Source organism: Caretta caretta, chromosome 4, assembly GCF_965140235.1.
Source record: "Caretta caretta isolate rCarCar2 chromosome 4, rCarCar1.hap1, whole genome shotgun sequence".
Taxonomy (NCBI): domain Eukaryota; kingdom Metazoa; phylum Chordata; order Testudines; family Cheloniidae; genus Caretta; species Caretta caretta.
In genome coordinates this window covers 37747036-37865071 of record NC_134209.1, presented here as the reverse complement: position 1 = coordinate 37865071, position 118036 = coordinate 37747036, and the positions used below count along the sequence as shown (strand labels likewise).

The 118036-nt window shown below is 41.8% G+C and overlaps 3 protein-coding genes across 4 annotated transcripts; 1 reads left to right on the top strand and 2 right to left on the bottom strand.

The window, feature by feature from the left end:
* Positions 1–4837: 4837 nt before the first annotated feature.
* MTTP (microsomal triglyceride transfer protein) lies at positions 4838–50688 on the bottom strand. 2 transcript variants are annotated; one of them, XM_048846614.2, is made up of 18 exons: positions 50207–50688; positions 36739–36926; positions 35478–35621; positions 32700–32807; positions 31651–31767; positions 29965–30104; positions 28368–28518; positions 24552–24709; positions 23660–23828; positions 22179–22286; positions 20803–21015; positions 19424–19635; positions 18208–18305; positions 17987–18108; positions 17262–17489; positions 9649–9773; positions 7565–7735; positions 4838–6513 (listed from the first exon to the last, which is right to left on the bottom strand). In XM_048846614.2, the coding sequence occupies exons 2-18, from the start codon at positions 36739–36741 to the stop codon at positions 6345–6347; spliced, it is 2436 nt and encodes an 811-aa protein (XP_048702571.1). In that variant the 5' UTR covers positions 36742–36926; positions 50207–50688; the 3' UTR covers positions 4838–6344. The 2 variants fall into 2 exon arrangements, with proteins under 2 accessions (XP_048702571.1, XP_048702570.1); XM_048846613.2 differs by lacking the exon at positions 50207–50688 and adding an exon at positions 42841–43007.
* Positions 50689–50753: 65 nt separating this feature from the next.
* TRMT10A (tRNA methyltransferase 10A) lies at positions 50754–65533 on the top strand. The gene is made up of 8 exons (XM_048846622.2): positions 50754–50904; positions 52417–52698; positions 53787–53949; positions 56272–56343; positions 56837–56911; positions 58597–58746; positions 59850–59955; positions 63824–65533. The coding sequence occupies exons 2-8, from the start codon at positions 52499–52501 to the stop codon at positions 63991–63993; spliced, it is 936 nt and encodes a 311-aa protein (XP_048702579.1). The 5' UTR covers positions 50754–50904; positions 52417–52498; the 3' UTR covers positions 63994–65533.
* Positions 65534–69303: 3770 nt separating this feature from the next.
* Positions 69304–88617, bottom strand: C4H4orf17 (chromosome 4 C4orf17 homolog). The gene is made up of 8 exons (XM_048846621.2): positions 88033–88617; positions 77776–77988; positions 77602–77669; positions 76281–76448; positions 74580–74661; positions 72067–72238; positions 70786–70829; positions 69304–69593 (listed from the first exon to the last, which is right to left on the bottom strand). The coding sequence occupies exons 1-8, from the start codon at positions 88184–88186 to the stop codon at positions 69400–69402; spliced, it is 1095 nt and encodes a 364-aa protein (XP_048702578.1). The 5' UTR covers positions 88187–88617; the 3' UTR covers positions 69304–69399.
* Between the last annotated feature and the right edge of the window lie 29419 nt (positions 88618–118036).

The window sequence follows — 118036 nt, the reverse complement described above, 5'->3', positions numbered from 1 at the left end:
TTTGTTTTATGTGTATATTTGTGATGTGACATACACCAAAAAGTAGAAGATCACCTGAGTTTTTTAAGCTGTTCACATGGCCTTTAAAATGTTCATTTCATGCAATGTAGAGTTTCCCTCTAGAGAAACTGTGACTGCCAAACTAATTGGGTTTTTTTTTGTATTCCACCATGTGTACATGAAGGTACTATCAGGCCTGGGGTGAAAAGCCTTTATCAAGGTGTTTGTTTTTATATGAGAAATAGCTTTTAAAAATAGACTCGAATTTTAAGGAGATGGTTTAAAAAAAATCTATTTAATCATGGCTTGTTGTTTTTTTTCCTGACTAGCTGTGTTTATAGTGGTCTCTTTTGTGGACTTTCCTTAATAGGAATTGATACTTCATGCTCACCATTCTGCGTAGAGGAAATAATGTATTATTAACTTCCACATTTTGTCATTTGGAAAAATGATTTGTAACGATTTCAAAGGCTTAATAAAAATAAACACTTTAAAAAATCATCTTCTAGCCCCAAATTATTTGATAAGTGTAGAAAATGTTTGCTTTGATCGTAACTAAGTATGTTTTTATTTCAAATGCGGGCTTAGGCAGTGTATTATGTTCACCTTATTTTTAGAAGATTGTCAGTTTTGTTGTTTCTGTAACTATGGAGTCAGTGTAAGTAAGCCATTACCTTCTATTGCCCAGCTGTTGGGCTAAAACCCTTTAGGAATTCCCATTATGTCCAGCTGTTAGGGTAAAATATCTTCAGAAACAAGTGCACTAGAATGATACCATGTAGTATCCATTAGGACATTTATCACTTTTGGAGTAACTCTGGCCTCAGAGGCTTTCTTTTGCTGACAGCTCCATTTGATTTAATTTCAAGGGACACTCTCCAAGTTGTTGAAGTCTAAAACTTGACCTAGTGAGACAGTTGTTCCATCTGAAAGGACTTATTTTTAATAATGCAGCTGCATAGATTTTCTCAGTCTATGCTCGTGCAAGATGAGTAATTTTTTTTAAAAAGCCCAATCATATGAGTGTCTTCGGGGGACTGACTTACTCGCAGTAAACAAACTTGTGCATGTTCTTATGAAGGGTAGAAAAACTTAGCATTATTGTAGTTGGGGGTGCCTTGCTCTCCAGCTGTGTGGAAATAGTGAGGTGATCCTGTACAATCGTAAAACATTTTATAATAGTGTTACTTTTTTTTTTTTAAAGGACATGTGGTATGCTACATTTCCATACAAAGGGCCCAATCCTACAAGCATGTGCCCCAACTCTGGGCATGGGAAAAGTTCGTAACAGTTGTATATTTGAGAGGGAGGCTGGTCACGTAGTTTAGGCATTGGTCTGGGACACCCGCCACAGACATCCTGTATGGCCTGGAGCACTTAAGGCTCCGAGGCTGGATTGAGAAGCCAGCGGTGCTCTAAGTGGGTGGTGGTGTCTGCCTGTGCTGATCACAGTGTGTGTGTGTGTGTGAATACATAGCACAACAGCACTCTGATCTCATATTTGATCTGTAGGTGCTGCAATACACAAATAATAGAGAGACAAGGTGGGTGAGGTAATAGCTTTTATTGAACTAACTTCCGTTGGTGAGAGACAAGTTTTCGAGCTTACACAGAGCTCTTCTTCAGGTCTGGGACCACCATGGCTACAACACTGCATATAATAATAAATAACAATAATAAGACATTGAAATAAAAAAAAACATTCTCTAAAAACAATTAAGATTGCTAATACAGCTGTGTAGTTACTTGACACATCATTTACAAAATCTAAGCACTTAAAACCAGGGAAATGAGTAGATAAGCACAACCTAAAACTTACACTGTCCATGTAATAAATGCATTATTCTTATAAAAGAAAAGCTTTTCTCATCACAACACAAAAGCCTTAACTCTGCCCCCTGGATTATTGGGATTTTAATATATTATTTTAATCTTGATATTGGTATCTAAATATTTTCTTTATGGAATACTGTAAATTATGGAACTTTATCAGTTAAGACATTTTTCAGTTGACAGGACAATTTCTTTGCAATTAACATTTATAATAATTGTTTCTTGAGAAATGCTGAAGAGATGATTTAATAGGAAAAATGTATAATAATAATAATGTTAGTGATTTATGGGATGTGTCCTGTGTGGATTTGCATTTGAGGCTGCTTAAGCTGTATCGTTAATGTGTATATGTATTATTAATTTATTTGCATTTAGTTGCTTGGGTTTTATAAATGACTTGATAGGTAACTTTGTCTAATCATTTAGCAACCTAAACAAGTCATTATGCTGAAATTTTGTGTTTGGGAATTTACTGGGGTTTTTTAATATCTCGGGTTTTTGTGTTTTTTTGTTTCTTGGGTTTTTTTGGTAGGACATAAAGACCCAGTGTAGTAAATTTTGAATAAATGGGATGGATGATTCTCAAGATAACTAAGTTCAAGGAGTGAGCAACACTGGCCACAATAATATTAGCTCTTGCAGAGCCCTGTCTCATTCAGTCACACCTGCCAGGATGCTGTTTCACTGGGTAGCTAAATTAGCCATGCATACACAGCACAGCCAAACTATGTTCTGATTCCTGGTTAAAAGTGCTAAAAATTATAACAACTTAAGTGTCAGACCTACCTCATGTGGTGCTGCCACGAATGCCCAATACACTAGGTCCTCAACCTTTTCCATACTGAGACTCCCTTTGGACATTCCAAAACTTCATGAGGTCCTCCTCTGATCTACCTGGGATCCTCCTCCCTCTTAGCAATATGGGAAGGGCAGGAAGGGTTGTGATACCCAGACTGAGAACGCCTGTACTAGGTCGTAGTCACGGGTGTCCTTTTAAGGGAGGGACAAGGGACATTTCCATCTCAACTTTGAGCTTGGGGAGAAAATGACACTATACTACTTACAACCAATTTTCAGCCCTAGTTGGAGGGGAGAGCAGGTGGAAGAGGAGGGAGTAGTCAGAGACTGTAGCTTAGTGCAGCTCAGAACTTTCACTGCACCTTACCAGCTGATCAGCTGGGTAAAGAGGCAGCTACAGCCTCTTGCCCTCAGGGGTCGTTCTGTCCCTGTTGGTTCTGGAGAAGACACTGAGTCTTAGCAGCAGCTCTTCCTCTGTGAAGGAGGTTCAGGTCTGATAGGGGAATTGGAACTGTAGCAGGTGGGCACTGGACTGTACACAGTATTGTGTGTGGGGGGGAATCTTGTGGAGTCACAATATTCATAATTAATACCTAGCTCTTTTATAGCTGGGGGTGTTTGGGGGCAGGGATATATTCTCTAGGGGATGTTTGGGAGGGGAGTTGGGGAAAGGACATAGCTTCAAAGGATGTTTTGAGTTGGGGGACCAAGACTTGAGGGGAGCCCTTGGGGAGGGGACTTGTGGGGAGACACAACCCCAGTGGCGGTCTTAAAAAAAAGACCCAGGCTTAAAGGGGTACCTTGTGGGAGGGGAGCTGTGGGTGGGAAGCCTCAGAAGAGATACTGGAGGCAGAAGAGCTGGGAGGAGGGCACAAACTCAGAGAGAGCCTTGAGAAGGGAAGCTGAGCTGGGAGACAGCTTGGGGGAGTCTTGGGTATGTGGGGAGCAGCAGGTTTGGGAGTGGGGGTTTGGTGGGAGAGAGAAGGAATATTTGGGGAGAAGGAGGTGTTCAGAGCCTTATTGGTAGGGAGCTGCAGGAAAGAAAGAGGGAATGTGTATGACTGGGAGACTCTGAGGAGTCTCACAGTATAGCTAGGATCTGTCTCCCCCACAGCTTTGCTGGCAAAATTACTCTACTGGCCACGTAGTGCATTTTCATCTCTGGATTGCTAACCACTTTACAAAGGTGAGTACATCTTAATATCCCAATTACACAATTGGTTGAAGCAATTTGTATAAGGTTGTGGTTTTCAACCTGAGGGTCCACAAACTATGTCTAAGATTTCCAAAGGGGTCCACACCTATATTTGAAAATTCGTAGGGGTCCGCAAATGAAAAAGGTTGGAAACCACTGGTATAAAAGGTATTGTGATCTAGTGGATTAGGGATGGGCTACCACTCCAGAGATAAGATCTCTGTTTCCAGCACTGCCACAAACTTACAGTGTAAAATAGTTTGACAAAATTTCTTTAAACTTTCCAGACTCCATCTTCTTGACCTTCAGAGTAACCATGCCAATTTTCAGACCAAACCAATTTTCCAAGCCAAAGATGTAATGGAATTAAAACAGGGCTATATAATGGAAGCTGGTCACAACCCTTATTATGAATACCTGTGGGTTGTGTTTGGGGATATTTTTCCCTAATTTGACTTTACTTTCAACTTTTAAAAAATTATCATCGGATATTCAGTATGTAGCACAGAAATGTGATTTGCATCTGTTCAAATTGAATTCAGCTCCAGTCAAGTTCCAGTTGACATTAGCATACTGGGAAAAGAACAGTCATACCAATTGTAATTGATTTGGCTAGTATCTTTCAAGATTTCTGGTGCTGGTGTTGAAGATTGTTCCCATTCACAAACTAACTTATCTTTCTGTTTGAATCCTGAATGAAGTGATATATCTGTGTTTCCAGTGTGACATTATCGCTATAATAACTGTGACATCACAATGCAAGCCTTATAATGTCTTTGCCGGTAAGGAATGAAGACAGGCTTTCAGCATTCTGCATCGCTGGAGAAGTATGTTTCCCCACCCTCAGAATAGGCTGACAATCTACAAGGCTTGCCAGGAGCAGGAAAGGGCCTGCAGTACTGCATGCAGCAGCAGAAGCAGAAGGAACTCAAGAGGTGAGTGTCCCCCAATTACCACCCCTTAGAGAATAAAACTACCCAAAACACAAAAATAACAAACCAAAACCAAGAGTGAAAGAAGGATTTTTGTTTATTTTATTTTGCCCCATTTTATTTTTAGGCTCTGGCAAAAAATGTGCTTTTGCATCAACGGTGTATTTGGGAAATACAGTAATCAACCCATAAGTTCCTGTTTATAATTCTAAAACAAACAGATTAGCTGTTTGCGTTGAACAGACTGGCAGTTTTATATCAGGATAAGGATTTTGGGGTTGGGGGTGTGGGTATGTGAGACAATCCAAAAGCTTTTTCTGCCAGATTTCATTTTCTGAAATGCAACTTATCCAAGGTTATTTGAGCCCAGCACTTACACTAGACACCCTGTCGCATGGAATTACAAATAATGTGGATCACTTGAGGGATCGAAAGAATGGGAAAGTAATATGTTCTGTGATGGGAGATATTTGTTTGTTTATTACATTGTAATAACTGCAAAATGATTAATAAATACAGGGTTTTTTCCAGCCAAGGTTGGTCCTGATCCTGTAAAACCGTTACTCACACAAATGATCCTTACTGTCCTGAGTAGTACTATTGATTTCAATAGAACTACTTGTGTGAATAATGATAACTTAGGCTCCTCTTTTAGTCTAAATAAGTAATCTCCCATAGAGGAGAATACTAGAATTTTCTGTGTCCTTACAGGGCCTGCTAGATGGTGCATTCACAACTCATTTTCAAGTCTTTAAAACTAATCATATTTCACACTGTTGCTACAGTGAGTGCTCATCTCTAGAAATGTGCGTGCTTTGATGCCCCATAGTTACATGAAGTTTCAGAGTGAGCTCTTCAAACATGATCAGCATTGGCTTAACTTTGCTTCCATTGAAGTCAAGAGGCATTTTCAATTTATGTCAGTGAGAGAAGAGTTAGGCAAATGCGGAGCACTCTTGAAAATTTCATCTTAAATTTTTAATCAAACATGTCTAACCATAGCACTCTATAAAAAAAGACAGATAATACTTATGAGACTAAGGCTCTAAAAAAGTTGTAAAAATACACCCTGCTTTTGATTAAACAGACAGACAGCCGTAAGCGACCAAGAATTAATGGTCCTTCTTAGAATGCTGCTGCTGTGTATTTAAATGAGAACTGGTTAGTTTTTTAACAAATGGCTGCCTCTAAATGTATTTATAAATAATCATTCTTTCTACAGCATAATTGTTCTTACTGAAAATCAGAAGCATGGGCTTCTGTATTCCCACTTTGAGAAAAATATGAATGTCTTTCTGCTATTGAAAAAAAAAATTACAGATCATACCTCCTGAGGGGGAGTGAATGGGTTGCCTCCAAATTGTTTTTTGTTTTTTTCTTAGCTTTTTACAAAAGTCTTAAATATACGTAAATATGTAAACACTCTGCACATAATAAGAGTTTGATCCTGGGCCTGTTGGAATTCAGTGACAAACTTCCCATTGATTTCAACAGTGCAGGATCGGGGCTGAGCTAGTACAGTACATGGACGCCTAAGTCACTCAGGGGGCCATGGATTCAGTAAAATGAAAGAAGAGGTGCCCATTTCAAAACCAGCTGTCAGAGGAGTCCGACTGAGTGCTGAAAACCTTTCTGCACATGTTGGAGTTCTCTTGATGGAGAGGGTATTCAGAACCTGCCAGCAGTCTGACTTTTCCTTTCCGAGAGGTGTACCGTTTGCCAGATGGCAGGCTTTCGTATTTAGTCACATATTGCCTGCAAAGACACAACATTGTTATCTAGTATAGCAAAACTGATATAAAATCTGCACCCATACGTGTGAATCTAGGTAGGGGCATACCACATCCATGCCTGATTGATTGGTTTCAAGGGGATTAGTGGTTTGTATATATAATCAGCATACATATCTAATACCGTATTTTCAGAGAGATGGGATTCCTGGGAGAGCTTTAGGAAATTCCCATCTATTGGGCCAATCACTGTACACGTTGTCCTTTGGCCAAGAAGCACTGAATGGAAGCCTTTCTCACAGGGACAGAGAATGCCGTCACAGACCATTCTCAATTTTTAGCAGATCTGTAGCAATTCTTAGCGGACCAAGACCAAAAAGCAAACCTAGGCCTCTTACATGGGAATGCAGTGCTACACTTGCCCATTGGAAAACATCTTTTACTTTATTGTATAGTTATTTTAAATTTCAAGGTGGAAAACTGACCGCAGTCAAAAAATATTTCCAAACATATTGAAGTACTGTATCTATTACAGAGCATGATAATTGAGCTGAGCACTAAATATTCTGGCTAATTTCACAAGCATCAGGAAGCAGTAAGTCATAAAGGCAACCTTGCAGGCTCAAGTCTAAGCACTGCACCGTCACTGGCCTAATGAACAGAGGATAGACATTGTTGGTCGTGCTTCTTTGTTTGACTCTCAGGTTTTTTCACCATCTATAATGATGACATGTTAGGGTAATTTAGTGGGTTATTTCACTTGGTTTTTACTTCTAAAAGCTGGGTGGAAAATCTAACAAAAATGAGAAATCAAAGCAAGTGCAGTGGTGGTTGTCAAAGTCCCTACTAAACATTTATCCATATTTCTGGCATGTTGTACATCAGAGATGAATGGCATTAGCAGAGACATTTGTGTGTGAGAGTGATCTTGCACTGCACTTGCTTGTACTACGCTTAAATCTAGTCTCTGTTTTTAATCCCTCATGTTTGTGAACATAGAACACATGGAGGGGAAAAAAGTTTTGGAGTCCCCAAATGGTTAATTGGAAATCTCAGATAGTGTTTTTATTTCTTACCTGAATGGAGATTCAATATTGTCCATCTGCATGCAAACTAAAAATGGATATTCTGAAAACTGCACTGTGGAGATGAAGTTTAGTGTTGCCTCTGTTTCAAAACTGGTTTCCATACCAGCCTTCACAAAGAAGGAATCAACAACGATGTTACCAGCTACCACCAGGGCTCCCCTAGTAAATTCAGATATTAGAATTTATTATTAACAGGGCTCAGAAACAAACAGGAGGTTAAACTGAAAACAGTTCTAACACTTGAACAGTATAATACTGACTATTCTCTTAGAGTTTGTTCTTATGTAAGTGTAGCTAGAGAATTTCAGTTGACACCATTGTCATGGGGATTGTGCACGTATGCATGCACACACCCACGCAGAGAGGTGAAAACAGCCATTAATGTTGGGTGAATTATACGCTCTTTGGAACATGCATTCTTTATGACTGGCGCTTGCTGCAAAAGCATGGTGTGTAGGCTGTTGTGATGTCCAGGGTTGATTCCTCAAAGGGCCTCCTTTAGTTATCTACCTGAGGAAAAGAGAGATGTAAAATACTACCCTGTTGATTTGGTAGTATTTTATACTCACTTTGTTCTGGTGCAAATGACCACACCAGGTGTCTCTGGCAAATCAGACCCAAAGTCTTTGCTCACTGGCATTTTTGACAAAGCTGTCCAGGGCTTTAAGAACTTACAAAACATCACTGTCGGGGAGTAAAACTCAGATCTGGTGGAAATGGGACCAGGGGAGATGCACCCACTTACACTAGGAAGTCTCTGTTTCAGGGTTATCTTTGAGAGCGCTGACATCTATTTTGTCATTGCTTTATTGGTCTCCAGTCAAAAACCATACTATACGGATGGATAAGCTTCGCTCACTATCTAGGAGAGGGATCCTTGCCATTCAAAGCTGGTAAAATCAGTAAGGTGGGCCTAAATCTATTATTGACAGTCATTATTAATTTCATTAATGTAAAACACACTACCCGAAAGCAAGTTGTGCTTAGATCTTGTTCAGTAAATCATAAGTTAACATTAACAACCTTGCCCATTTTCACTCTTCTCTCAAACACCACCCCTTTTGGGCTTCATCATGCTTTTCTCGCACATCCAAAATGCCCATGGACGTCAACACAACATGAGGGTGCTCAGCATCCTACAGGAAATCTCGGCACCTTGCATGGGCAGACACCTTTTCTACCCCCTTTGGAGACCAGCATCTCATAATTCCAGTTTCCATTCAGAGGGCTAAAGATGTAATTCTTCCAAGAGAGGCCACATTCTTACTTCTGGTCAAGATTGAGTGAGTCACTTCTGCAGTACTGCTTCAAGCTACAGATCCAGTAATATCAAATCCACCTTCAAGTTCTAAAGAGGCAGCGTAATCTATCAGGTCAGACATGAGTTTGGAAGCAAGGAACTCCTGCATTTTAATCCTTATTCTGACACTGATTTGCTGTATATTGGGTAAATTACTTGATCTCTTTGCCTCTTTCCTTCACTTTAAAGTGATGGTAATTATTTCACAGGTGAGGATTAACTAATTAATTAGGGAGGTAACATTTTCAAAAGTAATTGAGGCACCTATGGGCCTAACTCCCACTGACTTTCAATGAGGCTTAAGTACCTGTCATTTTTGAAAATGGGACGTAGGTTCCTAAATCATGTAGGCGCTTTGGAAAAATTTACCCAGTGTATTTATAGCTCTTTGAAGACCTGGGGTCAAGTTCAGTTCTCAGATCCACTGATACAGTCTCACGGAAACTGGTGGAGCTGTCTCAGTCTAAAAGAGGGCAGAATGTAGCCTTTGAAGCAATAACGTTCATTCAGATTTTCTAGACTAGGTTAAAGGTGATTTGTTTTTGTATCTTTTCTTTCACTGGCATTTTCAAACAGACAACATACTTATTGCCACATTATTTTCCCCCTGAAATGCGAATCTAATTTTAAAAGGCGTTTAATATAACTGTCCCTTAATTTTAAAGAAAATGCAAGGTTGCTTCTGTTTTGAAAGCCTCAAAATAGACCAGCTCATTTTACACTTTTCGTATTTCAGAGTATAAGGTTACAGCGTGCACTTTAAGTATCTCACCGGTTCTTAACACTGGTTTTGGATTCTCTGTACCAAAGACTGAACTCCATTCCACCTGAAATGTCAATGGCCAGACCACCCTGGAACTCTGCACTGGCCTTCAGCCCAGACTGTAACTGAATGACCTGAAAGCATAAAAAAGCAGAGATCACACTCCATTTTGCTAAATGCAGATCAAAACGGTGTTCATTTTCTTTTTTCTTTGAGGACTGTTCAAGTGGGGAGGAAGCACATGGAGCTCCCCTCTATCCTCTTCCATCCTTGTGGATGGGGATGGACAGAACTTCACTGCAGAGCATATCCTCTGTTCTTGCCCAGCACCTTTATGAAAAGGAGATAAGACTGGGACCCCAAGTGGGTCCTTCCTCCCACTCCACCCACGATACAGCATTACTGGTCAGGTGCAGAACAGGGAGCATCCCGCCCCCTTCTTGCAAAGTGTGACAGAGCTACCATACAGGCCTGCACTTCCCAGGAAAACCACAGAGGAATTCATCCGATGAAGTGAGCTGTAGCTCACAAAAGCTCATGCTCAAATAAATTGGTTAGTCTCTAAGGTGCCACAAGTCCTCCTTTTCTTCTTACTCTTAGTTTGTCTTGGATGAGCCTGCCAGTTGGGAGCACCCAGTGCAGAATCTTGCCCCATAATGGCAATAAAATACCCACTGATGCCCAGCAGGACCATCGAGAATGATACAGAACTATAGTGGAGGGATTTGATCTGAAGAATCAGGCGGCTACCACAAATACAAATCAAAATGCCTTTGATATTTTGCTGTCAATGCACTTTTTGCCAGCATTGGGCATACTTATGGCTGCTTGAAACCTTTACAGCTGGACTGGAAATGCATTGCCTGGAGTCAGTTTCGGAAGTGATAATCGCTCAGCCTCACAGAAGCTTGTTACGTTTGAATTTTGAGAGTCAGCCAAGTTTTTAAAGTTCACACCACTGGGTAATCTGATTTGCCTTATATAACTGCCCCACTCACCTGACAACTAGACAGTCTAATTCATTTTTTTAAAAGTACATTTTAGTTTGAAAAAGCGTGATTTAGGCCATAACACCCCCCACTTCCACCCCCAACTTTGCAGTGTCAGTGGCTGGCACTAATCAGTAAATCAAACTTATTGCTGAGGTCCATGGAACACCATCGTGGAGAGAGAGGTACAGCTTAGTGTACTGAGCACAGACCAGGGAGACAGGAACCCCCACGTCTAATTCTGGCTCTGACACTAACTCCCTCTATGGCCTTGGTCAAGTCCCTTAGGGCCTGATCCTGAGCCCACCGAAGTCAATAAAAAGACTCTAATTGACTTCAGTGGGCTTTGGATAAGGTTTTTAATCTCTCTCTTCTCAGTTCACCTTCTGTACAGTTAAGATGCAGATTAGAGCTGTGCAGAGGATAATTACATTTCATGAAGGATTTTTAAATTTGGCTTCATTTTGAATTGGAATGAAACAAAACTTTCAAAATTCTCCAATAAGGTAAATTTGGGCAATCAAAATGTTTTGTTTTGTTTTATACTTTGTTAAAAAAAAACATTAAAATATTTCACAAAAAAAACAACCCCAAAAGGTTTATTCTGAAAAATGTCAAAATGGGACATTTTGATATTGTCAAATATTTTTGTTTTCACCAAAACAAAATGTGGGTGAAATCAACAGGGATTTTGCAAAGCATTCTGATTTTGAGGGACCTGCATTTTCCAGCAAAAAATGGTTTTGTTGGTCTTCCGAGCTCTAAAAATGATGAGTTTCTACCTGATGTAGAATTAGTGAATTAAAGCAGCACTCTGAGCCTCACTTGGGAGAAGATAGTGATTGCCCAGTACATTTTTAATTTTTAAAAATGGCCCCCGGAGCACCTCTCTCCGGCTATTGATGTCTGACAGGCAGCCTAGGCCTCCCTTGTGGCAGCAGCAGGCGGCAGCCAGGCGTCTGAGGGTACGTCTGCACTGCAATAACTCACCTGTGGCTGGCCCACATCAGCTGGCTCGGGCTGTGGAGTTATAAAATTGCAGCCCAAATGCCTACACTGCAATTTTATAGCCCCACAGCCCAAGCCCCATGAGCTGTAATCAGCTAACACGGGCTAACCGCGGGTGTTTTATTGCAGTGTAGACATACTCAGAAGCCACTGGGTTGGGTATAAAGACCGTAGCCTCCTCCATTCCTTCTGGGGCTTGAAGAAGCAGGATCAAGCTACACCCTCCTCCAAAAACACCAGCACTAATGGTGGGGGCAGGAGCCTATGTTCTCTTTGCATCTGAAGGAAATAGCAGGTGTGGGGCATGGGCAGATGGGCACTCTGCCTGGAGGAACAGTCACAGGAGAAATGAGAATGGGAGCAGCCCCTTTCAATACAATGGGAGCTGGCTTCCCATTCCCCTCCATTCAGGCAGAGGGCCTGTCTCCCCTCACCGTTGAGGGAAGAGGGGCCTGTGGCTGGCCAGCCCATCTTTCACCCCTGTTGTCCTAGTGAGATGAATTCCCTCACACTGAGCAGGGCTAGTGGTGTGTGTGTGAGCGGCTGGCCAGTGGAGGATGTACACACAAGCTGGTGTCTATTCTTAGTGAAATCTGCTGCTCTCTTTCTCTGTTTCCCCTGTGCCCAGGGCTCTTTGGGATGGGGATACTTGTCCTCCCCCATCCCCACCGGGGTCCCTCCCTCTGCCAGTATCTCTGCTCCTATATTGTTCCCTGTATTACTGCAGCATGCAGGAGTGTTTGATGCTTCTACCCCCCTTGCATTCCTAGGCTGGACAAAGGGATCTCTCTATGTCCTTCCCTTGCTAGCTGCTCAGCAGCCCTGCTGTCTCCTGCAGAACAAGCTTGTAGGTTCCCTCCCCAACTCAATCAGCAGGGGCTGGTGCTTAAAGAGGTTGATTGGGGGGAGGGTCTTAAAACCTTCCCCTCACAGTGTATGGAGCCTGGAGAAATGTGGTGACTGTATCTGGTTACTTCACCTTTTAAGGTCTGAATCATTCTGTGGAGCAGAGTTCAATCGGCTTGTCACTTGGCAGTCAGTTGCAACTGGAGTGGACTGGAGATTTAACCTAAGAATGCAGTGGGCTTGGATGTAGCTTATAAACAAGGATGCCCCTCACTAGCCTGATCACATGTTGTTGTCCTGTTTTCTTGTTATCTAGTTAAAGTCATTGTGTGAAATCCTGGCTCCCCTGAAACGAAAGGGAATTTTGCCATTGATTTTAATGGTCCCAGATTTCACCCATGGTAGCTAATTAAAAATGCCTGGCTTATTTGGATCTGGAGACATTCCATGCCTCTCTTTTAAAAATTAGAACCAGACTGGACTATAACTGAATGTATGTGAGGGTGTAATAGCATGCATTCTGAAAGTCATTTGTGCACAAACAGGGCAGCAGATTTTTTGAGATGCATGTCAAATTGCACTTAAGTATTTGAATGAGGAATCAATTTGCAAAGGCTGAATTATTAAATTTAACAGTTACTGTGGATGTGATTATTTAGGACGTCAGAGGCTGCAATAGTTAAGTTAAATTTGCCATTAAAACTCAAAGAATATATCATGAACACCCGTGTCTCTTTGTTTAATGTTTTTATGAGACTTGAAGACAAAGTTGACCTGATCATCCATTACTTACTCCAGGGCTGAATTCTATCCTCAGCTAAACATGTGCAAATCCCATTAAAGTCAAGGGAGTTGGCCTTTTAGAGGCGCTCCTTTCCTTTGCCTTCCTATTTAAAGCTTAATAGCGTCCTTTGTAACAGAAGACATGATATGAAAAACTGGGATCAATGTCTTGGTACTGATTCAAAATGCTGAAGTAGACCACATTTCAACAAAGACCCACTACGTACTATACTCCTGCAATGGAACGCAAACGGCAGGGCTGAAAAAGGCACTTATTTGGGGGGGGGGGGTCTGGTTTTCAAATGGCTGCTTTGACCTCATAAAATATTCAGTTTCTCTGCTCTTCTGGCAAGTGCGATACCGAGAAAATATTGTTCCTACACCCAGGAGCATTAATGCAGGTGTCTTTGGGGGCTCAAAAATAATTCCATGAGAGGTGTTTCTTTTATGAAGGGGACTATAATTTGCCACCCTGTCACTCTTAACCTTTGAACCAAGTTGGGAAAGGTGGTAATAGATGCATAGTGCACCCTGAGGATATTTGTTTGTGGATTTTTGGAATATCCTCTCTCACAAAAACACCGCATCATGGGTAATGGGCAGGAGCAGGAGTTTAAAGGGACATCATCAACTTAGAATTCACATCTGTCTGAGAATGCTGTTGACTATAGTAATGACTACTACAGCTGAAAGGAGCTAATGAAAGAAAACTATTTTTCCAGGTATTTTTATGTTGTATATTTGACAACACTGTGTGTGTAGTCAATTTCACTTTTCAACTGTTTAGTCAGTTAGCAGTGGAGCAATTAGGACCTGAAGTGATCCATATAAAGATGAACAAAAGAGAAGAAAAACCTTTATAACAGTTCTGAAGGACTTTAAAAAAAACAACAGAATATACTGTTTCAAGAGTCCCTGTAAAATAGAATATTCTGAAATTAGTTTTCAAAAGTTTAATTGGCCAGTTTTAAATTCCTCCTTTCAGCTTTCAAGTCATCCTCCTATAAATAGGATAGCAACTGTGCTATCTACATCCTTTACTGTTACACATTTGTTCCCTGTCTGTGCTGAAACAATATTGCCCCAAGCCATGACTCACTGTGGATGGGGCTAGCAGGTAACTGACCACTGGGCACTGTAGAGAAGGATGAACAATGTTATAAACTCTTTTATAAAGCCATACTGTTGGTCAGGATGGTTTTATAAACTCTTTTATAAAGCCATACAGTTGTGTGCCACTCTCCAGGCTGGCCCAGGAAACAGAGTTAGTGCCCTGGAAGCAAAAACCATGGGTAAGAAGCTACATGAATCGTGGCTATTGGTGCAATGGCATCAGCACAAGTGCAGGGAGTGACTCTTTTCCTCTCTCAGATCTAGATTCTTAAATGCCAGTCTTACCATTCAATTCAGGCTCCATCTACACTTCTGTTCACATTGTTTCCTGATAGAGTTCTAGTTCTAAGCACAGTTCAAAGGCACTTCAGGTGGAGATGTTTATAACGCAGTATAGTGGGCCTATATGGAAGTGGCAAACCAATGTGAAGGCTGTTTCTAATCTTAAACATGATTGTTAAAACTAGTCTTAGTCACTTGCTGGAGGATCCTCTGCTCCTTGAAGTCTTTAAACCACGATCTGAGGACTTCAATAGCTCAGACATAGGTGAGAGGTTTTTCGCAGGAGTGGTGGGTGAAATTCTGTGGCCTGCGTTGTGCAGGAGGTTGGACTAGATGATCATAATGGTCCCTTCTGACCTAAATATCTATGAATCTATGAGAAAAAAAAAAGTTTAGCCTGAAGCTTTTTTTTTTTTTGGTGAACAGTGTTGTAAACCAGTTGAGGACCCTGTGTGGATGGAGCTTAAAAGGATCCGGTGATTTCCTGGCTAGGAAGGATCAATTGAGGTATCTGCTACCTGGAACCTAGCTTGCTTGAGCAGCAACTGTGCGGTCAGTGACACAAAAGAGAAAGCAGAGAGTGATCCCATCTGCTCACTGTGCTGTTACAGAGCTTCCATTGCCAAGGCTTCCTGAATTTCAGTGACTGACCTCAAATGATATGCCCTGCTGTTGTGAGGGATGGCATGCAGCTCCAACACTGGCTTGCCCTGCACTCTTACTAGGTTGTCTGAAGTTAAGGAGCCTGGAATCCACAGGCTGGCAGAGTTCTCAGGGTGCCTAGCCAAGTGATTCTGCCAGAATATTTAGGGAGCTTTGTGCATGCACGGCAGTTGGAAAGATTTAGTTCTGGAAACACGGCCCTTATGTGATCTGAGCTTGAGAACATAAAGGTCTGATCATGTTTCCCACCTGCCAGGTTTGTAAAATAAGTCACTGACACGCTGTCTGTTAGTTGGACCTCTGGCATATAATCTTGTTAGAACCCAACCCGTTTTCTCAGTGAACTTTAGTTCACAGTTTGTGCACTGGGTGTGAAACTCTTAGCTGACAGAACCATTTAAAAGTGGCTGTGCTTGATTTCAAATGCAAATGCCAATCCTCTGCTGCAGAAGACTTGGTGCTCAGGCTCATTTCTGGTTGGTATTGTGTTAGTCTGTATTGGCAAAAAGAAAAGGAGTACTAGTGGCACCTTAGAAACTAACCAATTTATTTGAGCATAAGCTTTCATGAGCTACAGCGTGCATCGGATGAAGTGAGCTGTAGCTCACGAAAGCTTATGCTCAAATAAATTGGTTAGTCTCTAAGGTGCCACTAGTACTTCTTTTCTTTTTAAGGGTACAGTGTTAGTCAGACTGTCTTTGAACAGTTTGGCATTCTCCTCCACCAAAAAGTAGGGGAGATAAATGAGATTCTATGAAGTGAGAAGTTCCACGGCTGGAGCCTCTCTGAACTTTTGCACTAGGAGCTGTTTGCACTATGCTTGCCCAGTAATCCAATACAGTACTGCTTTGGGATAAAACTGGAGCCTACAGTTCTTCTATAGGTTGAGTTCTACCATTAGATTTACCAGTTCCACATATCTGTATTTAAGCAGAACAGAAAAAACAGTCCACATGCTGCCTCTTCGCTCTAGGTTAAGTGCTACTCAGATGCATGGTTGTTCCATATCTGAAGCTAGGTTTAGTGCATATGGTGTTGGTTAAAGATGCAAAGATTATCTGCAGTGCTGTCGTCGGCACAGAATAATAGATTCAACTTTAAATCCCTGTTTTCAGATGGTTATAATGTCCGAACCCTTCACCTTTGGTGATTTCCACCTGAAGAGGAATTGTTTGGGAAAGTTTGACCAAATATAACTCAGTGGCTTGGCGATACAAGGACAGTGAAAAACACTCACCCCATCACACGCAAAGAAAAAACCTTGTAACTTTTTTTTTAGCATCGCTGGTGCCAATTTGGTTGAGGGAAGAATGGTTACTGAGAAGAGCCTTTTTGACTTCCGATGACAGATCATTTTGATGTCACTGACTTATGAGCCTTTGAAAATTGCACTCTGTGCATTCACAGTAAATTCTGAACAATGCTAGCACTAAGCTTGTAAAGTGAGCCGTTAAGGAAGATCACATGGTGCATGCAAGCCTGGGTAACTTAGCTGAGCATTTGACAAGATGAACAAGATGGGTCTCAGATCACTGGATAACTTCTGAGCTATAAAAACAGATGGCTGTTGGTGAGCCCTCCACTTTAATAGGAACTGTACATTACAAAATAACTGGTTAGAGAGTATATGTTGGGAAGCTGCAGGGTTTTTCTGCAGGGAACTGGTTTGTTTTTTATAGTAGTAAAGTGGTTTTTTAGAGTGATATGTATTTGCAGCCTTTATCTTAACTCTTTTTCTTCTATCCAGGCTGATTTCCTGTCTTCTGATTTCATGCACTATATAATTTCCCTTTGGATTGAAAAGTAAGCAAAGTCTTATAGACTCTTCAGTATCAAATAAGTGGAGCAAACAGTCAGATTAATTTAATGTGTCTGGAGGAGCGTGTGGGTGTGTGTCCACCTGAGAGACAAAAAAAGTTTAGAATGAGATATTAGTACCTGTGAGTAATCTGTCAGAAGGATAAGTCCTTTCACCACATTCATAGGATCTCCAGTTGCCGAGATCATTTTAGACATTAAATCTCCATACCCCTGGAAAAAGGTAACGGGCCTGAGTTGAACATCAAACAAGATTGCTGACATGCCAGCAAAGGACTCCAGGTTTTCCTCGCCTTCATCAGCAGATGCAGCTATTATGGCTTCTAGGCCTTGAGCTTCAATCACAACCTAAAAGGCAAAAGTGAGACACTATCCATGACAAAGTGCCCGATCTGGAATTTTAAACACTACAAGGATTTCTACTACAGAAGAGTTGAAATTTAAAGTTAACTTAATTTTTTTAAAATTTTACTTTCAGTGAAAAAAGCATCTGATCATAATATAACAGTGTTTCAAAGCAGTAGGAGAAACAGACAGTAAAATAGTCTCATAGCAACTATTGCCATTAATTAGATGTGGATGGAATTTGCGCCTAGCAGGTAGACTATATAGTCTTTCCCTAGAAGTAAAACTTTGGATCTGTTCTATAAGGAACTGCCTTTCTTTTGTATAATACATTTGCCTCATTGTCAGCAGTTTTTTCTGTTATTGGCATATTCTCTGCCTGACGCAAGAGTCCTTAAATGCACAAACCCCCATGGTTTTCAATGGGAGATACATTAGTTTAAAGGCTGCAGGAACAGGCCATATGCTAGATCAGTGTTTACATAGTGCATGGCAGTTACCTGGCTGGCATGAAGGTGAGCATTTTTATTGAAAAGAAAGATGTTCATGTTACTACTTCTTAAAATCCCAGAGCCTGAGTAGAGGATGTCAAGGCTGTATGTGGATGATGCATCAGGACCACCTTAATCGACAAAGACACCAAATATTAATAATGCCTGCCACTAAGTCAAGTGACCAGCAATATAAACAGGCTTAAAAAGCTATTTTTCTGGTTACATACGTGTCACGTAGCCAGAATAGGCAGAAGAAGACCCAGTCTTGGAGAAGCGATCATAGTTATGAACAACCATGTCCTTCAGAACTTTACGAATCATTTTGCTGCATTGTTTAAAAAACAAAACAAAACTAATTTGCTACTGCACTGTCTTCCATGAGAACATTAAGACTGTCAGCCTATTGGGAAAGAGAAGATTTAGCTTTGCGCAAACTACTCTATGCCTGACTCAAAGCCTACTGAAGTCAATGGGAATCTTTTAATTGACTTCACAGGGCTTTGGATCATCAGTTCCTAAAACCTGAAGATAAATAGATAAGGGATAATAGATGGTATTTCAGAAACTGCCTAAGAAATTTAGGAGCACAAGTCCCATTGAATCGTTTAGGCACTTTTGAAAATTCCACCCAGTGTTGATTATTTCCTTTCTTTCTTGAAAGAATTTTAAGGTCCTAGATGGACAAACCCCTGGGGAGTGAAGTTCCTATGCACAGAACAGGTGGTATCTGACTTTTTGGTGCTTCACTTCGCACCTTTAATGTTCTTTTGAATGTAAGATTCTTAATCTGTCTATATAAATTGATATTTCAATAACAGAAATGTAAAAGATTACGACCGGAAGATTTTTTGTTAAATACCTGGCTTAATTGTTGAGATACTTTTATAAGGTCTTGGCCACAGATCTGGGTTTGGTTGCAGGAAGGTTATCAGTTAAAATGGTTTTATTTGAAAACTAACAGTCTAGAATGAAAGATATTTCAATGATTTTCTTTTAATGCTGCAACTTTTCAAAGAGCTTCACTTTCCGGAAACACAAAACATAAGCTCCATCGAACATCAAGAATGAAGACCAGGTGGGAAGATTTTCAAAGGCATAACTGGCAGGAAAGCACCTAACTAATCGAAAATCAGCAGGGAGCTAGGCGCCATTTGTGCCTTTGAAAATCTCCTGTCAGGCGTTCAGTGTCTGCCCCTGGAATATATGGATTTATTTTAAAATGTCAGTAGCCAAAAATAGAAAGATGAGCATGTGCCCACTTATGATCTCTTAAAAACTACACATTATTTAGCTATTAACTGAATACCCTTTGTTTTTATCCCGTCACATTAGTACGGAGAGCAATAAGTAAAAAACTGTTTGTTTATATCTGTATATGCCTGTACATTTGTGTGTGTGTGTGTGTGTGTGTGTATATACACACATATATTAAACATAATGTACCTTGCAGGCATTTCAAAATGAAGTATATCTTGGACTAATGAGAGCATGTACTTGTTCATTTCCAATGGTAGTTCTCCAATAGAAAGCAAGAGGTTTTTCACTTCCATGTAGGATGGGTTACTGCTGAAGATGATGGCAGCTGCCGTGGTTCTGAGGGTCTTTTCATAAATTTTATAATTCTGGTGATAAATCCTGTTCATGGTTTCCTTCACCTAATCAGAAAACAGAATATTCACCTAATAAATCACAGGTATCCATAGAAAATGTACAGCTTGGAATCATACTAATTTATGAAGTCAGAGATGCAAACACATAGCCTGAATGCTGTCAAGTCTAGGTCCATAGCTAATACATTCAAGTATGTTTTAATATAGTGCTTTTTATGCTCCCTGTGTCACTTTACACATTAAACACTAGTAGTACGGTGATTGTGCAAGGAAATGGCACAGCCATTATGTTCTCAACAATAGCTCATACGCACAATAGCTCATACTTACACATTAGCACTGTCAGGAAGATTGTTGGCCAGAACATAGTGGAGGAGAACTAATATAATGCTGACAATGGCTAAGGAGATTTCTATAAATGGTTAAGAGAAGAGGTTTCTTAAAAGTAATCATACATTTCCCACAAGCTAAGGATTGTCTGCTATTGAGGTATCTTACCATGAAGGGCTGCAGAGCTACTTCCTAACTAATGGAGTGACAGAGAGCGAAGCAGTCATGGCCTGCTGATGGACTGAGATGGTTGCGTTGTGAAATTGCATCATGGCAACGCAAGGTCAGCAATGGTTGGTGCAGAACAGCAACAGAAGTACACAGTGCAATGCAGTGATGTCTGGATCTCGCTCTGGGGTAATCTTCTGTAGTTCCATTTGCCATCATCTCTCAGTATTCCTCTTAACCTATCCCTTTCCTGGCTGCTGGGAAGGAAGACAGAGGTACCTCTCTCTCCTCCTTGCCACCCATTTTCCTTAGCTACTTGGGGGGCAAGGAAGGATCCTGTTTACTCTGATTCACATGTTCAGCATTCCCTCTAATGTCTCTTGTGTGCTACACAGCAAAGTGAGCATATCTGTGAATGGAGTTCAGATCAGAGCCGGGATCTCCACATGCTGTACCATAATTGTTGCATGTGACTCTAGAGCCAATTAATTCTAGATACTGCTCAATGGGAAGAGAGAGAGGTATAGAGATCTAAACTGCCATGAACAGTTTTCTGGCTACACCATGAGAGGGTATAAAAGACCATTTATTGAAAAAAAAAATATCTAGTGTAAATTGAAATGGGGTGAGACATGAAGAATGGGCTCCACTTAATTTACATTTGATTTTAAATGTCCTCTCTTGTACTTTTTTCCTTGCAGTAAATCTTCTCACCTCACTGGTGATGAAAGAGATGCCATATCTCTGCAGAGCAGTGACAGCAATGTTACTGATGGGCCCTTCTCCTGACTCAGCATATTTTAGCAGCAGTGGAATTCCTTCAGGCAGAAGGGCGTTCTTCATTGCCAGCAGGTACATCTTCACATCATCCTCTTTCTTTGCCCTGTCTAATCCTCCTAGGATCAGCTTCTTAGCTCGCACAACAGCCTGAAAAGAAAATAGATGCCACATTTAAGACTTGATCCTCCGAGCTGCTACACGCTTCCTGCAAGGTGCTAAGCGTGGTCAATGCCCATGTGAGTTGGAGCTGCAGGACTGGGTCCTGATACTTTTGGCTGGTTGAAAACATAGTTGGTCACATTTAGCAAAGTTACGACTTTTCAGCTGCATACTGAAAACTTCCTTGAATCGACAGGCATGCCCCGATGCATGAGCCCTAAACATGCCACTCACTTAGCATGCATGTGTTGGTTCAAGGAACTTACAGACTCCACTGTTGAGGCCAACAGACACAATTTAAATAATTGTGACAGAAAAAAATGAAACGGGAAATGTTCCTTCTTGCCTATTCACACAGTGGTATAGGAATGCATGGCACTTAACAGAAAAATAAAAGGTGTAAATCCTTGGGTGCTGGCTGGATGCTCTTCAGCGGTGCAAAGGAGTCATACATCCAGCAGATCTGGCCAGCTGAGGACTCCTTGTCCCTCAGGTTGCTATACTTCTTGTCACGACCCATAGAATGGCATAGAATCAGTCCTAGGAGCTCCCTGCACTGAGCACAGATTAGATACAGTCCAGCACTGGACCAATATTCCTGGTCCAGTGAATTTGCTGTTTCTATGTTTTAGGTAGACCCTGACTGCACAAAGTTTTCAGGGGATACCAAAAACTTCTGCAAAACCAGACAAAAGCACCATGTCTACCGCCAGACTCGGAACATACAGGCATTTGGGATTAGAGAGAGGTCTGATGTTAGTTACCCTAGTGTAAATCAGGAGTTGTTAGAGTTATCTGCATTCCCAAAAGACGTAACGGAGATCAGAATCTGACCCCCAGGGCACAAAATAAAAGCTGTTCTAAAGGAAGTCTGTCCATCACATTAATGGTAGGTGTCTGTAAGCTATGTTAAAAACCTGAGGGCAAATTCTGAGGGATGCTTGCATGAGTTTTAGGGTGACCAGATGTTCCGATTTTATAGGGACAGTCCCGATATTTGGGGCTTTGTCTTATATAGGTTCCTACCCCCGTCCCGATTTTTCACACTTGCTCTCTGGTCACCCTAATGAGTCTCCCAATACTTTCAGCAGGGGTTGTGCATGTGCATCCAATGGCAGAATTTGGCCAGTAGAAAAACAGCAAATACTTACTGGAAGTTTGCAGCCTCCCTTGTCACACAGCTTTTTGATGAGTGCACCAACGATGATGGTAACAGTTTCTCTGATTTCACTATTTCCAATCTGGCCCTGGAGTCTATTCTGGTATTGAAAGGGAACACTGTTAGCCTTCACATCTAAATAGAATGGTACAAATCCTGCAGTGTGCTGAGCGCCCTTCACTCCTGTTGACTTCTCTGGGAGAGGAGGGTGCTCATCGCCTCACAGGATCGCACTCGTACTCAGCAGAGTACTGCTCTGCTGTCGGGTGTAATAACCAAATGTAGTTTTTTTCCTTTTAAGTTTCATTCAGAATATCTGGCCCAGCAGTTCCTTATGAAGCTGATGTTTAAAGCCTGATATCAACAGATAATAGAAATACTTAGCTCTTATATATTTCATCTCTGAATTGGTATACTCACAAGAACAATTTGTAAAATGTTGCTTGATCTGGTAGTCTCTAGGACAGGGATGGGCAAACTACGGCCTGCCAGCCATTTTAATCCGTCCCTTGAGCTCCTGGTGGGGAGCGAGGTCTGGGGCTTTCCCCGCTCCAGCCAGGGAGCAGGGTTGAGGGCCACTCTGTGCGGCTCCTGGAAGCAGCAGCATGTCCCTCCTCCTGCTCCTACGCATAGGGGCAGCCGGGGGCTCTGCTTTGCACACTGCCCCCACCCCAAGTGCCACAGCTCCCATTGGCCGGAAACCACGGCCAATGGGAGCTTTCGGGGTGGTACCTGCGGACGGGGCAGCGTGCAGCAGAGCTGTTTGGCACGCCTCCACGGAGGAGCCAGATGGGGGACATGCCACTGCTTCTGGGGCCACTTGAGGTAAGTGCTGCCCTGAGCCTGCACCCCTGAGCCACTCCCCAGCACCCCAACCCCGTGCCCCAGCCCTGATCACCCTCCCGCCCTCCGAACCCCTCAGTCCCAGCCTGGAGCACCTTCTTACACCCCAAACCCCTTATCCCCAGCCCCACTCCAGAGACCGCACTCCCAGCTGGAGCTCACACTCCATCCTCACTGCCCCAGCCCGGACCCCCGTCCTGCACCCTGAACTCCTCATTTCTGGCCCCATGCCGGAGCCCACACCCCCAGCCAGAGTCCTCACCCCCTCGCGCACCCCAACCCCAATTTCATGAGCATTCATGGCCCGCCATATAATTTCTATACCCAGATGTGGCCCTCGGGCCAAAAAGTTTGCCCACCCCACTCTAGGAGAACTGGGATGTATCTACATACTGTTACGTAATAGGTTTTCCGGGGTGTAAGCAGAGGTGACATTTTACAAAGTAGATACAGGTTCTGCATCTGAAATCCTATGCATTGTGGGTACTGTATGAGCCACAACCTGCAGCAGAATGTGCACACCTCAAAGTTGTGAGGTGCTTGGACAACGCCCCTTCCCTCCCCTCTCAGTGTGGCTTAGGCTCTTTGAGTAATAAATTAGCTTGTGTTTTTTCTGCCATTTTGGCTTACAATTAAAGATTTCAGTAGCAACTCATTGGGGTGAGAAGCAAATCCACAGGCATATAGGAACCGCTCCTGTAGAACAGAGCTGCTTCCATTCTTAAAGTCCAGGAACTCCAGCATAGCCTCCAGTGAGGCTGGGGTCTGAGCAGAGGTTACAGCATCCACCAGCTGAGGACTGTAAAGGGAGGAGTGGAAATTAACACGTTATTGAAGTGTGTTAGGCAATGTATTGAAAAGACACTGCTACTTACAGAAACAAAGAGGTTGGGCTATTGACAGGTCTTATCATGGCAAGTAAATCACAGGTAACATTTATTACTCTTTTTGGCTGCTACTGCTTTCAGCATTTACATTTTTAGCAAAACCAGTGCTCCCGAAATCTTCCAGAGCAAGATAGTTGAAGGGCAGCAAGGGGTAGCCATACACGTAGATTATATTTTGTTTTATGCCAATACAGAGGAAGAGTATGACAAAAGGCTTAGAAGTGTTCTGAGTGTTTTAAAATCCACAAGATTAAATCTGAAAAAGGAAAAGTGTGTCTGTAAAAAGAAAAGAGCTATAACTCCAGATGAAGGGGTTTCCACTCAGCGTGAGTTCCAGCTTTGATTCTGTTGTTTACCAGAGATCACACTGTCTGGGATGCTATACAGTTGCCAGAGGCATCTAGGGGCTGAATAATAAACTGCAAAAACATGCTATTGCAGAAGCAAACACTATCATACAAAAACTTCCCCTTTCATGTAGATAGAAAAAGTGTTAACTATTACAGATCTAGCATATCCCTAATATGACTACACATGTATGTCTATGAGTTACTCCCTCCCATGTACCCACCTCACATTTTTTGTGTTTTGTAAACGCTTTATTAGACCATAAAAGGTTGCTCTTGGTGACTTACAGTACTGCATTTCTTTCACTTCTAAGAATTTGAAGTATCTCCTCTTTTGTAGCTTCCCTGAGGTTCTGAATAAAGGACAAAAAACTTCTTGTTGCTTCAGCTTTGGAAAGGTTTTCAGGTTCTAGTTGTTTCCTGATAGCCTGCCAGTGCTCAGAAATCTGCAAAATAATTAAACAAATTGATGTCAAACCTTACGCACTGGTCTCAATTCTCAGAAATCAGTCCCATGATAGCTATGTTGAGTATAGTTTATACTAGCTGAAATCTCATAAACTGGAGATTCCTTAGATAGATATCACTTAATATGCCTCTGCTATGGTACCATGTGTTCCTTAAAACTTTTCCAGGTCTCAGCAGCTTCTGTAAATATAGTGTTCATAAGATTTGGCTCTAGTTTTCTTGAAACTTCACGACAGAAAGAAATGTGAAATGCCACATTGAAATTATTTTTAGAAGGTGGCACTTCTGCAAGAAGCCTTTGCATATGCCCCCGTAAGACTTTCCCTTTTCTGTCTTCTACAGTTGTGTATGGTGAAGAGGGGTAGCAATTTGTAGCTGCTTTATAAAATGGTAGTTAGCAGAGTATTGGAACCAGGATGATTTTGCATGCTTTCAGTTGTTGAATCATTAATAATATTTTACATGTATATAGCACGTCATCCCAAAGTATCTTTAAAGTGCTCCACAAACTATACAACTGAAATACATCTACCTCTGCTGTGGTGGATAGCAATCAAGTGGGGCACAGCATGCTGCACAACAGTTGTGGAAGGGAAAGGGGGTGAAATTTAGGCCAAGATAAAGAGCCAGTCAAAAGTGATGCACCAGCACTACAGGTAAACAAGAACTGCCATACTAAATCAGACCAATGGTTCCTCTAGTCAAGTATCCTGTGCACAAAGGTGGGAAGTACAAGATACTTGAGCGGGAGGGGCATGAAACCCTGCAGTAGGCAGTTGTGGGATAATATGTCCAAAAGAAAAGTTTCTTCCTTCCTTCTGTGGTTAGAGATTAGTTTATGTCCTGAATTGTGAGGATTTATATCCCATCCAATTGTTGTCATCCTCTCTCTCTCTCTTTTTTAAATCCTTACTATTGTACCTCCGGATGTTCCTGTTAGTGATATAAATGTCCAATCCCTTTTTTCAATCCAGCTAAGCTCTCTGCATCAATTTTATACATTTCCAGACTTCCCATTGCTGTATTTTAGAAGCCCATGTTCCACATTAAGAAATTTAGAGGTTGAGAGGGTTACTTTCTTTCAAAAAGAAAAGGAGTACTTGTGGCACCTTAGAGACTAACCAATTTATTTGAGCATGAGCTTTCGTGAGCCACAGCTCACTTCATCATTTTTGCGAATACAGACTAACACGGCTGTTCCTCTGAATACTTTCTTTCAGACACCTTTTGTAAGAAATCTGTACAGGTATTTTGACCTTTTCTCTGTTCTATCACCTGCCTCCACTTCTGTTATCTAGTATTATCTAGGACATTCCTTGGTGAAAACTCATCTGTTCTTTTCAGCAGTGTTTATTGCAGTTCTCCAAAGTGGGAATTCACATCAATACCAGTTCAATCTTTGCTAAAATAGTCTATCTTCATAGGGTTTGTATTAAGCTAGAGCACTTGAACCTGCCTGCAAACAGAAGTATAATTTCAGTGCTACAGAGTGTAATTCCATGAACTGTAACAGACAGTAATTAGGCAACAATGGCAGAGGCACTGGATATTTCCTGGGGATTAATGACCATCTGGGAGGAATAGATGGCCTGGGGCACAGATGGCCTGGGGCTGTTAATCTCTGCTGGTCACTGATACCCAGCATCAAGGTCAATATTGCTATTGTAAGCTGAAAATGAATAAATATACATCACAGAGAAATGGATTTTTGTGGTGAGTGATGCACTTTGGTTGGTGTGCTCTAGACAATCAATGTCTTTTGTATTACACTAGGTTACTCTAAATCATCTTTTAACATTCATCCAGCTTTAATGATTCTTTTGCATCTTCCGGCAGCTGACCAGTTTGAGGAGGTTAGGCCCCAAGAAGAACTTGGGGTCTCGAATTCATCTGGTCATTAATTGCCAGGAAATGCTTCACCTGTTGCAGTTAGAAATCATGTAAAATGGATAAAGAAAAATTATAATGCAGTTACTATTTTTATGTGTTGACAAGTTAATAGTTAAACTACACGAGAAGCAGCTTCAAATTTCAGCTGTGACGCCTGGGGAAAGTTCCTTAAGCCAAAATTTTCAAATGTGCGTGACTAAAGTAGCCATCTTAATAAACGGCTTGATTCCCAGAAATGTTGAGCACCCATTTATATAAGAACAATGATTGCTCAGTACTTCTGAAAATCAAGTGACTTATGTGAGGTGCCTAAATATGGATTTGCATGCCTAACTTTAAGCTTCCAAGTTTAAAAATCTTGGCCTTCCTTTCTCTGTATCTAGGTTTCCTACTTGTAAAATGGGGATAATGGTTACTTTTACTAATCCTAACCACACCTAAGTGATCTAGGTAATGTCTGTGAAGGCCTTTGACAATGTAAAGGTGTATGGCATACTATATCAGAGTAGTATTAATGTATATTATGACATGGAAGTACTAAATATTATGATGTTGCTGTTCTGGATGTAGTGTTCTGTTTATAGACCCAGTCTTTGTATAGCAGTTACAGTCGAATACAGCAGGGAAGCAGGACTCCATTGTCAGCGTTCCCCTAGGTTTATAGTGAGAATGTCATGTCTCATTCCTCATGCACTGCTCTGTAAAGATACCCAATGATTTTTAATTTGGCCTGGAAATTGTCTCTACAACTATTATGACAAATTCAGATCCAAACTATTTGACCTCAGGTCTCGCAATAAGAAGTAAGAAACTGTTCAGTGTAAACATTCATAAGCAGAACCCCATGGTGAAGGAGGGCACCCCTCTTTCTCAGCTGTTTGCCTCCCATTGATGTACCCGCACCTTCAGAACTTCTTTACTACTCATGCAATATCCCTTCTGTTTCAGATTTCCCCAGCTTATGTTTTTTTAACTTCTGTGCAGCTATACAAACTCTAGGAAAAAAGACAACATTACAGCATGATTTTACTGCCAAATAATTTACACAGGCTCCAGGACAGAAAGGTATTTTAAGTGCATGAATAGACCATTAAAAGTGCTTAAAATGATGCACATACTTCAGTATCTTGCTGAATTGGAGCCATACCTTCCACATCAAAAAGTTTTTAGAATCATAACTTCTAAATTCTAGGATATCAGTTCACTGGAAAAAAAAATCAGTTATCATAGTATCAGTTAAAATATTTGTTGACAATATCAATACACTTTTTTAAAGTAGCTTTTATCTTAGATTTTGCTAGTGTGTAAGTCAAATCTCAAAAAGCAAGATTGTTTTGCTCGAGGCAGTGGGAAGAAAGGTTAGACTTTCAAAAAAATACATATAAAAGGCTCACTTTATTTTAAAGTGATTCTAATTAATACATTTAAGAATTTACTTGTAAATTCTCAGAAACTTCATTACCTATTGTTAAGAATATGTGCTATAAGTTTAGAGGGAGATACATGATATTATTCATAGAATACAAAAGGGTTTAATTCCACTTCAAGTGCAAAACTCAACTCAGCCTTGGTTGTTGACTCACTACAGCACTACCATAATGTTCAGAAGTTTGGGGGAATTCCTGGGGCATTTATAATGATATATTACGCATCTTTCTTTGGCATATTTGTTGGATAGAAATTTCTTTTTCAAACCTGTTCTACTCACCTCCTTGAATTTAAGTCTCTAACCGTGTGTTTACTTACTGAGGGACAGTTTTTGCATTCGGTCTTGACTGGCTCTGCCACTAGTGGAAGTGCTATATAATTAGGGTCCAAAGTCTTGATAACGCTGGCAACCTGCTTCCCAGCAATCACTCCAGGGCCAGCTTCTGTTGACTTCAGTTCCAGTTTCTGCCTGCACAGCCACATATTGAAAAAACACTATTAAGTCGGAATGTGTTTTGAAGAAATAAATGAATCATGTCGAGAAAGAAATATATTATCCCATTGATGTGAATCATAGAATCAATGAATTTCTCATTTGAGAAGTTATAGGAAAACACTGTAAATCTTTTTTCCATTTTAAGCTATCAGGAGGATTTAACACTAGTGGAGGTGTTGCTGGAGGGAAATGGAGGAAATTGATCTGTCTAATGAATAAGGTGCCCAAATATTAGGCTATTTTCTGGGATTCAACTCCATAACATATGGGAAACAGCCTTCCAGAACTTGTAGGTGTAAAAATAATGCTAAGGGCTTGTCTATATGGAGACTTAGTACACTGCAAGCTGGGGTGCAAATCTACAGTGCACTAGCTGGTTGTGCACTAACTGTCCACGTGGACCCTGCCACCCAAACAGCAGTATGTCAATGCTCACTGTGGATCTTTCAGTGTGCAGCAGCAGGGTCCACAGGGTGAATTTGTGTGCAGCACGCTAGTGAGCTGTACATTGGCACCTTGGTTTGCTGCACACTAAGTCTTAGTAGACAAACCCTAAAAATGTTCCTGAACCAATTCACTGGATATGAATGCCTCCAAACTCTGGTGGATCTAGGAGTCTGGACTCAGACATTGTTCCAAATTTTGCAGTTCATCCCGATCTATATAACAGGCCATGATCCAAACACCTCTGAACTTTCAGATGCTGGAAGTCTAGATGTGGAGATGCATCTTGCAGCTTGGGTCAATCTCTGTTTAAAATTCTACTAAAGAAATGAGAGGATGCAGAAATGGAATGACTCCAAAACTGGAATGTTGTTATGGCTTAATACCTCCATTAAGAATGTGATCAAAAACTGAAAAAATATCATTATCCAAAAAAATCAGCACTCTTTAAAAAAAAAAATTCATGGACACCCTGAATTTTTCAAAATGGTCTGACCAGCTTCAACTATTATTATTTCATTATTTATTATTTGCGGCATGATAGTACATTTGCGCCCCATTGAACTAGGTACTCCACAAACATATAGGTTGGACAGAAATCCTTTCTGAAGAGTTTATGGTCTTAGGCCATGATCGTGCAGACACTTTACTCACACTAGCAGTCTCATTGCAGTCAATGGCACTGCTTGCATGAATAAAATACACGTGTTTGCAGACGTGAGCCCTAATTTAAGACAAGACACCACAAGTGTGTATAACAAACAACAGGAAATAGTGAGGGAAGGAGAATGATGACAGAAGTGACTGCAAAGTATAGTTACATACACTAAATATATACACTAGTCGATGGTTTTCTATTTTTAATTATAAGGTTAAGTAAACATCTAAAATATATATAATTAATTATTCCTACCCAGCCATTATTAGTTGGATTTAACAGTTAAACATTAAAAAAAATCAAATTAGCCACCTTACTTGGAAACTATTTTGGCATTTGTCGTTTGCCGGAAATTCAGAGACAAAACATGATTCTCTTCTGCTCTCACAGATTTAATAAAGCTGTCTTCTAGGACATAAATTGTAGCAGATGTGACTTTTGTACTGACATCTAAAAGCTGAAAAATAATAACAAACAAGAAAATAGGGCCAGATCCTACAGTCCAAACCCAAGGCAAAACTCTAACTGAACTAAGGCCCTGTTGAGGAATGTGGGACTGGGCCTGTCCCCCTGGTGTAGGAAAGAGATCTAAGCCCAGGATTGGGAGCCAAGATCTCCAGAGCTTTCATTTAATTTCTGACATGATTTCCTTATCTGTGACCATGAGCCAATCACTTCCCCGTTATGCCTCTCAAATATTTCATTGGCAAATTGCAATAATGCTTCCCTACCTCACAGAGGGTGGTGGGGAGAGAAACGGGGGGCTAGGGAATTGAATATTGCTGAAAAGACACTCAATAATTCGTAGATCAAGGTTTTTTCTTTTTTTTAAAGGCAACCACCAGAAAACAAGATTCTCGAGAAAATCAGTGGGGCAACTCCTAGGAGTCAGATTTCCTCATGTGAGTTGGTGTTGCAGGATCTGACCCAACATTGTTGGCCTCCCATATCTAGAACATATTGTGGAAAGGAAACTAGCTATCTACTCTAATGACCTGTTCATAAACAACTTGAATTCTTTGTGGTAAACTTGAAATACTAGGCGCTCAATGCTTAGGCCCAGCCACACTGCCCTCGGTGCAGGAGCCAAGAAGGAGCAGGGCAAATATGGCTGTATACCGCCTTTGTGCTTTATGGATCTCTACAGCGGACAAGGATTAGTTTGGGCTCTCGGGTTAGCTTGAGTACCCTTAGCATGGCTCTAAGTTGCACTCATTAGTAACAGCCCAAAGGGGGCATTTATGCTAGCCATGGATCACTAGGGCACAGATGCTTTGTGGCCACATCCATACCATACCTCCTTTGTCATGCCAGGGGAACCAGCTGTGCAGTTCAGCCAAATTTACTACCTCCCTATGCCACCGAAGTGCCATATCGGGTTAGGGATCTGGCCCTACATCTGCAGTATGTACTAAACACATATATAATAGCTGGGGAAGGGTTTACAATTATTACTAGCTCTGCAAATATATAGAAGCTTTACCCACATAGAAAGAAACACATAATAATTAAAACCACAAAGAAGACAGGACATCCTGGAAGTCTCCATAGACACTGCATGTAAAATACATCCTGGATCAGATCACCAGCAGGTATACATGTTCTAATTCCATTGATTTCAGTTGAACTATGACATTTTACACGGTTGAGGATCTACCCCCACATTTTCATTTGTTGGTAATGCACACAGTATTTTGCGGTAAAGCATATACTAGGAAGTCTCCTGCATGAAACATGCAGCTGTAGCATGCGCTCTACAATGCAAGGAAGGGAATAAATGAGAGCAAGTAAAGAGGGTATAATCAGAATGTATTTTAAGGTAAAACAAATAATGAACATTAAAATGACTTCCATTGGTCACACATATCTACCACTGCGTATGGGCAAACATCAAATAAACTATGGCTCAGAACTGGCTCTTTTAATTTTAGACATGCTGACATGTTAGAATCTGACATGCTGATTCTTGTATTTATTTTTTTCAAAAATGAACCACATTGTACCTCATTATGGCTTGTAAATCGTGTCTTTTCGATTTCACAGGTGCCCAGGGCTTTAATTTTAGTCACTTGACTTTCTCGAGCATGGTAAGTAACATTGCATTTCCCAGAGACGTCCACCTTGAAAAAGGAAAAAGGAAAACTATTTTCAGTGTCACCCATTTCTCATTTGTTGTCATGTTTTTGATGTTTGTTTTTTCCCTCTCATACACGTACACCATCTTTACTGGATGGCAGGCTTGCAATATTTGCAACCTGCAGGAGTCTCAACAGCATGTCCACGGGCAATTACTTGAATCAATCTGTTGTGCTATAGGGTGCACTCCAAAGATAATCTGTTTTCTTAATTCTTGGGTACTTGTGTGAGAGGTGGTGTACTGTCCGAGGTTGATTTTCATTTTGGGTTCATTGTTTTCTAGTTTGCGGGGGGGTAAGAGAGGCTGCTGGTTTTATTTTTGTTTGTTTTTAACTTATGCAAAAAGTACTTTCTCTTGGATGGGCAAAAATTATTTTTTATTAGCGGCATGTGAAGCAAAGTAAACATTAATTTAACAAATGTGAATTTTCTAAACAGTTGATGATGATGATGATGATGGCACTGCATTTGCCTGTGCTGGAGTGAATTTTGGCAAGACTCTGGCCTTGTCCATGTTCCAAGTTTCATGAGCTTAGCTAACCCTGCATGGACACTCTTAATTCTATTTAAACCTCACTTATGTTGATTTAGTTTAAATTGATTCTTTAGTGAATTAAACAAAATTGAAACAAGGGACTTTTAAATCAAATTAAGTATGTCCACACAGGGGTAGCTCTGGTTTCACTAAATTAGTTTTTAAATCTTATAAAGTTAAACATCTGCAACTTTGAATGTAGCCAAACACAATGTAACCAAAGGCTCCACCAATGATCTTTTCAATCACAAGTTCAAGTTTAAACAAAAGGACAAATTCTGTCCTGGCCTTTAAATACTCGTGAAGTCAATGGGAACCACATACATGCATTCAGGACTCTATCAATCTGATTATCTCTATATTGCTGATGTAGTACAGTACCTCCCTGGCAGCACCAGAGTGCAGCTGTATCTGAAATAAACTAGCCAGACCTCTCTTGAGATTTTGAACAACTGCAGGTTCATTTTTATAGGAGTAGAAGTTTTTAACCTGTGGAAACAAAAACAAACAGTAAATGTATACATCTGATTAAATCAGAGAAACACCACGTGATCCCCTGCAAACTTCCTTCCAATTTCTAGAGTTCAGCTCAGGAAACTGAGCTTATTTGACCTTATCCTGTAGTTTTTTCTTAAGCAAAACCCCACTGACTGCAGGATCCAGCCCATAACTGAAGCCTCTGGCAAAAACTAAAAAGGCCTCACTTGAGAGGACTTCCTGTGTGCTAATGAGAGAGAATTTAGAAGAGAAATGAGTAGAAGAGAAATGGAAAACTAAATATAAGATCACAAGTGGTTCACTCTTACATGCAGGTTAAAATGGGTCCCTTACAGCATTATTCTGAGCATTGTCCAAAAGTATCACATCCCATAGTAATCCCTCCCTTCGCACCCTATTCCCTCCCCGCATACATCTAGTACCCATTGCACTTTAACCACCAGTTACAATATGTCAGAATGAATCATAACTAAATCAGAGTTGGAGAGACTTAAATGACGTGTCAAGCATGCGCCAACCTTTGAACCACAAAGGAAGACTGTCCCTGTCTGAGCTTTTTCTCTAGTAACACAAGACTTTGCACCTTCAATGTGCATTTAAGGAGCTTTTATACTGCCCGTCTTCCTAGAAACTAAATGTAATCAATGTTATCTGTGTTAGTGTTGCAGCATTAGAGGGAACAGGCATGGAAGAGGAGATCCTGTCATTGTGACAGGGGATAGAGTAACATACTAGTTGGCAAGAAAAAGAGATTATAGAAAGCGCTACATGGAAAACAAGATCTCAGCCTCTAGTAGGAGAGTTGCATCTGCCAACATATTTGCAGTGAATTGGGAGCAGAGGTATTTAGATTGTGCTATTTTGATACTTTAATCATGGTTTAGAGATGCGTACAGTGGAGAGCCAGTGCCATCCTGTTCCTTTTTATGTTTTGTAAAACTAATGACGAGGCTAAATTTGAAACTTACTGAGCAGACCCAGTGGCATCTGCATCCGGGCAGGCCAAACTAACAGCCAGTGTATGTGCTCAGAATCTGTTTACAGCAGTAGGTGAAGATCTTTTGGGGGTTAGAGAGTCACAGCCCTTACTCAAGTTTGCAGAGGGCTGAAAAGGAGTGACCCCTCTGCTCAGCAAAAGGCAGGTTTGTCACTGGCTGCAGTTGGGAGAGCAAGGGCTGCTCCCCTGATACACTCTGCTGTGAGCCAGTGGGTGGGAAGGGAATAGAGAGAGAGTGGGAGTAATCTTGGCTCCACCCTTCCCATCACTGGCCAGAGTAGTTGGCTGGACACAGTGAGGAAACTAAGCTGCTCCATGAAAGGAAACCAAGCTGCTCCATGAAACTAAGTTGCTCATACTCAAGTAACTTATTCCTTCCCCTGAGTAAATGGGAGCTCTCTCTGAGTCACAACGGGTTCTCTGAGCTGTTCCGGTGGCAGCTATGTGCTGCCCTTTACTCGGGACAAGTTGTAAAATCACAATCCAGCCCATTGCCAGTGGGAGAGGAAACACTTTTTTTTTTCTTCCTGATTCTTGATGAAATCCCACAGTACAGGAACAACACAGAAAATTTCAGATTTTCAATCTCAGGATATTTTATCTAATTATTTTGTAACCAGTGGAGGCTCTACATGATGATCTGACACGAGTGCTGTGTTGAATGGTGATCTCAGATAAAATTTTCATAAACACGTGACTTACAACCTAGGCCACATTTTCAAAAGTGAATTAGGCAGTCGGGAGCCTACATCTCATTGAAATCATTGAAGATTCAGGGTTTTGGATATCCTACCTGATGAACTTATCTGACTATAATAATTTGAACTAACACTGCTATAGCCAGTACGGATATACTCAAGTACTCACCAGAGTGATTAACATTGCTCCAGACTAGACTCAGTATTGTCTACCTTCATGGTAAATAATATCTCCTCTTCTCCCTCTACCTCTTGGGTGAAATCCTGGCCCCAGTGAAATCAGTGACAAAACTCCTATTGATTTCAGTAGAACAAGGATTTCATCCCTTATCATTGCACGATATCATTCAGTTTTGCAGCTTCAGTTACTGCCTATATACCGATAACTCCCCAATCTACCTTCCCCTCTCTGTTACTCTGGGATGCCGTGGCCTGCTCTCTCTGCTGTGCTATGCCCAGCAGGTCTGTGGGCTGGAGGGGGTGCAGCCATGGCTTTGCTTTCTCCTGGCCCTCTTTGCATAATTGCATGTCCCCAGATGTGCACAAGAAAGCAGGGACTAGTTTTGGCTGGCCCCTTTGCAAGGTATTAAGAGCTGGTGTAAAGAGCTGCACAGAGGAAGCTATCTGCAATGCAAAAAAAGCCAGTTTTATTGGTCCTACCTCATAATTATGCTACATGTTCTTGAGTGACATCTCCTGGCACCTTCCCCATGAACAATTTACATATATACAGACAGAGCGAGGAGCTGACGAGGTTCCTTATGTCCTCACCACAATGCACCCAAATAAGGGCAAGTCATAGTCTAGCCCAAAATGAATATATTTTATGTACAAAAATAAGACAGGATGGTGTATTAGTAACTCTAAAGAGACAACAAATTACTAAATGTTTTCATGCCAACAAGAAATGACTTGTTCAGGGCTTCTCCAAGGAATATGCATGAACTTTAAAAGGCAGGGACTTACCTTTCCACGGGTCCATTGAAGAACTATAGGCCTTTGTAAAGCTGACAGATATTCTTTTCCAATTATATTCTCTGTGTGTTTCCCTTTAAAGATGTTTTTTGCTGCTGGACGTTCATTCACATTTTCAATCTTAACATCTTTTATCTAGAAAAGTAAAAGCAAAAAAAAAAAAAAACATAGGGAGCAACCATGCATTGGCAGGAGGATGGATGGACAAAATTACCTAAAAGGTCTTTTCATTCTGTTATTTGCCTTCTGTATCTGAGAGACAGATGTAGGGCAGATTTTCAAAAGAGAGTCAGAACCCACCACTGAAAAAAGATTTTTTCAGAACAGCTGAGCTCAGATGAAGGCACCTAACTGAAATGGATAGATTTTTAAAAGTACCTAGCAAATCTCATTGTTCTCAACAAGAGCTGCTGGATGCTGAGCATGTCTGACAATCTGGCCAGCTCATGTCAGTGGCTAAATGGAAGCTGTTGGGTGCAGAGCTGTTGTGTTAATCTGGCCTGTAATGTTTTGGTACCACACAGTGAATTTATATTCTGTGGGCAGCTACTGAACCTACAAACTAATTTTAGTTGCTGGAACTCAGATAGGATGGCATGGTGATATGCTCATTTTCTAAAAAGAATTGTATCCCAACAGGAAACATTTCTTCAAGATCAATCTGCCTATGCTGTCAGTTAAACAGAATTTACTAGAATATCTGTGACTCTTAATAATGTTTACAACAGGGTCATATATAATGGCTATTTGATAAGGCAGTTAGATTTTTTTTGTATAGACAGACAAATCTTGGAAAACTCTTTATTTTTAGTTTGGATGGAGTTTTGTTTAGAATCTGAGCATCACTCCGGCAAAATATAACAACTCCAGTAAACAAAACATTACATGGTGCCAAAATATTACATATATTACATAGACATAATGGAGGACTTGTCATACAGTCAAAACTTAGAGATGGAAAGGACCTATTAGATGATCTTGTCCTCACGTGGATGTTCTCTGTAGCAACAGGAGGTACTCAGAGCCGTGCAGGGCCTGGCCTTTGCCTCAGATATATTGTTTCAGCAGGTGACAGATTTCTGGCTTGTAGCTGTACAACAATCTCTTTGTCTGAGTAATTCATCCCAATTTTCATAAACCCTTTAATTTACCATACATGTCACAAAGCAGCACACTATGCGAATTAGACTACTGAAAAAGGTGGGTTCTTAAAGTAATTTGCCTGCTTTTATATGTTTTTGAAAACTCCTACCATAATTTTGATCAACTGGTCATCATCGTTGTTGGGGTTTCTCCATACTAGGTTGACGTCCACACCGGATGAAATCCGGTAGCCCGCGCTATCCTCTGGTAATCCTTTAACCCTATCGATAAGCACTTCTGTTGAATAGGTGAATTTGTATAGCTTGTCATTATTTATTCTTGGTCCTGTAGTGTGCCCTGTGTGGAAAAAATGAGACAAAAAATGCACATGGCATCATTTTAGCAATAACCACAGACCCAAATGATCTGTCATTTTCTCTCTCAAACATGTAGAATCAGCTTTAGAAGAACTAAAGACCTTTTCTCTAACAAAGGATTCCATGTCTGATCCTGCAACCTTTACTGAGTTATATTGACTTTGATGGGACTGCTTTTTCTGAGTTTGGCAATTTGACCAGAATGTCCATAAAAATCTTTGTAACTTTACACAGAGATATTAGAAGGTTTGGCTTAAGTTCCAATTCTTCCCTTCGGATAGGTTTTTTTTAAAAATGAATGCAGAGTGAGCTCAGAATATAAAGAATTTTCTATCACTAGAAAGCAATCTGTTTGGCAACCTGAGAAGTGCTGAGTGCCCTGATCTCCCATGGGAGTTAATGGAAGTTGAAGGCACTCAGCCTATATTAGGAATCACTCCTCATCTTTCAGGACCTTGCCTGTAGTCATTGTATTGAGACTCCATCCAAGGGATGACACAAATGAAAGTAATGAAGATCAGTAGAAAGCTGCTTTTTTCACTCAGAGCAGTAAACCCATTTTCTTCAAATAAAATACATGTCTCTGGGAGTTATCACTTGATTTTGTTACACTTAGACCCCACAATGTATTTTAAAAGACACATCCCCCCCCACACCAATAAATAAATAAAATAAAATCACAGATGCAGCTTTCAAATTAGGCATCTAATTTAGGGCACCCCCTGCCATAGGTGTGCTCCCACTGATATTTCCAGCGCTTCTGCACCAGCAAAAATGACACACATTATTCCCCAGCAGTTCAGCTCTGCTATTGCTTATGTAAGCTGATGCTGGAGTGTGTAGACAAGGCTCAAGGGTTTTTTCCACCATCTCAGCTAACCTTGCCTATAGTGCCCAATGCCCTATTTCCTCCTCCCTTCCCCCTTCTCCTCTGCACTGCTACGGCAGGGGGACACATCACACCCCAGTTCCACTGTCAAGGATCCCTCTCCAGCCTCAGAAGTGGGAGCTAGCTTTGGCTCTACGGGCCTGATTTGAGAATCACACTGCATGGAGGTTTCACTCACTTTAATTGCAGCACGCGGAACAGTTATACCATTTGATCCATAAAGTGTTTGTTGTTAAGAGAATGCTATCAATTGGAATTTTTTAACTGACTTTAAAAAAAACAAAGGTTTCTGGTAGCAAATCCTTTAAATACTATGCCCTGAAATAAATGTATAAAATTCCCTTTAAATAAATGTTTACAAGGGTTTTTCTCCTCTCTTGTTGATGGTTATAAAGGTCTCTTGTGTACAAGGGAGTATTGACTAATTCACTCATCATATAGAAGCTGGTGCTGGAGATAGGACGTGAAACTGACTGACTACATACAAATTGCTGCCAACAGGGGTGCTGGAACAATTTGTATTGTGAGGGTGCTGAGAGCCATTGAACCAAACTGTAAACCCTGGATATAATAGAAACCACTTCAAGCCAGGGGGTGGGGCAGCACCCCCAGTTTCAGCGCCTCTGGCTGCCAAAGGCACAAAGTAAACTAACGACAAAAATGAGATCCCTCCTCCCCCTTGCCCTCCAAATAACTTTGTTATAATGATTTGATGTTCTATTTGTAACTAAAGAGCTGAGTCTTACTCGGCTCCAATCCTACACCAATGGGAGCCTTGCCATGGACTTCAGTGGGTGCAGGATCAGACATTTAAACTGAAGAAGCTGCATTCAAACCTCTGCAACGGAGTTCAACCAGACAAGGTCGCATTGTTTTCTACAGGAGGGATGAGTAAGTCTCTTGGCAAACACAGAAAAGGAAAATCAGCCACACCACCTCAGACAGATTCTCAAACCAACTGGAACTCAGTCAGTGTGTTCTGTGTTCCTGTCAGAGAATTGACAGTACCAGGGTTTCCCAATTTGTATAATGTCTTGCACCATTTGATATGACTTGGCCAAATAAAAGTTTCAATACATCTAATCAAGAAAAAATGCAAAGTATTTGTTTGTTCAAATGGCAGGTAAAAGTTTAAATTCTTCCTTTGATTAGATACGTGTTGGAGATCCACCATGACAGGATGGATTTCTTTTTTAAAAAATCAAGTTAATTTCATAAGTTAAAAAAAAAATCTCTCAAGGCACTTTCCACTCCCTTTTTTTGGTCAAATTTTTTCAGATGTGATAGTCACTAGCATGCTAAGGTAGAGTCGAAGGGAACCGAAACATACTTCTCGAAGGGATGCTGTACCCCCAAAGAGCCAGAACTTTAGCCACTGTAAATTGACATAGCACAATAGAAGTTCAATAGAACAACACTGATTTGCACCAGCTGAGGATCTGGCCCTGAGATTTTGCAGTCCCTGATGTTGAGAACTACTACCTAGAGCTGAAAGTTGGAGCTGTTGTCTCATTATCTTGCTACTGTAATGATGCTGGGAAGCACTTCCTTGTAGGCCAGAGGTTTTTCTTTAAAAATAAGTGCTTTAAAAATAAAGGGCCTGCTCCTGTAAGGGTCTGCGAGTGCTTCCTGTGACGTGCTGAGCATCCTCTGCTCCCATCAATGTCAGTGGCATAAAAGCTTGTCAACACCTATCAGGAACAGACCCCAATTCCTGGAAATAAATCTTTGCTGAAGTCCCATGGCTTGTTTTAAGTGTATTGTAACTTAGTGCCAATTACACTGTTGAGTATTTAATATTTATTGAGAGTGGGGTAGTGCAGTGTGCTAGGTGCTTTCTAACCACAGAAGATGATGCTGTACTTACCCCTGAGGGCATTCACTCTAAAAAGGCAAAGACATGAAGGGTGGGGGAAAGGACATGTGAGTAAAATGATCAGGGCGACGATAGACTGGTCTTGTTAGTTACAGCATAGGATTGTTTGTTCTCTTTTTACATTTTTCTTAAGTTTAAGCTCCATACAATCCCCTTTCCCCACCCTTCCTCCACAAATTCAGCCCATGTGTATTTTTCTATAGTAGTTCTCATTTAATATTCCCTTTGTGCCCTCCCCGCCCTACACTGGATCCCCTCCACATGCAGAGGAGCAGTTCACTCGTGCAGGAAACAGATACGCAAACGACTTCACCAGCTAGTTTCTCCTGGTAGTCATGGAAGCAATGAGTGTCTGGGAGGGAATGAAATGTCGGGAGGAGAGTGGCTTTATGCACCAGCTTTGCAAGGGCATTCCATGCATAGGAGGCAGCATGGAAGAAAGTACAGACAGTTGCTGGAGAAGCAGACACACAGGTCACAAAGCCGAAGAGGGGTTGTGGTGGGAAGATCTGATAAGACTAAGAGACTAGGGAGGGCAAGTAGGGAAGGGGACAATCAGGAGAAGCATGAATTTATTGCAGTAGAAAAGGGGAAGCCAGCAGAGATTAAAGGGGCAGTAGGGTAACGTGGCTAGATTAACAGGCAAAGAAGATATTAGCAGCTGTGTTTTATGTGGACTGGGTGATGTTATGTGCAAAACCGATACCCAAGCTAGCTTTTACAAAATACACATACTATTTCCATCGTAAGAAAAATAGCAGTACTGTTTAGGTAAATAATTAAATCATGATGGTGTATAATATAGAAGGTTATGCTGCATTTCTGTTCCTAGCCAATAGAAACCTCTCTCAAAAATCAGAGACTTAGTATTATGCTGCCTTTCGGAAATCTGTACTGTACTGTCAGTCCTACATAATGTTGTGATGTTTATTCCTTTGATCCTATTTCCATTGCAGTCAATGGCAAAACCCTCACTGACTTAAAGGGGACCAGGACTGGACCCAGAGACAGCATTCTGCTCTGCTGTGTCGGGGTCAGAAATGCCTGCGTGGACTGTGTCGCTTTCAAGGTGGAGTGCATAACACGTAGTTTGACTAGTAATGTTAAGTGTCTGTCATTAAGGGTAACATGCCAATTCTATAATTAAATTATGATAGTGTACAATACAGAAGGTTACACTGCATGAGCAGAGACAGCTGTCAAATCCTGTGCCTTTTATTAATACATTTGGCATGCACAACATGTGCATCTCTAACCACTAACTGGCTCTAAGACCATAAATTACATTTGCCAGTTCTTATGATATTGGATACCTTTAAAAAAACGAAAGCCATCTATTTATTTGAAAACATTTTAAAAATGTAACTAAAGCTAGAAATGTATCGTGTGCAATTATCCGACTGACTTGAATGTACAGAATACTCCATAAGTATTTTAAAGAGGCAGCACAGTCTGGTGGACTGAGAGCCAAGAACTGAATTCTAATCCCAGCTCTGCTGTTGATTCACCCTCTGGCCTTGGGCAAATCACTTAACCTCTCTGAGTTTCAGCTTCCCCATCTGTGCAATGGAAATAATGATTTATCACGGGGCTGTTTAGAGAACTACTGAATGAGTTAATGTTTGCGCAGTATGTTGGAGATGTAAAGTGCTAAGTATTTTTATTCCATATTCCTTTACGTTGGGCTAGCTTGGCTAAAATAACTATCTCCGAAGCTGAGAGTAGCAAATGCTAGAGGTACAGCATGTTGGTTGAGTAGCTATATAATAAGATCGTTTTGGCAGCATGGTGAAATTCACCTGCTGGTAGAGGGATTGTATGGTGAGCCCTGTGCTTTGCCACTTCTGTGAGGGAAAAGGTGAGCAGAGAAGATGCACAGGGAGCTTCTGCATCCATTGCAAACTGAGGAGGCGGGCTGTGTGCTGGTCCCACATTTACTGGTGAGGAAGAGAGCAATGGGGCCCAAGGGACAGTGAGCTGGAGGAGCAGCGCTTGGTCTGTGCTTGCACAGATCCAAGGGCCTGGACTCTCTACATGAGGGACAGGGAGGGGCAGTAACAACTAGCCCATCCCACAGGCTACCCTACAGCCTGGCCTAATAATGGATGGTTAATTAATATGGATGTAGGGTATCTGCATAAAACTATATTAATTACCATTTATTTGAGTTTTAAGAATATGGCCCTCGAAGTACGGACTCATCGAACAGAATGCTCTTGCATCATTTTCACCCAAAATGTTGATTGCTTTGGCCTAAAAGTCTTGTAAATTTAATCCGTCATTTACAAACAGTGGCAGAATATCCCCCCATAGGCACTGTGTGAGACAACCTCTATCCCATAGGCTGGTGACACGGAAGTGTGCAGAGGGGCTGCAGGGGAGTCCTGTGTGTGGATTTTGTACCCCTGACTCTTGTGCAGGAGACCTGCGTGAAACCATTTTATGTGGGCACCCAGAACTTCACCCTGAGAGCAGATCCAGCTCCAACTCCCACTCAAGTTAGTGGGAGTCTTTTTATTGATTTTAATGGGAGCTGGAAAAAACACATAGTGCTCAGTTATGCAGAGCTGAGCACTCTGGCTCTGATCCATGAAAGCTCTTAAACAAGTGCTTAACTTTAAGCATGTGAGTAGTGCCTTTGAAGTCAAAGGAACTACTTTTATGTGCTTTGCTGGATCAGGGCCAGTGTTCAACCCCTTGCAGGATTTAGCCTAAAATGGAAATCGAAGTAGTACTTTGCTCTTCTATGGCATTTTTAAATCTGTAGATCTCAAAATGCTTTACAAAGGAGGATAAGTATCATTAGCCTCATTTAACAACTGGGAAGCGGAGAGGTGAAATGACTTGCCCCAGGTCACTGGTAATGCCAAGACTAGAAGCCAGGTCTTCTGACTTCTAGGCCAGTGCCACATGCACTTGACCCCTTTGCCTTTTCTATAAACTAGGGTGAAACTAACATTACAAGTGCGTGTGCTGCATATTTATTTTCATTTAGTAAATCCATTTAAAAATTCTGCTCCTCGAGAACCCCTTTAGTATAAGATCTTCCTTTCTTATGTAAAAAATATACCACTGTACATTCACCACTGCTACCACCAAAAGATTAATAAAAAAACAGTGTAGACCTACCTTTAACAGAGGCGGAGTTTGTGGAAAAGATGCAGAGGAAAAGCACAGTAAGAAGAATCATGTTTGACTCTTCTTAGCTCTTGACTATAGCATTAAATGTTAAAACTACCAAGAAGTGAACTCTTCAGCTGGGAGTGAAGTTTGCAAAGAGAGCCTCTGAATCTGCAACTGTGTTTATCTAGATGTAGTAAAGGTCAGATTCCAAATTCCATACTCAGGTACTAAGTTCATTGATGGTCTTCCGTTAATCATTCACAACTGAGGTAATTGGGGCTTTTACCTATTTTATTGTTCACCTCAGTTTTCATTTTTGAATATTAATCAGATTCAGCCTGTAAAAGCTCCTCTTCCCCAAGTCTGCAGAGTCAATGCTCTATTTTGGAGAAGGTGAGTGGAATGAGCCATTGCCTCCCTTAAACCACCAGGCTTAAACCAAGATAATGATGGCCTTATGTTACTTCCACATCTGTGGCATGAAACACTCCCCAACCCCAATGCAAGGGTGGGAAGATTGAGGCAGACAGAGGCTTATGTGGAGACCATAGCAACACATTTCCTTAAGGAATGTGGGGCCAGAGAGTAGGACTGGTTCTCCTTAAAAGAGTCCTAATGTTGGATGGATTTCCCAAGATCCCAGATTTCCCTGCAGATTTTCAGTACACCAGTGGCTTTGGAGGGTCAAGCCTACTTCACATTCTGTAAGAGGACCACTCATCTCAGCTTAGAACAGTGATTCTCAAACTTTTGTACTGATAGCCCCTATCACATACCAATCCTCTGACTGTGACCCCCCTTATAAATGAAAAACACTTTTTTATATATTTAACACCATTAGAAATGCTGGATGCAAAGCGGGGTTTGGGGTGGAGGCTGACAGCTTACGACCCCACATGTAATAACCTCGCAACCCCCTGAGGGTCCTGACCCCCAGTTTGAGAACTCCTGGCTTAGAAGATAGGTGGAAACTGATTTTCAATTTCTAATGTGTCCTAGCACCTACATGGGCCTTTCCCTTGTAGGGAATATAACCGTTTATTTTGATGTTTAGGGTCAAATTCTGCCTTTAGTTACACCTGAGCAAATCCAGTGCAGTCAACAATATTTAATGTATGTAACTGAAGGCAGAAATTGTTTCCTAGGGTACAAATTTGAAATAGGTTTGAGTGGAGCTTTCTTTGCAAGTCTGGTGCAAGGCTGCCAGCTGGTTACGTTTCCCGTGGTAGTTTTAATTTATATTATACCTTCTATGTGATATGCTCTTGCATTACAAGAGTTGCATAACATATGACTATTTCTCGATTGCAGCTGATATTCCTGCTGTGTTTTCTCTATTGCTTGGAAAGCACAGAACTTTGCAAACTGCTGTACTCTTTGGAAACTGAATAATCTGAAGCAAATACTCACCAGCAACCACATACCACACAACAGAACCACTAACCCAGGAACCTATCCTTGCAACAAAGCCCGTTGCCAACTGTGTCCACATATCTATTCAGGGGACACCATCATAGGGCCTAATCACATCAGCCACACCATCAGAGGCTCATTCACCTGCACATCTACCAATGTGATATATGCCATCATGTGCCAGCAATGCCCCTCTGCCATGTACATTGGTCAGACTGGACAGTCTCTACGTAAAAGAATAAATGAACACAAATCAGATGTCAAGAATTATAACATTCATAAACCAGTCGGAGAACACTTCAATCTCTCTGGTCACTCGATTACAGACCTAAAAGTCGCAATATTACAACAAAAAGACTTCAAAAACAGACTCCAACGAGAGACAGCTGAATTGGAATTAATTTGCAAACTGGATACAGTTAACTTAGGCTTGAATAGAGACTGGGAGCGGATGGGTCATTACACAAAGTAAAACTATTTCCCCATGTTTATTTCCGCTCCCCACCCCCCCACCCCCGACGTTCTTGTCAACTGCTGGAAATGGCCCACCTTGATTATCACTACAAAAGGTTTTCTTCCCCCCCCCACCCCAAGGAGTGGCAAGGAGTACTTGTGGCACCTTAGAGACTAACCAATTTATTTGAGCATAAGCTTTCGTGAGCTACAGCTCACTTCATCGGATGCAACCGATTTATACTCAGATAAATTTGTTAGTCTCTAAGGTGCCACAAGTACTCCTTTTCTTTTTGTGAATATAGACTAACATGGCTGCTACTCTGAAACCTCTCCTTACAGTGTGTATGATAACATCCATTGTTTCATATTCTCTGTGTATATAAATCTCCCCAATGTATTTTCAACTGAATGCATCCAATGAAGTGAACTTAGCTCATGAAAGCTTATGCTCAAATAAATTTGTTAGTCTCTAAGGTGCCACAAGTACTCCTTTTCTTTTTGTGAATACAGACTAACACAGCTGCTACTCTGAAACCTGAATAATCTGTCACCTTGCACAGGTAATTTTATGGTTGGCGAGAGCATGGAAATGTAGATTCTGGGCTAGAAATGTTGAGGTATGGAATTTTGTCTCCAAAGGAGAGTTATGTCTGGTTTTTTTTTCCTGTGGAAATGCCTTATCAGCTTTTTGCATATTTTTTACATCTTTGGAATTTAATCAAGAAATATATTTCATACATCTTGTCCATCCTTAAAATAAAGTCAAGAAGAGTGTCGTTTAAACAGTTAAAACATTAGGAGCCAAATCGTCAGTTGGTGTAAATCAGTTTATATCCTGTGAAGTCAATGGAGCTATGGCAATTTACACAAGCCAAGGATCTGGACACTGTACCTCTATTGGTAGCTAGTGTATGTGTGTGTGTATTCTACTCAAAAACAGAGGGCTTAATTCTAATCTCAATTATACTCGGTACAAATCAGGAGTAAATCCACTGACATCAAGGGAATTAACATTAGAACTGAATTTTAGGGGTAAATCCTGCACCCACTGAAATCAGTAGAAGTATTTACAGCTGAATTCAGTGGGTGCAGGACTGGCCACTTAATATACACCTCAGTTAAGCCCTGTTGGCATGTGTTCCAGGGTTAAAGTACTACCGTTGTCACCTATATTCCAGAGTCCAAACAATAAACTTATTATTACCTAATAAAACTTATTACACTCCTTTTGCTCATTTGAGTTCAATGAAATAGTCTGCTGTTCTTCACAAAAGATGGAGTGAAATTTTAATTTTTCTCTAATCTATCCCAATCAAAATCTTAGAAGGGGGTCACTCTAAAAGCATGTCTGCATTAGGTGAATTACTTGTTGGTCATAATAATGAACTAGTGTGACTGAACATGTTGTAGTTGCAAGGGTTGCCAAGAACAAACCACACTGATTTAGCTATACACCATGAGGGCAAAGGGTTTTACAATGGGTAATTTTATAGTATAGACAATGCTTCAGAGGAGTGGAAGTAGGAGGTTATGTCAACCAGAATCCAGGGTAGGAAGCTCTGAGGAAATATGGCTACACACCCCGTATGGTTTGTACTTTTCTGTTTTGTTGTTCTCAGTGTGAGATAACCCAGAAGAACCTCTGCAATCAAACCTTATCCAGAGACTGATTTCTGTGTACAAACCTGTCTCCAGTTTTGTTTCTCTCTCATTGTTCTGCAACTTGCCCTGCAACATCACCTTCTCTATAGATGTTCTTATTATTACATAATATCATTGGGCTGCTGGTTTTTAGCTGCTCCTGTGTTTAGTTTGCCTCTTATATTTTTGCTTAATTTGTTTTTTTATTTAGTTGTTGATACTTTTTGTATTCAGTGTACTTTTGTTCACGCAAACTCACTTTTTAAATTAACATCTTCAAGGTTCACATTGGACTCTATCAGAATACTTAAGTCTAGCACGGTTTTTGAGCTATTTGCAACTGTTTGGGCCATCAGTGTACCCTGTCACCACTTAGCACTGTGACAGATTTTAGACCAGAATGGTTTCATTGCCCCACTACTGCCATTTAAAGAAACATAGGTTTGGATCCAAAATGCTGCCATCCTGGAAAATCAGAAAGTGTGTGTGGGGGGGAGGGGAATGTTTTGCTAATCAAAACCTTTGAGGATCTTCACACTCCTAAGAAAAAAAAAAGAGTTGAATGCTGCTGCTTTTTTAAAAACAAAACACACACAGAAAGAAAGAGAACCAAACAAAAACAAACGGGCTTTGTCAGCAACCAAACTGCAGCCCTTTAATGACCAAGTAAAAATGAAGGATTCTTTATTGGGACTGTGATGCAATTGAACTTGTGTGATTCTAGTATGTAAATCTAGATATAAATAGAAACATGGTGAGGTTTAAAACAGACAATAGCATAAGCAAATGTAAATCCAGGTTTTTTAAAGTAATCCAGATATATGGGGCCCCTGAGAAAATCAAATATTAAAATTTCTGCATATGGAGGAATTTGTGTACCAGCTAAAGGTAAATGTCTTACCATGGATACCACACTGTTTTGTGACTTCTAATATAGCAGAAATAAATCTGAAACCAACACTGTGACTGAAACGCAGTGTATATCTGGCACCAATGAAACTTGAGATAAGCATTAATATACATGAAAAAGATACTATGGTTCCACAGACACGTTTGCTGCCTTCGCATGTCTCAGTAACGGAGCTGGGAAAGTGTCACCATCTATACTGTCACGAAAGTGTACGTATGTCACATTTCACACACTGAACTCCAGAATAAACTCCAGTTCTATTGCGACATTCTTCCAGCATACTGTCTGGTTGGGAAAGATAAGAAGTGCATCGTGTACTTCAACTCCAATTGGGCAATGGCACTGCAGTCTTCAGAATTAAGTGATAATGCCAGTTGAATGTGAAATGTGAATAGTGTAACACTTTTTAAAGGGGTGAAATGGATATGTAATTGATTTTTTAAAACCATGGTTCTTCTCTGAAGAATGTGACACTATAAATAGAACACCTTCTTACTCCGTGTGCACTCAGTCACGTCACTAAAACCAGCAGATAAAAATAACGTTTTCTTTACTTTTCACTCTTGAGTCTGTCGAGCCAACACAGCTAAGAGAGAATAAACTGAATTCTATTATTTCTTGCCCATTCTCAACAGAATTAACTTACCTCCTCCAAACACTTATGCTTGTGAGTAGTCTCCTTGACTTCAGTAGGACTACTCATTTGCATAAATGTTTGCAGGAGTGAAGTCTAAGTTGCAATTGCAGTGCCCAGTTCTGGCCTTAGAGCTGGTCTACACTACAAAGTTATGGTGACGTAAGGGTGCCTTGTGTTGACCTAGTCATGCATATGTCTAGACTTAAATTTGTCTCCCAACGATGTAAGTGCCCTGTTAGGCCAACATAGTAACGCCACCCCCGTGAATGACATCGAGCCATGCTCTATGTACTACAGTCAGCATAGCATGAGTATAGACACTGTGTTGACCCTAACAGTCCTCTAGCAGCTGTCCCACAATACCCCAAACTGACTGTTGTGATCACCATTGTGAACTCCACTGCTCAGAGGCCACATAGACTGGAAGCTCAACCACTCCTCCTTAAATGTGAATTTTAAAAATTCCTTCTCCTGATTGCCCAGCTTGGCAAGCATACCTAGCGGCTCTCCATTGTTGAACGCAACTGCCCAATGATGCACTCATGTCTGAAGTACACAGGAGATAGTGGATCTCCTGGGTGCATGGGGAGAAGACGCTAACAAGATGTAGAAACGTAGACATCGCCGAGCAGATTGCTTGGGTGATGCACGAGAAGAGGTGCAACAGGGACCAGCAGCAGCGCTGCATGAAAGCCAAGAACTTGTGGCAGGCATACCAGAAGGGGGGCTCAGGGATGCCAATAATCAATACAGTGCCAAGCTGCAGATCTACCACTCTTAAAACAAGCTGCATGCCATCTTGGTGGAGACTCCACTACCACCCCACACATCACTCTGGATACCTCGGAGGAGCCTGAGTCCCAGGCCCCTGCCATGAACAGTGAGGAGGAGGAGGTGGATGAGGAAGATGGGGGACAGGCAACTGGGGGATCCAGCTGTGCAGCAAGACAGGACCTGTTTTTGAGTCCACTACAGTCCAGTCAGTCCTGCCAGTCAAGCACAGGTGAACCAGATGCAGAGGAAGGAACTTCGGGTAAGTGTGTAGCTAATTTTTCCATTACTGGGATGGCAACCCCAAAATAGCAGGACACAACTTTTGACTTTTCAGTAATTTGTTTGTGATAGTAGCAGTGGTATAATTGAGAGAGAGTTGCTATCTTTTCATTCTCCTCTAGACTTAGGCAGGGGGGCCATGCAGAACAGTTGACTTCTTAGAGCAGAAGCACGCTTCAAGTGACTAGCATGCAGGAAATGTCAGTGACAAAACTGCTTTTGAGGAAAGATAATTAAGGCTTTTTCTGCATTAGGAAAAGGAGTGGTATTGTAAAACATGTTAATTTATGTAATAGTCCCAGTGTACATAAACTGAATGATGAATGCATCTCTCTTCTTATGCTGCCAACTGTCATTTTAAGTATGTTTTCAAATTCTGCCAATAACAATGGCGTGATATTCTTAGACTTTTCTTCCCCCACATAGCGTCATCATGCGAGACATGAGTTTCATAAAAAGGGGTTTCAGAAACACTCTGTGGTCAAGAAAACGTATTCGCTGAGACCAAGGGAAATTAACCCAAGCAAAAGTGAAGTCTAAAAATAGTGGGAGGTGTGACCATAAATAAAAAGCAGATCTATCACACATGACAGCGCTCCTTACAGAGTACAGGCGTTTTGTTCTGTCGCCATATTCGCAAAAAGAAAAGGAGTACTTGTGGCACCTTAGAGACTAACCAATTTATGTGAGCATGAGCTTTCGTGAGCTACAGCTCACTTCATCGGATGCATACCGTGGAAACTGCAGCAGACTTTATATACACACAGAGACCATGAAACAATATCTCCTCCCACCCCACTGTCCTGCTGGTAATAGCTTATCTAAAGTGATCATCAAGTTGGGCCATTTCCAGCACAAATCCAGGTTTTCTCACCCTCCACCCCCCCCCACACACACAAACTCACTCTCCTGCTGGTGGAGGGGGGTGTGGGGGGTGGAGGGTGAGAAAACCTGGATTTGTGCTGGAAATGGCCCAACTTGATGATCACTTTAGATAAGCTATTACCAGCAGGACAGTGGGGTGGGAGGAGGTATTGTTTCATGGTCTCTGTGTGTATATAATATCTGCTGCAGTTTCCACGGTATGCATCCGATGAAGTGAGCTGTAGCTCACGAAAGCTTATGCTCAAATAAATTGGTTAGTCTCTAAGGTGCCACAAGTACTCCTTTTCTTTTTGCGAATACAGACTAACAGGGCTGTTACTCTGAAACCTGTCGCCATATTGTGACCGAGGAATCCCCCAATGCTTCCGGCCAGGTACCTGCATCCCGCGACGCACCTGAGTCAAGTTCCTCACACGCACACCCTCCTTAACCGTACCGGGGAGCTTCCTGTGAGGACGGGGGTGCCGCGGGCGATAACTAGGGGAATTGTTTCGCTGGAGATTGACCAGCCTGGTTTGTGCTGGTGTCAGCTCGCAGCTGTTCCAGTTGTTGGGCCTCCACCTTGCAGGCTGCCGCTGGTGGGCTCGGCCCCTGCCTCAGGCCCCTGGGCAGAGCGGGGTCGCTGCCTCCTGGGCCACCGGCTGCGGGGCGTGGGGGGAGGGGTTTAATTCACACGCCCCAAACGCTGCCGGTCTCCCGCCGGTGGCCCTGTGTGTCGTGGCTGGAGAGGGGCCCGAGGCGCCTGTGGCAAACCCGACAGTCGGGGCAGATTAACCGTGGCTAGGTCTGCACAACATCGCCGGGCCGCACCTCAGGGGCGGCCGGGGGCGAGGCCGTTGCTCCGGGTGTGGGTACAAGAGGGGACTGGCTCGGCCGCTGAGCCGCCTCCCCGCTGACGCTGCAGCTCGCCCGCCCCGCCCCGCCCCCGGCGATAGACCCACAGGCCGGGGCGCGGGCCGATGACGTCAGATGGGCGACGCGGTTCCGGTGACGGCGGGCGGGGGCTTAGGAAGCGGTTCTGGCCGTTGGAGGCGGGAGCCCCCCCCGCTCCAGTCTCGCGGTGCCGCGCGCGCGGGTAAGTGCGGGGCGGCCGGCCCCCGTGGGTGATCGTGAGTCAGAGCTGCCGCCAGCCGCCTGCGCTGAGCCTGGGGACGGGACGGGACGGGACTCCCCCCTCACGAGTCATCAGCGCCGGCAGCCGCCCCGCCGGCCGGTCTCGCTCGCTCGCCTGCGGGCCTCCCTGGGCGCCGCGGTGGGAAGAACAGCGACTGTGCCCGGCCGGGCCGCCGGAGCTCGGCGGCGCTTTTCCCCTGCTGGCGCTGCGGCGCGCTGCCATGGCCTGGGACTCAGCGCTGTGTGCAGGCTTCAATCCGACACGGCTGGTGCCCCACCCACCTCCTGCGCCAGGAGCTCCTGTCTGTCCCTGCTTCGCCCCTTCATTAAGCCGCCAGTCCGTTCTCCAGAGCCAAAGAAGATTTTCTGTCTTTTTAAAATCTCTTTCCCGCCGCCCGCCCCCCGGGTCTCTTAAAATCAAGCTTGTGTCTGAATTAATTTTAACTTCTGTTTATAATTAACCTCTATCATCAGGATAACTGAAAGAGCAGAAAAACGTTCTCTACTTTGTTCTAAAAAAGAAAAGGAGGACTTGTGGCACCTTAGAGACTAACCAATTTATTTGAGCATGAGCCAAGTGAGCTGTAGCTCACGAAAGCTCATGCTCAAATAAATTGGTTAGTCTCTAAGGTGCCACAAGTACTCCTTTTCTTTTTGCGAATACAGACTAACACGGCTGTTCCTCTGAAACCTGTCTACTTTGTTCTGTTTTCCTTTGTGCCTTTCAGGGTACTGTGTATGCATGGTAGTTAATTTAACTCTTTTCCCTATACTGTTTGTCTGGTATAGCCCCCTATTTCTCTGCAGGATTTACACAGCAACAGGGTGGGGAAAAAGAAAACTTACAAAATAGGATAAGGTGATTGGAAAACCAAAATAATTATGAGGGACTTCCAACTAAGAACTATATGCAACTACGTTGAGTTCTTTTTGAAAAATGAAGAGGTAAAACTGTTTATTGAAAGTGATAGCTTTGGGAAATCTGCAGTAAATAGGCTGTCTAAACAACAAAGAACTTTATTTAAAAACAAACAGACATCTGAGTCATGCTTTCAGAATTCTGTCCTCCTGATATTCTTTCTCCTGCACATGCATTTGGGGGTCATTTTGAACTCAATTTTGACGGGTGGTCACAGAAATTAAATGAGTCTGGTCATAACATAGCATATTTAGGCTTTCCCCCTCTGGGTTTAAAATAAATCTTTAAATAGGTGGTATGTCATCTGTAGCTAAGAGCTGATTTTCTAGAAAAGTATTGAATACTACAGTTATATTTGTTACTACTTGCTCTTGAGCATTAGTTGCTTATTGAGGCACAGACCAAGGCTTAGAATTGGGGAAAAGCCTGTCTATGGTTCTTGTTTGTCATTGCCCCCCGCCCCCTCCCCCCATTTACAGTAGGTTTAAAGTGATACTAATCTGAAGTAGATGTCTTGTGGTATTTCTGAACTATTCTGTCTTCTGTTTCTTGCAGAAACAGTCTTGGAGGAAAAAAAGACTTACTCTACAAATTCAAGCTTCTTTAGACAAGATCCACTAAAGCCATCGGAAAGCAAATGTCATCAGAAATGCCAGCAGAAAATCCATTGCCCACAGACGTTCCTGATGTGGAAGAAAAGATTAATTCAAATGACAATCAAGTCAAGAAAGGGGAGCCAGGATCAGACAAGGCAGAGAGCATTGGAGTTATGTCAAAGAGGCAAATGAAGAAGCTAATGAAGCAGAAACAATGGGAAGAGCAAAGAGATTTACGCAGGTGTGATTTGAATTATGTCTCCTATGTTGCTGATTCCAATCCAGTATTTAATTTTAATGATTATGTATGTGAGCAGAATTTGTACATAAACTTCATGGACAGCAAAAAAGAGAATTAAAGTCAGTGTTGGTTCAAATGTGGAGTATGTGAAACGTGCTGGGATTCTCTGTTAGAGCACCAGGGAGAACTTATTTCAGATCAATGTCCTCAATGGTCTGTGATTCAGCAACTGTTTCTCAGCAGGTTGAGGATGTCAGGAGGGTAAACCTGCAAATACTCTGCTCTAATTGGCCAAAATGGTTGTTGCTGAGCAACGAGAGATATTATTTCTACTTTCTGAACTGGCTGAGTGTGCTGCGCCTGTATCACTGCCAGCCCCTGTAGCCTGATGAGCGAGGCTAGAACCAGGAATCAGTGAGAGTCTCCTCTTTTTGATAATACAGGATGCTGTCACAATCAGGCTCATTATCTTTTAGGATGATGTGATGGTAGGAATATATTTTGGGGGTAAGGAAAGGGGTATCAAAGCATGGGCTCTTCTAGGTCAAGCTGAACCCCCGGTATTACCCCAATAGGTACCTTCCCAAGACAGTGGCTATTCAGAATGAACTTCTTGAGCCTTAATTTCCCACCTTGATCTTGGGCTGACCCGTCCCATCTCTCACACTGTAGCATACTTCCTAAACCACTGAAAAGATATATGTTAGAATCTGGAGTGTAACATATATTGTTTCACTGAGACCCCTAACTGGCTCTCTTGTCCACAGTGGTTGTATATGACCTGATCCAAGTCCCCTTGAAATAGATGGGATTCTTTCCAGTGGTGTTAGTTAGCTCTGGATCACACACCTAGTGTTACAGGTTTTCTCACTATTCTACAAACAGAGAAAAATGAGCCATGGGTTGTTTCTGAACTTGTCTTCAGTGCTACACTATGACCCAAGAAACCGGGGCAGCCTCACACTATCTCTTATTTAAACTTTTCAATAAAGTATATGTTAATCTCCTAACATCTGCACCATGCAGAACATCTAACCAGCTGTACAGACCTAGCAATCCTTATTTTTTAACTGTTTATGACTTTCTAGGCAGAGACGAAAAGAGAAACGCCAGAAAAGAAAACTGGAGCGTCAGTATCAGTTGGAATCTAACAATGAAGGGAGTGACAGGAAGCGTATACGTAGGGATGTTGTTCCTAGTACTCTTCGTCTTATTATAGACTGCAGTTTTGACAACTTGATGGTATTAAAGGTAAATGAAATTTTGCTACTGGAAGCACATGGATTCTCTGATACTAATATGGCATGATCTGAGAGTGGAAGAACCTGTGGGTAGATGAAAATGAAATAATCTCTTTGTCTTGGTGCATGAGGGATAGCTTATATGTTTGTTTCTTAAATCTGTCAGATTTCAAAATAGTACTGCTATGTAAACTTGCTAAAAATAGCAGTCATCTTCCTGGAGATCTGTTCTTGTAAATTAACTTGATTCCAGAATAGAAAGTAGAACCTTGCCCCTGGTATCAGCCATTAAATTTTCTCATGCTCCAAGAGCACTCTTCTGAGGGGTACTGCAGAGGTCTTTCCTCTCCCCCACCCCTCTCCTGTTCCAAGTATGTTTGAGGCCCCTAGCAGAGTTAGTGAGAGCACATGGGATACAGCATGTTCAGTATTATGGTGATACTCAGCTCTGTTTCAGTCACATCAGAGCTGTGTGGTCCAGTAGAACAAGTAATTCTGAGTTTTTATGACATCTCAGAATGGATGAAGTTGAACTGGCTTCCGGATAATAAAGAAAACATTGGAGTGATTTTGGTGGGTAGGGGTATGGAATAAAGAGAATCAGAAACGGCACCCTCTATACGCCAAGGGAGTGTTTCCACCATTTGTAAGCCAGGTACCATCCAGAGCCGTCCCTAGGGTACAGCAAATTGATGGAACTGCCCTGGGCCCCGCACTTCGTGGGGAGGTGAGGCGGGGGAGCGAAGAGGAGCCCCCCTACCAACCTCGCCCAACCCCTCCAGCGCTTCCTGCCCACCTGCGGGCCCCGCTGATCAGCGGCTCTTCCTCCCTCCCAGTGTCTATAGCCCTTTCAGCGTCTGGAGGCGCTGGCGGGGTGGAGAGTGAGGGCTCAGCGCGCTCGGGGGAGGGGGTGGAACAGGGCAGATGGGGCCTCAGGGGAAAGGGGTGGAGTGGGGACGGGGCCTGGGCAGAGCCAGGGGGAGAACACCCTGGCAGATAGAAACTTGGCGCCTATGTCCCAGGCCCTGCACCCCTCTAGGGATGACCCTGGTGACATCTGAGTTTTACTGTACTACTTGTTGACTAAATAGCAGCTGTAGACAAAAAGGCAGAACATTTTTATAGAGCTTTTTTTTTTTACCTACATCTGGTGAGAAGAGTGTGCCCTTTTCTTTTTTGATGCAAGCCTTTCTATCATCTGTCTTTATTATTTGTATTATTATAGCACTTAGGAGCCCTTGTCATGGATCAGGACCCATTGTGGTAGGTGCTGTACAAATACAGACCCTAAGGACAGTCTCTGCCCTGAAGAATTGACAGTCTGAGTAATGAGTCAAGACTAAACCACCATATTACACTGGTGAGGCTGCACGTTGAAACACTCAAATACAAACTAGCTCAAAATGCACAGGCAGCTAGAGTGTAATACAGGGAGCATATAACACTAGTACTCAGTGTCACTGTTGTCCAATAGGTTTCTGGGTAGAGTTCAAAGTGATTGTCTGAACCTATTAAAGTCCTAAATGGGTTGGAACCCAGTTACCTGAGGCATTTCTCTTTATGTCATACTGTCACAAGTGAGATCAGAGGTGCTCCTTTGAGATACATGAGAGGTTGCTGCTGGTAGAGCATTTTCTATAAAAGTTTCTAGACTCTCGAATGCACTTCCTTCCTTTGCGTGCAAAGCCCGTAGTTTTTCTCAGATATTTATGGAGGCTGACGGATTATAGGTGGAGGGTCTGGCGAGTTTGATTGTTTCCTGGTACGGTTGGTTAGAGGGAGGCCATTGTTTGTTTTTTTGTCCTTTTTTGGATAGTCTAAACATTTGTTTTTATTTCAGTTACATAAAAACATTGTATTGATGAACTTCATATCCATGACTTGTTTGAAATAATAAAAAAAAAATAGTAAATTTCCCTGGAGTGTGTTGTGTGGGTGTGAAAGGGTGTGTTTATAGTTAAAATAAGCATGATAAAGGAGTCTATTCTGTTCCTGGAAGTAGTTACAATCTGTAACTCAATAGTAATATGTGTATGTTCTATGTAATAAGTCAATGAGTGACTGAAGAATAATGTGACTCGAGTCACAATTATTGTAATAGTGGTTAAATATGTACTCTATGGGAGATGCATATATTTGTGTGTGTACGTAATTCCCTCACAGCTGTCATTCTCCTTTTCTCTCGAAGGGTCTGATGCTTTCCCACTCAGGAATCTATTTTGCTAGTTAAAAGCTTCCTTTCTCTCTCTCTAGCGTCTGACTGACTCTTGGTAAAGCATTTTGTGATGATCTGTCTGAAGGACTGTATAAAAACAAATTGTGTTACATACAGGATGTCAAGAAGCTTCACAAGCAAATTCAGAGATGTTATGCAGAAAACCGTAAAGCATTACATCCTGTACAGGTATGTTACAACAACTGTCTATATTTGAGCACTGGCCATGCTTAGTGAAGTACAGAGCATGTAGAAGAGGCAGTCCTTGCCCAAAAGAGAGTATAATTTTAGTAAAATGAAAAAAATAACTTAGTTTGATCATGTTTCTGTCATTCCTGTATTAAAGGAATGCTAACACTACCTTCCTGATAGTGACCACCATAAAAATACCTACATAGATGAAAAGGCATATGAATGTCAGTATAAAAGCTGTCAGTCCAAGATAGCTTTTGGATGTACACTTTTCTTTCTGCAGGACATAAGGCAAAAAATGCTTAGTTGTTAACCCTTTGTACTGACCATTAAAAAATGTTCTTAGCGCCAGATTCCTCTGGTAAATAATGAAAGTGAGTTTTAGTTAACACTTCAGAATAAAAAGCTTGTCTGATAAAACATATGTGGTGACAAATCAGCATCTTGAATTTGGATATTTTGCACCTTTTTTTTTTTTATCCCTCTTAAGTTTTACTTGACCAGCCATGGAGGCCAGTTGAAGAACAACATGAATGAAAATGACAAAGGATGGGTCAACTGGAAGGTAATGACAGAAAATTAAGCAATTCTGTGACTCTGAAATTTCCCAAGAAAAATACAGTCTTAATATTCATTCAAAGATTGCTACAGTTTCTTTGGCTTGTATCTTTTCCATGTACTGTATTTTATCAAGACATCAAAAAAGTGGTGTTAGTTTAGCTCTTAATGACTTCAGTTTTGAGTGAATTTAGTGTTCATACGAGTGACTGCCCTGACTTGAGACTAGCTTTGTATAAGTTGGCATTTCTTCAGTTAATATTGCTGATGCATCTCTGTGCTGACTTGTAATGCTCCAACTCCTTGATTCTTGCTATTCCTGGCTTTTTATCTCAGATTGTATTGACTAACCTTGAAACTAAATACATCTGTTATGCCTTGATCAAGACTAGATTCTGGTTTCCAGAGGTGAAATGCTAATGAGCTGGCCCATACTACTTTGCCTGGCTCCAGAAAATAATGCCAGTACTGTCAAGAATGGCACATTCAGTAAGATTGCTGACATGCTGGGTTTCTTATCCTTGTAACTCTTTTTTCTTTAATAATGTTCCTATGTTATTTTAATTATTTGCATGAGGAACGATTGCCTCGGAGGAGGTCAGAATTCCTTACTCAGCTCTGTCAAATGTTGTGTGACCTTGAGCAAATCTCTTTGGGTATGTCTACACTGCAATAAAACACCCATGGCTGGCCTGTTAGTGTTGGGCTAAAAAATGATTTTAAAATAACATATGATGTACATGTATGTCTACCTTACCTAGAGGTTTACCATCCCCTGATGGTAGTCTGGGTGGCCCTAACTTCTTCAGATACCCCCACTAGGGGTGTCTGTCCAGTCTGTTGGGTCTGATTCGCCCACACAACTACCCCCTCTCTTGAAAGTGATCATTTTTAAACCATGTGATAAATCTGTACGTGGTCTTTTTCCTATCCTGGAATTCTTTCTTAACAACACTTGAGTGTTTGCAGAGAAGTAGCATATCTTGAGCTATTCTTTTCTTCCTGCCTGATTTTTCTTACAGCACCTATTAAACTAAACCAATATATTCATACAATAACTTGGTCAACAAACTGTATGCATAAATTATAGACCAGTTCCATCACACAAGTCCTGGTGACTGCTTTTTAAAAGCTGCAGCAGAAACCTTTCTTGCCAAGCAATAGCTGAGCATCGGGCGGGGGGGGACATAGCTCAGTGGTTTGAGCATTGGCCTGCTAAACCTAGGGTTATGAGTTCAATCCTTGAGGGGACCATTTAGGGACCTGGGGCAAAAATTGGGGATTGGCCCTGCTTTGAGCAGCGGGTTGGACTAGATGATCTCCTGAGGTCTCTTCCAGCCCTGATATTCTATGATTCATTTATTCTGGCTTCCCTTTTGAAAAAAGGTCTTGGAAGTGACTTAGGTCCACAAGGACTTTCCACAGGGAGTCACAAGTGTTTGACCTCTTCTGCAATTCCTCTGGACTCTCAGAAGGCCTTAAACTTTTCACAAGCCACTGCTTCAGAGAGCTATGCTGGGAACTGTGGGTTCGATACCGAGAAAGCAGTACAGTGGATATGGGACAAAACTGTATTTGACTTGGCATGGGCAGCATGGACACACTGCTCCGTTGGTACTTCTGCTGGTGTTTAGCCTGGCCAAGCATTATTCAATAGCATGTGTAACATTTGAACTTCTTTGTATCTCAAAGGATATCCATATTTCATCAGAGCATTATAATGAGCTAATGAAGAAGGAAGACCTTGTGTATCTTACATCAGACTCCCCTGACGTGCTGAATGAACTAGATGAGACTAAAGCCTATGTAATTGGAGGTCTGGTGGATCACAATCACCACAAGGTAGACGGATATTACTTTCTTTAAAGCTGCTCTTTCAGCATCTAATTCAGTGTTATTACTGAACACATGCAAATCAGCAAAAACGGATACTTATTTAAAAAACATATTGGTTGATTTTGTGCAATAAAACTCTTAAAAACCAAAACGTTGTTCTGGAGGTGATTGTATGTAGTGATTTTTTTGCTGATTTGTTTTTTTAAATATATGTTTTGATTTTATCTTTTACTTCAAATCTATAATGATCCATGCTTAATTTTAATCTTCTGTTGTACCCACTGAAGGCCAGATTTTCTGAAAGAGATCTTTGGTTTGTGTGTATTCAGTTATTCACTTGCATGTGTAAACAGAATTGTCATGATTGTACATGTAATGGATCTTGGACATCCTTCTTTAATAACTTGGTTTGTCAGTATGGCCTAATCAAGGAACACATTTGCCTCTGGGTTCTAGTTCAATGCCTGGACATGGCGTTGTACTCTGTGCAATTGGCATGTCAGTTAGACTGCTACTGGAAGGGTTAGAGCACTATTAAAAATTATTTCCTTTGGATAGTGTACCGAACTAATGCCCTTTGACCTATTTAATAGTTCATGTGTCATAAAAAAGTTTGGGGGATAAATTTTGTCTTGGCAAATGATTCTTCAGAACAAAGCAGGTTGAGCTACTGCAAAGGCTGAGAACTAAATAAGGCTCTATTTGCTTGCAGAATGTAATCGCTGCAGTACCAATTCCTTACTTTTTCATAAGCATTAAAGTAGTACTGGAATTTAAAAAAAAACCCAAAAACACTACTCTGTAGTGCCTCTTTTTAAAAAAAATAAACAAACAGCTCAGGTAAAATTGAGTTTGAATGTTATCTGAATAATTTGTATTATTTCTTACTGTGTTGAACACAAACACTCCCTTAAAACAGACTGTATTTCCCACTTTGTTTTGAGTTGCAACAGTATGACACTGCTTGCAAAACCCCTGCCTGAAAACAGTAATTATCTTATTCATTTTGTCTTTTTTTTCCCAGTAGTAGAAAGCTCATTTGTATTGTACAGTCTGATCAAAAATCATGATTCTTGGTTAACCTTTTTGGGGGGGTGTCTTTGCTACAGGGGATTACTTACAAAAAAGCACTACAACAGGGAATTGGTCATGTGCAGCTTCCTCTTGGAAATTTTGTGAAAATGAACAGCCGGAAAGTATTGGCAGTTAATCATGGTAAGTCATGAGTTTGAAAAATAAAAATGAAAATGTTACAGAATGTGTCAGCAATATCAAATTATATGAATCTTCAAAAGTACGTCAGTGTATAAAGACCTAATTCTTATTTCAGTAATGGCTGGATGCCTTTAATCTTTATAAAAGTGAGATTTTTTTCCAACCGTGCCTGAGTGACTTAGGAACTTAAGTCCCATTGAGTTGTCGTATGGAAAACATGCCACTCTTGAAAATCCTACCCACAGTGGCTAAATTCCCTCTTGAAAACGGTCAAAGGACCAGAATATTAGGATTTACCCTTGTGTTTCTATTCCCTTTAAAAGATAAATGCAAGGGATGAAAAACTGCCACTGTTTCACAGTTTAGGTGTGCATTGATTTCGTGGTGGATAGTTGCATCATTTATTCAACTTGCTAGTAGCAAAATTCTGTTTTCTCTCCCCGATTCTTTCTTTTGCATTGGCATTTGGCAAGAGCCCAAAATGTGTGTACTTGGTTTTCGGAGTCTGTTATATTGAGGTATACAACCACACTCTCTACCTAATCTTCTTTCTTTTTTTTTTTTAAAAGCCCTTAGTCTTTCAGTTCTGACACCTGCGACCTTTAAGTAATTAGTTAGATTTAAATATAAGCATATGCAATATGGTTGCTCCTCAACCTTTTTTAAATTTGGTTTTACTATTTTGTGTCTTTATTTTGCACCTTTTGAATTTCTTCTACCTTCTCTTATTTTATTGAAAATGTCTAAGTTTGGTTTTATTGTTGCTAAAAGTATTTTATTCTCTTAAATATTATCAAATGAGGATGATGTATGCAATGGCATGCTCATCCAATCTCAGAATTGCCAGTGGATGTACATCATAAATTTAGCAGAGAATCAGCTATAACTTTGAATCTTAGGTCACTAATTAATGATTAAGCTTAAGTATTACCAAAACCCAAATATTGGAAACCTTTCACACACATACAGCTGTAGCTTTAAACCTTGTATCACAAGGTAGAGAACAGGATTCCACATATTAGCCATAAAAAATTGCAAGATGTTAGCTAGGTCCATTTTAGTAGTTCTCCTGCAACAGTCGTATACTGACCTCTAGTACAGGGGTGGGCAAACTACAGCCCAGGGGCCGCATCCAGCCCTCCAGATGTTTTAATCTGGCCCTCGAGCTCCCACCAGGGAGCAGGATCCGGGGCTTGACCCGCTCTGTGCGGCTCCCAGAAGCAGCAGCATGTCCCCTCTCCTGGTCCTACGCACAGGGGCAGCCAAGGGGCTCCACATGTTGCCCCCGCCTCAAGCACTGCCCCCACAGTTCCCATTGGCCGGGAACCACAGCAGGTGCAGGGGTGGCGCCCATGGACAGGGTAGCGCACAGAGCCGCCTGGCTGTGCCTCCACGTAGGAGCCGGAGGAGGGACATGCTGCTGCTTCTGGGAGCTGCTTGAGGTAAGCACCCCCCAGAGCCTGCACCCCGGATCCACTCCCATGCTCGAACCTCCTGCACCACTCCTGATCCTCCTCCCACCTTCTGAACCCCTCAGTCCCAGCCCAGAGCACCCTCCTGCACCCCCAACCCCTCATCCTCAGGCCCACCAGCCAGAGCCCTCACCTTCCCTGCACCCCAACCCTCTGCCCCAGCCCGGAGTACCCTCCCACATCCTGAACTCATTTCTGGCCCCACCCTAGAGCCCACACCCCCAGCCAGAGCCCTCACCCCCTCCCACACCCCAACCCCCAGTTTCGTGAGCATTCATGGCCCGCCATACAATTTCCCTACACAGATGTGGCACTTGGGCCAAAAAGTTTGCCCACCCCTGCTCTAGTATAATTTCTGGGAGCTATCTTCTAGGGTGGGAGTCAGATCGCAGTTCTATTCCTGACTCTTCTGCTGATCCACTGTGTGTTTTTGGGCAAGTCTCTTAGCCTCTCTGACTCTTTTGTATCTATCTGTAAAATGGGATTTTTTTATGTTTATCTGCCATTGTAAAGCAATTTGAGAACAATAATTGAAAAGCACTGAACACATAAAATACTTCTTTAAAATCCAGTGTTAATGCAGTATCCATGCTGAGGATTTTAGGCACAAAAGACAGGAAATTCAAAATGTCGGGTGCCTTTAACTATTGTAATTCAATCCCTTGCACATATTGCAACCTTAATATTATTTGGCCCAATTTTAATAGGAATACTTGCATGCAAAGTACAACTTGACATGAATAAGGATGGCAGAATTGGGCCACCCCTATTCTGTATCTGTATGTATAACGTAAGGGATATTTTCATGGTTTTTTTTTTAACTATAAATATATATTTGCATTTATTTCACTGTTTGGTTCTAACTCTGCTGTTCTTGGAAATGAAAGGTATAGTACCAGGTCCCACAGGATGGGCACTCTTGCTACTGTCTCAGGGGGGCATGAGGAGGGATAGATCCATACCATAAACATTTTAGTAGGGTTACTGTTCTCTCAAGTATTTTAATTAAATAGAACCCCCGGGTGGTGGAAGATGGACAAGAACAGTGTTAAATTTACATTTGAGATATAATTAGAGCTCATGGAGGATTTTTAGCGCGGGCTCTGGGAGGGAGCTTGGGGCATGGGAGGGGAGCAGTGCACAGGTTCCCAGCCAGTGGGAGTTATGTTGATAGTGCTCGGGGCAGGGGCAGCACACAGAGCCACCTGCTGCGCTTCTGCCTAGAAGCAGCCGGGACAGGTCGCCGCTTGCAGGGAGCTGCCCAAGGTGAGCAGCCCCTGGATCTGGCACCCTCTCCCGCACCCAAACTCCCTCCCAAAGTCTGTGCTCCACAGCCACTCCTCTACTCCAACCCCCTGTCGGCTCCACGCCAATTGGACTATAAACCAGAATTTCAATGAAGATCAGAAATGCTGGTTTGTAGAGCTTTCTGGTTGGTGAAGTGCCAGATAAAACAGCTTTTACTGTACTTGGTTTAGGATTTAAAAGATTCTCATCTTTTGGATCTAAAATGCCATATTAGGCATAGCCAAGAGAGGATTATATGGATAAGTAACTTTGTTTCCTTCAGTTAAACGCAACATTCTAAGACTAGTACTTTGTAATATTGGAAAACGTTGTTTAAAATTTCCCTCCACCTCTGAACATTCTTTCTAGTTCTGGCAGCTGTATTGAGACCACTCTCTCTATCAAGACTGTGAGCTAGGAACTGCTGGCTTGGATGTTGCGTCCCTCTCAGCATTAGGCAGAGGTTAAGCAACTTTCCTCCATTTCCCCATCTGTAAAATGTAGATCTTTACTTGTCTGTTTGGAGGATCATTGTGAGGATTTCACTGCTTATAAAGCACTAAGAAGTTTAAGCATACTACACATAGAGTAATTACAAAATATTATAAGAAGGCAGGTCAAATTTAGGGCCTACATTAACTTATGTCCTTTTATTTAAAAACAAATGCAGCTAAATCAGTGTGGCATAACTGTGGTGGTCCCATTTTTCCATTGTCGGAGTGCGGTGGGTGGAAGAGATGACAACTGTTTTTGTTTGGGTAATGATCTTTTCTTCACCATTCTTCAGTGTAGTAAAAGGAGGCAAGTACATTGTGCTCCTGGGTTGGGTGTGTCTCCATGACTTTGTAAGGCTGTTCTAAATAATTTTCAAAGCATACTTACTTTGGGGGCAGAGGGAAAGCTCCTACAAGAGCTGACTGCCACAGCAGTACTGCGTTTTCTGTTTAATCCGGAGGGCTTTATTTATTTCGCATTGTTGTAGAAAGAGGTAAGATCCTTGCAACAGTTGGCTTATGTTTTTAAATGTGTGTTCTTTAAAAATTAGTCTCTGTTCCTGTCAGAAATTGTTACTTCACTATTGAAGAGCTGGTTGTCTCTCTTGGTTGCAGTGTTTGAGATAATCCTCTCTTATCTGGAGAAGAGAAACTGGAAGGAAGCATTTTTCAATGTCTTGCCACCGCGGAAAGGGGCCAGTCCTCTGAGTGAAGCCAATGACTCCTCCAAATGTGAGCTGCGTGAAAAAGAAGCTGGTGAAGATAATAGCTCGGACAGCGACTAGGCAACTGTGGAAGCGGGCAGGAATGTAAAGTGCATGTGGCACAAAGGATAGAAATGAGACATGAGTTAGATGAAACCTCTGAGAACAATCTATCGAACTAGTGGTATTTAATTGTTTAAGTGGCTACACTTGGAAAGGAGTGGTAAAGATAAATGTTGTTTTTACCTTGAAAATACTTCCTTTTTTTCGCTTTTTATAAAGTAAATTAATAGCAAATGCAGAACTTATTTTGTTATGGAAGCTAATATTTATTTTCCTTTTTAAAATATTTTATTTGATACATACAGAACGGTTTTATTTTCTTGAAGCTTGTGATGGAAGCTAATAATTAATATGTTAGTAACTGTCCCTGTTTTGTGCATGTACCCTTGATATTTTATTATTATTCTCTATCCACCCCTATCCTATATTATGTCTTAAAAGCAATGAGTGTCAAAGGTCAATGAATCTAAAAGCTCCTTCCGGCATTGCCTGTTGCGAAGTGTGTATAACTTCTTACCGTCAGTGGGGGCTTTTCTGAGCAAAGAATGGTCTTATAGTCTCTGAAAAAACATTGGGAGCCAAGAACTCTGCTTTGGGCCTGCTTTGGACACTTTTTTTTAAGACATAATTTTTTTAAAAACATCCTCTGTCACAGCAGACCTGCCCTCTCTGGCAGGATTGTGAGTATTTCAAAAAGAGTTACTCTTCTTGCCTCTTGAACTGAAGCTCTCTGTTCTAACTAAATTTTTAAAATAGCCATTTCAGTACTCCTGAAGCAGGCCAAAAGACAGCCTTGGGGGGCGGAAGGTGTCCTTTCACACCAGAGGAGCCATTCTCTCATCCCTTTCTGCAGGGTCTATCCAGAAGGGAGCCAGTTATAGTGTAGCTTTTGGGATGTGGACAAGTATCTACAGAGAGCAATTCTGCAATCATCAATAGACTCCCCAAGAGAATTTGGAGGATAGCAGCTTCTGGTCACTTGTGGCGTGGGCTGGTTTTGAACAGGTGATATAGATGTGACTGGCTCTGTATCCAGATCCAGTCCTCCCTCCACTGTCGCCACTTTCAGACTGGGAGTTGAACTGGAATATGTGTAGATGTACATGTGTCCTATAGTTTTACAGGGTTGGCAACAAGCAAATTATGATTTGACATGTTCAGTGTGATCATTTTAATGCTTTTTTAATATAAATTAATTTTGAGAACTCTTTAGGCAGCCATCTGATAAACTACAGTGAAGATTCATCTGCCTTAGGTCGTGGGCAACAGTTTGTTGCTCAAATAAGATACTGTGGTGGGGTTATTGTGTAGATATGCCAAGAGAAATGTGTTAAATTTTGTCTCTGAACGTGGAGAAACTTCTGGACAAAAGCATTGTCTTGTTTTTGTTTTGAAGAGCCAAAGAAATATACAGCATAAACAAAGTAAAGCACTTGCCAGTACCAGTTTCCTCTGTTAGTAAACAAATGTCTAAAATAGCAAAGGTACAAAGTGTATATTTTACAATTGAGGTATTGCATACTGCTGCACATAGTATTCATTAAATCTGATCTAAGCATTTGAAGTTTCAGTTAAGATTCTTTAATTCTACCACGTGTCTTGTTTCCTTCTCAGATTTGAGCACATTAAAATTAAATGCTACAATTTATTCATGTGGAATTAATTCCACAACTCTAAAAGGTAGTTCTTCTGCATTGTTCTATTGACCAGAACTACTTTTTTTTTTTTTTGGTATGGTGGAAGTTATGTTTTTTGTTTTTTAACAACAAAATATATTCTCTGGTCTCTTCACTTGTGTGATTACGTATTAAGCAAGAATTCATTTTTTTAACCCAAAGAAGCTCTGAAATGGACACTTTACAACATCATTTTCTGCAGATAACTTTGAAATATATTCATGTCTTTGTTTCAACATATTACACACTATTTAAAATAATTTCTTTCTTACATTTTCCTCTCTAGTGTGTGTTAGCCACTGCCTCTCTCATTTGGTTTCTCTTTTTTTTTTTCTTTCTTTCCACAAACATATTACCATGTCTTACTGTGTCAAATATAATGATTTGAAAGTGGTTATAAAGCACTCCTCATTACCATTTTTTTAAATAATGAGTTGCATAATGTGCAAATCAGTCATTTGCAAGTAGGAGATGCTTGATCAATGAAATAGAGCAACACAAAATGAAACATTCAGGACTTCTGTCGTGGGCAAAGTGATTCATTTTGGAGAGGACATGTGACTCACAACTTTCCACTAACTTCAGATTTGCACTTTTTAAGACAAGCAACCTAATTTTTCAGCTTGGACAGTAAAGAGTATATAACTCCTAGCTGTTTGTGTGTGTTGTGCATCGCAAAGATTGTATGTTTAATAAATCAGCCAAGTTTCCAATAACCTGGGAATAGCTTCCAAGAGCGATGGAGTATAAATACTCTGAGGAATATTAGATTGCAACCTGAGCAATTCATGAAGTGTTCAAAAATGCTTGATGTGAATGTGAGTGTTTTAAACTAATGTAGCAAAATTCTCAATTACTGAGGGACAATCCCCACTCATTGATATATTTTGTTTTCCACAACCAAATCTCTGTACAACTTTTCATGAGTGATGTAGCTGAGTACTGTATTTGGATTCTAATATTTAAACGGAAGTGTTAAATCTATTGACCAAAAGTTGGGTTATTGCTGATTGTGCTCTGTGTATCATATGACTTTTAAAAACAAACTTTGTATTTGTGGATAATCTAAGCACTATACCCAGATGTACAGACACACTTTTCTCAACCTATTTATTACATAATTTTTTTTAACGTTAGCTTTAATAACATTTTTAAATCTGAGCCTTTTCAATCACAGCAGATAGGATCCTGAAGACTGCAGTCTCAGCTGTTCATGTCAGGGACAGTGATAGTTTGAAGATAGGCCATCTCATTTTATTACAGTAGGATGAAATGTGACGATCTCACAAGAATAGTCATAGGAGTCTCCATCACTGCTGTGTCCTGTCTTTTTGAAGGGAAGCCAAGTAACTAAAAGAGCAGGTGCTCAAGGGCATGGAGTGAAAGGGGGACTTGGAAGACATGCACACTTTCTTTAGCTTAGGAAAATTTCATCATAAAGCATTAGTATTAGGATCAGTCAAAAATTTAGATTATATCTAATGGCTTGTCACTAATATGTTAAAGGACTATTTGACCTGTTAAATATATTTATTGGAGCACTTATGCTAAATGTGTGAGTGTACATATCTCGCAACTTACCTTCAGTGAGAGAGAGAATGGGGGGAGACTAGCTTTGTGTCCTTATGCAAATGCAGTAAGTTACAGATGGTATTGGGGAAAAAAACTTAGAAAATGTTGTTGATGTCTTTGTAAACCAACACACTTCCCTCTCTAATATATTTGCTCAATAACCTACCACAAGCAGTTTTAGAGGAAAGTTAAGCATGCTGTTGAAAGGACACATTAGCATTGTTGCCATCATTTGTTCAGTAAGGACTCTCATACTCAGATTGGGCTTGTTCTACTGTTCTTCAAACTGACTTTGTATCATTTACTTTAAAGAACAAAGATAAGCAATGAAACAAGGTATCAATCAATCAAGAGATTTCAGTTGTTTTCCCTACATCCTTAACTTGCCCTGTTGTCCTTTTAGTTCGTGGTTCTCAAACTTTTTCCTGGTATGTACTGCATCTTAACAGTAGTGAGCTGCCTGGATCAACTGTCCCATTCAAGACACCTGTCCTCCTCCCATTCACTGTAGAATAATGCTCCTGGAGCAACACTAGCAATTGCTAACATGGAAAATTAGTATTAATTTAAACTATTTTAAATTACTCCCTTTCTTTTCAATGTGACTTAGTAGGCGCAAACAAGGAGCGAGCGATAGCATCATGTAACCATTCAGTTGTTTTGTTAACCAGGGGGCCGCAGACCAAAGGTTGAGAACCTCTGGCCTAGATCTTTTAGTGAACTGACAGGATTTGACATGTTCCCAATATGACCACACGAGACTTTAGCGCTAAGGTTGCTGCTTAGTTCTTAATGCACTCTTTTTTGCTCTGACAAGTATGAATGGGCACCATGCTATCATAACAGATAGAAATGATTTTTGGTCAGGATAAGAACTTGCAGAAGGGAATTCTAAATATTGTTAGTTATCAGCTTAAATTTCCCTGAAAGGGCGTGGCACAGCACTAGTAAAATTTTCAAAGATTGTCACTCTTCATGAAGGAGCATGTCCCAAGGCATAGCTGAATAATCTTACTGTGGAACTATAAACTGGAGTTGGCCAAAAAGTAGGGATCACGTTTTTTATTTTGTTTTGCAAAACTTAGTGGGTTGGGGTTTGTTTTTTGCATAACCAAAAACAGGTGTGACCTCTTATCCAAACATGCCCAAAAGGGTGGGTTAAGGTAAGATTTCAGTAAATGGTTCCAGTATTAGATAGGCTGCGCTTGCCACCATTTCTGTGATCTTGGGTTTATTTAGTTGGTTTTGTTGGGCATTTTTGTCCACCCTTTCTTTCCCCACATTCCCCTTTCCCCCCACCCCCAGTGTTAAATACATGACACTTCTCAGCTATTGTGAGAGGAATTGATCTAGATAATTGCTTGCTTTCTGCAAAAAGAGTGTGTCATTCTACCTGCAGTCATGCCTTTCCTAGTGAACTAGGACTGAAAATTTAGGGTCAGCTTTTCAAAACCTGGTGCATGACTTGCACCCTGCAAAACATACATGTGCCCATGTACCTCTATAATTACATGAGCAGATGGTGTATCCACACACAATGTGTCTATTTGTGGGCCTGACTCCTGTGCACAAATGTGTGTATACATGCACATACTTGTTAGGGGCAAATCAGCTGCCAAACTTAAATTTGTTGCCTGAGGTTTTTGATCAAGTTGCTATCCTGTCTTACGGTGTCATGTGCTCTACTCTAGAATGTAGAGAAAAAGATTCGTTCTGTGGGTTACAACAGCTAAAGGTGTAATCAAGGTGTAATGTAGTACTGCCCAGTTGCTGTACAATGCATCGTTTCAGAGAGGCTAGAAAGCATAACATCAGTGGATGTTCTCTTCACTTGATGTGCCAAGTTAATAGCAAATTTAGGTTTCCTTAAAGATGAAATGCCTGTGTTAAGAGTCTTGCAGGGTAGATGAAACATCTTATAATTTACAGTTCTCTTAACCTTACTTGTATAGGCATTTTGAATGAAGAGCATATCCAAAAGCTTCCGGGGAAGTCATTCTGTATGTACTTTTCAGTGGTTTTTGATGAAACACTTAGGGACTAAACGAAATTAACACAAGTTTGTTTTTAAAGGGGGAGCCAGCTCTAGGTAGGTTTTTAATTATTGTTGCTAATAGTACATATGGTAATACTTGAAGGGAACAATTGTGCTGTTTCAGAAGCTTTGAAGAGGAAGTTATTCTCTGGCAGTAAGACGTCTCTGATCAACGGGTAACTTGCTGTAGCGAAGGTGGGGCTTCTGTCGGAGTGCTACGGAAGGACTGTGGCTCGTTCCTTGGGAGCTGGAGGACCTTCCTCTGTGTACATCTTTGAAAATTGGGATTGTAAATCTCTCCCCTCTTGTGGACAAATGACCATCTCTCTCCCTTTCTGGAAAAGATTTTTGAACAATAAAGCTCTATACCACACTAAGCTTAGGCTTTGTTTTTCAATGTTTGTTTGGCTTTTACCATGTGTTTCTGGTAGCATTATGAAAGTAGTAGCATGGAGGGTCTCCAACTGGATGACTCTTTGAGAAGATAAAATTGTTGGTCTCTGAGAAATTACAAAATTCCTTCCCTGGTTTCCCTTCTCATCGCTCCCATGTAAAGTCTCCTCCCACAGCTATTATAAACTATGTACTTTCACTCACTATAGAATGATAAAAGAAAAGGAGTACTTGTGGCACCTTAGAGACTAACAAATGATCGTACAGTAGTACTTTTGAACCAGTGTAAAGAGAGTGTACTCCCCCTTTTTTGGGGTCAAACTCACTATATCCAGGGGTGCTAATACAGGTTACTGCTAGCACAGTCTCATGATCACATAAACCACTCAGACTGCCACTTTCTTGTAGAAGGGGTAGTCTCCTTCTTGAGACTGTTGGGGGTTTCTCAGCTTGTGCTGCTTTGTTAACCTTTACTGCACTCCAGATGTAGGACACGTGGAAGATGGTGGTCTGAGGGAGGTGAAGCTGTCTGGGTAGGGGCTGCAAATGTGTCTTAGATAGCTGAGGGAGACTAACTAGGAAAGCATGTTTTATTTAGAGGGCGAGGGGTGGCTAGGGACAACGAGGAAGATGTGCTGGTTGATGGTGAAAGGCAAGGTGGAATCCAAAGACTAGTTGACAGGAAGAGTTTGGCACATGCCTGAAGAACAGCAGGAGGTTTTGACTGTATGGAGAAAGGAAATCAGGAGAATTTACAGAAAGGTCAAACCTCATGGAGGTAGTTGAAGTGATTGTCAGCAGCTGCAAATAAGTATACTTTGTACTGCTTTGTTACTGTGGTGTAGTCTCTGGGGAAAGTGATACATAAATGCTCTGTCTAGAGAGGCTGAATCAGTGGTGGTAATAAAAAGCAGAGATTCTCAGAAATCTAACTCCCAATGAACTTGACATACTGTTGTATTTTTCATACTGCCATTGAATTCTCTTCATCCCAGTGTAGAAATAGACTCTAAACTGTTCAAAATTTTCAAGGATCTTACATACAAAACCTCAAAGTGCAACACGTCTGCTCTATGGCATTGAGTACATTTCTAGCTGTATAGTGTCCTAGAATTTAGAATTTCCATCACCTACCTTGTTCCGTTCCTTTACTTGCTTCTGATGCTTTACTTGAAGGCCTGAATAGAACAGGGAGAGCTTATAAAGCCACAAAAAAAGAAACAGCAGGGATTTTGTGTGAGCTGCAATATGCAGCAATGGCTTAAAGGGTTCTTTGGCACCTGTAAACCTTGGCACTGCTCCCGTTGTATAACTGTGTACCCAAGAATGGAATCGCTTCTAGCTAGCAACATTTTCGATTCAAGCTCTAGCTGACAAGCGTTAATCACAAAACCAAGGTTTTCGCAATTAACATTTTTAAATATAATTCCATTCTTCATTTCTATTCTAAATTCGCTGACTTTTCTGCATGAAAAGTTTCTTGCAAAAACCAGTCTGACTTGGTGAGTTAATTTCTTTAAAGAACAATTGAATAATACAAACAAAACAGCTCCTAGGTCTACAGGCATAGTCAGCAACAGATGTACAGAACATATTACACACTGAAGATTCATAGCCCAGGCTCACCTCTGGTAGTAAAAGGCATATCTCTTCCCCAACACCTCATTTATTTGTTACTGATGACTGTGGGTAACGATGAGAAAAAAAGACTTTCAGGATTTAGAAGCAGAATAATCCTTTGCCCCAGGTAAATGATCTGGATTTGGGGGAGTTTTGAAATAGGAACATGTACATTTTCAAATATCTCTTGCAGAGCTTTATATAGTACCTTGCCAATGCATGAAAAAGTTACAAAACCTATTAAGCTTTTAAAACAAAAAAAACTCTGCTCAATATGAAAACGTGTTTTCTCCATCCTAATTAGCATGGAGTGAGCCAAATTCAAATTGAATGTTTGGGGGCAATGGTGAAATGCCTGACTAATTGTGAGTTCTTTTTGTTCGCTCTCTTAGGCCCCAATCCTGCAAAGGGGCACAAAAGTAACGTCACCTGTGAGCAGTCTGCCTTCAGCGGAGCTACCCCAATGCATAAATTTTAAGCACATGTGTAAGTGTTTACAGGCCTGGGCTTTTGTTTCTAATTGATATCAGAATCCGCCTCTGTGGTAATATTTCAATACTTCTGTTCTTCGCAACATTTCTGCCAGGACTAGAAGTAGAGAAGCACCTGAAATCTGGAGGAAGAGAGAGAAATCGTTCTCTCAAGATTTGCAGCTTAAATTTGCAGACATCAGCGCTTTAGGTAAGTTTCAGAAAATCATTCAAAATTTGAATCCTTCTGCTACAATGAACATGAACTCCTAACTTTTTGAGTTTAACAAATCCCTGATCCTTCCAATATTAAAGCAGACTTTACCTGAACTTGTTCGCTTCTTCTCTTGGTTCTGTCCAAGGGATATGGGAAGGCTTCATTGTATCATGGACATTCAAGTTCTCCACTGCACTTTCTTTTGGTGTATTTTGCCGATAATTCAGCAAGTCCCTGCTAGTCATCTCTGAGCGAATCAAATTTGATACAAACTCTTTCTCTGAAACATCAAAAACCATCAGAAAAAACTTCCTTTGAAAGAAGTTGCTTTAAAAAGAAATTGAGGAAAATGGAAAATTTCATTAAAGGCTATATTAAATCAATTGGATAACTTCTAATAGAAATCTGAATTGTATGTAAATATGCACAGCTTCATTTTTGTATAGTTCATGGCTGCTAGACTGTTTTTATTAACAAACTATAATTGTTGGATTTTTTTCAGTTAAAAAATGCTGGAAAGGGATTTCCAGTTATACAATGACAGTAGTTGCTCTGGTTTCAGAGGAACAGCCGTGTTAGTCTGTATTTGCAAAAAGAAAAGGAGTACTTGTGGCACCTTAGAGACTAACCAATTTATTTGAGCATGAGCTTTCGTGAGCTACAGCTCACTTCATCAGATGTATACCGTGGAAACTGCAGCAGACTTTATATACACACAGAGAATATGAAACAATACCTCCTCCCACCCCACTGTCCTGCTGGTAATAGCTTATCTAAAGTGATCAACAGGTGGGCTATTTCCAGCACAAATCCAGGTTTTCTCACCCTCCACCCCCCCACACAAATTCGCTCTGTGGTTAAGATTGTGAGGTTTCCGCTATATATCCAACTTTAACGCTGTAGGGAGAAGAGGATGGGCAAAGCCTCCAAATTGGTTAGGTTGAATTTTTCTACAAAAACATGAAGTGGGCTGAAATGTTTAGCAGAGTTGAAAAACTATACCACTTGCTATTTTGTTTCTTAAACTCATAGCTTACATAACTCTCTTCCTTCCAATAGCCATTGGACATCTTGCTCATTCAAGCCCCTTTGATAACTGATTTAGGCCTATGCCTAGCTAACAGCCCTAGCCAAGTTCCCTGAGTGGGCACCTCCAGGTGAGAAGCCCCTAAAAGCAGAATTAAATCAATTTATAGCAGGGTTGGCTAAATAAAGAAGTTGGATGGCATTATGATCGTCCACAGGTAGGGTAACTATCCGTGAATAGTAATAACACATGACTGGTCGTCATTGTGCTGGCATAACAGTGTCATTAAGCAGGTGCTGAGGCTAAAGCCAAAGAATGAGTGCTCTGAGCACTTGTGAATCGGTACCGTAGCAGTGTGATATACACACTTTCCCGTTGGTGTGGTTTTTTGCTTTTGAGCAGTGTGTTTCAGGGGCCTTTCCAACTTACGGATCAATTTCTACTGCCATCATTGAGATATGATCCTTCTTAGGAAAGATGTACCTTTCAAAAAGAATAATTCAACCAAGACTGTTGTGGGAAGGGCATGCCGTCAATGATACCCTAGTCATCAAAACTGCTACCCCTAGTCCAACCACACTTAACCAGATTCTGCCCTCATTTTCATCTTTGCAGTCTCGTTAATTCAATTCAGGGGGAACTCCAAAGGTATTCCATGAGTGTAAGGGAAAGCAGAAAATGACCTTGTGATTAACTGGGGAAATGTGTGTTGTTTATATTGTGTGACTCGGTTTCCTTGTTCAATTTTGTATTGCTTCCTTGCTGAATGCATAGAGCTAAATCAAATGAGGCTGTAAACGGGTTGTTGCAGAACTGAACAGGAGAAGTGAAACAATAACACAAATAAGAAGTCTCTCACATACCCATCTTCAAGAAAGTGAAAAAAATAATGACTGGACTACCAGTTAGTGGAGAATTTGCCTGGCTGGCTCAATTCAGGCTAGGATGGTTTAGTCTTCCCAAGGCTAAGTCTCAGATCAAAAGACCCTCACTGGTTTAAAAAAGTGCCCCTGGCAGAATTTTTTCTCGGGGGGGGGGGGGGTTGAGCTGATGGAAGCTGGTCAGGATGTGTCAGTGGAAAAGCTGACAGATGGGAGGACTCACTCAGAGCCAGAGGGAGAAGCAAGCAGGTTAGGGTGTTTCTCCCATGTAAGAGATGTGAAGGAAGCCAGACACTCCTACACTATGGATAGAGTGGCTAAGCTTAAGGAAGGGAAAATGCAGTTAGGTCTTTGTTGTTTTAAGTCTGTTTCTCTAAGCACTGTGTACCTTTTAAGCAAAAGAAATGATGTTCTGTTTTGAAAAAGCTGTGTCTGTCTCATTGCAAATGTGTGCAGTCTTAAGCTCCCAAAGAGAAATCTTTGCCTAGCGTAACCCCAGCTGGACTTGCTGAATTAGTCACAGTTAGAAACCAGGGAGCTGTAACCCGAGTCCTGGTCTGAGAGTGTGTGGATTGTGGAGTTCCACCCACAAGATGTAAAGGCCTGACACCTGTGGGGTTGCATGTGGTGAGACCATAAGAAAGGATAGTAATGCAGTTATCTAGGTAACTGTGATATGTCAATTATTATTTTAACACACACGCACATTTTACCTCTTATACTTGCCCTTGACAGCCACTCTTGGATCTCTGCAAGGGAGTCTGTCTGTAGAATGTCACGGAGTTTTTCCAAGACCTGGAAGAAGGGCAGTACAATTATGACTAAAAAGGGGTGCAGATATGCCAGACAGTTTTATAGTAGGGCAGTCAAACGATTAAAAAAATAATTGCGAGACTTAAAGAAGTCTAAATTAATTGCAGTTTTAATCACACTGTTAAACAATAATAGAATACCAATTTACAAGTCCACTCAGTCCTGCTTTTTTCAGCCAATCAATAAGACAAACAAGTTTATATTTACGGGAGATAATGCTGGCCACTTTTTATTTACGGTATCACCTGAGAGTGAGAACAGGTGTTCATGTGGCACTGTTGTAACCAGCGTTGCATGGTATTTACATGCCTGATATGCTAAACATTCATATGCCCCTTCATGGCTCGACTTCTGGGGGCTAAAGTTTTACCCTGTTTTGTTTTTCAATGCAATTATGTTTAAAAAAAAATCTACGTTTGTAAGTTACACTTTCGCAGTAAAGAGATGGCACTACAGTACTTGTATGAGGTGAACTGAAAAATACAATTTTTTCTTTTTTTACAGTGCAAATATTTATAATCAAAATAATATAAAGTGAGCACTACACACTTTGTATTCTGTGTTGTAATTAGAAAAGGAGGACTTGTGGCACCTTAGAGACTAACCAATTTATTTGAGCATAAGCTTTCGTGAGCTACAGCTCACTTCTTCCGATGAAGTGAGCTGAAGCTCACGAAAGCTTATGCTCAAATAAATTGGTTAGTCTCTAAGGTGCCACAAGTCCTCCTTTTCTTTTTGTGAATACAGACTAACACGGCTGTTACTCTGAAACCTGTGTTGTAATTGAAATCAATACATTTGAAAATGTAGAAAAGCATCCCAAAATATTTACAATAAATTTAAATTGGTATTCTCTTGTTTAACACTGCGATTAATCACAACTATTTTTAATCTAGTTAATTTGTCTTGCATTATCGCTTGCGTTAACTGCAGTTAGTTGACAGCCCTACTTTATAGCATTAAACTGTTTACAATTTTTGCCTGTTTCGGTCCAGTTGTGAAATTGTGCAAAATTTTAGTTGTGCAAACTGCTCAGAATGAAATTGCACAGTTTTGTGCAGCCCGAGTAGACAGACATTCATACTGTGCAATGAGGAGAGCACCGTCTATACAGCACTGCAGGGGAACTGGAGCTTTGGGGAGTATGCCATGTACATGGCATTGCAGAGAGCACTGATTGCAGATCAGGTAACTACTACTCTGCTCTATCCACTTCTGACATTTCCAATGGGAATACTGTATGAGGCTTCCAGTCTGGCCGGGGCAGCTCCCTAGGAACTCCCAAAATAACCTCTGAATACAAATTAACAGGTCAGCTAGATACAGGCAGCAAGAATTGAAACCTCCAGGCGCCCCCTTCTGGGAAATGGAAACATAACACAAAAGGAAAAGGAGGACTTGTGGCACCTTGGAGACGAACAAATTTATTAGAGCATAAGCTTTTGTGAGCAGTGAGCTGTAGCTCACGAAAGCTTGTGCTCAAATAAATTTTAGTCCCTTAGGTGCCACAAATACTCCTTTTCTTTTTGCAGATACTGACTAATACGGCTTCTACTCAGAAACATAACACAAAAGGTTACCACTTACTACTTATATCTTACTTTTATTTCCTGATCCAGATAGTTTGGAACATAGTTTATATTCTCTCTGACTTCTGGCTTGTAATGCATAAAACGGGCTGGAGAAGAGGGACGGGTAAGAGAAGAAGGATGGATCTCATGGCCAACTGCAGTCAGAGGACGACCTGGTTGTTTTTTCAAAGGATCTTCCTAAGTAGAAAGTAAGGTATGCAAGGATTCAGCAGATACCAGTTACACAATTAAAGTCTAAATGAAGACGTACCCAATCTTGGGTTCCTAGAAGCCAATGATTATTTTACCATTGGCTTCAATGGGAGCAGAAACCATCGCTAAAACTGTTAGAGATTCCATGCAACAGGACCACAAAAAAGGAGAAATACTTAATAATTTAGTCTCCAATCACTGGTCACAATAGGTGCAGTGCCCCAATATGTCCAGATGTTGGTGCCATAGACCCAGATCCACAAAGGGACTTTGTTGAGTTAGTTGAGGCAGCCAAGCAGGGATTTTGTGGATCACAGTGGTGCCCAAGATTGGGGCTTAGGTGCCTAAAACTGTGGTTTAGACACCTAAAGAGCTCTGTGGGTATAGGTCATAATCCTTAAATCTGGATTTTTCTTATTCAAAAAGAAAATCTCTGTGGATGTGAGTCATTGTAGGCAAAGTTTTGCCTTCAAGTACCTGTTATGGGAGAGTTATAAAATCCGGAAAAAGCAGGGATTTGAAAAAACACTTTAAGCGAACTGGTGAGAGGAGATCAGGACTCCTGGGTTCTGTTCCCAGCTCTGACCCTATATAGTGTTGGGTGAGTCACTTAACTTCTCTGTATCTCAGTTTACCAATCGGTAAAAAAAATGGATGTACTATTGCACTTAACAGGATGTTGTGTTTGTAAAATGCTTTGGGGATCTTAGAAGAAAGGTGCTCTAAGTGCAAAGTATAAAAAAAATTGAATTGTTAACTGTAGCAGATTATTGAGCACGGCTATAAAAAAACCCTGACCTCTTGTATATAATGCAGCACATGCTCAGACTCTTAATTAGTTTAAATTATTGACATAAAAATGCTGAAGAATGAAAAGTTAGACATTATATATATCTATAAATGAAAAGTTAGACATTAGAAGTTGTATATTAGAGATGAAACCACATCATTTAAAAGCTCCCTCCTCTACTTGCTTGATGTTTGTGATCCCTTATTTTGGGTCCTTGTCATATTTTAAAGGCCACAGTCTGTGTTGTACAGTTGCTCTCCCTGGCAGTTTGAGAGCTATGAGTGGATGTACAGAACCTAGGTGCTGAGGGCACAGAGCTGCTATGAATAACTGCAAATCTTTCTTTACCTTTCTCAGTAAAGCAAGGGAGTCTCTTGTCCTTTTAGAGAACTCAGCCATTTCTTCTCTCCCAGGCTCTGGAAATTAATACAGAAATGTGTTTTCAGTTAGTTTATGTTGAAATCAAGACAATAAAATTCAATTTTAACAGTCTGTGGGGTTAGCAAAATCATGGCTACTCACGTGAACTTGGTCGTGATGGACCTTTCCCAATGTGTGGATAAGCCTGGAGTCTTAGTGTAATGCTGCTAGAAGATGGCATGCCCACGCCTTGCCCAGTTAGCCCATGTTGCTGATCATATTCTTGCTGTGGGATTAGGATTTTGCTGGCAGCCTGGTGTGGTCTTGAAAGACTCCCTGCATCTCTCACAACGCAGACAGGTGCATTATTTAACCCTGGAGGAGAGGCGAACACAGATGCAAACTTTATCCCCATAAACAATCTTCTGCAGACCATCTCAGGGTTAGGGCCTCTGCTGGGTGGGTGGAGGCTGCAGCTACCAAAACTCATTGATTTTTGTGTGGAGTGAATTTAGTGCCTGTGAAAAGGAGAAGGTATACAGTACCAGAATATGTGCTACACTGAAAGGAGAGTGCCAGCATCTCCATGACTCTTATACTAATCCAATAGGCCTTAATCATGACTCTGGATCCTCTGCTTGGCCCCTCACAACCTGCTCTGGCAGAGACCAAGAATGCTGCAGAAGGTGTGTGCACAGCCCTTGTGGGGAGTGGACACCTCGTGTCCTTTGAGAAATGACTCTTCTAACTGATGCTTGAAAAGAGATGCTTTGATAAGTTCTGCATCCAGCCCTTTCTAGGTGGAGAAAGGAGGTATTTATATTTATATTGCTTGATAATGCTGGCAGGACTGGCAGGTTCTGTGCAAGTTTTCTCTGCATCTCTAATAGTTCTGTGTGTTGCTCTGGGCTTCTTCTCTTAGCAGGCCACTCTTGGAGCTTGTCTGCATGGGCAAGTTAGTGCACAGTAAGCTAGGGAGTGAATTTAAAGCACACTGAGTGCTCTTGGGTGGCTTATCTTAATGTACTCCTAAATCATTAAGCTACTGTGAATGAAGGTGAGAAATAAGTGTGTCCACACCGTGAGCTAGTGCAGAGGGGCTAGTGTGCACTAGGTATTCCGCACTAGTTACTGCAGACTTTTCCCCTCATATAGACAAGCCCTTATAACCCACTGAGATTTGCTCTGGATTCCCTTATGTTTTTAAGTTGGTATGAAACCAAAACCCCAAGTGTAGCCCTTCGAGGCCAAGCCTGGGTAAACGGAAACCACCTGTTGTCCCCCAAAACAGACAAACTTAAATCAGTAGGTTTTCCACAGTTCTGCAGTTCTGTGACCCTTCAAACCAAGTCTCTGCTTATGTAGCTAAAGAAGCCACTGCTAGCACAGCTGGCAGAGGGAACTAACGTTTAAACATTTGGATAATAGATATCATCTATTCCAGTAGAGGGCAGAGGAACACAGTCAACTGGTAATCAAGTGATGATGATGATGTCCTAACTGCTTTCCTTTCTTTCCCCTCAGGACAACTGTCCGATAGAGCAATTCAAATTTACTTTACAGGGATTAATAGATAGCAAATGTTAATAGACAGCTAAGTATTAACCATGGGCCTGCCTGCAGGCCTCCTCTCCTTGGATGAGGGATGCGACAGTTACAGTGTTGGGCTTTCTAATTAATGGGTCTATTTTTTATCTTTCAGATGCCATTGGGCACATCTGTTTTTCTTCTATAAACTTATTTCAATAACTTGTGTGTCCCGCTTATCTCTGTGCAGATTCAGAGAGTTCAGGGCCAGAAGGGCCATTCGATCATCTAGTCTGGCCTCCTGTATATCACAGGCCATTACATTTCACCTGGTTACCCCTGCAGTGAACTCAGTAACTTGTGTTTGGCTAAATCATGTCTTCTAGAAAGGGATCCCTCTTGAGCTGAAGATAGCAGAAGATGAAGGCGCTGCCACTTCCCTTGGGAGGTGTGTTCCAATGGTTAATCACTGTCACTCTTCAAAAAAATTGTGCCTCATTTGTTGTTTGAATTTGTCTGGCTTCAGCCTCCAGTCACTGGGTCTTGTTGTATCTTTCTCAGCTAGATTAAAGAGCTCTTTCGTGCCTGGTATTTTCTCCCTATGAAGGTACTTACGCCCTGGAATCTAATCACCTCGCAGTCTGTTTTTTGATAAACAAAAGAGACGGAGCTCTTTAAGCCTCGCCCTGTGTGTCCCTAATGCAGCTGATCTCCCAATCTTTTAAACACATGCACACTTCAAAGTTGACTTCACTGGGACTATGCGTGTAATTAAAGTTGAGCAAGTCTGTAATTATTTGCAAGATCAGGGCCTTATAGATTTTAGGGCTTCAGAGCAGTTTTCATTTTAATTCCATGTGTTAAACTTACAACATTCCAAAATGTGTGTCTTTTGGGCTGAAATTTTCCATGATTGTTCCCTGCCAGAATGTGACTGTCAAGTAAAGGTAGGAGCAAGTCCCTTCAGCTAGGTTTTTAATTATCAAAGAATGAAAAATATTTTTCCATAGTAAAAAATAAATTAAAAAAGTAAGCACACTTTTTATCAAGGTTATAGCAAAAACAATGGGTTTATTTTGTGGAGAACTGGGAAACTTCTCATATATTTTCTTATGAAAAATGTGTGCCTGTTTCCATTCCCACCACTTCAGGCTTTGTATGGTTACCTTCCCAGATGTGAATGGATTGATTTTTTTTTTTTTTTTTTTGAAACCAGACAATCAAAGACAAAACAAGACTGTGGGGAAATCATCTAGCATGAATGAACTATCAGGAATTAAAATCACTGAGGTTAATTTATTGCAAATCTCTCGACCAGTGGTTCTCAAACTTTTTTTCATGGACCACTTGAAAATTGCTGAGGGTCTCGGCGGACCACTTAATGCTCTTTCCAAATGTTTTTTGTACTGTTAGCTAATTATTGTAAACCACTTTGTACAAAAGCACTACATAAAAAAACCTTAATAATTAACATTTTTTTGTTCTACAAATAAAAGCACACAACTCATATTTTAATATCAGTACTCTTACCTTTCTAATGTGTTGGGTGTGCCCTTTCTCCCCCACCTCAACAGCTCCTGAGCTGGGGCTGGGAAGGAGGCCCAGGGGGGTGATCTCTTCCTCTCTCCCCCGCCACAGCAGCCCCCGAGCTGGAGCTGGGAAGAAGGGCCATCTCTGCCTGGCAGCCGCAGCCCTGGAGCTGTGGAAAGTCACCTCTTTTTCTGGCCACCTCAGCCCTGCACGTCCCAAATTCCTCCCACTCCCTCTTCTCACCCCACTGCCCCCTCCCACCTATCCCCTATTCCCCCCAAGGCCACCACCTCACCTTACATGTGCCTCTTCTGCAGGTCCACGCACCTAATTAGTGGAGCCACACCTGTGCGACTCCACTAATTGGGTGGGTGGCCCTTCATTGTTTTGTGTGCGGCCACCCAGGCACGCACCTTAGAGGGAACTATCCGCAGATCACCTGAATGGCGCTCACGAACCACTGGTGATCCACGGATCAGAGTTTGAGAACCTCTGCTCTAGACAGATAAACATGTCTGGAGAAGTAACACACCCTGGGGGGAATTGCATCTACTGATTTGACCAGGCTCAAGCGGCCCAGCAAACAAAGAACAGAGAATTGTATAAAATCCAGCCTGATACAGAGGCGGGTTCACTCTCACTTGATGCAAGAACTAATAGGACACTGTGACCTAGAAGGACAAACCCCACCAGTGGGTTTAAAGGACTTTGAGACCTATCAGGGTTCTGTGTGGTTGATAGGTGTTACTTGGTAGTGAGCATGTAAGCTGTTTATTGTTTTATGGCATGTTTTCTGTGTCATTCTTTTGTTCTGAATACACACTTTCCTTTCTGAAGACTGGCTGGCCCCTGGTTAACCCTGTCATTGCCCTGGAGTGAGAACAGAATGGCTGTTGCTGAACTAAACTCAAACGCATTAAAGTGATCACAGTGAATTGCAGGAGGAATTGGCGCATGCACTGTACATTCACCTCAATCCGTCAGGTGCTGACAATGCACAAGAGAAGAACAGGACAGGTTTCATTTGTCTAGACACTGGATGCCTGTGCTGCTGGCAACACCATGGCACTTTTCAATAACGGAGACATCTATGAAAAAATTGCACAGGGGAAAGGAGTATGACAGGGGTCAGCAGCAGTGCCATGCGAAAGCAAAGGAACCATGGCAGGCACCACAAAGACACTCAGAAATACCGATTTTTAAAAAAAATAAACCTCCGAATATATTTAAAATACAATTTGCAGTATGTGTGCATGATATATGGGGGGAAATCCTCCTCCTGGTGTGAATTTTAAGAATGCTGTTGTGACTGAGGTGGGAGTGCCCTGTAATAAGTATGGATCTATGAAAAGTTGATACCTGTGTCTTGAGTGCTTGGGAATGGGCTGAGCGCCATCTTTTAAATTTAAAAGTTAAAGGAAAAAGCTATGCAGATGCTTACCCGAAGTCCCTTCCCCTTCATCAGGCTTGTCTGAACTCCACTGGCGGGATTGGCTAGATTGTGTTGGAGTCTCAAATAGGTCATGGCTGGAACCCCGCACCGAATCTCCCTCTTCCTTCCCGTTCATGGCGGGTGGTCTGTCTTGAGCTCCGCTGAGGTATCCAGAGTGGTCTGCAGGGTGCTGATGGGGCTTCTGTTAAGTAAGGCATGCCACTCATAAAAGTGGCAGGTCTGCAGCTCCGCACCAGATCAATTGTTGCTCTCCCTGGCCTTGTGGTATGCCTGCCACAGTTCCTTGGTTTTCAAGGGGCACTACTACTGATCCCTGTCATACCCCTTTCCCTGAATCCCCAGGGCAATTTTTTCATAGATGTCCACGTCTCTGTGACTGGTCCATAGGTGTGCTTTCACAGCCTCTCCTCCCCACAGGCCCAGGAGATCCAATATCTCCTATCTATTCCAGGCAGGAGTGTGTCTCATGCCTGGAGCCAGCATAGTCATTGGGCAGCGGCGCACACCGGAGAGCTGCTAGGTGCGCTCACCCAGGTAGGTAACCAGGAAAAGATGTCCCAAAAATACACAGGGGGGCTAACAGGAGGGTTGTGGTTTCTGGGCTTCATGTCCCCTGGGCAGTGGAGTTTACAACTGTGACCAGAGTGGTCACTGTCGCAGGGCGTTGTGAGGCAGCTGTTGGAGGACTGTTAGGGTCGATTCAGGTAAAGAAGTGTCTATGTTTGCACTGTGTTGACCTCAGTGCGTTGACCGTGGTTCCATGCCGTCTGGGGAGGTGGTTTTACTTTGCCGTAATGGTGCACTTAGGTTGGCCAGAGACAAATTTGTGTGGACGCTCTGATGATGGCAGACCAGCCCATGCCAAAGCTCGTAGGTTTCAGCTGAACACTGACAAATACATTGCTCAAGCCAATTTGGCTCATCTGTGTTAACATAGGTATTAGAGGTATAAAATGTGATGTGTTGGACTTTATGGAATGCTTGTAAGTTGCTGCCTGCTCTAATCTCACTTATAATATCTGTATCCCATGTTATAAAGTAAAGTTTTAAGTGTTTGCTCTGTAACTGTAAATCACCAGTCAGGAGAAATGCATTACCAAGTGTGAAATACTAGTTTGCCACAGAAGATGTTATCTCCTGCCCAATGAAAGAAGGCCCATCAACACCAGACAAATCACTGTGGAACATTAGAGGACCAAAGACTTTGTTGTTTGCTTCTCTCCCTGAAACCTCCCATGAAGAGGAAAAGTGCAACTGAATTCCTCCCAACTGCTCAACTTGAAGCAGAAAGGGGGAAGGAATAAAAAGTGCTAACAAGGAGAAACTGTATCTTTCATGCTGCTTGGACTCTGAGGAACAAGAATGACAAAGCATAAGCAAAAGATCCCCAGTGCTGGGCGTGGGTTAGCACTGAAGGACATCTAGAGCTTGCCTATTATAGTAGCTTCTATTACCTTTTGAAACTTAAGACTGGAACTCTTTTATGTGTATATGTGTTTACCTGCTTTAACCTTGTAAATAACTCTCTTATTTCCTTTTCCTTGTTAATAAATCTTTATATAGTTCACTATAGGATTGGCTACAAGCGTTGTCTTTGGTGTGAGATCTAAGGTACAATTGACCAGGGGTAAGTGACTGATCCTTTGGGACTGGGAGTAACCTAAATATTGCTGTGATCTTTCACCAAGGTATGCTCACCTGGGTGTCAAACTAGATTGGAATACCCCGGGGGACTGTCTGTGACTCCATGTTAAGGCTGTTATAATGCCTGAGGAGTCCACACTTGATAAGTGGTTGGTGAAATCTGAGTAAGGAGCTCACAACCAGTTTGGGGTTTGTGCCCTGTTCCCTGACAGTCTGCCCTGTGGTTGATACTCATACCTTGAGCCAGGACCACTGGACAGACGCATGCACAAATCGGTCGACACAAGGTGACTTTTGTCACCCTAACTTTGTAGTGTAGACCAGGCCAAAGGAAATTGGGTTCCTTTTATTCTTTCAAAAGCCTCTATTCCAGATACAAGAAATAGTGTTACCTATTATGTATCTTTCAAAACCAGTTTGAGCTGCTTCACCCTTCAGTCCTCACTGCAAAAGGTACGTAAGCCAAGTGCTCCATAATTACTCCCGCCAGTCCTACATCCACTAATCTTAATGCTTCTCTAATAACCAATTTGAGACTGGTTTTTGTTCCCCTTAGTGACTCTCAATATACCTTGGCAATAGGTACCTGGCCATGTGTGAGCATTCCCACCACTCCCCGCATACCACCAACACAGATATTTATACAGAAATTACACAAAAGTGGGAAGTTTGATACGGAATTCTAAACTGAATATCCAGATAGCTCCATCAGTCACAGTCAGCCTTTCCCAGGACCCTGCATCATGACCATTACTATATTTCTGGAGGAGGGGGATTGAATAGGGATTCTCTCCAGAGCCCAGCAAATGGTAAGGACTGTAAACAAAACCCCCAGAAACAGCTGCCCTTGAACTTTAAGGAAGTTTTGTATCTGGACACAAGTTTCAGGGCCATTTTGTTCATTTGCTAAGTGACATGGAGACCTTCCTTTCTCAGGGCCTTTAGGGGCTTCCCTCCTTGTATCTGCTGATTCAGGAAAGAAAGGAGTAGGAATGATGATCACACCCAGGGCTCATGTGTGGCAGTGTGTAGCGCACTATATCTAGACCATTGAGCTGGCATTACACACTACACTGAAACATATGGCTGCTATTGGGGAAGGGTGAGAGTTATTTAAGTGATGGCGGGAAGCTATGACATGTTGGTAGTTATATAAGGGGATTTTTTCTCAATATGCTGTGCAGGGCTGTGCCAAATACAAGGTGGGAGGAGATGTGCTTCCTAAGGCTACGTCTACACTACCCCCCGGATTGACACGCTGGGGATCGATGCACCAAGGTTGATTCAGTTGGTCCAGTGAAGACCCGCCAAATCAACTGCAGATCGCTCCCCAGTCAACCCCAGTACTCTACCCCGAATGAGAAGACTAAGGTAAGTTGACGAGAGAGTGTCTCCCATTGACCCAGCGTAGTGTGGACCCTGTAGTAAGTTGACCGAAACTATGTCGACTCCAGCTACGTTATTCATGTAGCTGGAGTTGTGTAGCTTAGGTCAACTTACCGCGATAGTGTGGACAAAGCCTAAGCCGGATTTCTCAGAGCCTACGGTTCCACGGTAATCATGTTACATCCAGACTATTGCTGGCGGGGCCTCTCAGCTGCCCTTTACTGTTGCCTGCTCATTTACATTTGAGTTGTGCTTGGTAACTGGTTTTAAAAAAAATGAAGTAGTTTGTAAAGTTTTCTTCTTCAGCGAGAATAGTAAAACAGACGAGGAAGGTGAAATAGGTCCAGATTCTGCTGTCAATTACAGTGTTGTAAATTTGCCTTGTACAGAACACAATGGAATGAACTTCAGATTTACACATGTATAATTGAGAGCAAAAATTGGCCTTAGTCTGCATATTCAGGCATAGTTACAGGAGATGCCTTTTAATTTTTGTTCTCTGAATGGAGCTGTAGCATCAAATGTTCAAAGTCAGAGCAGGTCTTCACTGCACGGTGAGGGTATGTCTATGCTGCAAACAAAAGCCATAGCAGCAGAGCCTGGGTCAACTGATGGGCTCTCAAGGCTTGTGCTACGGGGCTCAAAATAGCAGTATAGATGTTGTGGTGTTACTCTGGCTTTAAGGGAATGAACAGAATCTTCAGGGTGTGGCAGCTGACAGCTGGAGAAGGCAGTCTGGCAAATTCTCTCTGCTTTTTCCAGATTTAGATCTGACTCCTCTAACGGTCTCTTTCTTACACTGATAACGTGTAACGTTTATACCCATCACAATATGATCTCCTATCATTGACTGCGACAAAGCCAAAGGAGACCTTTTCAAAGATTTATAGAAAGCTGTTTAGAAAATTCTGTTATATATACAAATACATTTGTGCTAAGGAAGTGAGATGTGGTGTTACTGTGGCTTTAAGAGAATGGCTAGAATTTCCAAGGTGTGGGAGCTGACAGCTGAAGGAGGTTGTGGGTTTTAGGTTAGAGGTTAGGCTGACCTAAGCTAAGATGCTCTGTGTATATGTTAACTATGTATCCAATAAAGACTGTTGTTAAATTGCTAGCTATGAATTATTAGCGGATTACTTGAATATAAAACAACACAGTCCTTTCTGCTCCGGCTGGAGCCCACGCTCTGAAATCTGGTGAGGAGGGAGGGTCTCAAAGTCCAGGGACCAGCCTAACCGGAATATCTACTCTGTTGTTTTTAGCCCCTTTGTGCAAGCCTCAGTCAGATGACCCAGGCTATGAGACTCACTGCCGTTTTGGGGTGTGTGTGTGTTTTTTTGTTGTTGCAGTGTAGACACTCCCTGACTGGCACCCAGGTTAGCCCAGTCTGGGTTTGAGCATCCCCCTTGCTAAGCCATACTTGAGTTACTGCATCCTCACTGGTGCTGCACCCCCACTGCCACTAGGACTTCTGGGGCAAATCCCATGGTTCTTTGTACTGAGATGCTCTAGGATTGTTTCCCAGTCAGTTGTGAGAGAACTTGTCTGTCTTGCTGGCGGGGGCACGGGGGGGGGGGGGGGGAGTGTGAGAAGGCACTGGAGGACTAACAGTACTCAAGTGATTTATCCTGTGTGTTCACTGCAAAACTGGTGGGTTTCATCCTCAGTTAAAGTGGATCCTGGGCTCTAATCTGTACCTCCCCAGATGGGTAAACTAACCCTGGCTTAAAGCACCTAAGAGTCTGGGTAAAAGGTTTTTCTGTGTGGACAATAGAGGGGTTTGGGCTAAAACCCAGGTAAGAGCCAGGGTTAACTAAACAGTGAAGACTTAGCCATTTCCATCCATTCGGGTATCTGGAGGAAGGAATCCCAGGATTTTGAACGTCTTGAACATGACAAGGTAGGGTAGATTGCATTCTGCCTCCCAAAAGGGCCCGGGTCTTCATTACTGCATAGTAGGAGAGCTCAATGCCTTTCTACCTGTGCTATGGAACATGCAGTGGAACATTCCTCTCCAGCAGGTGCTAGTGGGGCCTGGGTGGTTTTGCCCTATTAACATAAGGCAATTTCATTAATAGGGACAAGGGGAGACAGGCACCTAATTGTCATTTGTGCCTTTGAAAATCTCTCCCTTAAGTTAACCTTTACTGTTTAAAGTGGGTAACTTTCTAAATGGAAAGCAGGTGCCCTAGAATGTCAGTTGTGGCTTAGCAGTTGAGTACACTGTTAATTGATGACAGACTCTCACTCTAAACAAGGCTATCTTTGAAGAAGGGATTATGTAAAAATGACACCTTTTTACTCCACAAGTGTGTGTTCAAAAATGGAGCTGGTCAGAAAAGCAGGTGGGGGAGCATTGCAACATTTAAAAAAAATAATTTCCTTTGTGCTGAAATTTTCTGACCAGCTCTAATTCAAAGTCGGACCACGCCATCCTCTTGACTGTAGGGATTTTAAAAAACAAAAGAAAAGCTGACTCATGTTAGTTGTATTGTCTCTCGAGTACTATAGAAGAATGAGTTAGGTTCCAATATGGTTCATGAATCATCATCCACAGATTCGTTAATTAAGTTCCAATTGCAGGGCCAAATTCTAAATGCCAGACCCGCAAACCGAGTCTGAGACATTTTTAGATTATCTGACTTTCAGTCTTTCAGTATCTCCTTATTTCTCCATCTCCTTTCCTCTCATTCTGGTACCTAGAGTTACACTTTGGGTACGTTTTTTTCTTGTGAAACTGGAAACAAACGTGAAGGATTTTTCATGTTTGCTGCTGAGTAATTTTTTTTTTTTTTTTAAAGAAAGACCTAAAACACACACACTTCTTTTCAGGAGAATCAGGCCGGATGTGGTTATGCGTCTCTAGGAAGATGTTTTACCTTGAATATGGCAGACTGCCCTGGGATGTGGGATGTGTCTGGAGAGAAAATAAGTTCCAGTTGCTCTTCCAAAAGGAGTATCGCTCAGGCTTCCCTGTGTTACTGCTCTGTAGTTGAACTGAGGCTGAGGCTGTTGTTTGAAATTGATATTCATGATGTAACTTTGCTATTCTCCCCACAGCGATTCTTGGGCTACTGGGTTCTGACAGTGTCTCATCAGCAGCGGCCAAATGCTGGAAGTACAGAATAACAATAGTCATGGGCATGAAGGGAGCAGAACACTTGAATCGTTACTGGTTTTTCTTGTGACTGTTTTACATTTTGTTACTGTCTCTTCAATATTCCTTCTGGGGCAGCCTTAAGCAGGCACAGGCTCAGTTGGAGACTGTCTAAGGCTCCACTTCTAGGGGATGGCATAATAGTCTTGGAACCACTTTGGTCAATTACCACTAGCCAGCACTGAACTGCTCTTCTACACATGCAAAGTCTCTGCCCACATGGTCCACCATTCATTGCTGCACACATCTTTGCAGAAACAGGGACACTTCTTTATAGGAGGAAATGACAGAGAGGGGAGACTGGATTTGCTGTTGAGTTGTGTGTGGGAAGAAGAGGGCAGGCAGTAATGGGTGAGGAATGCCACCTTTCCTTAGGATTTTGATATATTTATTAATAGTAGATGGTATTGTGATTGGATGGTAAACTACCATTCTACAGTTTGCTGTTGCCGAAAACTCAGATAGTATAGCAGATATATTTACGACTCACTACCTCGCTTTAGATATCTTTATGACTCACTACCTTCAGCTTGTTTCTTCCCCCTCCCCTCCTTATAATAATACTTTCACACTGTCTGTCTCTCTCAGCCCTGAATTTATCACCTTGGATACGATATATTTGGGACCTCCAGCTCTAATGCAGCATCTTAAGAATATTTGAGTTGTTTTACGCCATCTCCATATTTACATCACAAAAACCTTTCTCATTTATACCTCTTTCAATATGTATCAAAAATAATTGTTTTTCCCTGTGTGTGTGTTGCCAGAGGAGTAAAACATGGGAGTTTTTCTGTTCAGCCGTACTTGCTCGGCTGACCTTAAATCATTTTTCTTTTGTAGAGTTCCAAGTCATTTTGCATGACATTGAAAATTCATTAGAAAAGATGAAAGCTGTTGTGCCCTTTCAGAAGTCATATGTAACCGTCTTACCACCTGCTTTCAGATTTGGGGTTTCTCTGGAACCAACATGACTATTCAATCCTTTTCCTTTATTACTAGCATTTCTGTTACAGGGTTAATCATATGACGGTGGACAATCAATAAGCCATACACCCATTGTGGGTATTCTGAATATCACATCATGTCTGTATTTCAATATCCAGATAATATCCATAGGATGTGCTGGTGGTTGTAACTTTCCATCTCCTCAATTCTGATTTAAGAGAGAACTCTAGTTCAGGGGACTCTAATCATTAGTAAATCAAATTCAATCTCTTTCCAGGAAAAGAAGGAAATGAAATGAAGGCATCATCAGAAAACTCCTGTTTGTAAACACTACATGCTGCCAGTTGTGGGTATAACAGGGTGCTCTGCCCTTTTAAGGGCTAGGGAGACTAGAGCCAGCCAGGCCTGTTCTGAGGCAGAGCCCCTTTAAGAACAGGCCTTTGGGCTTGGTAGAGGGGGGTTTTTATACACAGCTGGGGTAGGTTGTCTGATTGCCTGATGAGCACCTGATTCCTACCAAGGCTGACAGAGCACAGTTGAAGAGGGGAGCTGGAGGAAGCAGGCTGATTGCTTATGGCGGACTGGGTATGAGCTGCCAGGGGCAGGGAGGGTTTAGCAAGGAAACTCCTGGGTCAGGGGAGTTGTTTAGCTGTTGGATGTATGTGGAATGGTTTTGTTTGGGGGGAAGGGTGTTACTGGAGATTCTTGGTGTTATCAGTAAGTGGTGCCCTGAAGAAAGTTCCTGCAGATCCTGGGGGTGTCACTGGTTCTTTCCTGGGCAGTGGAGGCCAGGCAGCATTTTACAGTGGGTTTTGCCAGTCAAACCTGTTCTCTGGTAAACTGCACAAAAATACTTTCCTAATTAGAATTTAGCATGATCTGGCAGCTGTGCCAATTAGTCAGCAGCTAACTGAGTAAATAAAACAAAAAGCACTGCTGACATCTATGGATTATGAACTGTTGGTTAGTTTATAGCTAATCCAGATTAGTACAGTAGAAAGGTGGTTTTTGTTGGGTTCCCTGAAAGATACTTACAATGATGACATTTCAATTAAACTGCCTCAAGGAAGAGTTAACATTTTTACTTAAACACACTAATGTGTGGGTTATTTACCTTTGGGTCTCCTCTATGCACAGGAATCCTATTGCTTTCAACAATTCTTTGTTTACTGTAGCACCCACAGGGTGGTAAGTATTTTCTAGATGTATGAGAAGACACAGTCCCCACCACAAAATGCTCACAAACTAAGCACAGAGATGGATAAGTAGGCAGGAGAACAACAACATTGGCCATGGATTTACCTACAAACCCCACCCCCTATGAATTTCCCCATCACCCCCCATCCCGGTAGTCAACTAAACTAGTTTTTTAACTGTGTTGCCAATTTAGTCAGCTGGAATTTTGAATTGAAATTGGAACATTACTACATGCTTTAAAAGCATATATAGTATATGATAAAATACTGGTACCTGAAAAAGCATAATAGGTGTGGAAAGTGTGAGCAAAGACTTGCTTCATCACACAGCTGTTATTTTTTATGACATTTGTTTCGGTGATGTTGGCCAACCTAATAATTTCAAATTATGATTTGTAAGCAAGATCTGAATGAGCTGTCCCCTGGCAGCTGGGAGGATAGGGGGGCAGGCGAAGGCTTTAGGGCCAGACTGTATTTTCATAAACATGCCTACTCTGCCTAGGTATCCAGCGAACAGAGCTGTGTTGCCAATTTGGTTGGATGTATTCCTGGAGGTTTCATCACATGACATAATTTTAAATTAAAGCTTGATCTTTCATTCTTGGAGACTCCAGGACAATCCTAAGTGTTGCCCAAATGATCTGTTTTGGCTGGTGTTGGGTTACAAAACACTTGAGTATTTATTTTGGGGGTAATGAAATGTTATCCTTATTGTATGAGTAAAGGGCATCAGAATTGTACTTCGCCTGTCCTGATTGAGGGGGTCACCCTCAGTGCTTTATTTGCACCAGGGCTTGTCAGGGATGAGTCCCAGCACATCTAGGCTTAGCAGTTCATAGCCCCGGGACTTCTGGGCTTGCCACAAAAACTTGCTAGAGCCCTGGCACCTCTTTCATTACAAATTAAGCACTGGTCACCTCAGCTGCACTGCAGTTGCTGAGCAGAGGGTTTGGATGCCAGATCCCAGTGGAGAGAGACAGGGTGCAGGGAAAACATAGTGGGTGGTCAGCACCCACCAGCGGCCCTGCGGATCAGCTCCTCCCCCAACCCCCCATCGCGATCAGCTGTTCAACATGCAGGTGGTGCTGGGGGGCAGGGAGAGGCGCGAGGGCGGGGTGCACTTGGGGGAGGGAGAGGAACAGGGCAGGAAGAGATGGGGTGGGGGTGGGGCCTTGGGGGAAGGGGCGGGGTGGGGGTCGAGCACCCCCCGGCAAATGACAAAGTTGGTGCCTATGTACACAACCATCCATTTTCCAGAGAAATTATTACAGAAGATTAAACTGAATAAACTTCACCTCAGTTCACTTGCGCAGTGATCTGATCGGTGCCCAGTGGGTATAAATAGCCGTTTCTGTGACCAAGAGTCAGATTCCAATTTCATACGCTTCCTGTGCAATGTTGGTGATGCTGGCCTCTTTCAAGCATCCACAAGAGCAAGGGTTTTTCAATATTTAATTCATTAAAACTCTGCTGTGTCATAAATATAAAGGGAAGGGTAAACCCCTTTAAAATCCCTCCTGGCCAGAGGAAATCTCCTCTCACCTGTAAAGGGTTAAGAAGCTAAAGGTAACCTCGCTGGCACCTGACCAAAATGACCAAAGAGGAGACAAGATACTTTCAAAAGCTGGGAGGAGGGAGAGAAACAAAGGGTCTGTATGTCTGTCTTATGCTGGTTTCTGCCGGGGATAGACCAGGAATGGAGTCTTAGAACTTTTAGTAAGTAATCTAGCTAGGTATGCGTTAGATTTTGATTTCTTTAAATGGCTGAGAAAAGAATTGTGCTGAATAGAATAACTATTTCTGTCTGTGTATCTTTTTTGTAACTTAAGGTTTTGCCTAGAGGGGTTCTCTATGTTTTTGAATCTAATTACCCTGTAAGATATCTACCATCCTGATTTTACAGGGGGGATTTCTTTATTTCTATTTACTTTTATTTTTATTAAAAGTCTTCTTGTAAGAAAACTGAATGCTTTTTCATTGTTCTCAGATCCAAGGGTTTGGGTCTGTGGTCACCTATGCAAATTGGTGAAGCTTTTTATCCAACATTTCCCAGGAAAGGGGGGGTGCAAGTGTTGGGAGGATTGTTCATTGCCCTTAAGATCCAAGGGTCTGGGTCTGTAGTCACCTAGGCAAATTGGTGAGGCTTTTTACCAAACCTTGTCCAGGAAGTGGGGTGCAAGCTTTTGGGAAGTATTTTGGGGGGAAAGACGCGTCCAAACAGCTCTTCCCCAGTAACCAGTATTAGTTTGGTGATGGTAGCGGCCAATCCAAGGACGACAGGTGGAATATTTTGTACCTTGGGGAAGTTTTGACCTAAGCTGGTAAAGATAAGCTTAGGAGGTTTTTCATGCAAGTCCCCACATCTGTACCCTAGAGTTCAGAGTGGGGGAGGAACCTTGACATGCTGTAACTGTCTAAACACTCTGCCTCTTTCATCGAGTCAAAAGATTGAACAAGACAGACGCTTGCCTCGCTTACGTAACGGTCTAGGATGCATTGCCTGTCTTGACAGTCCATTGATTAAAATGGAACTTCCATAAGGAGAAAGTTGCATGGCAAATAGCAACATTAAATCCAAGGGAATTTAATGTTTTGTTTGTTTGTTTTTTTAAACAGCTATGCAGGGCATGCTCAGGGCAGAAGGTTACTTATTGCTTTATGTTTGTCTTAATGGGTGCCTGAGCCAACTCTCATGGACTTAAAGGGGAGTTAGACTGGGCCCTAAGTTGCATGCTAGCCAATTTCATTTCAGTAGGTCTCCCTGTTAAACTGCACCATCGTTAAATTGATTACTGTGATTTGATTGCAAGAAAAAGCCTCCAAACCCATGATGTGTTGTATTGCATCAAAACAAAATCTTCTATCTTTTTTGCGATCTACCTTAACCAAATATTGTGCAGGGACAGCTATAAGATGACTGAAAATGTATTGTATAGAACATTAAAATAGTGTTACAAACCAACTGTTAAGTAGTTACACAGCACTAAGTTTTATGAAGCTTCCGATTTGCTCTGAAGACTCTTGTTCTCCTTTGCTTGCCTATACAAAGCCATTATACCAGTATACGTCCCTGTGTGGACACACTCTTATTCTGGAATGAGTATGATGGGTCAAGAGCTACTGCCTGGATGGCAGATTGTTTGGGAACAGGGAGAGTATGGAACTAATGTGACAATTTGATGTGGGGAGGGGAAAATACATGTACTTGATTGATTTTGTGTGTGTGTGTGTGTGTGGGAGGAGAGAATATTTTCCAGGGAGATTTCACACGTATTATCAACTAAAGCAGAACACTTTTGAGGAAGACCCCACTTGAAATGTTGCTCTCCTACCCTATCTATCCCCTTGGGGAAAGCACAAGTGAATACATAGATTTTGCAACATGCCCAGAGGGTCAACAAACTCAGGGTTCTGTCTGATAACAAGGGAAAGTGAATTCCAGAGTTGAAGGCCTTCTATGGTGATCATCCTATCCCCAAACAAACAAATCTAGGGACTGTTAGTTTGACTGTTGCAGCTGATCTGAACTACCAGGTTGGTGCACTAGGAAAGATGCAATCTTTTAAATTACGCAGGGCAGAAACCATCTTGTGGAATGGTTCTGTAGCATTTTTCTTCATGTAAAATGTCTGAGATTATCTAAAATACCTCAGTAGAGACCACAACTAATAAGTGAAGAAGAAAAATTAACAGAAAAGCAGAAAGGGGAGGGAGAAAGGAAAGTGATAGATAATACTAGATTTTATTCCATTATTTGTGAATTAACATTCAATCTCATATCCAGATGATTTCCACAGGGCTAAAATCAACATAATTATTGCACTACTGAAAATGTGCTCTTTTAGATTTGGTTGTACAGGCATCTGACTCGTGGTGATCTTCTCCAACAGTTGAGATTAACACTGAAATCTTTTAATGTAGCTTTTGTGGGCCTGATTTTCTTCTCCCTTTACAGCGGTTTCACATGGGTGTAATTCCATTAATTTACCCCTGATCTAAATGAGGTAAGTAGTCCCTATGATTTTTATTCTTGCAAAAATTATAAATTTGCACACTAGTTTAAAAAATGCTTTCCCTCAAATTTACTGTGTAAAATATGAAGCTGCAGCTTTCTGTCTTCAGCCCTGATGAATAGCCCACTGTACTTGTCTAAGTGTATGATTTGATGCTAATGTCCATGTGAAGACTTAAAAAAAGGCAATCCAGTTGCAGTACAATTGTGCGATGGCACATCTAGCACCAATTCAAAGCCGCAGAGTGGTTTACTAATTTATATATTCCAAGAAAGATTTTTTTTTTTACTCTGAATCCTACAATGCCCATACAAGATTATACATGTTCTTAATCTGGTATGTCTTTTTTCCAGAGCTAGAAATGGTTAGCAAGTCCAGTTGTTCCCTCTCCCATCATAGGATGAGGGCTTAGTGACTGAATTCTTTGCTCAAGTAAGTCACAAAAAGAACAAAAAATACAAACATGCATGGCCCTGTGGAGCATTTGTCTACCTTACGTGCACACTAATCCACACAGGAGACGTTTTCAACTGGAATGTAATCTGTCCACGCATATTTTTATCCAGTAACTTTTGTCAAGAAGGTAACAAGGCTACTGTAAATACCAATAAACTCTTTCACATGGCTACATCATAACAGCATGTCCTCCTAGCTTTCAACTCCTCTGACTTTAAATGGAATCAAGTCACACAACAGGGCAGCAGCAAAGTTAATTGTTCTACATATTTAAAAATGAGGCCAATAGATACCACAACGAGATAGAAAAGTAGTCATTAGAACTACAAAAGTGCCTAGTTATGGATTTTTTCCTACTGGTATAGATAGAGAATACTGTCCAATGGCTCTGGTACAAGCTTTCCAACAGTCCTCCTCCTCCGCTCCTGGAGTGTAAAAGACTTTTCTCTCTTATTATAAAGTAATCTAATCAAAATCCTGAAGATTTGATTTGTAGAGTAGATTGATCATTCTGGATCATGAATCCTTAGTAGTCTAGGGGAAGAATAACTTAAATCAGTGGGGGGCCAAGAGCAGGTTTCAGGGAGGACGCCAAGCAGGGCCAGCGTTAGAATCGCTGGGACTGGGACCCAGGGTAGAAAGCCAAAGCCCCCATCGCAAGGGGCCCTGCCACCCGGAGATGAAGCCTGAGCAATGTAGCTTTGCGGGGGCCCCTGCAACATGGGGTCCCAGACAACTGTTCTGCTTGCTACCTCCTAACTCTGGCCCTGTCTTTTCTATGCAGAAAACTAGTTACTGGGGCACAGAGGGGCCGTGGAGTTTTTATAGCATGTTGGGGGAGGGGTCTTAGAAAGAAAAAAAGGATGAGAACCCCTGGCTTAAATCATGAAACGTCTCATTTCTGTAATGTGTTGAGTGCTTTTGTTTTAGTCAATGAATTGTTGTTTTATTAATTAGTAACTTCTGGTTAGACTTCTTTTTTTAAATCCAAAAGCTTTATAAGGTCATTGCTTTCCAAGGGGCATAATGTTTGTCATTATGCAATCTGTCATGTCTTTATCTTAATCCTTTTTACAAAACTTATCTATAAAATCATTAGATGAAACATACCTGCTTTCTCCAAGTCTATTTTAATAGTCTCTCTTGCATGTTTTTTTGGTAATGTTTTTTGACTATTTCTTACCGGGGAAATAGATCAAATGATGTTGTCTAACAATATAATAAGGTAATGTAGGGGGTTTTTGATACCATTTAATATATATTTTCTTTTGATGAGGCAAACAAAAGACACCCCCCCCCCAAAACAAGTGTAAGATCATGTCTTCTATTTTTTAAAATCTCAGTATTAATTATGCTACATAAATAAAAAATATGTTTGCAAACTTTTACTTATCGTTATATTTTGCAATGTTTAATGCTAGCTTTGTCTAGAGAGAGAACTGGGTGTGAGAGTGGGTACATATGTATAATATTTACTCCAACAGTAATTTTCTATCTGGATGCGTCTCTTAGAATAACAGGTTTTCATCTGTACCTTGCCAGTAACATTTAGGGGGAAAAAAGGTGATTTTAAATAAACACTTATCCATCTACATCTGATGGGTTTCAGAGTAGCAGCCGTGTTAGTCTGTATCCACAAAAAGAAAAGGAGGACTTGTGGCACCTTAGAGACTAACACATTTATTTGAGCATAAGCTTTCGTGAGCTACAGCTCACTTCATCGGATGCATCTACATCTGAAACTTTCTTAAATGGTTTAAAATAAAGAAATTCAAAATACCTGACAAGCAAAATCTTTCAAGAGGGTTGTTTTTTCAGCAGAATGCCAGGTCAGTAGGGCCTCTCGCTTTCTTCTACAGCAGGTGAAGCTTTCCTCTGTTGTGTTAGATATTTTTGACTCTCTAAAACTTCACTTATTCCTTTTGCTCTTTTATCCTTCCTGGCTCTTTGGTGGTTATGGTACACTGCACATCTTAGTAACAGGCAGACAGGTGTCCTGTGACCTGCTGAAAGTCTGAGTTCTAGAATCTTTTCTCTCTAGTGTTCTGTATATCTTTTATGACATCTTCTAGTTGCACACAGCTGTAATGTCCCCTAACTAAGGAATACACCAGGTGGTTATCCTGAGGCACAGTAGCTTTTATCTCTGCTAATGGAAGGTACAGAAGTCCTTTTTCTATTGTATAGCATTAGGCTATATTATCTTTTCCATAGTGGGGGGAAATGACATACCCCACGACTGAATGAGAAATAGCTGATTTCTTTGGAGACTGGAAACGCAGGGTGTTATGATGCACAGCAATATCTTTGGGCTAGATTTTCCAAGCCCTGTGATTTCATGATGTGCATGCACAGTGAATTTTATGGGAAACCTATAAAGTCAAAGAGCTGCCCCGGTAACAGTTGTGACAGCACAAGTGACATAGCTCCACAGTTAATTTCAACAAGTTATGTTTGTAGAATCTAAATTGTTAGACATAAAAGTGTCACAGAAACACCAGGGGAAATTAATGGGGGTGGTCAGGTATAAAATATTTTCAGGCCAGGTGTAGATGACCAGTTAGGCATTTAAATATAGTTGTGGGATTGGCATCTGGAATGTAGTTATTACTACCAAACAGAAGTGTCTAGAAAACAGATTGATATAATGGGAGGTGGTGACTGATTGTTACCTGGGCTGTCTCCAGAGGTACCTTATGACAAAAAATAAATAAGGCTTCTGTTTTCTTGACTACTATACTTAACGTATGACTCCAGATCTCCTTAACCTTCAGTGAGAAAGTGATGTCACAGAGGCCTTTGGTTCCAGAAGTTTTCATAGTCCTCTCAGCCTCTGAGTTTGACTCCTTGTTGCTGCTAGACTTTTAGATAGCATTGGCTGCCAGAAATACCTTTATTGGACTACGATGGGCCAAGAGATGTCTCCTCTGTAGGATACAGAACTGACCACAATGACATACGTTTGGGATCTCCAGGCTCAACTGTTGTGATGCATCGTACCTAGGAATGATCAAAGCAGCCTTAAAGGAGCTCCAGCTGGTTCATCATCGTTCATTGCACATCCTAGGGAACTCGGGTTGATAGGAACACACCAGCACAGTGCATTGGCTCCCTAGCCAATACTAGATTGGATTCAGTGGTCTTATACTGATTTTCAAGGCCTTCAGCAGGAAGGATCCAGGCTGTCTCAAAGACCCCTTTTTCTCTGTGTATCTCCCTGTCTTTTCTTTTGACAATTATGCTTATCAGGAACATAGATTTGTGGAATTATCTGCAAACAGAGTGAGGCTCCTGAGGGCAGATCTGTCAGCAGTTGGCTCACAACTGCAGAACTCCCTTCCGGGGGGATTAAACAACATGAATTTCACTGCATTCAAGAATGAAAGAACCCATCGTTCTGCAAGACTTTTTCCACAATAATAAGTACTCTCACCACCCTGGAAAATAGCTCCGAGACTACACACATAGTAAAGGATGCCAGAGCAGAGAAGGAAATGAGGCAAGTAGAAGGAAAGTAGACTCTTTGTTTTTTTTAAAACACCTTTAAGACTTGCTCCTGGAGAAACCAAGAGACATGCTGGTTTTTGAGTGTGTGTGATTTTGTCAGTCAATGAAATATGAGCTCTAAGAAAAGGGGCTGGGTAGAACTTACTAGAGCTGGTGCCATTGCTGTCCAAGAGAGCTCAAAGGTATCCTGCTGCCACTTGAAACAGTACCTGTTGTTACTGGTTTCAGAGTAGCAGCCGTGTTAGTCTGTATTCGCAAAAAGAACAGGAGGACTTATGGCACCTTAGAGACTAACAAATTAATTTCAGCATAAGCTTTCGTGAGCTACAGCTCACTTCATCGGTTGCATGTTGTTACTGTTTCCCTATAAGGCCGTTATAAGCCATAGCACTTGTCAAGGCTGATTCCCCGCTCTGGCGCTTTGAATGCAGAAGGTGGGGCCGCAAGGAGTCTAAAAATAATACAACCCTGGAATGGCCAGTATTAAAACTCCCAAGGTTACAGCTTTTCTCTGACCTTGGATGGGTAGATGCTGCCACCACCAAGTGGCAAAAACCCCTTTGGAAACCCAGGAAGGTGCACTTGGGAATGCCTTCCTGAGGGGTACCTTCAGGCCCTTTCACCCCACCTCTGAGCTGAGAAAGAAAACAAAGGAAATGAGCTGTTGCCACAAGCTAATTAAATAACATGTGCACAAACCTCTTAGGATACAAAAATCCAATCCTGTTATTAAAAAAGGTACGTTTTATTAAAAAAAAAGAAAATACATCTGGAAACTTAGGCTATTGTTAGATTTAAGAAGAGCAAATACAATAATTAAGCATCAAGAATGGTTTTCTTGAGGTCCAGCTTAAAAGTGACAAGCAAAACAAAAGCATTTGGAGTTCGCACAGAGGAATCCACAAGCCTCAAAGAAATAAACCTAATTGTGTCTTCCTAGACATTTCCTGGTCTCCTTACATATCTGGGGTTTTAAATAAGGAGTTTCTAGGTATGATCTGATGATTTTTCATACCTGACCCAAAGTTTTTTACAGCATAGTTCCAGCCCTGTCTCTGCTCTCCGGGAGAACAACACAGACAGACAAAGGGGAAGTTTTTTCCCAATTTTAAAAAGTTCTAGCCTTCCACATTGGCTCTTTTGGTCAGGTGCCCACTCCCTTCCTTTTACCTATGGACTTGTTAACCCTTTACAGGTAAGGAAAGTAGAGAACAGCTACTAACAGGGATTTTATAGCTAGCTGGCTGGCTGGGTGTCCATAAAAGAGTTACCCTCTTCTCTCCCTCCTCCCGCCCTCTCCCCCCGCTTCATTTATCACAGCACTTCTTTCAGGAAGAACCCACCATATATAGATGCAGGTTAAATGGAACAGACTGTTTGATGGGAACCAACAATGCTGAGTAACTCCCCTCAGAAATGTGAGGGAGGAGAGCTGAACTAATATGTGACCAGTGCCACAGAACAAGAGCTATGTGAAAGTGAACAATCATGAGTGAGAGCAGATGTTATCACAGAGAAATCAGTGGGAATTGGAAGCATCTCCACTGGGTTCCTCTCTACACAGAAAAAGCCATCTGAGGCAAGAGACTGCTGTGAGGAGGGAAGGGAGAATGTGAAGTATGGGCTGATGCTGAATTGTCTGGTTTTACCAAGGGAGAGGTGGGACTAGTCCACACCACCGTTTAAGTCGATGCCAACCTATGTTGCTCATGGGTGTGAAAAAGACACACACACCCGGATGATGCATGTTACATCAACTTAAGCGCTGTCCACACCAGTGCTATGTCATCAGGAGACGCTCTCCCACCGACATATTAGCTTCCACCTCTTGCGGAAGTGGAGTAATTATGCCAATGGGAGAAGGCTCTCAGTCCTGTAGCACCATGCAGCTGCGCCGATGTAGCACTGTAGTGTAGACGTACTTAAGATTGTCACTACACCAGGAGGGTCAAAGGCAGATCTTCTGTACTGCATGTTATGGATGTACACTTTATTGATCTTTTTTGGTAAAGGCTTCAACGTTGGCATGAGAATGTAGGTTTACACCTCAATAATGTGTGTGTGTATGAGAGAGAACATGAATGACCAGGCTCAAGGAATGTACACCATCTTTACAAGTAAAAGGTTACATGCAGCTGAAAATTCTCAGAATTCAGGTATAGTTCAATGGGCTGGGCAAATAGGTGGCACGATTCCTTATTACTATTTAGTTCAAATTTCTTCAACATACTATATAATCTCCAAGGAAACAATTATAACACAATACCTGACTGCAGTCTTGCTCCAACTCCTGGCTATCTGAATCAGAATAATGCTCAAAGGCTTCAAACTGTTCTTGTTTGGTGGTGGGGGGTTGGGTTTTGTTTTGTTTTTTTTTTTTTGGAGGGGGGGCTTGCCATTAATGTGGTTGAGACAAAAATAAAGTTCCGGTTTTTCACTTGATAACCTATGATTTACTGATAGCAGCGATACAGCAAACTAAGCAATAGCCAAGTTGAATCTACAAAAGGGTTATAGTGGCCACCACTAAAAGCTTATATAGTATGCACAATATTTGAGTTTATTGCATGGTTTTGTTTCTGCTCTGAGTTCTGCAATAAAACAATTTGCATTATTGTGTCAAATGTTGAATTTTGAATAGTTGCCAGGGTATGTAAACAGAGAAAGGAAGAATAGATAGAGGTGGGTCAAGGATAGAAGTGCTGACTTCCAAGGTTTTAATTTCTATGGGGCCACATTTTGATAACTTAACTCATGCTGGGCAACATCTTACACTGCATTTAAAAACCCAGGGCTCGCACACGTCAGCTGACTTAGGCTCACAGGGATAAGGAGATGTTTAATTGCAGTGTAGACATTCCAGGTCTAGCCAGGGCCCAAGCATCTACACCACAATTAAATAGCCTCTTACTGAGCCTGAGTCTGCTGTCACAGGATCGCCAGAGGTGTTTAATTGCATTGTAGACATAATCTCTGAGTACCTGTCCTGGACCTGAAGAGGAGCTCTGTGTAAGCTTGAAAGCGTATCTCTTTCACCACCAGAAATTGGTCCAATAAATATATATTACTTATCCACCTTGTGTCTGGATAAATTATAAATTTCAAGAGTGTTTCGTCGTGAGGTATCCAGCACTTCTGCTTCATGTACCAACCAATACTCAGAGGCTGGGGAGAATGTAGGCAAACGTTTCAGAGCATTAAAGGTTTGGTTCAATCTTGGTTATAACAATAGCCAGCATGAAAGCTCATCTCTAGTAATTAGCACCCTTTAAAACTTTTTAAATAAAATTTAACTGAAAGAAGCCAGGCAATTGTTCTGAAGAGTTCAGTTTGTTAAAATCACCCCAGTTGGCTGGAGAAGCAACATATATATTAAAATAAATCTTGTGGTTGTTTTTTGTCAAAGAAAATGAACCTTGCAAAAATTAAGTACACTATACTTAGCATTATAAAATCAGCACAGGTCTTTTTTGTTTGTTTTGTTTTGTTTGTTTTTTAATATGTGGTGTGGTCAGATTCATTGTTCTATTGGGACCAAAGGTTTCCTGCCTGATGTGATAAGTGGAGGCAAAAGTTCCAAGTTGGCATGGTAAAAAGGGACAAAAATGGAATTGTCAAATAAATAGAACCGTAGCATGAATGCGGTGCAGGGGCTATTGGCCTTTGGATCCACAAATGGATGAGTCCATAGGGTCCCCATAACCCCCGACCTATGTCGATAGTGCTGTAGAGAGGCATAGTGAGCAGCGCTCCATGCCATGCCAACAGTAGAGAGTGCCCCGGCACAGCCTGCTCCCCATCCCTCAGGCAGAGAGGCTGTTCGTGAACAAAGATGCAGGAGGAGATTTAAAGAGAGAACATCTGGCTCTAGTCCAAGGAGCAAAAATCATACTACTTTTACACATTCTAGGAAATACTTTGTTTCTGGATCACATTCGTGGTTTGCTGACTTAAAGCATTTTATCTGTACGTAAGTGGTTATGTAAACTGAATTGACAAATATGTACACTGTACACACAATGACAAAAAGCAAATCGAGACGATGGATAAAAGCCAATTTGAGGAAAAGTTTATAACCCTTCCATGTTTGAATGTGTTGGGACTTGGTGTAGGGTATGAAAAGCATATCTAAATGTTTGAAAAATACTATAAAATGTCAGTGTATTAGTAAGACAAAAGGGGACTGGAACTCTAGTTTCAAGCTCTCAGCCCTGTGCTCATTCTACTAGATCTTTGCCAATATGAAATGATCGATGGGGGGGTGGGTTGGAGGGAGGGGGCGAAGCTTTCAGATGTTGGCTGATATTTCTGTTTACCTAATTTTGCAACTGCATTTGTTTTATAAAGTGATTTTACAAACAGTGAAAGCTGCTTAACTGAAAGCTCTGGAAATTGATACCCATTCCCAGTTCTTGACCTGGTTGATCGGTCTGTCTGCAAGAGTGCCAAATAGTTGTAACTGTGGTGGTGGTTTTTGAATTGTCCTAAATTCTCAGAATCGGGACTGAGACAGTCGACTCATTCGACACAGGTTACTGAACTGAGTAACTGGGTGGGATTCTATGCTGTATTGCCAAAAGGCGTAGCGCAGAACTCCATAGCTCAAAAGGTGGAGGGTAAGCTGCCTATGCGCCCTTCTGATCCTGGGCTGCTCCAGGAGCTGGAGAGGTTCCTGGAATAATTTAGACATCTCGGAGGGCTGGAAATGTGCTTTTAGAGCTCCTGCACAACACTCCAGCCTTTTTACTCCATTTAAAGAGCTGGAGTGGGGATGAAGATTTTGCCCACTTAGCTTTCAGCAAGGTTACATAAATCAGTTTGTACAATACCATAACCTGTTCCAAAAGCTATTTAGGGAAAGTGCTATACGTTTGTTCACTCTTCTGACCTGTTTTACTGTACAGTTTTTTCTGTGAGGTATTACATATTTGGGGTTTGTCTGATATTAATGAGAGCATCTGGAGACTATTTACCACTATGAATTTACGTTCATACTGATAGCAGAATAGAGCCTCAAATTCCCCCCGCCCCTTTAAGTTCAGCTTTCTCTTGCAAGTATCGGGGGCTGGTTTGGCCAAAACAGGAGAATCTCTTCTGAGTTACAAGTTTAAAAGGTTAATCAACAACATGAGCTGACTGCAATTCTCAGCACAGTTTCTAGAAGGTTCTTTAGATTTTATTTTTATATATTCAAGAAACTGCATAAAATTATATAGAATAACAGGGCAGGCCCTTTATGTGTGCACTCATGTATTTGCTGAGTGCTGAGAGCGTATAGGAAAAAGACGACCGATAAACTTTCTCCTGCAGTTTATAATCTGATAAACAAGAAAACAAGCTTGAGCATGCTCCTGCGAGGTGCTGGGCATCTGTCGTTCCAGCTGACAGGAAGACCAACAGGTGTCTTGGGTGATGTTACTGACACAGGGATGCAATGTGAGGCTGAATCTAGGTCTCTGTTATAAGTCTGTTTCTCAACCTCTTGCTTCTTAACTTCTCTAAACATCAGCCAACCAGCCTCAAATTCCCCTAGCCATATAGCATTTCTTTCCAGGGTAGGGTTTTTTCCTGGAAAACATGTGCAGAGTTGCACAAAAACGTAGACATTGGATTTAGAAACGTCTCTGTTCACTTTTTTCAAAGACTTTCCTAATGCTTATTGGCACTGTCACCTCTTTGAAACCGCTTTAGCCTCTGACTGTCACCCCTCCTGTAGTGCTTAACAAATAGAAATGTCTTTCCCTGGTCTTGAGGAAGATCAGGTAGCAGTTACTTAAAGGTGTTGTCAGACAACTATCATTAGATGGATGATTATATACTTAATAATTTTACAATATGTGTATCATACCCATCCTTGGCTGAGTGCATGATCGGATGGAGATGACCACAAAGAGGTAGGTTTCTGGTAGCTATCACATACATTCATCATGATTAAAAATTTAATAGTCTAATTTTTCTAATCAAGAGAGAGAAACCTGTATGACGGTATATAAGGTTGTCTCAGAGGTTCTGGTTCTCAGGTTTGTGCGACATAGACAACTGAGTTAAGATGATCTGAGTGACCTTTAAAGGTGCTTTTACATATTTGGGGATTTTTGTTACATGCAACCTTATCTTGGAATTTCCAAACATTTTAATATTGGTGGGGGTGTTCAGAAAATTATAACATCCTCTTAATTTATTTTTCGGCTGAGGTGATAAGTTTGTTCTTGTTGAACTCCTGGTGACTAAAGCTTTTTGCTTGGGGATTTTCTGTAGCTCCAATCTGCAACTCATTAGGTAATCTTACTAAAATCATGTGATTCTATTGTTCAGTTTGTTGATGTTGGCTTGTACTACTAGAAACTCTCAGCTTATGTCCATAGGGGAATCTTTAGACAAATTAGAGTGAATAAGTACATGTGTTTTTGAGAAGGACGATACAGCGATTGGAATGTAGAGATCAACTTTAAGCAAATCGTCCCTCCCTCCCTCCAGACAATCCTGCTAGGGTCAAGCCATAAACGTCATATCTCTGCTAAGAGGCTGGATAGTAGCAAATGAAACTTCTGAAAGTACAGCACCTAGCACATTGTGGGCACTACTGGAAACAAATAATGAAAATACCAGCTCAAACTTCTATCCCTTTCCATCGTCTTCTCATCTCAAAGAATGTAAGTTAGACTTTTTATTTTCTTCCTTGTGGATGTTGTGGCTGACACTGAAAGTTTCTAGGAGCCCTAAAAGTAAAATAAATATAATTGATGCTTCCAATGGTGATGCAGGAACACGAGTACCAACCTCAGGGCACACTTATAGCTGTGGCGTGGCCTGACATGAAAAATGAACATGTGCAGGAAGGCCTTATTTCTTTGAAGACAGCACAAACTTTCTGTTTACTACCCTAATTCTAAGGTCAGTAGGCTAAAGGGACAGCATGTCAACAAACTAACATAAGAGGGAGAAGACCCAAGGAACTATTTACTATGAACTAGACCAGTGCTTTTCAACCATTTTTCATTTGCAGATCCCTAAAAAATTTCAAATGGAAGTACGGAAATCTTAGATATGGTCTGCAGACCACAAGTTGAAAAGCACTGAACTAGATACCAAAGGACAAAATAAGTTAGGAATGTAGAGATGAGGAAGTCAAACTATGGGCAGTGCATGCTGCACAGGGATTGGTTCCTGCAAAGTCTCCAAGCCAAAAATGAGTGATGTAATGCATAGTAAATGCAATGAGATGTGTATAAAGGGAGAGGAATTCTGTGTAACTTGAGAGCTGTGATGTCCCCTGCATTCATTCCCGCTGCGTTTAAGTTTAGTTAATTTGGTGTAGCATGCCAAATAAAAATACCGAAGTAAGGTAAGGCTGGAGTCAAACTGACTTCTTGGGAAGCCGAGTGGAAAGAGGTCGTGGAGGAAGTCCCAACAATCATTGAAAAACAAGGGCACAAATCCCAAAAGGGTTGTGAAGTTGAAACTTAGATTTTATCAACCAAGGGCAAACTTCTCAGGTATTTCAACAGCCTTAACACCGAGTCTCACTGCTCACCAAGTCTCCAATCTGTCTGGTCACCCAGGTGAGCATATCTCTGTAATAGATGGCCCCTGGCATCAAGAATCACAGCAATATTCAGGTTATTCCTAACCCAAAGGATCAGTCACTGGTCAGGTCAATTGTGCTTTAGGTTTCACACTATACTAAGCTGTATAAAAATTTAATAAATAGGAAAAGGAAATTAGAATGTTGTTTACAAGATTTAAGCAAGCAAACATAGACACGTGAATAAGTTACAATCTTAGGTTTCAACAGGTAAAATAGGCTTCTACAATCAGCAAGCTCTATTGTACTATAGGGCTAACCCAGGCTAAGAAGCTGGGGATCTCTTGCTTATGTCTTGAAACATCTTGCTGCCTTTCTTTCCCGAATCCAAACAGCAAAATGATCCTTAGTTCCTTTGGTTTGGAATTTTTATCCCCCTCCTGCCATATGCTGTGAGCTGTAAACTCAGCTGATGGGAGGAGTCCACCTGCATGACTCATCTTCACAAGGAGGAGAGCAGAATGATGAGTCATTAGTTCTTTTGTTGACCGCTTCACTTCTCAATGCAGATGTAAGGAGTTTTCAGTTGTAAAATCCAACCATAGCTGTGTGGGATCGATGGGTCTCCTCTTTCGGAAAGGAGGGGCATAACAATTTCTGTAGAAAAGCAACTCTTCACGCTAATGTCCCTCACCTGAATGGCAATTCATAGCGTCACAGAGGCTCATACCACAGCCATTCAAATATTCCATTTCAATATGGAATACAGATATTACAAGTAAAATTAATGCATGTAGCAACTCACAAGCATTCACTAGACTCTAAAATCTAAACACTTTCTTAGAATTCTAATACCCATTTATTAATATTAACCACCACGTGACCCAAACAGAGTCCAGCTACATATCTGTTAGTGTCCAGTTTGAGACACAGGACCTTCCATGAGCTGGCATGTGGCCTGCCAGCATAGCAACACTATTGTTTTTTAAACTATTTTACAGTTAAAGGCTTTCCTGCTTCATTCAAAACTGCTTTCCTCTTTAGAGTCTTTGTTTTTCTTCTGTGGTTTGTCCAATGCAGTCCAGATAATTTCAAATTCTTTATATATAAAGTGGATATTTCTGTACAATCAGCTTTTATCCTGCCTCTGATTAGCTGACCTCTTAAAATAAAATGATTCACTTTGAAAATACAAAATGGATTCTTTTGAGTTCACAAGCAGTAAAATGCTTCCCTCATAAACCTCCCACCTGGTGATCAAGTATATAGGACATAGAGAAACAGTTGGGCTTTTTTTAGACATTGTTTACTGTTTTGTTTGTTTACATGTTCGCAAAATGAATGCTCACCATTCCGTGCTTATTTAATTCAGCTCCACTGTCTTGTCAAAACTTGCATAATTTGTCATACTCAGTCTGTCCTATTTTAAACAACATCTTAAATTTGGCATGGCTTCAATTTAAATCCTGAAGCCTACCTTCTGCTTCATTTCCTCCCTGAGCTTCATTATAATAAGCAAACATGTTGCCACGTGCACTTTGGTGCAATTAGAGGCGAAAGGTAGGAAGGAGTCAGTTTATGCACCACCTCAAACTAAGCGTGGGTGAACTTCAGAGTTCTTGGAGGCTTATCTATCCATCACTGTCTTTGGGAACGCAAACCTGAACTTTTTGGGCCTAAGTAGGTTGTAGCAGAAGATAACTGAAAGTTAGTACCTGACTTTAAGAACAGAGGCCACACTTTCAATATATGGCTAATCACTTGTGTCTGAGGATTCCTGTCCTTGCCTTGTAGAGTAGGGTCCTTGTTCTTCAGATTAAATTTAAAAAAAAATCCCTAAAACCATTACTGAAGAACAACCCTTTTTTGAGCCACAAGAATTTCTGTCTTGGAAGAAATATGTAAGTTTATTAAACACAAACTGCATAAACCCAGGAAGTGGGTAAACCACTGAAAAACCAGTCAACATTCTAAGATACAATAAAACCTACTCCAATTGGAGGCTGTCCTGTGTATATTTTATTATTTGCATAGCTGAATAATCTGTAATTGTCATTAAAATAAAATTTTGGTGCATAATTGAGCTTCTGAACATAACTTCTCACTACCAAAGAATTAAGTCTTTTTAGCTCTGGTTACAATATTACGATAAAGATAGCTCCGGCAGGCTAGGTGCAAAACAAATGTTGCAGGAAATGAATGCAGATAAGGGACTTCAGTGGCAAACTTTCACCCCCAAATTATACATTTAATATGTTGAAAAAGGCTGTGTCAGGGCCCTCACTCACCAGCTGTACTCCCAAGAGAAGGAACTCAACACTAACCAAGGGATCACAGGGACCTAGAGCATACACTGATGAGATGTGACTGGGGAGGGGAAGATGTGCTGCTGTCTGTCAGATGGGTGAGGGCAGAGAATGTTCACCTTTGATTACCTGCACACATGGTCAGATGCCATTTAAGTATCTTTAGCATGCGCACTCTTCCTTTTTACAGATATTGCTAAATTTACCTTGGATATGCTGAAATTAACATGCTGTCAAAGAAAATTAGAAGGTGTAAATCTGGTACTGTGTGTTCCCTTGGACAAAAATGGCAGGAGGCTGATAGGGTGGTTATGTGGAAGGTGTGTCTATATTTTGTCTCTGGTTTTTAATCGCAAGCAACCAAACACCTAAAAGGAGTGTTTCAGGAGAGTGTAGTATAATCAGACTAGTGAGAGTCACACAAATGAGAGGAGCACGGTTGAGAGAAGAGGCCATAAGAGAAACATAATGCAGGTTTCTTCTGCTCTTAGATGGTGCTGACTGCTGTGGAGTATGGTATACACCGCAATTAAATATCTGTGAGCTGATTTGGGCTAGATCTAGGGGCTGTTTAACTGAGATGTAGATGTTCAGACTCAGGCTGTGGCCTGGGCTCTAGGACCCTGCAAGGTGGGAGGGTCCCAGAGCTTGGGTTGCAGCCCAGGCCCCAACATCTATGCTGAAGTTAAACTGCCCCTCAGTCCAAGCCCAAGTCAGCTGGCATGGACCAACCGTGGGTTTTTAATTGCAATGCAGACCTACACAAAGGAAGCTCCATATGGGGATCCCACCTCTTTTTGCCAGTGTCCCCCTGTTAGGAAAAGCTAACGTCAAGAAAAGGGATGAGCTGTAGTGTGAAGCTCCGTAGTCTTCCTAGAAATATTATGATGTGAATGTGGTCGAAGATCTATTTTATGCAAGATGGGTCTTGTAAGGTATCCTCAGAAAGGTTAAAATTTACTGAATGAGATTATCCAATTTGTATGCTTGTATCATTTTTGTATCTAAAGTTAGGAATATTGACTATGTAACAATTACAACTGTGTGTGTATTTGGGAGACACCCACCAGACAACAGGCCATCAACTCTGATGGGCCATTAGGAAAAAAACAATAAGACTTTGATGATACTAATCTCTCTGCTTCCTGAGAGGCATCCTGGGACACAGCTGTGACACTACTAGGTCAGGTGGTCCTGTCACCTGGTACTAAACACCATCTTGAACCTCCACCAGTAATTTTCCACCAGAAGGAGGGGGAGGTCAAAGCTGGGAAACAGAAGATTCCTGCCTTATGTAAATTTTATTTAAGGCTGGGAGTAAGGCAAACAGGACTCTTCTCCCTTGCCTTCCTGCCCAAGAAGAAAGACTGCTGAAAGTATCTGAAGAGACAAAGGAACTGAGTGGTGGGAAAGGCAAATGCCGAGTCCAGACTGAGACAGAGGAGTCTCTGTCAAGAGAAATACCTGAAACTCTAAGCTACAGAAACTTTGCTAGTTGCCTAAAACAACATTTAGGGTGAGAAATTATTTCTTGAAACCAGTCTCTTTAAGATCTTAAGCTCAGTATGCATGTTTTGTTTTATTGCTTAATAATCTGTCTTGTTCTGTTTGCTATCCCTTATAATCACCTAGAATCTGCCTTTTATAGTTAATAAACTTGTTTTTGTTTATTATTAAACCCAGTTTGTGCAATTTCTAATAGGGGGAGAGGGGTAAGAAGTTTTGCATATCTTCCTCCACATTGAGGGAGGAGGCAAATTTATGAGCATACACTGTATAGATTTCTCTACAGTGCAAGACAATATTATTTTGGGTGTAGTTTCCAGAGCGGAGCTGCACTTGCGTGCTTGGCGATTCCCTAGCTGAACCTTCTCATAGAGAGCTGTTTGCAGACTCTGTGTGATTCTACAGCTGGTGCGTGCGTGTGTGTGTGTGCGCACGCGTTGCCATAGGCTGGAGAGCCTAATTCAGCAAAACAGGGAGAGGGAGCCCAGATTAGTGGAGCAGTTGGGCTCAGTGAAATCCCAGTACATCAGGTGGCATCCCAGATGGGGGGTTCAATCCATCACAGAAGCTACCTGCTAGCATCTACCTTCAGACTGGATGACATGGAGACACACTGCTCTTAGGGGGACCTGAGCTGGGTTATGCATGACTGGCCCTCCCTGACCCATGCCTAGCCCTGCTGCCTCCACATGGCATTATATAGATGAGCTGGGTAAAAGGCTCCCTGAGTAGCTGTTGTAATTTGTTTGCATTAGTCACTGATTTGCTTCATTGGTTGTGTAGGGTTTAGACTAATTCTTTATCCTTCCCACCTTCTTCCTAAATAAACTGGTTCTTAAACAAGAGGCAATCTGTTGGAGGCACCAGTCCTAACTAAATTAGAACCCAGGGACAAGTTACTGCAAGGAAACACTTTTAATCCCTGCAAAATCATACTATGGATGTAAGTGTCTTTGCACTAAGAAAGATGAAGGGACTCGGAGAAGAGTTGACTGGAAAAACAGACAGGGGAAGAGATGTAAAAGCCAGGGAAAAGGAAATGAGACAGTATCCTTAAGGAGGCTGCTGTAGAGCAAGAAGCTTCCATCTCATTGCAGGGTTTGCCAGAAACCGCCAGCCCCTAGATATGGTGCCTGGTCAGGTTTTCTAAATCTTTACAAGGACTCAAAGCAAATTCTCACAGTTTTCAGTGAAGATTTTTTTCCCAGGTTTTCAGAGGGAAGTAAATTGTGTCATTGTGTTGATTGGAGATGATAGGTAATTTGGGGGAGGGGAGGCTGTTCGGCTGAAGGGGGAATTATTTGTGTGAGTTCTTAGTCATTAAGACTTTTGTTTTATTTAAATGATGTTTGCTATAGCATCCTGTGATGTGCTGCCAATATTTTAACAAGGAGCACCTTCTAAGTGTTCAATCTCATTTTACCATGCCTTCACTTCCTCAAAACACACCAGTTCCCTTCCCTGCTCCCTTCCAAATCTGTCAATCCTTAAGAATATAAGAACAGCCATATTGGGTCAGACCAAAGGTCCATCTATGCCAGTATCCTGTCCTCTGACAGTGGCCAATGCCAGGTGCCCCAGAGGGAATGAACAGAACCGGAAATCATCAAGTGATCCATCCCTGGTCACCCATTCCCAGCTTCTGGCAAACGGAGGCTAGGGACACCATCGCTGACCATCCTGGCCAATAGCCATTGATGGACATATCCTCCAGGAATTTATCTAGTTCTTTTTTTAACCCTGTTATAGTCTTGGCCATCACAATGTTCTCTAGCAAGGAGTTCCACAGGTTGACCGTGCATTGTATGAAGAAATCCTTCCTTTTGTTTGTTTTAAACCTGCAGCCTATTAATTTCATTTTGTGACCCCTAGTTCTTCTACATTCCAGCCATTTATCTCTGCATCCCTCATTCCACTGGCAGGCAGGATGTCCGGCCATTACTGGCCATGGGAAGGTTGGTCACATGGGGACCAGATTCCCATCTGGTGATGAGTTGGGTCATCTGTTGGGGAATGGTGTTCCCCTTTGGTTCTTGAGGTGGGAAACTCTCACCTGTGTAGCAAAAAATATGTTACATTAAGAACTAAGGGTATGTCTACCCTTATCGGGGATCGACGATGTGGCAATTGATGGACTGGGGGTCGATTTTAGTCGGTCTAGTGAAGACCCACTAAATCGACTGCAGATCGCTCTCCCATTGACTCCAGTACTCCAGCAGAATGAGAAGCATAAGGTAAGTCGACGGGAGAGTTTCTCCCTTTGACCGAAGCTATGTTGACTCCAGCTGCATGAATAACGTAGTTGCAGTTGCATAACCTAGGTCGACTTACTCTCACAGGTTAAACCAGGCCTAAGTAGAAATTAGGTGGTTAGGCTAAGTGTAGAGGAGTGTAGGGAATTATTTGTTAGCATGAGTAAAAGTTGGAGATGGTGGAGACAGTCCGATGGAAAAACTGATGTTCGTAAAGATGTCACAGCTATGTTTTGGTTTTCGCATGGTTTTTAAAGAGTTTTTGAGAATTGTGAATGTTTTATTAAAAAGCTATTTATATTGATCTCATGAGAAGGCCATTGGTGCAGATGTCTATTCAAATGCAGTAGTGTGTAATGTAAAGACCCAGTGAAGAGGTGGCAGAAATGTGAATATGGTAATGGATAGGTTTAATGTTGTTAGTATTATAATAGTTGTTAAAAGGAGTAGCCTTGCTAAATTGCAGAGCGTTCCAATTAACACCAGAAGGGTACTATTAGCCTGGTTAGAGGGTTATTCTGTTGTCAGTGGACTAATTATCTGCTGATTATACCATTCCATCTTTGAATGTGAATACTAAAGTAGTATCTGTGTAAATAGTAATTGTCAGTCTGTTTGCTTAACTCCTTATTTTTCTTCTGAATAATGTTTGATTCTGTCATTCAAAGTGTCGTCATCCAGGGACATCTACTAAAATAAACTGTCTGTAACTGATCTAGAGGCTTGAACTTGAAAACTGTTTGTTTGGTTTATGGCAGTCTTAGCTTTAACAATGTAGTATTAAATGGGAACATTTTAAAAACCATGTTTACACCTGATTGCATGCTGGAGCTCTCCCTCACCTGGTGTGTACAGGATATGGGACTGGGTCTCCCCTGGCCGGGGGGGGGGGGGGAGGAGGAGGAATGGGCTGTAAGCCTTCCTCCCAGGACTTGTCTTCACACTCCAAGCTGGGTCTGGGAGGAAAGGCAGCTGGAGGAGAGTTGGTTATAATGGCTGTAGGGCTCCACTGGAGAGAGTAGCAGTTTCCTCCTGTCTTTCCCTGGTGTGATGCTGGAGCAGCTGGTGCAAGCCCTAGGGACAATGTGGAGCGTCTGCCATGGGCACCTAGCTGTGCTGTTGGGGACACCTCTTCCAGCAGATGTCTGCAGAGAGAGCTGAATATTTTAACAAGCAAAGCCAGCTTAGAATTTGGGGGCAGGTTACAGACCCTCTTTTTATCGCTTGCACCCAAATGTAACCAACTTCTGCCTCTGATGCTCACATGTCTCTGCCTGAGCCTGGCCTAAGGACTTTAGGCAGGGCTATTGAGATAATGCGTTGGGGTGCACCACAAACTAAGCTGACTTATTTTACATAAATATGTTCAGTAGCCCCACCCTCCTGCTGTGGACATGGAGCACAGCTGTATAGTCCTCCTTACAGTTTTAGGAACTGATTTGTATCAATTCACATTTTCAAGGTGCTGTGCAAGGAATAGTGTTAAGTACATTCTTTTAAAGAACCCCCCCCTCCCCCCCAGTCAGCTTCTTTTTCACAAGTCCAAATGCCCTGTTACCAAGGGGCTTGTGCGAGTCCCCTCCACCTCATCAGTGCCCCAAAGGACCATACTGCTTTTTAAAAAAACCACAGAATTAAAAATTAAACACAATAACACCTCTGTTCTTGTTTTGCACTCAGCATGAGTAGATTTGCTGAGCCAACATGGATCCAAACTGCACCATGATAAATCAATCACCATGATTGACCATGTACTAACAGCACTGCTGGGTTAACTGCTGCCCCTTGCACGCCTCCTTGTCTCTTAAAATCTCCTTCCTTCAGGCCCAGGTTTTGGGCTGTCACATCTCTTGGGATGGAATCGAATGTTTCTCTCACTCAGACCAGACCTGGGTTGCAGGCGGTGCCAACGTCCCCCACATGAGCGACCTGTGTGATATCACGGTGATCACCCACGCCTTCCGCCTGCTGACGTGTCCCGATGCCATGGTAAGGAACATCGCAGCAAACGCCCTCCATGACACCACAAAGAAGCAGATTGGCAGAGCCCCTCCAACCAAGACACCGCCATCCCTGGCTGGGATGATTTAACTGGGAATTGGTCCTGCTTTGAGCAGGGGGTTGGACTAGATGACCTTCTGGGGTCCCTTCCAACCCTGATATTCTATGATTCTATGATCTTCCTGCGCAATTCCCTGGATGGTGAATTCGGACGGGACGGGCACGACATTGCTTCACTGTGGTCCCACGCTTGCAATGCCACATGTCGCCTGGGGAAGCGCATCGGCTGCCGCTGGGAGCGGTGCGAGGAGCACCAGGAGCTGGGAGTCCTGGTGCTGCAGATCAGGTCCGACGACAACACCATAGTCACCCCGAGCGCGAGGGGCATGCTGGAGAGGACCCTGAAGGCAGCCACCCATTCACTGTACATGGAAACCCTGAAGCGTAAACCAGACCAGGGTAAAGCCTTTGAACTGACCAGCAAGTGGGATGGCAGCGCCAACTAGCGGTTCATCCACCGTGCCCGGCTCAACTGCATCCCGCTCAACGGAGCCGTTCGCCATGGGAACCAAGACAAGCGTTGCAGGAAGTGTGGCTACTCCAACGAGACCCTGCCCCAGGTCCTGTGCAGCTGCAAGCCCCACTCCAGAGCCTGACAGCTACGCCACACCATCCAGAACTGCCTAAAGAAAGCCATCGCACCGCGCCTGGGGGAGGTCGCCGTGAACTGCACCATCCCTGGTACTGACAGCCAGTTGCGACCCGACTTGGTAGTCACCGACGAGGCCCAGAAAAAGATCATCCTGGTCGACGTCATGGTCTCCTTTGAGAACAGGAACCCGGCCTTCCGCAAAGCCTGAGCTCGTAAGCTGAAAAAATACGCGCCCCCCCCCCCCCCCCGGCCGACACCCTGAGAGCGAAGGGCTATGACGTGCAGACGGATGCCCTAATCGTCAGAGCCCTGGGCGCTTGGGACCCCTGCAATGAGCGTGTGCTGCGGACCTGTGGGATCGGTCGACTCTACGCACGGCTCATGCGGCGCCTCGTGGTCTCGGACACCATCCGACAGTCTAGGGACATCTACATCGAACACATCACCAGCCACCGACAGTACCAGGAGGTGTGAGCCGGTACGACATCGTGCATCAACTAGGAGAAAGGGACTGAGAGACTTTTTCCATTGGACCATATGAACTGGAACCATAAACTCACTGAACATTTAAATCTCACCAAATGAGGGTAATTCCATCCTCATCATCGTATCCACTCATTGTACTTCACACCTGAGCATAGCCATTATATGAACAACATTCCCCCATATCTCAATGTCTGTACTTTGACCCGTTAACCTTTTACCCCCAATCAGAGACATTGCAGATTATGTATTCCTTACGCCACCCGATCCTAAACCGAAATTCGCACCCCTTGATAATCTGTACTTTATTCCCTGATAACCAGAAAGTTCTATGCTTAAACTCTGTCCCGTTTTCTTTTTCTTTTAACATCATCTTAATAAAATTATTAAATCCATGATTAGCTCCTCAGGCCTGATTTATCTTTGCTGCCTGCAGTTCTGTTCTCCCCAATGGTCAATATAGTGACCAAGCCACCTCCTTACAGCAAAGTATTATTTATTAAGGTGTTCTCTCAAATTTTTTTGTTCTATCTTAAAACAATAAAACAGACTATACGCATATGTAGATTTTCTCTAATCCATTGCCTGGATCTGGGAAGGCCAAACTTCTTGACACTTCTTCCACAGAGTCTCTCTGGGTCAGCCTGTTTCCCTAGGCAGCTTCTGACAAGTGACCTTTCCCTTCTTCTCTTGAGGAGAGTGTTTTAACTGTTCTTTTGATCTCTTCATTCCCAACATTGGCTAAGCAGGGCCCGCAACATTTTGGAGCGGGGGATCTTTGAAGCTAACTTCTTGCCTCATTGTCTTTCAAGTCTGTACCTGAGGCTTTTTATCTCAGTCTATTGTGTTGCTTTCTTGTTTGTTCTTTCCACAGCCCGCTATTAAGTTGGGCTGATGTCGTCATATAGGAAATGCTAATAAACCATAATTAGACAGTTACTTTCCTTCATTGATCAGGTTGCATTGTTGATAAAATTATTGCATCTCATTCTTCTTAGATATTACAAAGCACCTCTGCTTCTGTCACAAACTCGTTGGGGTGTGATTAGATTCTATTTATTTCTTTATTTTAAATTAGGGAACCAACTTTTCTACTTGTTCACTTGTATCATAAAGTTGTTCCTGAAATGTGAAGATAGAAACTATGGGATTACTGAACAGAGTTATTGAGCATTCTCAATAGTTAGAAGTCCTAACAGTTCAAGGCACCTTTGGCTAAATCATTGATTTATGTTTATCGTCATGATAGTGAACTTTGCTGCTATTTACTCAGTGACCATACCATAAGTTAATGAATGTCAGGGAGACAGCAGAGGGCATGGTTTGATTTTAATAGGCTGACAATGCTGACATTAGGTATGCATTAAGCTAGTCTCTTGAAACCCTTTCCTCCTGGCTTCTGTTGGGCTTTGTAATGTAGTGGGCCCCATAATGTAGTAGGCCCCACAAGCAAGTTTACAAGGACATAGTTGTAGACCTCAGATTGTAGATTGTCAAAGTTTTTTCTTTGTTTTCTGTGAAGTTCAGATCATCCATGAATGCAGGAGGAGAAGGAAGAGGAAGAAAAATATGGTGAGGGGGAAATGAAAAGAGAAATAGACAGAAATACAGAGGAAGTAAATAGCAAGACAAGAAAGAAAAGGCTATGGCAGCTGGGAACACAGGGGTATACCCATGCCAAGGGGGACACTCACAAATATAGGTGAGGAGTACTGATTATGTAGCTACTGATATGTATGATAAAGAGTAGTGCTTGGTGACATTTTTTGATTGAAATTCTGCCCCCCCAACCCCCAGGAAAAATGGAGATTTGGTGACACTGAAACATTTCACAAATTAATGCCAAGTTGTTCAAGTAAAAAAAAACCCAAATCTCCAAAAATGTTGAAATAAAACATTTCAATCTTTTGGCTTGAAACAACTTTTTTGGTTTTGAAGTTTCCTTTTTATTTTAAAAATCAAAACCAGTTAAAAATGGTCAAAATTGAAACAAAACATTCTGTTTTGGTTCAAACCAAATTTGTTCAACCTGAAAAACAAATAAAAAAAGTTGAAACAAGTTTGCGGAAAAATCAGAAGAATATTTCTGGGTTGACTCGAAATGATTCCCCCCCACACCCCCCCCAGAATTGTCAGTGAATCCAAAAATCCATTATTCACACAGCTTTATTAAGGAACTCGAAACAACCTTAACTCTGCCCCCATATCCTTTATACACAGCATTCTTTTCATAGAAGGTAGACAGTAATCTATGACCAATATTACAACGAACTGACGTCTTAGTAGGTTGGCCAGGAGCCTTAGGGGTAGGAACACTTTAAACCCTGGGTAATTTGATAACTTACAGTTTGAACTTTAAGTAGTCCAATCTTTGCCGCTGGACAGTGACAGCAACTACGCTTTACAAAGCAAGGGAGTACAGGTGGCTGTACTGCAAGAGTTGATATGATTTAAAAGGTCTGCTCCGGTAGGGGGCCCACCACTTGTATCATAAAGGATTATTATTGTTGGTGTCACAATGGTACTTACAAGCCCCAATCAGGGATCAGGGCCCCACTGTGTTAAGAAGTGTACACACGTGATAAAGACAGTTCCTGCCCCAAAGATCTTATGGGATTTGCATATGACATGAGACTGCAAGAGGGAGAACAAAATAACAGTGAAACAATCAGATGGTATTTTGTAATGGCAACAGGAGTGCCATGACTGCTGCTTTAGCCATTATCGAGAGTTTTGTAGACATCCCTTTTCTCCACAGGGCTTGATTTCTGCAGGGCAAGACAAACTAGTCCAAGGCAAGCAGTAAAGGAAAACAGACTCAACATAATTGCACTCCCCAAACTGATCCTCTTTATTAGCCACCTGAAATACTGATGTGACCCCC

Bases quoted from the DNA above. Each gene is read 5' to 3' on its own strand.
- MTTP (XM_048846613.2), bottom strand. From the start codon at position 42,901: ATGATTCTTCTTACTGTGCTTTTCCTCTGCATCTTTTCCACAAACTCC. The intron at 23,829-24,551 runs GTAAGTCACCAA...CTCCCTTTACAG, and splicing joins AGTGAAAGAAATGCAGTACT to TCCTCAGCTGGTGGATGCTG. The intron at 21,016-22,178 runs GTAAGTATTTGC...TTTTCTTTTCAG, and splicing joins AGGGAGGCTGCAAACTTCCA to GCTGTTGTGCGAGCTAAGAA.
- TRMT10A (XM_048846622.2), top strand. From the start codon at position 52,499: ATGTCATCAGAAATGCCAGCAGAAAATCCATTGCCCACAGACGTTCCT. The intron at 53,950-56,271 runs GTAAATGAAATT...TGTTACATACAG, and splicing joins ACAACTTGATGGTATTAAAG to GATGTCAAGAAGCTTCACAA. The intron at 58,747-59,849 runs GTAGACGGATAT...TCTTTGCTACAG, and splicing joins TGGATCACAATCACCACAAG to GGGATTACTTACAAAAAAGC.
- C4H4orf17 (XM_048846621.2), bottom strand. From the start codon at position 88,186: ATGAATATCAATTTCAAACAACAGCCTCAGCCTCAGTTCAACTACAGA. The intron at 76,449-77,601 runs GTAAAGAAAGAT...CTTTCTACTTAG, and splicing joins CCCTTGCTTTACTGAGAAAG to GAAGATCCTTTGAAAAAACA. The intron at 70,830-72,066 runs GTAAAGTCTGCT...TGTTCTATTCAG, and splicing joins GAAGAAGCGAACAAGTTCAG to GCCTTCAAGTAAAGCATCAG.